The following is a 124,568-nucleotide window of genomic DNA, read 5'->3' on the forward strand; positions in this document are numbered from 1 at the left end:
GAGAAACTTGCCAAGTCGAAGTTTGGAGCAGTGGTGCTGAGACCCAGACGTCTGAAGTGTTTAATGACTCTACAAGCTCACAGAAGGGTATCATTTAAAAAGGATATGAATTCACTGTCTGATGCCGGAGATATTCGTTTATGATGTTTTTTTTTTACATCCATTCATGGCGGAGGGGTGCATGTACAGTGTTTCAAGGCAAAATAGTACTTTTTATTTTTTTTTATTTTCCAGTTTTACCATTAACAACATCACATATAAAACCCAGCAGACACCGGTCATTCTGAAAAGTAAGTACAATGGCTATATCTGCGTCGACCCCTGGTTCCTATCCTGACCACTGTGAAGAAATTCAAGTCGTTAAGTTTCTCTCTAATCCACTGTTTCACATCAGAATGATTTTGTTTACATCTCAATCACTGAATTATGTAAAGGTTTTGAGAAATCTGTGGAAGTCCCTTGTAACTGTATTAACCCAGAATTTAATGAGTGACCTTACCACTTCATGTTAATATGCTAATGAGAAGGAGCAAATGAGCATATTGTGGTAGATATATGTTTTAAATAAGAGACTGTGCCTTATTTTCCTGTTACACAGAACCCCCCACCACTCAGAGAGAGAGAGAGAGAGAGAGAGAGACTGTTAATTCTGAGATTGGTGGTAATAACAGAGCAAGTCAACCACGACTGGAGTTGGCCCACTCTGACTCCGCCAGGCAGAGTGAGGCAGGCTCAGGATGGGGAGGCGATAGGATTTGAAAGGCGTTACACTCCAGCGCCTCGCTGATTTGCATTTAGCGATGGAGACACATAAATGGTGCTCGACTTGCCGCCGAAATTGTTTGTGGTCAAGCCGGCTGCGGTAATTAGGATGCTGTCCAATGCCTCAGGGTCACAGCACACTTGCGGAGGTTCACAAACAAGGTGGTGCTCTCGAATAGACCCTCAGCCTTAAAAACCTTGATAATTACTACAGCGAAGAGAGGAGAGCGTTATAATTTAAATGCATGCTATTGTTCGGTGTTTTATTGCAATGTACAAGGATGGGTAAGGGGCTCGTCAATGAGTAATTTCCACCCCCCAACACACTTACAACAGCATAAATTTGACGGAGGGGAATGTGGAAGGGAAAATGCTTTTAGTGTGTGATTTATAAGAGCGTGATGGGGGAATCATAGATCACAGCAGCCAGCCGACAGCCGCTGATGGGTCCTATGAGGAGCGCTAATGCCGTCAGAACAAAATGTAACCAATCTTTGGACGCCCTCAACCATGCAATATGCCTAATAGAAACTCCAAAACTATCAGGCTGTCAGAAGCTCACTGCTGGGGAGGGCGCCGCTACGGGGACGGTGGGCGAGAGATGGGGGAAATAAATTTATCCACTGTGGCGTTCCCCCTGCACACACGCGCTACCGCACCTCCGTACTAGGGCCAACCAGGACGAAAATCGCTACAAATACAGATTCTGATAACCAATATTATCAGCCAAAGTAATTTAATGAGGTCATAAATTGAACAGACTCCAATAGTTTCAGTTAAACAGTGTGGTCTGATATAATTGCCAGTTCTCGACTGTGCATTTTTAAATATGATTCTGTTCCCAAATACCACATATCAAACTCGAAGAGCAGAAAAGTTCTAAATAACTAATACTGTAGCGCAGGGACGCAGAGCTTCTAGGAAGATTATTACAGTTAATTAGCTCTTATTCTTCATCATTTCTTTTCACAGATTTTGTGTATTGCAACTAGACCAGGTAAATATTCATCTTTTTTGCTCTAATTTAATCCTAACCTTTTGTAGCTTATTTTGTTGAGGCTATATTTGTGAACAAAATAAGGTTAAATCAGAATATATTTTATTACTTTCATTTTTTCAATAACACTATTTTCATCATGTGGATGTAGCATTCACAGGAACCCCTACATGAAAATCACACCATTTCCACAGGAGATAGTTTCCAATTTTTACCATGTTAGCCTAAATATAAACAAAATCGTAATTCCCTTAAATTTTAACTTGTGAAAATAATACTTCATTTTTTTATTTTACTTTTGTTGCTTTAAAAAGATTTTTTTATTTCTTTTAAGTAAAGCTGAAAGATTTAGATCATGAGTTTCTTTTTAAATGAAAAAACTTTATTTAAAAATGCTGTCCCACATTTGTCACTACTGAAACACAGAGTTTCAGTCCATTGGCGGAGCCTTATTTTAGACACACCCCTGCATTTTAGAGCAGGAAGTGAGCCTGCATCCCTGTCCCTCAGGGCCACAGAGTGAGGCCATTGTTTCACTGTTTTGAAGTAAATGTGTCTTGAAGTCTAAAAATCAGTCTGCAGTCTTAAAATCTGTCACTACCAAAACACAAATTAAGCAAACTTTGTGTTTTAATAAAACTGTTTTGATTTTATGTGTGTACAACTGTTCAAAGCTGTTTGCTGGTCACGTACTGGTTAGTGTTTTTATGTTATGCTCAAAATAAGTAAATGGCCTGTTCACGTTTGACCTCACATCATGTCACTGCGTTACTGTGGTTCAAATTGCAGATGGAGGGCAGGAAGTGATTTTCTGCACTGTGAAAAGCTCTCAAAATGCCTGTTTGTGTCGTTTACAGTTGCTCAAATTGATCTAACTGAGAAACAATGAGGAGCTTTTATCGAGTACCAAAAGTTCTTCACACCACTAACACTGAAATCAGCGTTAACAGTTACACAGAACACAGGCACATGGGAATAACTTACCCTGCCATGACAGCTTCTTATTCGAATTTTCCCACTCCATCTTAAATGGTGCAGCAGTGACAGTCTGGAGTCAGGTGTTATAATAATAACTACTGCACCATTTAAGGTGGAACAGGAAAATTCGAAAAGGATGCTGACGAATAGGAAGCCAACTGCAGCCTCGTAAAGTTGCACGCCTCCATACTTTTGTCTGCTTTCATTTGTTTTCTTGAGTAGAAGGATGTCTGGAGGACAAGGTAGTTGTTAATATCTACTGCCTCGTCAGCAGTTCAGCTCAAAATTCACTTCCAACGTCCAACATATGCTGTGATTTTCTGTTTAGATGATATTATGCGAGAAAGGTATGAACAGAAAATCATGTCTAACAAATGTCTCACTTCATGCCCTCCGTCTGGATTTCACGTTTCATCTGAATCACATGACTGCAAGCAAACTTTTGTAACTACTGAAGCTTTTTGTAACATTTCAAAGGCATTTTTATTGTATTAACAGTGACAAAACAGAATGTTCAATCAGTTTTCAACTCTGACTTTGAACCAATTCAGCAGAACGACCTGTAACTCATATATACAGCCCTCTTTCACGATAGTAGCTTCTTGCTCTTGTTCATTCAGTCTGTGGGCTCTTATTACACTGAAGGGTCTCGAGGGGAGCCGCAGTTTTCCACTCTGCTATTGCTTTTATTAATTTGCTGCTCATTATTTTATCTATTGGTCTACAGCAGGTACTGTCCAGCACTTACACTCTCGTAGCCATAACGTTTGGTGAAAACTTCACATCATGAATTCACAAAAAAGACTTTCATCGTAAAAGCTTGTAAACACAAACAACGTATAAACATGCGTGCATGTCGCTGTCCGAACTTAAATCAACCCACACTCAGCCACAAGAGTGGTGCGCTATAAAGCCACCAATCTTATTTATATCAAAACATAATTATGCCGGTTGACACACGCTCAGAGCTCAAGCCCTGACATCGTAAATTGTTACCTCAACGAATAACATAAAAGGAACACACTCAATTCAAAATTCCAGCAATGCTTCCAGTGTCATAAAAACCAAAAGGGTCCTGTTTTGTCTGACACAGGAAAGGGAGAAGATTTATTATGAGCGAGGAGCAGGTAAACGAAACACCAACAGGAGAAGTGATGTCTTCAGTACAGGACTGCACCACCACAGTGATGCACATATGAACAAAAACACAACAAAATTCATGACTAACTCAGACAGCTGGACATTCAGGAATACAAGTTTGTTTTAAACAAAACAAAATAATTTTAACCCATATAAGTGTAATGGCCTGTATGTGGACCACACTTAAATTCTTCACTCTCATCGCTGTCCAAATAAAAAACATCTACATCTCTTTTTTTTAATCAGTTGAGAACATGGTGGATATCAGCAGTACTTAAAGAACTTTTATCAACCACATGGTTCATTACAAAGCATGAGGCTGAGCATTATTAGTTCTTTTAAAATGAATTCAGTGCAGTGAAATGTTAAATAAATATCATTGTATTCAGTTTTGATAGCAGTTTTAAAATGTGAACTTTATTTTCTGTTCTAACCTCAGAAAAACTATATACTATTAATATTCACTATACTGCCCAGTACTGTGCAAAACTATTTAGAAATGTACTTTGGATATAATGACTGAAGATGAGAATGAAGGCAATATTTTAAAAATCTGCTCATGATCAATTGAGAAGAATTTACACCTGATCACAGGATCGTTTTTAAAATGATGCATTAAAATTTTTAAATAGTTTTAAGTTGTAACTTTAAATTCAACATTTACATTAATGGGGAACTCCAAAGATTTTTAAAATCTTTGCATATTTCAGTTATTGAAGTACAAAGATATTATGTGAAATGTGAAATGGTTAAATGACAAGAAAGCTTGATTTCTCTACAGTGGTGGTGACAGGAACCACGGATCGCAATGTCTACAGTGGAAATACAGGCACTTTATTCACTACCCAGAAAGACCAGTGAACCAACACATGTCTGAGATTTTATATGAAATGGTGATTATTGAAAAATAGTGGTAAACACAAAATGCATGTCACAGAACGCAAAACTCCTGTAAAACAATGTCTCAGGCATCAGGCAATGTATTCATAACCACCTCAGACGTCTGATTCCCATCATCACCATTGTGAACAATTCAGACTCTTCGCCTTTAACATCAAACCACTCTGAATGACTTTGGTTACATCTTAACCTTTATGCAGAAATTCAGAAAAATCCTGAATTTGTGATAACTGGATAAGGCATCATGTCAGAATCACCTTTGTCTAGGCATGCACATGTACAGACACAGACACACACACACACACACACACACACACACACACACACACACACACGGCGAAGGTTTTAATCACCTCAGTGCGCTCTGACTCTAATGTCCTAATGGAGAGTCACAGAGCACCTCAATGTATTTATCATAAAACAGAGTGCCAGTGTGAAAACCTAAACACGCTGACCCCCCCCACTTCTCTTTCCCCTTCTTTCGTCCCCCTCTTCCTTTCTCGCTCGCTCTCTCCTTTCTTCCCCTCCGCTCCCCTGGCGAAAGCATGTAATTCTGGTTCCATTAAGGGGAATATGCAGCACTTCACATTGGGGAGTGAGAAGGGCACGGGTTCAATTCGTCTGCATTCAGCGTGCGAGAGAGTGGCCGCTGCTGTTCATTTTAAAGCCACGAGTGGAAACTAACCCTGGAGGTAAGGTTAAACACCCCAGCCTATTCCTATTTTATGAGAGGGGAGAAGCCGGCTAAATAAATTCTGTTTAAAATAGCCAGGGCTGGAGAACAATATACATGAGGACACTATGATTAAAGGGAAAGAGAGTGGATGGAGGGGATGGAGGGGGTGATGCCACGGTCCACGTTTTCTGGCCCATGCATGAGGTCATCCAAGCGAATACAGCGATGAAAAGAGCAAGGAGACAAAACAGCTCCAGGATAAGGCAGCATAATTACTTATATTAAAATCGCAATCTTGATTAGTTTCTCAATGCAATCTGAATCAAGGGCATCGATCTGCAGCATTTGCACTCCATTCTCCTTATTTAATACGACCAGCAACCACAGACACGCCATTTGCTGTAAAGAGGAAGAAACAAATTGTAATCGATGTAATTAAAATGTTGTGTTGGCCTTGAAAAGGAATCCTGTTCTACCAGGTGGTCTAAAGATGATGATGATGATGATGGTCCACAACACAACTGTCCAATGTTTTACAGGAGTAGCATCATCACAAGGTGATTTATACAACCACATCAAGCATCATGACAAGGTATACCAGGTATTTATTTTATACAAATTATGTTCTTTGTTTTTGTCCCCCAACGTAATTAGCCAATTACCAACCAATTATGTATCACTGTTGTCAGAAGAAAACCTAACTTTACAGGAGAAGAAAAAAACCTTCTTTACTTTGAATGTCAAGCAGCCTTTTTTTTTAGTCATTTTGTTTTGGTCCATTCTTCATGAAATTTACACACAGTGTAAACGACAACAGGCATTTATAAATGTCAAAAACTGAAAAATGACAAAAATGGAGAAGGTTTCGTTCCGACAGCAGCGATATATATATTTGACTTCAATTTGTTCTTCATGAAAATTTAAGACAATGTAAAAGGATATGAAAATGGTGAAGAATCATGAGTGAAAACTGTGAGAACTGTTATCTTGATTCTAAATAAAAAAAATCAAAAAAATAAATAAATAAAGAATTTGGCTGGTGTTAATTTTTTTCTCTCTACATTTTACCAGTTTGTTATCCTCTTTGTATGAGTGAGAAAAAGAAAAAGTAAAGCAAAGATTATTGATGCTATGGATGGATTAGAATGAAGACACTATTTTTAAACCTCACTCTTTCTTCTGTTACTTTTCTGATGGTGATGAGTTAAAAGTGTAAAAAGTGCAACTTCGGCTTCTTGTCTCAACCAGTGACATTAGTTTTGGTAAACAGCTGCTCAAAGTGGCATTACTCACTATTTCCATCAAACAAACTGGCCCAGCAGAGACGGAGGGGACAAAAAACAACTTCTGGCTCATGTTTGTCTTTTCCCTCTATATTTGTTCCAGTTTGTTAACCTCTCACTACACAAGAGACAAAAACGGAAAGAGTGGGAAGATGTTTCACATGAGATATGTGGTATTCAGGAAGTAGGGGGTGGGGAGATGGTGGGAAAAAAAAAGTGCAGCCAAGACTGGATAGCCTGAGAGGCTGGCGTTTGATGCAGTGTTGACATGTCTAGCTCCAGTGCCTGTCAACAGGGATAAAGAGTGAGAAGGAAACAACAGGTACTCTAGTCAGTCTGTTTGTCTATGTCTCTCTCTCTCACTCCCTCTCTCTCTGTCACTCAGTCAGTGGATCAGAGGCGATGGCTGATGCTTGGCCCCCAGCCGTCGGGGGCCCACCGGCGGCAGGCCGCCACCAGGCCGCCCGAGACGAGCAGATGTGACTATGGTTGCTGGCGTTTGGCAAGAGCGTTCATCGTCAAGGAGACGTGGATTGGGCTGGACAGAGCATCAGCTGCAGCATGAGAGTGGTGGCCATGCCAGTGTTACAATACGGCGGGCAAAGGGGGCTAGCACCCTCTCTCTCTCTCTCTCTCTCTCTCACACACACTCTCTCTCACAACATCTCTCTCTCGGCATGCTGGCTTTGGTGCGACAGTGCTTGGCCCTCACCAACAGCGTTTGCTGTCACAAGCCATCACTGCCCTACGGGGAGAAACTGGAAGTGCACAGCTAACGGAGAGGGGGAGAGAGAGGCCGGTGGAAGCCAGCAACCTAAGCAGCCTCGAAGAAAAGAAAAGAGCCGTCATGCGATATTACATTCATCCTCTCAAGGTATTTTTCCCTGCTGATATGCAGTTGGACACAGTTTAACCAGCCAAGGCTGTGGTTTGGTCTTGCGTGAGGAGATGTAAACAGAGCACTTAAAAAGAAAGAAAGGGAAAAAAAAGAAGGTAAAAGATATCCAGTGGCCAGGTCAGGTCAGCGTAGGGTGGGAAATTGCCGGAGACATCCACAAGATGTGCAGCATGGCCCCCGCTAGGAAGGATCAACATGAGCCCACACTGCTGCCTGGCTCTGACCATGAAAAACTCAGTCCACAGCAAGTTCCTTTATATTCTCCATACATAGCAACAAGGAGAAGAGCAACAAAGAAAAGCGCATGTATGGAAGACTGGAGGACAGGGAGTGATGCAGCGTGTGAAAACGCTGGCGTGCAGCAGTGAGCAATCCGTGTCAGGCTGGTGACATGCAGTGATGTGACACTTGTCTCGTTTCATTGGAGAAGCGAGCGAGTGGGGCGATAGAGGCTGCCCCGAAGACATGTACGAGAGCAAGAGAGCAAAGTTTCTTTCTTGGCTTGTTGACGCAGGCCTGGCGCATTAATCTTCATTAGGTGGAGACTGGCACCACACTGAAAGCCTCTCATTCTCCACAGCGTTACAGCAATAACACTGATCGCTCGCGATAGCTCTCCATGATCCGAGCAGTGATCCTCACTACAGGTGCCAGTCAGCTCACCTCACACAATACCACTAGCTTCAAGATCCACGTGAAGCATTTCTATTTATATAACATATTCTATTTATGTTAATACATACTTACTGATGTATACACTACAGGTTTGGAAGAAGCACTAATACATGTGATTTTTTTTCCGTGAGATATTGGACAGCTATTTATGTTTGTATGTAATTTACATGTAAAGGTAAAAGTCCCCGGCCAAACGACACTTTTTAATTAGCTGATAAAAACATATTTAGGTTTATTCCCTGTAGAGGATGTGTGTATGTGTGTATGTGCAAATATATATATCAAAATTAGCTAAAATTGTCACTACCTAAACATTTGGTGTCAGCAGTGTTATTATTGTTTAGTTAGTTCAATCGCTTGTTTTAATAAAATAAACATAATTAAAGATTTCAGTCTAAAGTCCCTGTCAGTGTTTTCAACTCTGAATCTGATCGGTAGAATGATCCATTTTTATATATTAGGGCTGTCAAATAATGTTAAATAATTACTCTTGGTAAGTTATTTTTTGTCTTATTATACTTAAGTTCTGCCCTAAGGAAAGTCTTTTTACATTTAAAAAGTATGCACTTTGTTATAGCTATATAAGTGGAAACAATAAGCGGATATTTATTACAGAGTATATTTATTATTTCAATGATTTAATAATTATTTTTATCATGTAAATGCAGAGGTCACATGAGCCTAAACATCAAAATCATATGATTTCCATATGATTCATTTTTCCAATTTTCATCACCTCAATCCAGTGAGAGCAAAAAATCACAGCAAATGAACATAATCATCATGATTATATGAATACATAATATTATTGTATGATCATATATATCATAATGATAAACAATGATTACATGATATTATTACACGCTTGTTGATTCAACTATACGTCTCCCAAGAGCACTGATGCTTAAAGTGTTGCTTTAAAAGCCATTTAAGAGCTGTATTTGAATGAAAGGGCTATGATCAAGGATCCTGTCACAGCGCTATAGCGTACGTGAGCAGCTGGGCTTCAGCCTGGACTACTATGTATGGTAGTCAGGGTCAAACTAGGAAAAAGCATTATCAGCATAGAAAACAGTGGCGTTAATAATTTCTCTTTTGTTTACTAAAGACTAAAACATGTATGAAATTAAAACTACTCTGCCAAATTATATGCTATAATGGACACCATGACAAAAAGGATCTAAGCTCAGTGTAGCAAATATAACGTGCTTGGAGTTGAACTGAATTAGCAGTGTGTGTGATACATTAGGAAGACGGCAGTGGGGAAGTGGCTCACCTCAGACTCCCTTGAGCCCCTGAGGCTTGTGTGTCGCCATTTGAAGCCGCTGTCTGTGATTCTATTTCTAAGACGTTTACAGAAAGAGCGTCCATCACAGTAATCCGCACCTCGGCCTGAGACGCTGCACCAGAATGACATAAAAACTGAACAACCAAACACACTAAACAAAAACACTCAGTTATCTACAGCAGCAGGACATAAGAGACGCCTGCAGAGCCACAAGACTAGGAGAAGACATCGTAAATACTGCTATAGATTCTGAAAAACATTCTTGTTCTGTTCCTCAAAAGTTATTGCATGCCAAGCGGTGAGGCCTTTAGTAGAAGAGCAGAACTTAGGCAGGTGCAGAGAATGTCAAGCGACGGCTGAAGATAAATAAGAAAGGGTTAATTTGCTTTGTTGGTGTGCAGAGATAAAAGCTGGCGATTTGTATCTGCTGCCGAACATCAGCAGAGGCGTCCGAGTTGCAAATGAAACGATCCCTCAATGCCTCCCACATGTCTGGCCTTTGTATGATCTAGAGCTGCAGTGCATGTGTTCTTAGTGATGGTCAGGGCTAATGAAATGAGCCTTGGTCAGTGGAAAGCGTCACATGTATCTGTTACAGCAGTTACAGTAACACATGGGTGTCATTACTAGACATATTTGGCCACCTGTGTTTCTATGCAAATGCAATGTTTAATGTTTTCATTTTGATGTAGATATTTTCTTCAACATAGCAAAGGATCAAATACAAACCACTCATGTACCCAGCCCTAAAGATACGTTTGAAAAATTATTCAATATTAATTATGTATTATATTACATATTGTATTCAATCACTGTCACCCTTTTGCCTTTTTTTAACCATTTAAAAACTTGCAGTGAGAACATTATGTGGTGAATGGGCCACCAAAGCTCTTTTTAAAATTTGGTTTTGGAGGTACAAGGTTTTGTTGTGACACTATGCATTTAAATTAGGAATGCATGATGAGAAACGCCAAGATTGGAACCGGCATGTTTTTGCTCCAAACACACAAACAACAATCGGCCAATTTATTATTTTATTTTGGCTGATCTGTGTTTCAGGTAACTGCACTCGCACTGTATTTGAATGCTGTTGTTACACCTGTGCCAACATGCTGTAGCATAATTATGCATGACTAATTGTGCTCAATAGCCTTTTGCCTCTTACTTTCAATGCAGCACTCATATTATTTGAACATGCTGACTGATTTTTCATTTACAAATTTAAACTGCCAGTTCGGCCCACTAAACAGAAAATGTGTTCATTTGTTTATGCTTGATCTTATCGTTTTTATTTGTGTTATTTATGTACATTCTAGTTATTTGTGTATTGCAACTTTTGCTAACTGAAAGTGCTGAAATGTTTGTTTTAGGTGTTAATTTAACCCACACAGTTTTAGCTTTGGGTTAAAAAAAGAAAACAGGCCAAAACCAAAAAAGAAAAATAGGCCAAAAAGTGCACCAATCAATCAATTTGGCCATGAAGAAACTAGAATCAGATTTGGGCATAAAAATGAATAATTAGTGCACCTCTAATTTATACATTATACATTACTTTTTATTAAATGGATAATGTGAAGGTCACACTATAGATAAATGTGAAAAGTAGTAAAGAAGAGAGAGAGAGAGAGAGAGAGAGAGAGAGAGAGACTCTGTTGCCGTGGTCCTCATCAGATAGAAACACAGACACAAACACCTGCACACACACACACACACACACACACACACACACACACCACACGGAGCATTTAATACTCCATTCATACTCTATTCATAGTGATAACGCACTATCAATTAATTTAATGATCAGTGTAAAAGACAAACCACACCAGTGTGTGGCTTAAAACGCAACCCAGCCTGTGTGTGAATTATTACATTCTTTTCCACATTTCAGTTTGATTTTTGTCATTTCCAGTGTTTGCATTCGCACATTTGAGCCATGCCTGAAGGCCTCACACCAGCATCTCCCCAAGACAGAGTGAGAGTCACTCGTGACACATCAGCACACTGACACACGATCAGGAAAAGGGGCAGGAAAGGCACAGAGAAACACACAAGCGAGCACAGACACACATTACGGGTGATCTGCTGAAGTGGATTCATGTTACATTATATTAGAGAGAGAGAGAGAGAGAGAGAGAGAGAGAGAAATTGGGTAATGCAAATGTAAAAATAAATAAAAGAAAGAAAGAAAGAAAGAAAGAAAGAAAAAAGTTATTTTCTGCTGCACCCAGTATGACTAAGATTTCATAATGATTACTAAAAACGTTATATATTATGTTTTTATATATATAAAGAGAGAGAGAGAGAGAGAGATTAGAAAAAAAGAATTAAAAAAGAAACAAATACAAAAAAATTTCATAAATAAAAAGAGAAAAGAAAAAGAAAATTCTTTCCCTCACACAGTATAACTAATGACATGATGCCTCAAAACACATTGCGCAATAAAGAGAGAGAGAAAAAGGAAATAGAAAACAGTCAACACAACAGAATAGTTTCATAAAGAGTGACAGAACAGAAAGACAGAAAGACAGACAGACAGACAGACAGACAGCACTTCTTTCCCGCAGTGTGACCATGATTTTCTGATCCCTCAGACTGAAGATCCTCTCTCATTAACACTCTTCAGAATCTTCCGCTAAGTCTGCAGATTTTCCTCTCCAGCTCTGCTCCGGTCTGACGCTGTTTGCTGTATCTTAGCAGTGTGGGCTGTTTGAGCCAAGCCAACTTAAAAATCATAGGAGATCTTTCTTCATGGAATATAAATCTAATGAACTTTCTCTCAATCTTCACCTTTATCTAATTTCAACCTCATCCTCAAGGGACAAAAAATCAATTCCCACTCATATTAGCTTTTACCAACGCGCCAACCTTAGGCTCGGCGTCTTTCTCTAAAAAGTAGGAATCTATTTTCTAGATTCATTTTTCATTCTCTCTCTCTATTAGCAGTAGTTCCAGTGCATATCAAAGCAGTGTAATGAAGATTCAGAGCGTTTTCTCTCTTGTACTAATACCTTATCAAAGTTGAATCCCTTTCTGGAAAATCAATTTTCTTTCTGATTATTAAGTTCTTCTTCGCCACGCTTGCGTGCCTGCTGCTACTGCTCGGGAACGGCAACAGAAAAAACGAGAGAGTACAGCGTGGTAATCTATGTATTCAATGGGACGCTGCATCAAGAAGCTGGGAAGTATCTGATATCAATATTTTTGCTACTATGATATTGATTGTCTTGATGGTGCAACACATTAAGTTAAAAAAAGCGGGAAAAGCAGGCGGTAAGATGGAAACGGAGACTGATTTGGCCATATAGCTGAATGTTACGTGCAGCATCCATTCGAAGATGAGCTGGTTTATCATCCGAGTTTGTAGAAAGAATCAAGACGGGAGAGGAACCCTAACCCTACACAACAGAGGACGAGAGTAAAGATAAGAGAGGGAGTTTAAAGGGCCGGTATCCTACATTCTTCTGTAATTTCTTATTTTTTCCTCCACTTTTAAATGCACTTATAACATTTGGGCAGTTTTACGTTTCAAAAACAATTAAATTATTTTTAAATGGCCACTTTCCAAACAAATTAAACAGTCTGCTAAGCTGGCCTGTATTATTTGTGGTTCAAATAAGAAGTGGGTTGAAATTTATGGAACAAGCTGTTAAGTTCAAAGTGAAATCCTCAGAGATGCTGGAAAAATAAACTTCAGCCATCTGCAGTAACGACACTCGTTATCACTTCAAACATGAACGGGTAAGCTAAACTGTCAGAGTTCAGGGTTGTGGTATCACGACCACTTTAAATTCAGAACAGGCTGTTTTTGTAGTTTTGTGCAACAGAAATGTACATTCTGAAACTTTAACAATGTTTACATGGGCTTATTTTAAACAAGAACGTTTTAGTTTTACATCATATGATCACTTTAACCCATAGAGGTTGCAGTTAATGCCAGCAAGAACAAAAGCACAGTGTAATTTTTTCTGACTCAGTGCTCAGTTTTGTTGGAAGTGCGTAGAAAAGAAAACGTATGATGTTTGAAGTTGATGACCTTTACATTTTTGCCATGGTTTTGTTTTTAAACGACACGGATACACAAAGAAAAGTTGCAATCGGAGATTTGAACCTGTCCATATGTAGCTGTATGCCAAAGTTTGGGCACCCCTGGTCAAACTTTTGTTTTCTTTTGACTTAAGTGAGAAGAATTCATCTTCTACAGAGAACATACTTCTGCACATTTTAATGCATAATTCCTGTCTATTTGCTAATTTTAACATTTTGGGAGAAAGCAAATCATAAAACATGGCCTGTGCAAATGTTCTTCCACATTTTATACTATGTTTTCTTTTCCGGTTGCAGAAAATGTAATATTTAAGTTTCCTGTTGGTTTCACCTAGAAAATCAACAATTATATCTTTGATCTGGAGCACCCAAACTTCTGCATACGACTGTAGAATGTAAATCGAATATAAAGGTCATTAATTGTGTGACTCACCATTTCATTAAATATGTCATGATACAGCCACACAAAAGTAACTTCACAACTTCTAAGAGTTATCACTTTCAGGTGAAGGCTGCTGGAATAGGGGTCCGGTAGAGGGAGAGGCAGATGGGGGAGTTGTGGGTAGAGGAAGGAGACCCTCAGGTAATGAATAAGGCAGGACACAGGTAATGATGAGGGATCATGGATGTAAATGACGCTCAATGCTGGTGATGGGCGACCAGGGAGAGTCTTGATTCTCCCAAGCCTCTCATTACAGCCCGAAGGAAGACATATATTGAGGGGAAAGCAACAAAAGACAAAAATAGAGGCCGTAAAAGAAAAAAAAGAAGGAGAGCACACGAAAAGAGAAAGGGAGAGAGGAGGAAAGAGACAGAGAGAGCAGAAGGGGAATAAACGGATAATAAAGTGAGGGAGCGGCGAGAGAGAGAGGGGTGCGGCTGACTGGAAGGAGGGTGGTGATGTATGCGGCGGTGTCAGCGGGGGGAAAGATGCAGTAGCGCTCTTCCTCGGGGAGGCTATCTCCCACCCACTGAGCACACGCTTCACACACACCCGTAATGAAGTGGTCCGCCGACAGACGACACAAACACACATGCGCACGCACCCAAACGGTCTTATCATCCTGCCTCGGCCTCCTGCGAACCTCCCGCCGGGCCCAAATTACACAGCGTCCGCGTTCCATCAAACTTTAACCTAATTGCGGTGGCGTGCGACACTACAGTGATTTGTTATTGGGGCTGGTTTGCTGTGCTCCATTCTGCTGGGAGTGATTTAAATAAAGACACTTGGACCAACGAGTTATTGAAATCGCACCGATACAAGGCCACTACACAGGAGAGAGCTCTAGATGTGTGTGGAGGGTGCGAGAGTGCGAGTGTGTGTTAGAGTTTGTAAAGGCAAACGATTCGCAGAATGAGCGTTAAAAAGTGAGAAGAAATGAGGAGAGGAGAAAAATCAATGTAAATTGCTCCCTGAGGACGGTGGGTAATAAGGATTACTTCAGTGAATATAACAATCCATACAGCAATCCGATGAAGAGCTGCGAAGTACAGAGACTGGGCTGGTGAGGTTTTCTCTTAGTGTGTGTGAGCCTTTTACACCGTCCCGGTCTGTATTGTGGGGCAGTATGACTGGACTGTAGGCACAAGTTTTCATTCCAGGATTTCTTTATTCTTTATTACAGTCTTTCATTTTTTATTTCTTCATTATGCTTCCCATCTAAGGTAAAACAGGCACCTGCCTCTGAAAGCATCCTGAAAACATATGCTGAATGTAAGTGTGTGTGTGGAGGCTGAGCATGTGAACTCTTGTATACGTGAACATGCCGGTCCGTGTATGAAATAACTACATGACTGACTGTGTGTTTGTGTGCAGGTGTGCTGGTGTGTGTGCGTGTGCACTGCAGCCTTTAATCTGGCCGCTATCTCAGTGGCAGGTTGAAAATGGCTGTGCGGTGTGCCACTGCGGCTGGGTAATCCATTCTCAACAGTGTGGCGTGGAGGGTGAGCAGCGCAGCGCCCATTGTCATGCTGAGTTACATGGGCTCATGATCACATTATCTGGCCCTGGAACCCACCGCTTCATTCGGTTTACAGTGGTGTCTGTTCACAGCCAACTTATTTCCTTTAGGCCGGGCCCACCGACAACCTTCTCAACACCATATTAATCTTATTTATGGACTTATCGCAGCACAAAATATCACAATACCACTCGGCGGTGGGTTCTCTCCCGCACGCCCCTGGCAGAAAGCAAAGAGGATGGTGATGGAGGCCGAAGCTATTCTCTAGAATAAAAATTGGTTGTTTACTACCCGTGGCCTTAAAAAAAAAAAAAGAAAAAGAAACACACAGGAGCATTGGAGAAGTAGGTGAAATGCAATGGAAATGGAATTTAAGCCACTGATGAAGTGTTACCAAAAATTCAGCATGGACTGTGCCAAAAAAAACATAATAATAATAATAATAATAATCATATGTAAACATAATATACAGTATTTTGCAAAAGTCCCTGCATTTTTTTGATTTACAGTCAAAATGACCATTAGGTGTTTGGAGGAGATTTAATGGTGTTTTTTACATAAAAATGGTATATAAAAAAATGGGACTTTTAACAACCACACAAGACCTGGTGCACCACTAAAACTGTCACTATCTGATAAACATTTTTCAAAGCTTCAATATCAGGAAATTAGGAGAAAACCAAGCTTCACTCTTCAGACAAAAAGAAGATTTGCAAATGAAGCAAAGAATCTGCAGGTGTTTTCAGAGTGACTGACCCAGAGCCAGGACCTCAACATCACTGCATGTGTTTGGAACAGCCTGGATATGAGAAGCACTAAATGCAACCAACTTCTAACACTGAACTTTGGAGGTGAAGAAAAACATCCAGAGTTGAATAGAAGCTGTAATAAAGGCAAAAGGTAGACACACTAAACACTGAGTAGTTAGGTATTACATTAAGGTTCTTGGCTTCCAGGTAACTTTCTGTAACACTTTGACTGGAAATGAAATCAATGAAGGGTATTTGACTATTAAACAATATTCTACCACAGTACATTGTTGCCACTGGGGCAGAATCTTGTATCTCTTGTAAGGTTTAATTTATTTATGATAAAACTACAGCTGCCTTCTACAATGTGTGAAATTTTAATTATGAACGGACCGATAGAAGTGGCTCAAAATGACTGTGAAAGAAATATTATTACATTAACTTCTATTGAAATGTAAGAGCTTTTTTGCCTCTGCTGTAAAGTTTCCATTTTGAATATAGAAAGTTTTGTGCCCACAGTGATATTTTATAGGCACCATCACAACAAAACAGTTCTTTTCCAAAATGGAGCTCTCATTAGAACAAGACAAAAATTGTTCAGAACTTCAACATATGTTAAAGAAAAGATGCAAATGACCCACGACTTAAATATATAATAACTAAACAAAGAAAAAAGTTACTCAATTCTGAAAATTCCAGCAATCCGAAGAAAAACTCATCATCCTGGAAATTAGTTTTAAAAAAAATCATAAAACCAATACAGTACTGAGCTCTTTATGGCCGCGCAGTTCATTATAAAATTACAGATCATCCACATGACTTGGAGCAGCTGATCCTCAGCACTTTCCAAATCGGACCAGCGCGGGTTTATGATGCGTATGACTATCGGAATGTCATTACTGTATTACTGTACACAGAATTATAGCACAGCCTCAGGGACCGATTGCAGGAGGAGGTTAATTCAGGGGGCCAGAGTGTCTCCTGCCCTATTCTGACATGATGATAGGAGAAAAGTAGAGGAAGGGAGAAAGAAAGAGAGGGAGAGAGAGGGAGAGAGGGAGAGAGAGAGGGAGAGAGGGAGAGGGAGTGAGAGAGGGAGCAGGAGAATGTTTATTCCCTTCTCAATTACACCTTCATCAGCATCATATCCTCACTTAGCCACCGACTGCATAAAGCATGCAGAACGAGCAACCAGGAAGAGCGCATAGGTTTAAATACCACAAGAGCCTTATTTCTTCCTCTTTCTTTGTCTCTCCATCTTTCCATCTCTCTGTCTCTAAATTCAAAGCAGTGCGATATATTGATTTGGCTGCTCTTGTCCCTTTTAAAGACGGAATAGTAAATGAATGTGGAGGCAGGAGATTTCATGCTAGCGGTGCTGGCCAAGGGGCGGGGGATTATGATGATTTCATTAGTCCTTCCTTGGTGATTTGGGCTGAAAATCCAGAGCTTTGCTCTGACAGAAATGCATCCCTGCTTTAATTTCTCAGGCGGATCACGGCCGGGCAGGATGAGCTAGAGGGTCGAATAGGGAGACCAGGCAAAAACTCTGCGTCCTCTGACCACAGCAAAAGTGTCTCAACAGGTGAAAGGAGCTGCACTGAAGTCCAGGAGAAATTAACATAAAGCGTGAAGAAAAATCTAACATTAAACAGGAATTGATAAAAAATTATAATTTAGCGGCGGTTCTGTTACTCATTTTCAGGAGATATTTCTGAGGAGATTAGATATAAGATAACGCACCTGCATAAGGAAGAAGAAGACTCAAAGGAAAATAAAGGAAAAAAAAAACGAGAGAGTCTCCGAAACTGGAATTCAAAAAATTAAAACATTACATAGAAAAAGCAGCAGCGTATGAGACCTGGTAGACCACCAAAAAGACCATCAGATAAACAGTACCTAACGCTTTCACCTTTGAGATAAATCAAACTCCACTCTTGCTTTAGCAAAGACTGACAACAGCAAACCTTTATTTATATACTTTTAACAGGTTCTAAAACAAACGAACCACATCCAACAGAACAATTAACCATGTCATGAACAAATGGATGTTTGAGCTGCCATGGTTCTATATAACCATTGCATTTAATGAAGAACCCTTAACGAACCACTTTTTTGCTTTTAACACTAAAAAAATAGAGTTGCACATACAGTTCTAGTCAAAGCCCTAAATCTGTATAGAACCTTTACATTCTGTGGAAGTTTTTCAGACAGCTTTTGCTTCATCTATGGCTTTGCTCCAAATAACACTTTGTGCCAACTTTATTTTTAAGCCTGTAATTCATCAGAAGTCTGAACTGCGGGAGTTTCTGAATAAAAACAGTAAACTGGATTTAAAATACTAATATTATACTACAGAATTCTGTATGAATCTTTTGCTTTTTCAGACAAAAAAAAAAATGCAACATTTTACATTTTGAATTTGACACGACACCTCCTCCGTGCAATGTTTAAAGACTAATCATGATAATCATTATAAGTTACAATATGTTGATAAAAAGCAAAACGTGACCTTGTAACGTACATTAAAATGACGAGGCAGGCATGCTCTCTCTCTCCGTGACAGCTGTGTAATCTGTGTGAGAGTGCTGTTCGCCGGGCTGGACTGACACATGTATTTACAGCTTTTCGCTTCTTTCCTATAATCCACATGCCTTGCATTTATCATCAGCCGATCAATTGTCCACGCTGTAGTTAATATTTTTTCATGGATAAATCATTTATCAGCTTTTACGAGCGAGTGATTGATGCATTTCGCACTGGGATTGTCCCAGAACGCGCCCAGACAGGAGAGGAGGAGAGCGAGGAGAAAATGTGGTGTGTTTATTCAATACATTTATTCATCATATTTAGTGTTTAGTTAACCCTAATGAACAACTGTCTCATCTGCGATCCTTTTCAGAATTTCCAGTTGGCACCTTAGACTCATTTACATCTGCTGCCAGAGGAGTTTTGGGACATGCATGCTGGCCAGAATGAAATGTTTCAGTGTGAAGAATCGGAGCTTCCAGAACACACAAACTCATTCTGAGCTCATTGTTTAGTCAGAAAGACAGTTATGCGTCTTACATGTGTGGCATATTCTCCTATTTATGCGTTTACTGGTTCAAAGAGCTTGTTATAGATCACGTGCTTTACATATCTAAAAGAACAACAGCGCTGACAAATCACCATAAAAAGAGAAAAGCAGACTAAACAGCAGAAATAGATATTTTTCACCTGCCTTAAAGAGACGCACAAAAAAAAAAAAAAATTAACATGCTTTACAATAAATAAAATAATATTTATTAGGCCATGAATATAGTGGTGGATGCTGCAAATGCAGTTGTCAGGATGATGCTGTCAAAGCGAGTGCATAACTGTTTCAAAGGCCGAGGGTGTTTCTGTGTATGTGTGCCAGAGCACAGTCAAAGCGGAGTGTAGCATCTGACTGTCAGCCGTATGACATGCTGTGAGTGGCCTCTGCTGGCTAACTGAGGGCAGCATGAGTCACAGTGCAACACACACACACACACACACACACACACACACACACACACACCCTGTATTATGTATTTGTATTTCCTTCCATGCTACATGTCCCCACTTTTGCCACTGGTCAAATTAAGCTACATTGTGGGGGCATCTTTCTACGCATCACCTCATGCATCTGCAACTCACACGCACACCCATCTACCCCCTCCTGTCCACACCCCCCACCAAAAACTAAGGCAGATCCTCTCCTCTCCTCCATATAAATGATTGCTTTGTGCATGGCGACTGTGACTCTAGAAGGCAGGCCTATTTACCAGCGCGACGGAAAAAGAAGCTGTCGTCACAGCTGGCTTTCACAAGAAGAACCTTGCTTTTGATTGGTGACATAAAAACGGGGAGCGGATATATTGATGCGGATGAATGACAGTAAAGACACAGAGGAGATTCTCGGGGGAGCTTTTGGCCAGAAATAATCAATAGCGCTGCAAAACAGGAAGATTTATCAGAGGCTCGCTTTCCACTCCCTCTGCTTTTGTGACACATAAACAACAATGCACAACTTTTAGTGCTTTAATGGGACGTGTTCGCTGATGATTTGAAAGGACCCGCAGCTCAAAGTCAGGGGAAAGATGTCATTCCACAACAGAAAAAAGGAAACAGAAACGGAAAATGAGAAACATTAAACATGAAGCTGTTATTTAATTATCATTCAAATTTATTTAGTAGTTCCAGAATAAGAACACAACCCTGTGTAATGTTGCCATTATTGTAAACAGCATTCTTATTGTCTTTAACTGCAAAAAGAAATAGTTTGACATATATAAAAAAAATAATAAATAAAAACAATAATAAACATCCATGCATTACTATATATTATATATATATATATATATATATATATATATATATATATATATATATATATATATATACATACATATATATATATATAAAGGATTACCATATCATTATTAACTTATAACTTTATTAATAGAATTAAAAATTCGGTAAATATTTAAAATATTCCTAAAATATTTTAATATAAATAATGACAAAAGGTTACACCTTTATGGGTAATAGTACGTTTATATATATACACATATATATATAAACGTACTATATGCCACAAACATGGACAAAGCACATACTTTTAATTATAAAAATTCCGAACTGCAGCGTCTCTGAAACTGTGCAGACAAAACACGACAAAATCAGTGACTGTGTTTTGACCTTGAACTGGGGGGGGGGGTGTGCAAGTGCCTGTGTGACCTGAAAACTCCTTTTTTTACCACTCATTGAATTTCACATCAGATATCAAAGCCTTACTCGTGCAGCCTCACGCTCTGTTCGAGAGCTCATGCTCATAATGGTGAGGAACATGAGTCAAAGACACACCGTCACGCTGTCTGAGCAGTTCACAGTTTTAGCGTAACAGAGGCAGCAGCACCGGCAACACGTCTCATCCATTCACTATACATAACTTACTGTACTCAGGCTGCATCCCAGCCTTCCAGCTCTATTACTGCGCCTCTTTTAAAGAGAAATAAGTACACTAGTTAGATGCTTTACATATGGAATTATATGGACCATTAGTGTAATATGAAACCTTTGAGGCAGAGGGGGGCTGACCAAGCATGAGGACACTATAAACAACATCAAACTGCATTAATCACATGATGTGCAGCAAGAGCAATTAAAAAAATGAAAATACCCATTTATTTATATGTTAAAATATTAATACTAAAATAAAATAAATAAATAAAAGATTATTTTTCATTTATTACTTTTACATAAAAAAAAATCACATTTAATGTTTTTAATAAATTAGAATGAAAGAAGAAATTGTAGACAAAAAGAAAAACGCAACTGATCTAAAATTATTTGCAATAACCCATCTAATGGTAAGATCATTTTTCTATAATTTCTATTACTAATACAGAGGAAATAAATAGCACATTTTTTATTAATACTTAGCATAAATAATCTGCTAATAACACTTCAAAATACTAGCTGGATATAAAAAGATGACATGCCAAGAAAAATAACATATATATATATATATATTATTACAATCAGTCACTGTTATTAACTCTCCCTCTTAGGTTCAGACTCTACTGCGTGCCAAGCGTGAATCACCTTCTTCTGTGTCAGTGACAGAGCTGTTTCATGCACCGGTCATGTAGGAGCTGGCAGATCACGCGCCAGCGTTTTACTGATGGATCTCATGAGTGCCTGGCGCTGCTTAATTAGCGGGTTGTGTTAACACGGCAGCAGGTGAAGAGCATATTGCACTTGGAGTGTTTCACCGCTAGCTACCACAGAAACTCGGGCCAACAAGGATGTTATAAATGTACTAACGCTAGTAAGATCTTTGATGGGTTGTGATTATTGCAATGATTTATACGTCTAAATCACTGCAGCGCCGCTGGCCCTTAATGTGATTCTACAGTCTCAAAAATCAAGATTTCTGTGGTTTAATGATATTAAATAAACACAAGGGACGTTTCAGTGGTTCTTTAAAGACACATTTTTGTAAATGGGAAGTGTGAGTATGTAGAACCTTTTTGAAGTTCACATAAAGATTCTGTATCAAATACAGGTATTTCCCTGAAGTCAAGAACAAGTTGGAAACCTTTATTTTTAAGAGCTCACGTTAAGAAATATTACGTTCGCTTCTACTGAAAGCAGAGGAATAAAAGTTGTTAAGGAAGTTTGAGCAGAGGCTGAGAGAAGAAATGTGAGATGGAGAGAGAAACGAGAGAGAGAGGAAGTGTGTGTGTTGGTGGGGGGGACAGTGAGCAAGCGCAGAAAACCCAGCGTTCAAGGGGGAGTTCGGGGCTGGACAATGATGAAAAGTCCATATGTTACAGTGCCACCATAAATTATGTGGAAACGTATGGTAAGGCCACCGAAGGGGCTTCCAAAAATAGGCCACGGAACAAGCCTCTGACTGCGCCGAAACAAATTGCCTGCTTTTTCAGCTGGAGAGATCCGCAGCTCCTGACATCCCTGTTTACACGGCCCATCCGAGTCCAGAGAGAGAGCGAGAGCACGCGAGAGAGAGAGAGGGAGAGAGACGGGCCATCGAGCGGTCCTGCTCCAACGCCCTCTCACCCACGCAACCATCTGCATGAGGGAGGCGAAGATTTATTATAGCGCTCCGCACTGTGTGGAGAGGAGGCGCGCCGGGGTCCAAGCACAGGACCAGCAGGTCACTGATGAGACCTCGTGTCAGGAGGTTACAGCAACTGCTACGCTAACTTGGAGAGTCTATTACTCACATTATTGACCACGAAAATCTAAGCACATTCCAGATTAAGGCACATGGGGACTGTATCAGCGATAAGAGAAGCAGGTATTTCTTCTACAGCCGAAAAGACAAGATTATTTAGCTTTGCGTAGATCATTAAGGAGAGATTAACTGTGAACTGCCCAAGGCCTTGTGGAGAGTTTCACCTTTAGAAGTTGTGGTGGAATTTGGTGTAATGCTGTAATTTTATCAAGCAGATGAAACAAACAGAAGGTTAGGATTCTAAAGGATTCTGTCACATCTGTGTTCATAAGAGATGTTTTACATAAAGCCTGCATGTTTTAGGGAAAGACATTCTGGTATTTTTTGTCTTTTCTGTCAGAAGTACAGATTCATAGCTGTCCATGTAGAAGATAAATCTAATGTAATTCATATTAGAACTTACTATATAACTAAATATGCAATTATATAATAACTTACCTCAATATACTTCAATATACAGCAATTTTTGCCCTGATGATTCTTTAAGTTCTTTGTTTCTGCTAGCCCAGCAGATGTCTCACAATGATAATCAGGAAGGTAGAAATGAAAGAAGGAACGTGTGTCAGCAAGAACAAATAAAATGACCCTCTGGTTCTCTAAGGCCTGCATGCCTGTTGCTTATATTAATGGACAAACATTAGTATGACGAAGTACCCGAGTATTTTCATCAGAAAATCAATTCTGTCTGTAATCTCAGACAGAACGTTCAGAATCTTCATCATTAAAGCTAAAGTGAGTGGAGGGCTGAGGAGGAGAATTGCCATGGCATCAGACAAGACCAGTAGCCTAGTGGTGGGAAAAATGAGCCACTTCCAGGATTGACTGGGTATACCTAGATGTGCCCTCTGGCATGACATTTAACCCCAAGACAGCGCTGCTCTGTTAGTGACGCTGTGCTGCTCCTAGACTGGGCATAGTTAGACAGCAAAATGACAAATGATCAATAAAGTACATCACATATGCAGTACTACTAATTACATAGAGACGCCTGGAGACGCTCAAACGGTGTCTCTGCATATGGCAGCATGTTTGAAAAAGGTGATGTAGGCCACGAAATGTAGTGTAATAAAATGGTGGCTCAAGTGTTCGTCTCAGTGCGGTCCTGTGGATTTATCAGAGAAAATGACAACCATAAAGCTTCAATATGACACTGACAGTGACTTCCCACAACAACACAGGTCGAAATGAAAACCATCACGGTTAAGGTAACAAAAGTATGTAAATTGCATCCAAACATGAAAATAATAAAACATACAAACATGAGGTGAACTGATGAAAAATAAGACGAAAAGTTAAGTCAACTGTTAATTTGAGTGTAAGAAAAGTGTCCGTTAAGAACTGACAATCATATCAGTAAATAAAGCCCTTTTTAACTAAGACTAGCAGAGTCTGTATCTGTTTTAGTCACAAACTGTTCAGTTGGGCTCCAGTCTAATACAGTGCCTGTATAAGAATATCTATAGTGCTAGCCAGTGCCTCAAACAGCATTGCATTAGTTCTCTGACTTTAGCAACATAGGCACACTCTACTCCATGTGGCTGGGTGTCCCACTCTGTGGACGATACCATCCTGAAGTATGACAGACAGTTCCAGTCAGAGAACTAGCCATAGGAAGGGGGTGGAGAGGTGGGGAGGGAGAAAAAAAAAATCCCATTTACGGCGTGCCAGATGGGACTGGCTGGACGCTCCAGTGCAAACAACACATCCTTCTTTCAGGCCCGCATGTCCGGCTCACCTTAGTGCGCGGCCTGCCAGGCAATGATGGATCAGGAAAGGCCTGTGTAAGTGGGTGACACCGGCTGCCTTGTTATAGCTGCCAGTCTTCTCCCTGCTTCCTGTCATTATTACATGGCAAGATTTATTTGCGTTTGGAGTGGTGCGCCGGGGCGCCGGCCATTTGCTATTCATCACTAGGGCCTTTCGCCGGAGCGGCCGCACATGGCCGGCAGTGGTGGTCGTAATTGCCGGCGTCACCCGGCTGTGGAAATGATGATGAGGGGGGTCGTCCGCCGGGGTCACGCCTCTGCCCCGTCCGGCCTGCTGGCCAGGGGGACCGTCCACCTCTCCCTCATGGATTCCCCCTTCCCTCCCGCATTCTCACTGCCACACACAATATAAAGGTGGGCATTCAAACCATTTTTGCTGTTCAAATATCCAAATTAGAGAGTTATTAAAGAGTTTATACTATTTAATGCTACTCAAATGTATGTACTTAATTGTAAACAATCAGATTTACTTTAGTATTACATTCTGTATCAGCACTTCTGACTTCTTTCAATGTCAGGAAATGGCAAAAACATGGTGAGCATTTTTATTTTCTGCAAAACAATACTCAATATGCACAATAACAGAGCTGGGCAATATGGCAAAAATGTGATATCACAATACTTTTAGATGTTTTTATGATACGTCGCAATATATATTATATATCCACATTTTAAAAAATCAAAAACTACAAATACAATGATTTGTATTCAACATTTCACATACAGTGCTGCACTAAATCCAACTGAACAGGACTAACTGTGCTCTCTCTGTAGTCAAACGTAGTTGCCCCACTCTACACAATAACTTTTCATCAAAGTCAAACCAAAATATTTCCACTTCTATTTACTTATACTTCTAATATAAAAAACAGAACGTTCAGAATCTGTATTTCCAACAGAAATAAATTCTCTCCACTTGTTTCAATGAGTTACAAGTCAGAAATTATTAATATTTAATTATGCTATGCTTTTGTTGTCACCACCAATAAGTGAGGCTCCTAAGGGTTAAATGAGTACCACTCGACTATGAAAACAACAAAAACAACCTGACAGCTGGGTTAATTGGTGACTTATCTTTGTGTTTTAGGCATATGTGATTTAACACACTACTAAGTGACCTAAAGAATGATTACTACAACAACTTACTCAATATAAATGCATCTTTTATTCTGAAATATATCACTATAAAGCTCCACACCGCTGGATGTGTCTTGATACTCTGTGTCAAAACCCTATTTAAAATGTCCAGATAATAAACTAGAGATGCACAATGCTATAATGGTATATTGTACTTAAGAGGAGCTACTGTGCTAAAATGTCTGCTTTATATTAATTGTACTGACCGACACCCTCTAGAAATAATGTTACATTTCTCGGTAACGCTTGGTAAAACATTCCAGTTTCTCCATTTTATAAATATATAGAAGATTTGTATATTTTGAATATGGCACATCAGCATCAGCTCACAACTGCCATATCGGCGCATCCCTATAATAAACAATATATTCAGTTTTAATACAACCCACATATGCCTTATTTACATACTTAATTGAGTAAACAAAGAGTATAATGATTATATTTGTACATTCGAATAACCACATCCATCCTCAGTAGAGATCAAAAGAATATACACTGCACACAGAAAGCCTCTACACCACTTCACTCAAAACTCCTTCAAAAAGTGCTTCCTTCAACTCTGGATAATACAACACAAAAAGAGTAACAAGGAGGGACTTTTAATTAACCTAGAATTTTGATCAGACGTTATGTAAAAGAACCAGGTGACTTAAGGAGACAGTTGTGGCCTACATAGAAAAAAAGAGCCTTCCATTTAGATTGCAGGCTAGGTAATTAGACCAGCACGGCGTAATAGTAGGACAAGGCCGCTGTGGAAAATTAACTCTGCTCCATTTGCAATTCACGGCACACCGTTCCGCTGAGCTTTGGACGCATTGCTCTCCAGCCGGCAGGACCCCCTTCAATTGTGTTGACTGTTGACAGCCAGCGACGTGGCAGCTCCTCCACCACTAATCTGTGCGGCTTAAAATCATCTGTAACAAAGTTTTCCCCCCTTTCTCTCCCTCAGCCCCACTAAATGAGTGAAAGCTTTTTTTCCTGGAGATATTCTAGGCCTGTGTCTCTCAGAGATAAACAAACAAAACAGAAACAACAAACAACAAGGGGGGGGGCATGCTTTTCATATCAAGCTTCTCACAAACGTGTTTATTTACACTATAAATCATCACAATTAAACATCATAACTAGGCCATCATAATTAATTGGCCTAGAGAGAGTTGGTGTGACAGGCAGGCAGAGTGAATCTACTCCAACCACATGGCTCCATTAATCTAAACCCCACACTGTAGCTACAGGCAGCTGGTATGCAGTACACAGGAAAAAGGTATGCATGTCAGCTGGCACGGTAAGTGGTACTTACTATTTGGCAATTACTGTTCGCCTTTAAAGCTTCCAAAGCATTATTAACGTACTAACATAGTACATTGTGCAGTAGGCCATGATGTAAATACAACATTCAACACACAACATTACTGTTGTGGATGCTTTGAAACATCACTTGCAGTTTCACTAGAGATGTTTTGATGCGCAGAGTAGCTACGCCATACTGTGCTGTTCACTGTGACACCATGCTTTATTTGCTGTCTGTACAGCTGTTTTAGTGCATTATGAGCACCTTCACAGTAAAGGTCACAAAGTCATCCTGTCATACATGATGTGCTGGCTAGAGGCTCTACTACCTTGCCCGAAGGAAAAAAAAAATGGAGAAACCAAAAAAGGATGCCCATTAGCAGCGACTGTGTTGGTGGACAATCTTTAAAAACCAAATTTGCTTTTTTTTCCACCTTTTAAGACCTCAACAAATGAAAAACAATGACACAAACTCAAACAGACTCATTACAAACCAAACACTGGTATATGCTTCGAGTTAGAGTATATACAGTAGATCTCCTCAATTTCCCTATCTAGTGCCATCTTTTCCTTGCCTTTCAGTGTGTTTGGCTTTATGAGCTTTGCAGTCTGCTGTCCCTTCATCATTAGTCAGTCTCTAACTACAGAAGCACTGGTGCCATTTTTATTTGGTAAATTATTCTAAACCTTTTAAACCTGGTCTTTGTGCATTATTTCAGGATTTAATGCTTTTAACAGTAAAAAATGACATTTCCAGACATTTCATTTTTAAGACTTTTTAAGAATCCGCAGGACCCTGTCTAAGACAATCAAAAATAAATTTATAATCAACAGAAATTAATGAAGATTGCTGTGTCTTTATTTAAAGAGCCGTCTGGGATGTTTCCAAATAAAGAAATCCCCAAAATGTGTAACCACCAAGACATTACTGGTATTAAACACACTTAAATCTGACATTTGTTTAATGCACCATTTCTATTTATTTCCTGGGTTTAGCAAAGTGGAAAAACATGTGGTAGAAAATGTTCCACCACTTTTGCATGTTTTTTTATGTTTTTTTTTTTACCTCAAAATATTAAATTCAGCAAATAAACAATAACTGTGCATTAATGTCCATAAGTGTGTTCTCTGCAGAGGATGTGTACTTTAATAAAATCAATAAAACATGTCTAGGGGTATCCACACTTTTGCGTGACTGTTCATCCAGAACACTCTGCACATTATTATTTATATGTTAATATTATAAAACTTGATAAAGAGTTAGGTAATTATCTATGACGATAAAGAATATGGAAAAGCTCTTAGAAGTGCAGAGTTATTATTGTCATTTTTCTAAATGTATATTGTATAAGTTATTACAGTTACATTACAAACTACATTCACACTCAACTGACAGTCTATATTGAACGTACACATCCAGCAATCTCCTGACAAACGACAGATTGTTCGAAAAATGTATTTTTATTTCTTTGAACTAAAAAAGAGCAGTAACTCTTCATCACGATAAAATATCTACTCTACTTTTCACAAATACAAGTGTGGTTCAGAATCAAACGTCTGACAGAATTTCCTGCTTGTTTCGATGAGCTTTGAAGGAGAAGTGTTTAATCTCAAATGACACAATGCTTATCAATGGAAATGCCTGCAGGTTGAGAAAACGCCAGCCTGTAAGGGTTTATACTGACTGCAGGTGTTGCTGAGGAGTTTCCAGTAACATACAGGTGTTAGCCAGCATTAAGTGTTATTCACTTTCCTGAAGTTCATCCCAGCACAGATAGACAGATCATGTCTGTCCTTCAAAGCCCTCACATGTTCTTCTTCCCTCCATGCTAATGAATTCCCTGTGCTCTGTCCCACACACACACACACACACACACACACACACACACACACACACTGAATACTCCACATCACTTTCAATCGCTGCCATCTCATTGTGTCCTTATCCCTTAGATGTCCTCTCCTTCCTTCTGTCCTGGCATTGTGTCTCTGATTAAACTCAACGCGGCGGCCACTGAGCGCTGCTGTGCGCTTCTCCGCTTTTCTCTTTCTCCTAATGACCCCGACGCTGCATTGTTGCGCAGCAGCTGGAGAAAGTTGCATTTAAAGCAATAAATCTCCAGTTCACTTTCCCAGAAGGTCATTAAGCCCTAAATGCAAAGCGTAACCAAAACAAATAAATAAAAAGAGAGAAAACAGAGAAAAAAAGAAAAAAGCACACAAAGCTAAAGTTGTCCTTTGTTCAGCAGGCCAAGGTTTCCATGCGAATGAGCAGGGCGATCATGATACTTCTTACGATGGAAGAAAGAGGTCACCTTTATCTGGAAGAATGGATGACCTGTGATATCCATCTTTTGATTGGAGGGAAACAGGTGTGATTGTGCTGTGAATTATTTAAAAAGGCATTCTCCAAAGTAAAGGCCAGGAGCCGCTCTAGCATAAACATGGTGACAACTGTTACAAGCTCTTCAGAAAATGATTCTTATATCGCTTTTATCGAAAACTGTTTGTTTGGCAAGGGTAAAAGAACACTCAGCTACATAAATATACACTGACTATGCACGAAGGTGATGTCATACAGAAGCACTGGAAAAGCCAAGCAGTAAACGATATTTAAAAAAGCCATATGCAGGAAATTTACTATTATTAGCATAATAAGTAGAACAGAGGAACAGCAAAAATCAGAGACCATCATCATTCACTTAGTTTCCCATCAAAACTTAGTAAAAGTTTTTCAGCAGGAAATATATATTCAAACAGAAAACAGCACCGAAGCCCAACAAGTAAATATAACAATTATTTTCACACTTTGCATTTCATAGTTTCCATTCTTCTCAGGAGACATACTGTCAGATTTCCAAAAAATCTGCAGAGATATTTTCAACACCTGCACAGTTCCTCAGTTCAGTCTGCATTTTCTGCTTCTCACAATTCAAGTAATTCAAAATACATTAAAAGAGTTTTAAGTCTTGACTCGACGAGATGTTTTTTGTTCTTTGAACAAAGTAGTTTTTTTTTTATTTGTAATTTTTCTTCGTTTTTTCTTTTTCTCAGTGAGGTTCTTCTTGATCAGCTACACATCCTTTCAGACCCACAGTGCTGAGTCGTCTTCTCACAGTGGAAGGATGGACAGAAACACCTGTGAATTTTCTCAGATCTGAATCAAGAGTGGAGCTTGATATTCTCCTCTCTCTCAAAGATGAAAGCGTTAAGTACTGTTTATCTGATGTGAGAGTTTTAGTCTACCAGGTACAGTTTTTAGGAGACCCATTTTCTATGCTTTTTAATTTTACGTTTTGGAAAGTTCTGTCTTTTTCACCTATTTTCCTGGGATTTTATACTTCCTGATGTAGGTGGATTATCTTATATCTAATCTCCTTAGAAATATCTCTTGAAAAATGAACATAATGGTTGTTTTGACTGAGAATGAAATACATAAAGGGTCTTCTCTATATAAATAAGGGGACGTCTGCACGGTGCTCACGCACCGACTTTAGTACACCGAATATAGAGAGTACATCAGAATAATTACTGACACACAAACTACTGAAATTAAACAATGAGAATAACATTTTTCTCAGTACTGGCTCAAATTTGCAAACGCCTTGCTTTAATGTAAATGCTGCACAAAGCCATGAAGAGGGTGAAGAGATTTATTGGCTTAATTTGCTGACCTCTAGCTTGTGGATCTTGAGGGGCGGCGCATGAGTAAAGTGGCGGGCACTGGTGCAAGAGGTGTGTCTGTGTGTGTGTGTGTGGAGGGGGGGTCAAGGTCAGCTCGTTTTAGCTAGGTCAAGTTCAGGTTGCCTACGCTGCCTCCCTTATGCATTCAATTACACAGTCACCTGACACTAAATTAGCATGACAACCTAATTTACCTTTTCACCCCATTTAAGTATGATCTTCTCCAAGCTGAGGGAGTGAGGGAGCGTGAGACGGATAGATAGAGAGAAACAAAAGGAGAGAGAGAGAGCATACTGTCAGCAAAAAAAAGAAGGAAAAAAACCCTTTTTGCCCCACTGACTCAAGACCAATAACATTTTCCAAACGTCTGACTACATTAATTATTAAGGAATTGGAAAATGACTTCTATCGGGGCCTTAAGTCTAGGTGCTGTCCCATTAGCCGCCAACAGCTTTGGGGGGAGGCGGTTGTGGTGTGTGCAGTAATGAGTGGACCCTTCACGCCTGCAGGCTGACCTAATGAAGTGATGCTTACTAAGAGCTGCTCTGCACCAACGGAGCAAAGGTAACGAAACGAGGGGGGAGCAGAACGAACTACTGTAAAAAGGGAAATTAAGCTGCCGTATGTGGAGCCTGTTCTCGCGGCTGACCTTGTTACCGGACCTGGTTCAGGCTGCCCTGTGAGCTACGGCATTCGAGGAGTAGATGGATCATAATATGAGCGAAGAGATGACTAGCTCATATCGCAGAGTGGCGAGGTGTGTTAGATCTTCATGACCAGGAACTAAAGGATATTTCAGGCTTGGGGCTAACAGTGTATGAAAGACAGCCAGGTAACATGATCAGCTGTGCATTGTGTTAAATACTAGTTTTCTTTCACTGTTAGCAAGTCTAGCTTTGTTGTGTCCCGAATTTCCTTTAGGAAGGACAAAAGATTGTGTGCCGTTCTACTATAAGAAGGACTTAAATAAGCCCATATACACAATATATAATTAGAAAATAACAACACACAACAATTTGTTCCTTGGAAATTCTACCTGAGCTGAACTGGGTGAAAGAGCTAAAACTGGAGTCCATAAAGAGAAGAAGCCCTACACTTCTTTACATTTTTGATGTTTGTAATCAAATACAAAGGAAAGACTACTGTGCTAAGCTAACAATGCAGTTCAAGAAACATTATTTCGTCATACCAATTCTACGGATACACAGCAAAAAGTAAACGACCTTGCAAACGAAGAGCTGGTGGTTTTAAAGCCACTTTGTTAGCGACGCAGCGTGGCGTTCTGCATGATTCAATGAACTCGACTCCCCAAAGGAGAAGGTTCTATAGGCTACAGTGTGCACGCAAGCCCAAAGAACAACCCTGGACGCCCTTCACTCTCCTCACAAGGTAACTGCTCCCATGCCCAGCTGTGGATCAGCTATTTTTGGACGGCACAGTGTTGGCTTTGTTACGAAACTTAGTCCCCTGCACAAAGATACAATCAATTCTGTCTTCCTCAGGGCGCTCTCTCTCTCTCTGTCTCTCTCTCTCTTTCTCTCTCTCTCTCTCTCTCCTCCCCTTTTCAGTTTGAAACAGAGCGCGCGAGTGCGAGCCGTCCTCCGTCATTGATCAGAAATTCAATTCAAAAGCCTATAAATAAAAACAAATGAGGGGCACTCGCCCAGTCCCCTCCCAGAAGGTGCCAGCTGTATGGAGATCAAATCTATAATCCTTCCGCTGCCGACAGGAACGGCTCCGATAATGGCCCTGGCCAAATAATTCACATGCAAAAAATTGAATGTCGCTGAATTAAATGAATTTGGTAATAATGGAACGAGTGTCTTAGCTTGAGAGGGGAGGCCACTCGCAATTGCTCAAACATGGCTAGCTGAAGAAGAGAAGGATGGGGAGGTGAGGGGGGGGGAAGATAGCTAAGTCTAAATTAAGATGTTAGATGTGAAGTTTCCAATAGGACCTTGACATAACTGTTGACCTACTCATGGCGCGATCACAGCGCACGAGGATTTGGAATTCTATTAGAATTACCAATGGAAAAAAGAAGTCAAGGAGTCATCAGGAAAGCAAATCTATACCTCTACTCTATCAGCCAATTACTGTTGTTAAAGTAGAATTAGATGGGTATTGACAATGAGAAAGGGGGAGAGAAATAGGTTGACAGGGCCACTGCACTGGGGAGAGAGAGAGAGAGAGAGAGAGAGAGAGAGAGAGAGAGAGAGAGAGAGAGAGAGAGAGAGAGAGTTAAACCAGATATGTATTTAATTAAGAGACTGTAATAGAAAGATACCTTAATGTGTTCACATTTTTAGAATAACTAGAACACTTCAACTCAGCACTTCAAACGTTCTACATTTTCTAACTCTCAGGTATTTGATGCTCTGTTATTGAGTGTAATACATGTGCCTGAAAGCCGAAAAGGCTTAATTAAATTAGAACATCATAAAAAACCTGATAAAAACATACTCACCCTAGTTTACTCTACTATGATATCGTTTCCCTTGGGCGGACTACAGCAATGATAAATAAAGCTAAAGCCGCTGTGGTGCTGGCGAGGGACGTGACTGCATCAGCTCTTAAGGATTCAATATTGGCCCATTAGAGGAGCGCCCACAAGGCAACAACTGGGGTGACAGTGACTGTGTCTGCTAGTGTATTGACTGTAATTTTGACGGTACCTATTTATGTTCGTCTGCGTTGGAGGAGAATGTAAGCTTCACATGATCTCTTAAAAAATAAACAAACAAATTGCTCACAAAAAAGAAAACCCTTATTCCTCCAGGTTTATAGAGTGCATGCAGATTTCAGTTTTTCTATTCATCATTTTCATCTTTGACATATCTGTATGATCAAACTTGAGTCTGGTAACATAGTTTGACCTGAAAAAAAGCTTGATTAGTGGTTTACTAAACAAACCTACCGTGAATTATCCACCCATTATAGTTAATTACCATTTATTATACAACTATTATACTACTTTATTATACTATTATTATTATTATTATTATTATTATATTACTTAGTTTTTTACTACTGACACTGGCCAAAATCCAACTCTCACACTGCAGTAACACAGTGCTTACACAATCTTATTCTACTCTATTAAATAACTAAATTGTCATAATTTTAACCCTATAAAGTTTGGTCAGTTGGGGGAGGAGTGAACTCCACCTATGAGCACAGCCATTGACTCGCAAGCCACTGAAACCTGTCGTTTTATTGGCTCTCTACAGAAACATTCTCATGAATTACAGCGTGCTTTGTGTACATGACATGTAAACGAGCCACTGGTAGACTGGAGCTTGATTTCACATACAGAACCGGACTCATTTTCACTCAAACCTGCATGTTTTTGTGTCACACAAAAGTTTCATGAATCAGATGCAGAGTAGTTGGTACATCATTAAAGGCACAACTTTAAACGAAGGCCACTGTCAAAGCGGAGTGTGACTGAATGTATCCTATGAAGGTTTTACTCCATGATTGTCATTCCTATGGCTATATTATGAGGTCTTATAGCACAGCAGTGGATGAGTCTGGAGCACTGAGCGCATGAGAGAGAGAGAGAGAGAGAGAGAGAGAGAGAGAGAGAGAGAGAGAGAGAGAGAGAGTGTGTGTGTGTGTGTGTGTGTGTGTGTGTGTGTGTGTGAGTGAGAGAGTGAGAGAGAGAGAGAGAGAGAGAGAGAGAGAGAGAGAGAGAGACTCCACCATCAGATCTTTACTTCTTATTGGAAAACTAGCTGAAGTTAATATTGACAGAGCGAGGTGTGAATCAATACATTGAGAATGAGCAATACATTTTAATTTCAAACCTGCTCAAACTTCAGCAGCAAATCCATGCAGTTAAGCTACTGAGGGAGCCATGAGGAAGGGGAGGGAGGGGGTCAGATGAGATAGAAATTTGTTCTAGATCAAATTCTGGATCAACCTTCTCCACCATGACATTTCCTGTCAGCTGATAGAGACTGGCTTAGGGGAGCGGCACATCTAGAGGAGTTTAAAGGCTTTAGTTAAATGTTGGAAGCAATACTAACTTTGTAATAAATCAACATAATATTTGTTTTGTTCTGAAGAGATAAAAACAAATAGCTGTGCGTTTATTAGCACAGAACAACCTGAGTAAATATCATATGTCTGAATTCACCATTCCACTGCTCCACAAGGCTTAATTAACTAAACGAGGAGTGCTAAATCAAGAGTTAAGAAGAATTAATTAATTAATTAATTAATTACTATTCAATGTCAGCAAACAGTGTGAAGCCTGGGCCATATAAAAAAAAACAGATGCTAAACGAGATGTCTGTGTTGCAGTGGTAGACATTATCGTAGGAGTGTCTCTATTGTTACATTACTAAATAATTAAATAATAATTATTATTTTTTTCATTAATCAATAATCTGTATTTTTTCAAAAGTTCAGATAATTAAAATCAGCTTAAGTGAAGAATGACTTACTATGCAGATTCAGTCAAAGATTCCAAAATATTCATAGCTCAAAATCACCAGCCAGCACATGACTAGCAAACACAGCTTGGAACAGCTGTACACACATAAACGTTTTCATTAAAAATAAAAATGTTTACTTAATTACAGAAAATGTGTTTTGTGGTAGAGACAAGGTTACACACAGATTTTCAGACTTTGAAACACATTTTCTTCAAAACAATCTAACTGCTCAGGGACAGGGATGCAGTCTTACTTCCTGCCCTAAAATACTTTGTTAGTGACAGAATATGCCACTTTAAATATGTTACGCTTTTACTTCATATACTTACATTCTGTAGCATCAAACATACATGGTATTTGGGATTTCTTGCTGTGCTGAGTTTACTCTCTTTCAGTGATGTACACAAAAGCGCAATAGCTCCCTCTTGTGGATAATTTTTGGCCTACTAAACATGGATTTATAAAGACTTGCAGATACCTTGTTTATAATTGTGATTAAATTATTACTAAGCCTGTTCATCAAAAAGGTAAATTTTATAGATTTTTTTTTAATTGAGTAACTGTAAATGTGCTACTTCACTGCAAATTATTTTTAAAAAATACCAAACAAACACAAAACCCAAAAAGCACTGCTTGCTTCCGCACATTTGGTCTGGACAACATACAGTGTTGAACGAAGGATGAGTTAAGGTGATCTACATTAAATCCTGACGGCTTGTATCTGCACCTTTTCTCTGTAACGGAACACATTAGATGTGTGGGGTTTTGAGTCAACAAACAATACAATAATGAAGGTAACAGTAAAAAAATAGGTCCAGAAGACACTCTTTAAAAGATATGCTTACATTTATAGGATCACTACATGTAAGACGGTTCATATTTTAAAATCACAGGATGGTTAATTTTCATGCAAGTGTGATTAATGAGGAGCATATGATTACACTCCTCATATAAAGATCGGTTTATTTAAAAAACATCCTAAGCTCATGTATATTACTATTTACATGGTGCTCCTTAAAAACAAAATAGGGAGGAAAAGAGTCGTGCAGTCGGGTGCAGTTTGGAACTTCAACTTAATCCCTAAATCTCATTAGCAGGATTACAGCTAAGGAAGTGCTTTCTGAAACACTAACTCACTTTCTGCAAAATAATAAACTGGCTCATTACAAGCGAAGATGCAGGGCTACGGAAGAAAAGTTCCACTTCGGTTTTCATGAACCAGCCACATGTGAGCTGATGAGAGGAGTGTCAGGGCCCTCCAGGCAGTCACGTGGAGGTCAGGGGAGCTGAGTGTGTGGGTTCGTGGGGTTACATGGAGGAGCGGGATGCTTAATCACACCCGGCAGACTGGTCATTATTGCAGCGGGCCAGGGAGAATTACCATATCACAGGCTGACAGACAAGAGGAGCGAATGAGTGGCAGCCTGTGATGACAGACTCTCGCTGAAGAAAAAGGGCTACCCCAACACGTGCAATCGCGCTGGAGGACACCCCGTCATAACGGAACGAAGGAGAACATGAGGTTATGAATGGTCCAATACTGATACTAAACTAACGATTTTTTAAACAATAAAACTGCTGCAATTTTACTAAGCCCTTACGCTTAATTGGGGTAAAGTCACTCATTAGAATCAGGATTGCAAAATACATAGTTTCCTTAATCATACTGCAATCTTAGCCTTTGCAATGCAGACATTCCAAAATTGCACAAACCATAAATGAGCTTCTAACCAGGTTGTACTCCTTTGAGCAGGTAGCACTGGTGCTGGAAAAGTAGCAAGTGTTGTAGCAAAAATTGTTGCAGATAAAAGCTCCATAATAAAACTTCTAAAATATGCTGATCCCAAAATGTGTAATAATTTCTCATTTTCACTGTAAAAAAAACAGAGGCAGCATGTAAAAGGTTTGGATTGTGATGTTCATTTTGTTAAAGGTACAGTTATTTAATTTTCTCCACAATAATTCAGATTTGCTTCTGTGTGGATCACTGTAAGGGAAGAAACCCACTAAAGAACATGACACAATTTTGCTTGCAATCAAAACAGAAATCAAGATATTACAGTTAAGACTCAATGTGCTTTAATGTGATTCTGAACTTAATCAGTTAACTCTTAAAGGGATGCTGTGTGAGCAGAGGTGGAGGCCTGAAAAAGCTCCAAAGAGCTTCTGTGTGCATCACTGAAAGGAACGAATCCATGTGGATGAACACACCAGTTTCTTCACACGGGTTTGTTTGCAGTCAAAACAGGAATTGGGATATTACAGGCCAGACTCAGTGTTATGTTAATGTGATTTCAAATTTAATCTGTTACTTCTAGATTCAGATGTAGGCTAAAGATAGCAAAAGCAAAGGGAGCTGAGGAAGAGGCCTGAACCCAAAAACATCTTTAAGGCTACTTTTTTTCAGCAGGCAAAATTCCAAGTCATTGCTGGCTTTCCTGTGGTATTACAGCCCCCCCCCCAAAAAAAAAGAAATATATATATATACACACACACACACACACACACACATTTTTGAATAGACCAACTGAATTGAATATGCAAGATGCAAACAAACACAGTGCATTAATAATCAATGCACGTTAAGACATACAAAGACATACAAGTGCAAATATAGGTCAGTGTCTATTTAGTGTGGGACAATACAATTGCACACCTAATGGTAGAGTTGCAGCGAGGGGAGTATCTCATCTGAGATCCTGCCAAAATTCAACTGTTATTAAGAACTTAGTGTTGTTTTTAGGGAAACCAAGAGGCAGTAATTAAAGTCTAGTCTTCGAGAGGGGAACATCTGTTTTCATCCCGCATAATTACCATAATTAATTAATGTTAATCAATCCAAAACAAATTATTTTTTAACACCTAGAATAAATCACAAAGCCGTCTGACTCTAGACTGACCCAGTCTGGCTGGGCCGGGTAATTGATCACGAGTAAATAAGACAATGTGCAGCAATGAGGCATATTGTATTCCTGCATTTCAAGCACACCCAAATCATTAGTCCAAATGAGCAGATGGACTAAGGAGTATCTCTTTGCTCTGCGGAATTTGAAGGAAAAGATACCAACAGCGAGTGCCAAAAACAGATTTAGTTATCAAGTGGGTAAACGCTCTCTAAGAGAATCCCGGTTGCACTGCGTTTTAATTGCCTGAGCACCAGTTTTGTTCGTTATGCGACGAGGCTGTGCTCAGTGAGGCTATCAATTCATCGCCTCAGGTAAAGATCTGGTAACACGGTGTAGAATATTTCTAAATGGACTCAGTGCAGTTATTAGGCCTGTAAAATACAGTGCCCTTAAGCCTGTCTCGGTAGGAAAAAATTCAAACGCACACATGCACAGCTACTGCATGTAGCACTCACACCCACCCATAAAATCTCTTTCAAATATATCCAGAAAGGTTTATGAAAAGACAAAAAGAGGGCCTCAGGGAATACCTCCCATACCTGGTAGTGCTATATTGCTGTCAAGTTCACTGTCGGATGGGTTAATCAAAAACTCAAGGGGAAAGGTGCTATCTGGGGCTGCACACTGCCATCTTTATCGATTCCATTTACTCCGCCTCGCCGGGATTCCACTTCTTTAATTATTAAATTGGCCCAAAATAGATTTTTCCATTTTACGCTGCAGTGACAGGGAAAACATTAGACCATAAGAAAGGTGATATAAATGTATCAAAAAACAGATGAACAAACATTGGTGAAGATATATGACCAGGATTTTAATAAATCCGGCCAAGATGAATTGATTTTGGTCAGGGTATTAAGTAACAATTTATTGGGTGCGAAAGATGCATTATTTTCCAATTCTTATCAAGCTACAGTAAAACTGATTTGTGTCTCATTGCATTTTATGGACAAAAGCAAGAGGAACTTTCACTGAATTCGATTAAATGAATTCATCAAAATCACCCTGTGTGAACAATATATCTGCAACTTGAGAAGATTTTTTGACATTTAATTCAGTAGCAGTATTTTGGCTCCCCACCTCTCCATCTAAATGCAATTGCTGCCACAGTCGAGAGAATGCTCCCTTTTAATTTTATGAGGCTTAAAGTAGCTTTTAACCAGCGATGCGGCAAATAACACGGGATTAGAAATATTTAGTGTTTTCCGACTCCTTAACAAGGATAATCCTTTAGGAACACGTGTGACCTTTGCTGCTTAATGACTTGGCAGTGGTTGACTCTTTAAATGATTGCTGGGTAATTCAACGAATGATCTCATAGCAATAACGATTAAGAAAAAGGAGAGGCAGGAGAGAAAGAGACAGACAGTGAGAGACAGAGAGAACGAGAGAGAAGGGGGAAAAGAAGAGTAGAGACAAACAGCGTAAATAGGCATGTTCCAATCTGATCTGGAGGACTGGAATTTTAAAGGGCCCATATCCTACATTGTTCATGCATTTTGCTTTTTCCCCAGGATCCACCTACAACTTTTGTGTGGTTTTGTGCACCAGAAACAGTCAAAGTTCAGTTTTACATCACCATTTTCCCCAACCTCTCTTTTTAAAGAATTAAACAGGCTGTTTTTGTTACTGTGCCTTTAAGACGGCCACATTCAAAAAACACTTAGAGCTAAAATTCTTCTTGTAGCCTCAGTATGAATGGGCAGAGCCAAACTGCTGTTGGATATATGCAAATGACATCTGAAACAATGAATTCTAAACATACTGTTTTAGCAGTTTGAGGAAAATTCAGTATCCACAATATGGGTCCTTTGATGGAACGTGAATTGGCTAAATTATGTTTGATCCAATTCCAATCTGCTTCTTTTCTGCACACTGTTTGTGCCACTGTCATAAAGGTGCCATCATTTTTCAAAAAGTCTTCCTCCATGTATCTGGGCCAAAGTGCCATTACATTTCTCCTACCTTCAAAAGACATCAGAAGGCGAGTTTCCTAGTCTTTGAACCAGAAAATCTATCGCCACTGTAGGACAAGGAATGTATGTTTACAACCTAAAAACATCTGCTTTGATTAGCTTTAATTATATAAATAATTACTACTATTATAATAATAATAATAATAATAATAATAACAACAACAATAATTATTATTATTAGTAGTAGTAGGAAATACTAAATAATGAGGAAAAGGGCTAAAGATCCAGTCATCTCTTATTCTGACAACTATCAAAGACAAACTGACAGTTGACCCAGGCTGTGCATTAACTGCATGAAAAACCTGTCTCTGGCAGCTAAACGCATTAAGTGAAAGTAAAAAGTAATGTTGTAGTGCACATATATTGTCTTCATTACAACTAGGTCAGCTAAATTTTCTATAGGCTTTTAAAATGGACAATGTAGAAAAAGTAGCCAAAAAGAACCACCAAAACCCACCAATCCATCGTCCAAATGATGACAAAATGCTCAGCAGACTCGAGCAGAACAGAAATGCCATTTAGTTCCAAAAGCACCAGCCACTGTGCCTCACTTACTCTGCTGATTTGATAGTTAAACCTGAAAACTTTTCGGTGTCAAACAGTCTTTTAAACCCACAACTTAGCGGAGCTCCACGTCATCACGCTCCATGAAAACGAATCTATCTGTAGTAATAGCTCCTATAAAAGTGGACGGAGCCGCTGCAATAAGGGCAAGTAAATAGGCAACAAATCCTGGGGCAGGCTCAGGCGTGCAATGAAGCAGACCAAGAGGTAGGAATGGGATCGGGCCCTGGATGGAACAGGCTGAACCGTGACTACGAGAAAGGCCACAAAAAAAAACCAAACAAAAAAAAAAAACCTGGAGGTCATAGGTCAAGGTCTTCATGAGACGCACCTTTCCCTCCTCCCTTTCCCTCCCTTGCTCCAATAGAAGATGAATTGCTGGACAGGCTGGGTATTGCCTAGATTAGATTCAATTCACTGCAATTACAGCCACTTTCAGACTAAATAAGCTCCCATCACACAAGCAGCTCTGCAATTCACACATTCAGAAAGCAGACATAAAGCTAAAACAACTCAAATGCAATCACCTGTATAGGTTTTAAAAGCTTTTTGGTTGAGATGGGTAACATTAATATTGCAAGAGCTTTCATTTTAGGATACAATGAATGGATATAATTATAAACCACTTCCCTCTGTACACCAGTATTTCAAAGTTAGGGATCACTTTTCAGTCAAATTAAAAAACGATGCAGATGAATGAACGAAATTACTTTATTGCGATGCTGCTACTCCAAACCTTTACAGATTCAACTAATTAGTAGGAAGCGTTGAAAATGAGAGAACTTTTAAATGCATTCAGAATGATAAACAGAGCCGTATATGAAATCTTAATAACTGAAAAAGCTGCATTGAGAATGAAGTTACTCAAATAAACATCCAGAATATTATCATTGTGGCCAAATCTCAGTCACACAACACGTTATAAATAATTACAGTATATCCTTTAGATTTTAACAAAAAAGATTTGAAATATTGAATAACGTCTTAAAATATCTACCAGTGTCTAGTATGTAATATTTCAATTAATAATGTTTAAGTTATTACTTTATTATCTTTTCAATGCTATTTACTGTATACGGATCATTCTACTGAATCCGTTCAAAGTCAGGGTTGAAAAACACATTATGGACTTTTAACTGACCTGGATATTAAACTAATATCCCTTTGCTTTGAATGACCCAATGCCTTATGTTTTTTTATTCAAATAAGTGCTTGGACATTCCACTGTCACCACCAAAACAATCATAACAATCAATGACAGCAGTGACAATTTCAGCTAATTTTGAATGAAACTGAAAACCACTAGCATCTTTGAACATAAAATCACAAGGTTTTCACTAAAACACAAAAAAGTTTACAGAAGAAACTGTGTTTTTCAGAAGTGACAATTCTCTCAGGTTACACACCGAATTTTAGACTGTTGGACACATTTTTATTTCAATAACAACAGGAATACAATCTCACTTCCTGCTCTAAAACACAGGGATGTGGCTTTAATAAGACTCCACCCATGGACTAAAACTCAGAGCATTTATTTGAAAGGTTTTTTTTTGTTTAATTTAAAAAATAATCTGATAATCTGAAAAGAAAAAAAGGATATAAAAAAATTTAACAAAAAAATTCACAAGTCAAAATTTAGGGGTTAGGGTTTGGGACAGCCACCTCCCAATAGAAAGTACCCTATAAAAGGATGATTTTCTATATATTTAGCTTTTTACTCTCTCAATTAATGCCTTGAGTGAATCTTTATAAATATCTAAGGTCTCAGGGTTTTTTTTTTACTGTGTGACCGCAGTTTGAACTAATCCGGTATAATGGTCCATATAGGTGTGTATATGGGTTTGTAAATAGTGGGTATATAAATGTATCAAAGTTAGAAACATGCCCAGTGTTTACAGTATAAATATACACTCTATTGTGACACAATCCAACACAAATATACATACAGATCAGGAATCTTTCTTACCTCCTAACTCTGTTGTCTTGGTGTGCAAGAGGGTTAAACAGCTCCCTCTCCAGGTCACAGGTCTGCTGTGTGTGGAGACGCTCCTGCATGTCACCAACCAGCCACTCCTCAGCCACAAACAATGAACTGGAACATAAACAATTGCATCAGTTAGTTTAATGTGTTTAATAATGTGTTTAATAAATTATAACAATTCAAAAAACCTGAATGACTTTCAGTTGCTATTTTCAGAATTCTTATTTATTTTCTGAATTCTTCTGCATCAACAACATAAAATTAATGGAACAGTGGTGTGCTGTCCTGCTAAAGGATGCCTAGGCAAATTCTCTCATTGACTTCACAGTAAAGAACCACACATTAAATGATTAATTTTGGGAAGAAGTGCATGTTCAAGTTCTTTTCTAATGCCAAAACAGTTTAAAATGGGCAAAAATCCTCAGTAAAAACTACCACAGTTTTATTTTCAGTGTTTCACCTCCAAAAACCTTAACACTTACCTGCACAGTTTTTCATATTCAAGATCATAAATATTAATATGACTGGCTACCTGTAAAGAAGGTGCAGAAAAAAAATGCAGGTAGCGAGGCTGACTGAAGTACCACAACAAAACACTGCCACTGTGTTTGCTCATTGTTTCTAGGAAATGGCACCAACACAAAAACAACAGCCACTGCAGAGAGACAGATGAAAGGAACGACTGATCTTCGACTGGCACAGTGATAGAGAGTAAGAAAACTTCTTCCTCAGGTGGACAGGCCTACAAAGCGAGGAGTTCTCTTTATTTCATGTTCTGCTTGTTCTTCTTCCTTCTCCAAAATTGAGCCGCAAGGATTCTTGCTTCCATTAACTAAAGAGACTGTGATTTTGGACCCGTAAAACTGTGAGGACCAGGAGAAGCTGTGTGCCTCTTAAAGCTGCAGGAACCGCACAAATGATATGTTTTTATTATTCACCTCCATCAAATGGGCTCGCAGATCAGTTTTCCTTTGCTTTATATGTGATGCAGCGTGGTAGCCACCAAACAGCACGTCTCAATGGAATGGGAAGAGACCTCAATCAAATGCGGGCTAAGCCTTTCTTCAGGACATGAAACGCAGCAGCCCTCCAGCCAGTATTACTGTAGAGGAGAAGAGGGAGAGAGAAAAGAGAGGAAATGCAAAATAGACGGTGGGAAAAAAGGAGAATAGCTCAAGTTAGTTTCTGATGAATAATAAGTGGCAGGAGGACACAAATAACGGTGTGCATTGTGTGATAAGCTACACCGGTATGAGATTATAATGAACATGTATGGCAAAAGTCGGGTCTTAATTGCTTCGCTGCGCGGACAACAGCAACAACGCACTCACGAAAAAGAGCTGCATAATATGATTGACTTTGGTTGGCCTGGTCCGGAAAGTGGAAGACGTGTTGAGAGGAAACTGGAATGATGAAGGGATAAGCCGGAGCCCACCGGTGATGGATCTGGCGCGCTGGCAGTGGGGGCCGGCAGCACTAAATGCCCTTCCGCACGGGGCAGAGGAGCCTCGACTTCATCAAGGCCCCTCGCAGGATCATCCCCCTTCTTAATGGATTACCGCTGTCTCCACGCAACCACGCCACAAATAATGATGAAACACCGGCAGATTAAACCACCTTACACAATCCTCAATTCATTACCTTTTCCCCCCCAGATAAGGGCTAGCTAATAAAAATATGATTTTCGCTTTCGCCAGAACAGTCACGCTTTTTATCCATTAGGGGGAAACAAAGATGGAAAGGGAAGGCGAGGTGGGTAAAAAAGCAAGAGGGAATAATGACCATCATTTCAATTATGCACTCCCATAGTGTTGGGACAAAAAAGGCTCAGAGATTGATGATGCAAAGGTAAACGTGCACAGTATTATATTTCACAAAATTAAACAGCTTCCTCCTGGCACATGTCGCAGATGTTAGAAGCATCTGCTGTAGTTCTGTGGCTCGAGGCCTTCTGAACATGGTTTTGATCAGGATAACACTACTTTTTAGAATTCAACACAATGAAAAATATGGCCTTTTCATTCTATTATGTCCAATTACTGACCTCTGAAAGGCATTTTGCCAGTAAGTGGTCAAATAAAAACAACCGGTCACTGTGAAAGAGACACCACGACCATATTTGGAAGAAGTACAACGTTCTCACTGAAGCTACAAGTGACGTCTTGAACACTGCGACAACAGCACCCTTCAGAATTAATGGTAGAGAAAAGAAAAAAAGTTTGATGTTATGCTGTAAATACGGAAAAAAAAACTATCAAGTGAGATAAATTAGTGAAACAATCTTAACAAAAAATAACAAAAAATTTATTTTAAAAAATCTGTTGTGATTATAGGCATCTCCAAAAATTCATCTGAACAAAATCTAAAGAACTTTAATTTCCATTAATATTTTACCTGATCTTATCAGTAATTCCAGAAAGTGCTGTATTACAGGGACCCAAAACATCTGAATTAATAAAAATGAAAAAACAAGGCGATTTGCATTAGCATATCATCACAAGCAATTTACAATACCATGACCCCACTAACCCAACCCTGCAGTGGCTCCTATAGCGCAGACTGAAACTGGGTCTGCTGGTCATGTGTAAACCTGCAGCCTCTCCAGGTATCACCTCATCTCCATGCTGCTGGACTGATGGCTTGCAGCCGTCCAGCTTGTCAAAACGCAGCTTCGCAGGCCATTACCGCGATGGCAGGCCCAGCGCCCAGTACGGATGGATGGGCCACACGGCCAAAGGGTCACAGCCCAGCTCGTATTTCTAGCACCTCACTCCGGTGCGGCAGGACAGCAAATTGGTGATCTGTCGCCGGATGCCCCACACGCACTCTCCCAATACAGACAGGAGCTCTGAAAGGATGGCTTGAAGGAAAAAATAAAGTGCCACCGACGTGATGAGGAGCTGGAGTATGGAGTATGAATGTGAGGTGGCAGTCTGAATGTGGCCCGTGTTAGTGTGTAATGATTTAAACTGGTTTCAGACCAATAGTCTGTGCACACTGCAGATAATCCCTATTTCTTTTTCAAATCCTGATCTCTAAACTAAACGTTGCAAACTGATAGGATCAGATCTGTGTTCATTTTCAAACATAATAACTACTTCGGTTGCTAAAGGAACAGCTTATGCAGGTGCAAAGTTACATTAAATTAAAATTCAAACTAAGCATTCAGATTCAACCACATCTCAAAAAATTAAATTTCACTTATGGCCATTCTACAGTCAGTTCACTATGTAACAACTGCTATGTAGTGAATAGTGAACCATTCCAAAGGCATTCTAATTGGCTTTTCACACTTTGTGAATGCACCAGTTTTCCACCTTTGCAAGCAGTTTCCTTCTCTCTCTTTGGAAAAGTTTGTTGAAAAGAAGCACAGAAAAACATTCCTGCATGAAAGCTGTTCAAATTTCCAGTTTGCTAAAAGCTCTTCACAGGCTCCTTTTCTCTCCGCTGCTTTTGCTCATTTCTTCTCACATATTGTGTGTTGGACAGTTTTCCAGTTATCCTGTCAAAAGGTTAGATACTTTGGTTACTTATAAGATTCAACGACACATAATAGGTGACCTTGACCAAGAGATGCCAAAACACTAAAACAGTTGTACTGATAGAAAATAAGGTATATGATATTCTAGGGCTGGGCGATTAATCAGGGTTTGGTTTCAATTATGATTTCGGCTTCCAATGATTATGAAAACAAAATAATCAAGATAAATTGCGTTCCGTTTCACAGCGATGCTCTCGCTTTGTCTCGTGTTATAAAAATTTTTATTCATTATTTTTATGTTTAGTAGTTGTTAATAGGTTGTGGAAGTGCACTACAACATAGCTGATCTAATTTAAATGTGTTAAATAATCACTTTTCATTAACTTTATTACACTGAAAGCCAGATAGTCATAGAAACGTTTACGAACACTCTTCGTCATATTCTTCATAACTTTCTTGTTTCATAAGCTACATTCTAAAGGTGGGGGTCGTATGAGGCTGTAACTGTCTTCTTTCCAGTCTAATAGATGGTGATGTAATTTTAAACCCTTATAATAAAAGAAGCTGAACTCACAATTGTTTTTTCTACTGAAAGTCGACCCATTTTTCCACAAATCTGGGCTATAAACTATAAACAGATGGCGTCTCCTCAGTGATCTGCTCTGTAAACATTATGTTTATAAAATAATACAAAGAGCGTCTAAGATTTTTGGCTTTCAGCAGTAAATTATAAGCATATAGCAATATGTGTGATCATAAAACACATGTTCTGTTAATTTGAGGGGAGCTTTTACAAAAAATAAATAAATAAAATAAAGTTACTGAATAATTTGATTTGGTCATGTAATTCAAATATACCCTGTAAATTCCGTGTAATTCGTTATATAAAACAGCCTTTGTTACAGTGACACCACTGCTACAGTAACTGTTAACGCTGTTACCTTGTATGTTGCAGCTGCGCAGCGACTATTTCAGAAAATATTTACCTTATTAGTGTGTGGAGACAGATAACAGCCAGGATTATCTATGACTCACCTCATCTCACACTACTCTGCTTCAAACACACACAAAAGCCCAACGTCACCATCAGATTTCACTGACCTGTGTGTGAATCAGATAGGATATCTGTATATATTTATATATTATTAATATATATTAATATATATTACCATTACTATTATTAGTATTATTATTAGTAGTAGTAGTAGTAGTAGTTGTTGTAGTAGTAGCAGTAGGCTAGAAGCAGTGGTACTGGTATTGTTATTATCATGATCGTTATCATTATTTTTGGGTTATAGTGAAACGTCCACTGACGTTATTAACAGATCACCGATGGACTGACTTTTTGAAACTGATTTTGGACGTCTATTGACGTTCATAACATGTCCCCGACTGACCGACTATTTTTAAACACATTTTGGACGTCCACAGACGTTCTTTGTTTACTGGGATAGCTGTGGCCAAGCTCGCCTGGCTAAATTCACGACTAACGGCGGGTTCTCTGACCAGGTCAAGGCTCCGACTGTAACCGGTCAAATCTACACTGAGACTCATTTTAAGTCTGTAAAGCGCTTCGGGGCGATAACTGACAACAACTAACAGAACTAAACGAGCCTCACTGTCTCTCACCTGTCGGGCTCATCAACCCGCCGGCTGCTTTCATCAGTCTGACCTGCAGGGCTTCCGTTACATTTTGAATTTAGAACTGAGGCGCACGCGCGGCCTGCAGCACTGATGCGCTGGATTACCCGGATCAGTTCCCATTAAACAGAATAGGGATAAAACTGAGACACTACATTTAAACCGCGGCCCAGTAAGATGGGCCAACCGGTTAATCAGACCATCCGCATTAATAACTCCACAGTAAACTGAGGACAGAGGCGCTACTGTCCGCTCAGAGCTACAGCCGGCATTTCAAACAGAGACATGAGGGCCCCGTCACCTCCGGGCTGGAGCACACCTGTGTTTCAGGCTCGAGACTGCCAACGTTTTTAACATCCAACCCTGTGGTTCTGCTGGAGAGGCTGTTTCAGACCGTAACCACATCATTCATGTGTGTCAACGTGGTAGACAAAAACATGAACCGACCTCCGTCTTTTACCCTTTCACCTCTGACTGGAAATACAGTCCAACTCGTTCGTGACCTTCAAACAATTAGTCTTACCCATCGAGTGATCCTACTGAGCATGCGCATATCATCACTATAGTGTAGTAACTTAAAGTTTCAAACGTTTTATTGTGTTTTAATATTAATTCAGTACAGACTCAGCTTAATGTTACTGCTTACTCCCTAATAAAGTGATTGGTGATCAAAACATCCTAATTATTCTTTTAATGCTGGTAGAGTTTCTGATAAGGAGATTTAGGCTGTCAAACTGATCTCATCTATACGTTTCAGTGCTGGCAGCATTTTCTGAAAGGGTAATTTAAGCCTTCGGAATATCCCACCTATAGTTTTATGTAGCGCGCTAAATAAAAATGTGCGGCGTGGTAGGACATTTAGACTGACAGCCTAAATCTCTTATCAGAAAAACATTACCAGCATTAAAACTAGGATGTTTTGATCGCCTGAATCACCGTATTAGGGAGTAAGCAGTAACATTAAGCGGAGTCTGTACTGAATTAACATTTAAAACACAATAAAAACTTTGAAAATATAAGTTACTACGCTGTAGTAATGATATGCGCATGCTCAGTAGGACCATAGATATACATATCTAGATGCCGCGTTGGGTCCAGTCAGGCACGTCAACGGCGCCGCCATTTTAGCGCGGTCAACCTCGCCGCTGGACTGCATTCAGTACCGCAGCGATCCACGCTCATGATGGTTAAAGCTTTGTAGCGGTAAATTACAGTATTCATTAATCTGTGTAGATATTAATAACAGATTAACGTTAGCACCTTCTTACACAAAGCTGAAGTCAGCTTCTTATTTTCCAGCTTCTTGTTCAAATTTTCCTGTTCCACCTTAAATTGTGCAGCTTCAGGCACCAGAAAGTGGCTGCTGCACCATTTAAGGTGGAATGGGAAAAGTCGAAGAAGCTGGCGAATAGGAAGCCGACTTCAGCTCCGTCCTTCTTACTGTGTTTTGGGGGTTTGTTTTATTTTTTATGTGTATTAAGATTAGAAGTGATTCACACACTGATGATTTGCTGATGTGTCTGATTGTGTTTCTCGTGTTAAACTTGGTTTTTATCGTCAGGTGCAGACTGAATACTCTCCTGCTGGTCTGGACGGCTAATTATCACGATCAGTTATTAAAGTAATAAAAGCTACCGAGAGCAGATCTGTGCAGCCTGGATTAATCTGTGTCTGAGGATTATAACTACACAGATTTGGTGAAAATCGGTTGAGTAATAAGGAAGTTGTGGCTCATTTAATCCTGAGACTCCTCATCTCTCAATACAAGCGAATCTGTTCACAAGCGGATCTTGACCTCTCCAACATGGCGGACGCGCAGACGTCCCGCCTCAGATAGAGAACAACAGACAGCGCGGCGTCTCGGAGCGTCTATGTGTGGGTAGGACAAATTGTTAGAATAGCCCGGCAGTGCTTTTCGTGCTGATAGGCTGACTAAAGGCAGCTGTTTGGGAAAACCTTTGTCTTTGTCTTAAAAACCGATAATCATGTATGTGTAAGTAAACAAAAGTAACCCTATCCAGCCTCTTCTGACAAACACAGCCGGACACCGCCCCCCCCGCCGCCCCCGATTGGACTCTTCCTGTTGTCATGGACGCATGTAAACTAACACGAGCATGGCGCGGCTGGTGAAGTTGTTTATGCAGATTGACAACATAAAAGAGGCTCATTTCGTCAGAAACAGGTAACTGAATGATCCAAAAGCTTTAAAAGAGTAAAGTTATGTGGTTTTAGTTACGATGAGCCGCAGAGCGGTTTAGTACAGAGCGGCTCAGCGTCTCATCCCCCAGCGTGCTGTTCGTATTTCCCGTTCCACCTTAAACAGTGCAGCAGTAATTAACGAGCTGCCGGTTCTGTGGGGAGAGAGAGTGGAGACGGGAGAGGAGCTCAGATGTGTTTGATAACTAATGAAAGGTTTTGCGTTCATAGGATTGCGGAGGAAAACAGACAGCGGGAGAATTCTGCGGCGGTCAGAATCCAAAGCTGGTTCAGAGGCTGCCGAGTGCGAGCTTACCTGAGGTGAGAGTCTAACATGGACACAGTTAAGTTATAATTCGAGAAATTAATGGTAACATTTTTAAAGGGCTATTGTCCAAGTACACAGTATGGCCAAAAGTATGTGGACACCCAAATGATTGAGTTTCGACGACACTCAGTGCTAACAGGTGTATAAAATCAAGCACATAGCCGTGCAGCCCCCATAGACAAACAGGGCCAATAGAATGAGTCGTACTGAGGAGCTTGGTGACTTTAAACGAGGCACTGTGTAGGACTGTAGAACTTACAGCGAGGAGAATTTCCACTCTGTAATGTCTTCCGGGTTCCTCAAACGCTAGAGGGCGCTCCCGAGCAAGTCCAAAATGAATCTTAACCGAGCGTCAAGCATTTGAGCAAAATCGTAGTTTATAAATGCTTCAACATTTTTAATATAAAAGAATACATTCATTTCTTGAACACAGAACATCATAAAACATTTTAACACTTCTGTCATATTTATAAAATGTATCTGTCTGTCTGTCTGCCCTGCGATGGACTGGTGACCTGTCCAGGGTGTGTCCTGCCTTCCACCCAATGACTGCTGGGATAGGCTCCAGCTCCCCCCTGCGACCCAGAAGGATAAGCGGCTTAGAAGATGTGTGTGTGTGTGTGTGTGTGTGTAATATTTATAAGAGCTTTCAAACTCAAGTTATAAGAGTTTAAAATGACGCCTCATGTACGTCCATGACAGTGAGCACAAACAGCCAATGAGCTGCTCCAGCCAATCAGCACTAAGTATTAGTAATGTTAGTGTCTTGCTGCCCAAAATCTGTTTGCTGTAAAAAAGGAGACACACAGGTGAGTTTTCTTTGCTTTTTTAGTGAAATACGTCAAAACTAAAGGAAAGTTCTGTGTGATTACAAACTATTTTAACTTTTCGTTTTTAGCCATTGAGCTCCATTCACTCCCATTCATTGAGGACTCGCTTGCAGGCGCCCTCTGCTGTTTTGCAGTCCTATTTTTATATAACGGGGGAAATAAAAAGTGGCCAGGCTCGTCCTAAACCGGCTCGGATGCCACCTTTGCCAAAAGTCTTTTTGTGAAAGTTCCGTCCTGCTGGACCCAGTCAGCTCTAAGTGCTGTAATTGTGAAATAGAAGTGTGTAGGAGCAACAACAGCTCAGCCACGAAGCGGTAGATCACGCAAATGCAATGCAGGACCACCGACTGTCCATGGATATGGAATGGAATGTCTAACAAGCATGTAGGGGTGCAATGTGTAGGTGTCTGCATACTTTTGGCTTGTGTAACTGATCAAGCGCTGAGGATTCATCGTTGTCTTTTCATGAGCTTAAAGTGCTGTGGGGCAATTCCAGCCTTGAGCTCCATTTTACGCGGCCTTTGTGCACTAAATCACGACTATTTTAGTCTTTAGACATAGAAATTAGCAGGAACACTTGGTGCTCCAGCAACGTAACCTCAATATATTTCTGTGCGTTCAGCAGACAAACTTCCAGACAGTAGGTTAATTTAGATTACTTTAGTTAATTGATCAGTATGTTAAGTGGTTAATTAGGCACAATCTGAGCTCCTTAAGTGCAGCTCCTGGGTTACCACCCTCCCCATCTACGCATTGATTTTCTGGGGTTATAAATGGTCTTTTTGAAACTGATGGCCTTCTTGAGTTCAAAATCGCCATAGACATGCATTTAGAGGGGAGCTTTTCATGATGAATGCAAATGTAGAGTTGTCTAAGAAGTGCTGGCCATTTGGGGGCTCTCAGGAGAAAGGTTTCTAAATGTTCCCTAAAATGGTCTCATCTCAGGTTGGACTGTGGAGTTGTTAATCTCTTGCACAGTGCTCTTAATATTATAATGGAATGTGATTAACTGGGAAACACTGTTGCAGCCGTATCCACAGGAAGGCGACGATGATACAGAAAACATGGCGGGGTTTCAAAGCACGGGAGCACTTCAGGCAAAGGGTAAAGGTAAGCTGGAGAGTCGTGTAATATTGATTATGTTATGATTACGCTCATTAACATTCAGCAGTTACAGGCATGCCACGACTTACATCTGAAGTAGCTTTGTAATTTGACAATCCGTATTGATTTGCTATGGAATGCCTTTATCTCACCTATCTGTTAAAGGAGCACCGTTTTCATGCTCCTATTCCTTTTCTGTCTGTCATCACTGTTTCGAGATGATCTCCATGTTGCTGCTCTTAGTTGTCAATGGTAAAGTTTTTTGCTCATGCAAATCGGTAACTCATAAATGTTTAACTTTTTCCCTGAGGATACATTTGTCAGAGCAGCTGAATATTGTTTTGCATCCTCAGAAAGGAAAAATGGATTATGTAGGGATCATACATTAGCATATGAAACAAATAGCTACCACTTTCGGAACACCTGGTTTCAGAAGTGTATTTAGGGGACATTCTTGAAGAAGACAGCAGAGACTGTTCTGAGAGAACTCTTATTTGCTATGCGTGACAAAAAACTAGGGAGGCATGATGAATCATTGGACAATTAAATTTGACAGTAATGTAGATATTTAGCAATATTTGATGAAGCATTTATTCTTCAAGAGCGGAACATTTGGGTGATGATGGACTACTATGCCGTGTCTGTATTATGGGAATTTCTAAAGTGAAAGATTTTTAAATCATTTAGATGTGAAGCCGTTCAGAGTGGTTTAATGTAGAGAAATGTCCACAGTCAGAGCTGTTCACAGTGGTGGTGATAGGAACCAGACATCTGAAGCATTTAACACCTTTAAAAGCTTCGTCACAGAAAGCTATGACAAGACATGGTTACCGGTACATTCCCTCATGCCCGAGACATTGTTTTACGATAGTTTTAAGAGAAGTTTTTGGTCAATACAGTCATGTGGAAAAGTTTGGGCGCCCTGGTCAAATTAAATGTCTTGTTGACTTCGTAAGTGTAAATAAGTGAACACATCCTCTACAGAGAAATCACTCCTGCATACTTAATTCACAGTTACTGTTTATTTGCTGAATTTAGCATATTGGAAAAAATAAAACTTAAAATAAGGCCTGTGCAAAAGTTATGGCACCTTTTTTATATGTTTAATTTTTTCTATGTTAAATGCAAATAAACATAGTGTGCTAAAATTTTATTTGTTCCATGTACAGCATGTTAGCATTTTGTGTTTTTTTTTTTTTTGCCCATATGTTAAATTTAGCAAATAAACAGTCATTGTGCATTAAAATGTGCAGAACCGTGTCTCTGTAGAGGATTATTTTCACTTAAAAAATCAGCAAAACATGCAATTTGACCGGGGGTGTTCAAACCTTTGCAAATGACTGTACATTCTCCCCAGAGTAGTAAATGCAGGGTGTTATAATAATGCTAAATAGTACCCCCTGGATTTACCACTATTTTACTCTTTTCCATACAGTACAAAAACTAACGTAGGTTGACTGGACAATTATATAGGAAATGAAATTGGCTATATTTGTGGACCTCTCGACCCCTGGTTCCACCATTTCTCTTCAAACGACTAAATGATTAAATAGACATCTAAACGTTAGAATTATGCTGACATTTTCATAATTGGTGGACTTCCCCTTTATCCAAGCCATACGTAGTTCACTGGGCACCCTTTAATATCAGTGATTTAACACAATCTTTTAACACATGAAAAATATCAGATGTTGCTCACAGCTCAACATTTCCTTATCTGTGCATCCCTAATAAAAACAACGCCCACTGCACAAGTTAATGGACTGCGGTCTGAGTCTCTTATTTGGTTAATACTTATTTCATTTACCTAATGTCACAATGGGAATCTTAAAATTGTGAGGCAGTTTTGGATCATATTAAAAGTTCTCTCAAGTGCTTCCTGACCAGTCCACAGTAGATAAATCACAGCGTTGCATGTTGTGAATATTCTCTTTGGGTAGTCAGTTTATTCCTGGTGGGGCGCCATTGATTATCAAACTCTGCGTGGAGCATTTTGTCATATATCTCCATTAGCTCCCAGCTTGACTACCATAGATTTTCCCCTGCCACGTCTGCATTATGTATTAAGAACAGCCATGTCCCTTCAATACAGAGTCTGATACCCCTCTCTGTCCTGCCTCACTCAGCCAGGGCTCCATGACTCATTATGTATTATGTATAAAGTAGGTTTTCGCTCTTGCATGTTGAGAATGGATCAGAAAGCTTTGGCTCAGTGACTCTACTGTAATACTATTTCTCTCTCTCTCCCCACAGACAGCATATTTTCTCATGAAGATGAATTTCTACAATAAGATGGCTGTCAAGGTAAATATTTCTCCCACAGTTTAGCCAATGAAAAGTCACTTGGTCTCAAGTTTGTGCTGAAACATCTGATGAAATCTTCAAACAGATCGTCTTGCCTTTGATAAGCAAAAGTCAAGGTGCAGCTGATACGCATGATGTAGCCCTAATTGTATTACAGTTTAGTGGTAACAGAGTTCTTGAGTATTCAGGAAACTCTGCACTTGCTATTGTCATGACTGGATCAACATCATGACCAATAAAAGAGAAGCACACAGTGAATAAATGAAAAAATGATTTTAATAAGAAATAAACTTAAGGATCTGGTGCAAAAATCTCAAGGACAAAAACTGTTGGCCAAAATAACTCCAAAATAAACAAATGAACTGAAGCATAATGAACAAAAGAAAACTGGCCCAAAAAAACAAACTGCCCGGGACACAAACAACAAAACAGTAGAGGAGCTCCCGCCACAAGCACACCGCACAGGTGTAAGTAGTGTTCTTGATGAGGCCTTCAGCCCCACCCACTACAACTCCACCTGTAATGGCACAGGCCCGTCACACTGTGTTCACTAATACAGTCATATGCAAAAGTTTGGGCGCCCTGGTCACATTACATGTTTTGTTGAGTTTATTTGCTGAATTTTGCATGTTGGGAAAAATAAAACACAATATTTGGCCTGTGCAAAAATTATGGTACATTTTGTATTTTATGTTTTAATTTTTTTCCATATATTAAACGCAAATATAAATTGTGCACTAAAATGAGCAGGAAATGTGCATATTTACGTGTGTCCTCTGTAGAGAATGTGTTAATTTCATTTAGAAAATCAACAAAACAAAACAGGATTGACCAGGCGTGTTCAATCCTTACAGGTACATGCAGGGTATAGTAATGCAAAATAGCCCTCTGAGAAAAATCGTTTTCTTTTTGGATTTACAACTCTTTCATTTTTTTACATACAGTATAAGAACTAATGTAGGTTTACATTTGCTAAATTTAACATACTGCGGAAAAAAATAAACAGAAAATGTAGCCTGTGCAAACGTTATGGCACGTTTTATATTTTCTGTTTTTATTTTTTTCCATTACATGGTAACACTTTACAATAAGTGCTGACTAACTAACATTAAGCTCTGCATTTGTTTAGATGAACAGCACATGAGGAACTTCATTAGTGTTGATTAGCTAATATTAAGTGAACAAGTAACAACGGCTCTAGTTAATGTTATTAATTAACATTAAAAAGACACGAGATACTCTATTAATATGGTTAACTAATATGAAGAAAACAAGTGACGTCACTGTATACTGTGTACTGCATACTGCATCAATGTATACTGTATACTGCATAATGCATCAGTGTATACTGTATACTGCATAATGCATCAGTGTATACTGTGTACTGCATACTGCGTCACTGTATACTGTGTTCTGCATACTGCACCACTGTATACTGTGTACTGCATACTGCACCACTGTATACTGTGTACTGCATACTGCGTCAGTGTATACTGTGTTCTGCATACTGCACCACTGTATACTGTGTACTGCATACTGCGTCAGTGTATACTGTGTTCTGCATACTGCATCAGTGTATACTGTGTACTGCATACTGCGTCAGTGTATACTGTATACTGCATAATGCATCAGTGTATACTGTGTACTGCATACTGCGTCACTGTATACTGTGTACTGCATACTGCACCACTGTATACTGTGTACTGCATACTGCACCACTGTATACTGTGTACTGCATACTGCGTCAGTGTATACTGTGTTCTGCATACTGCACCACTGTATACTGTGTACTGCATAATGCATCAGTGTATACTGTGTTCTGCATACTGCGTCAGTGTATACTGTGTACTGCATACTGCACCAGTGTATACTGTGTACTGCATACTGCACCAGTGTATAGTGTACTGCATCAGTATATACTGTGTAATGCATACTGCGTCAGTGTATACTGTGTAATGCATACTGCGTCAGTGTATACTGTGTACTGCATACTGCGTCAGTGTATACTGTGTACTGCATACTGCACCACTGTATACTGTGTACTGCATACTGCGTCAGTGTATACTGTGTACTGCATACTGCACCACTGTATACTGCGTCAGTGTATACTGTGTGCTGCATACTGCACCACTGTATACTGTGTACTGCATACTGCGTCAGTGTATACTGTGTACTGCATACTGCACCAGTGTATACTGTGTACTGCATACTGCACCAGTTTATAGTGTACTGCATCAGTATATACTGTGTACTGCATACTGCATCAGTGTATACTGTGTTCTGCATACTGCACCACTGTATACTGTGTACTGCATACTGCGTCACTGTATACTGTGTTCTGCATACTGCATCAGTGTATACTGTGTACTGCATACTGCGTCACTGTATACTGTGTTCTGCATACTGCATCAGTGTATACTGTGTACTGCATACTGCACCACTGTATACTGTGTACTGCATACTGCATCAGTGTATACTGTGTTCTGCATACTGCGTCAGTGTATACTGTGTACTGCATACTGCGTCAGTGTATACTGTGTACTGCATACTGCACCACTGTATACTGTGTACTGCATACTGCGTCAGTGTATACTGTGTACTGCATACTGCACCACTGTATACTGTGTTCTGCATACTGCACCAGTGTATACTGTGTACTGCATACTGCGTCACTGTATACTGTGTTCTGCATACTGCATCAGTGTATACTGTGTACTGCATACTGCGTCACTGTATACTGTGTTCTGCATACTGCATCAGTGTATACTGTGTACTGCATACTGCACCACTGTATACTGTGTTCTGCATACTGCGTCAGTGTATACTGTGTTCTGCATACTGCACCAGTGTATACTGTGTACTGCATACTGCGTCACTGTATACTGTGTTCTGCATACTGCACCAGTGTATACTGTGTACTGCATACTGCGTCACTGTATACTGTGTTCTGCATACTGCATCAGTGTATACTGTGTACTGCATACTGCACCACTGTATACTGTGTTCTGCATACTGCGTCAGTGTATACTGTGTACTGCATACTGCGTCAGTGTATACTGTGTTCTGCATACTGCACCACTGTATACTGTGTACTGCATACTGCGTCAGTGTATACTGTGTACTGCATACTGCGTCAGTGTATACTGTGTTCTGCATACTGCACCACTGTATACTGTGTACTGCATACTGCACCACTGTATACTGTGTACTGCATACTGCGTCAGTGTATACTGTGTACTGCATACTGCGTCAGTGTATACTGTGTTCTGCATACTGCACCAGTGTATACTGTGTACTGCATACTGCACCACTGTATACTGTGTACTGCATACTGCACCACTGTATACTGTGTACTGCATACTGCGTCAGTGTATACTGTGTACTGCATACTGCATCAGTGTATACTGTGTACTGCATACTGCGTCAGTGTATACTGTGTTCTGCATACTGCATCACTGTATACTGGGTACTGCATACTGCGTCAGTGTATACTGTGTACTGCATACTGCACCAGTGTATACTGTGTACTGCATACTGCACCAGTGTATAGTGTACTGCATCAGTATATACTGCGTACTGCATACTGCATCAGTCTATACTGCGTACTGCATCAGTGTATACTGTGTACTGTGTACTGCACCAGTGTATAGTGTACTGCATCAGTCTATACTGCGTACTGCATCAGGATATACTGTGTACTGCTCTTTACCAGTAGTATACTGTACAGTGTCCAGTATACGACACAAGCTGTGTGCCATGCTACAGGGACAGGGGCGCGACTGGCCTGCCAACATCCAGGACTGAGCCAACTGGACCGTCTAGACTCAAGACTCGCCCTTTTTTCCTTAGCCCTCCAATCACTGCTTAGCAACTGTTGCTAGCCACCTTTCAGTGAGTATTTTGATATTTTGGTAGAGAGAGTGTAAAATACACCAGCAGACAAAGTAAACAAACCCACCTCAAGACCTGCAGAGAAAGCTGGTGTGGCTTCAGCACTGCGCTGAATGCAGCAGCATTCGGTCAAAGCCGCTGTTAACGTATAGAAGAAAGGCCGAATCCAGAGCTATTAAAAATATCCAGGTGGTTACGTCAGTGGTTACGTCCTCTCGGAATGGCCGCGTTGCATTATGGGATGCAGTGTATCACGGAGTTAGCTCTGGCAGCCTACTGGAAAAATTTGCCAGAGCAGTAAATCATCCGGGTATCTTTGGCATACTGGAGGAATTCATGTTGGTCACATACTGCATAGTACTCACTACTTCTGGGCAGACTCAGTACGTGAGCAGTGTGTTGTGGACTGTTTCGAACACAGACTCTGTGCTGAGCTGTTAGCGAGCAGTGAAAGGGCCGAGGTGAGAACCACCTGCTGTGACGAACAAGTCACACCTCCCCACAAAGACAGCCGCACTGAGATAGAACTCAGAGTGCAATTACAATTTTCTTGATGTCAAAAAATGAATACAGATGCTACAGTAAAAATAGCATTTACACACAATAAAATACTGACATAAAGGTTGACTTGATTGCCCATCTATGGAAATGAAATACAATATGCTTTCTATCAAACTAATTGATTGACATTATTGGAGAAAATACGGAAGTTCAGCTCCAAAATATGTGGAAAATATGACTACAGTGAAAAAGGGTTGAACAGATTACAAACTCTAACGTAAACTGGTGAACGTAAACTGGTGAACGTAAACTGGTGAATGCTTTTGGCAGTCTGAGCTGGGAAAATGCCGCTTTCTGTTCTTTACCATATGGTTAGCCATGCTGCCTGCAACAAACTGCAAAAATCACAGATTCTATTACCTGCATTCAAACTAGATGGAGAATTTGTCAGCGAAGTCTTTGCAGCTCACAACTAAAATGTGTTTTTCCCCTTTTAATTGTCAGTCCTACAGTTTTATCAGTCCAGCATGTTGTATTTCAATACCTATAAATCAAGAAGGTTCTGTTTGAGTGATGCTTTGGCACTTTTATAGGTGGACAGATATGCACTGAAACTGTAGCTTTACAATCCCGTGTAGTGTTTTTCCCTGAAGAGAAACTTTTTACAAGTCTTACAAAATTTCAGAGTTTATTGAAGAACAGCATGTTAGCATTGAGGAATGCCATTATAGCAGTGTTTGGACTTCACTGGGAATCAGGACTTATATGAGCATTTCAGGGTGGAACCCAGCTCTCTGTCTGCTGCTGTTACATGAGTCTAATTGGAGTGATGGTGCTTGACCTCTTCCCAGAGGCCATAGTCCTGGAGAGCGAAGGTCTCGTCACCACTTAGACACCAACAGAAGCAGCTCAACAGGCCAGACGTGTTTTACAGCTCTTGTAAAAGATAGAGTGTTATGTCCGGGAAGAAGCGGGAATGTAAAAATTTATAAGGGAGAAAATAAGGGGCAATTGTGAAAATGGACGGATGAATTTCAGGCCCAGACTGGATATACAGAATATATCACATCCAGGCTTCTTTAAAACCTGGCTGACTTTTCAATGTGTTTACTGCTTAATGCCTCATGTGTGAGGATTAAATGCCACAATCCCTACTGGCTCAATGTTAGTCACCAAACTATTATAGTATATTATATTATATCATATACAGTCATATGCAATAGTTTAGCCGCTCCTGATCAAATGATGTTTTGTTTTGATATTTTCTTGAGATATTTCTTCTTAAAAATAACAAATAAGAACAAGCAGGCATGTTAATCAGTTGCACATGGAATAAAATTAAATGTAGAAATAAATAAATAGAAGCAGATAGAGTTTTCCAATATTTTAAAGTAAATCAATTTTAATCTTAGTCTCCAGTTTCTGATAAAGAAGTCCCGTTGTCTTCATGGACCTTTTCCTTCTAAAGATTTAGGGCTCGTTCCGTTTGCTGAACTTTCTCAACAATATCCAGCCACTGAGTTTTTGCTGGTGAAACTTTGTAAAGCCATTACTTTGTGGCAGCTATTTTACTGGTGGCAACAGAATTCTCAATAAACATCAGTTGCTCTCTCTGAACTTCTCTGGAATGAATCCTAAATTTAATAAAACTCTAAGGTATCTCTTAAATCTTAAAATCATAGTGATGGAATTTCTTTCTTTCCAGTATGAGTCGAGTTTAGGGCACAGAAGAGTCTGTATGATCAGCCATGCTTTCACCGCACTTTCTCCAACAAGAACAACTAACATCGGGTTGCCTCAGTGCCTGTTTAGGTTATGAACTGAACTGAATAATGTTCTGCCAGCAAAATGTCCTCAACTGTCTATCAGATAAAATAGACCCGTATGGAGATTTCTAAACTAATCTTTACAGATTTTTAATAAACATCAACAAAAATAGCACATGATTTTATGTTTTTCCAATATGTCAATCTCAGCACATAAATATAATCTGTGCACTGAAATTTGGAGGAAAATTCAGAATTTAAGGTTGTTCGATGTAGAGGATGTGTAAATGTGTCATTTGACCAGGGGTGACTATTATAGATAATATGGATATTAATCATTTAGTTAATCAGTCGGTTTAACTGACTGAATACATAATAAAATACTTCACTATTTAAAAGGTTAAAATCATTTGTTATATTTACAAATGCTGTTATTTTACATACAATAATCTGTTATACAACTTGGGTTTGAAAATTACAGGCTATCATCCAAAAGGTATTTTTAGAAGGTGTACTTGATATTTCGAGAACAGGTTAATAAATGATAATGACATTAAATGATGAATTCTGGACATTATTTTGTTATAACGATTTTAACGTGTAAAATAAAATAAATGTAATTATATCATATGTATAACATTTATCTCAATGTTATAAAACTGGCAGATCATATTTCAAAATGGTGTATGAAGAACAATAATTGAATTATGCCGTATTGGTCAAACAATAATGCCATACTGAGTCTAATAACATATTTCTGATGGTATGTGTTATATATCATACGTGTCCTGTATATCCACAATATGACGCCTGCTCATTCAACATTTCTCCTGAAGTCCTGAAATTAACGGTATTAATAGTGAGTTTGTCCAAGTCTGAGCATTGCTGTGAGAATTTGATTATATTCAGCCACAACAGCATTACAGAAGTCAGGTACTGATATTGGATAATTAGTTCTGGAATCTCCAACTCCATCCCTCCAGAGAACACAGTTCCATTGCTCCACAGGCCAATGCTGGGCTTTATACTCCTCCAGCCAATGCTTGGCGTTGTGCATGGTGACCTGAGGCTCATGTGCAGCTGCTCCAGTGTGTGACTGAACACCTGTATCAGCGATGGGTTCACCTTAAAGTAGCTGAATTAAGTACCTGGAATGAGTATCTGGATACTTTTGGATGCACTAAATGTTTGTATACTTGCTTGTAATGTAAGATCAACATTTAGTAATTAAGTAGTTATCTGGCCTTAATTAATGCTAAGGACCAGAAACAGTTCATCAGTTATGCATTTGAATAAACGTGTTTCCAGCACATGTGAAGCTCTTTGTGCGTATTTTGGATGTGAGCTACAACGAGCTGCACCTTTTTGCGCCGCCGTCTTTTTTCTATCAGTCGTTATCGTGCTCTTTACCGCAGGCCTGTTAATAGAACCAGTGTTTACAAGGGGGCACAGATTTGTATTAGATCTAATTGAGCAATATGCATCATTGATTTTACCTGTCTGAAAGGTCACCGAGAACTTGGAATCTGAGCCGGCAATTACTTTATTTAGAATTATCTATTGACTGCTGATCAATGGCAATTCTCGTTTTGTTTTGTTTTTGCCTTATTATTTTTCTCCTGCTATTGTTTTAAGCTTCTAATTAGCCTGAAGGACATCTGTCCACTTCAGTGCAGGACTGCAGAGCCTGAGTTATCGCTGCCCAACATGCTCAATTCGTTTCTGTGACAGCAACTGCAAGCAAACAAGTATTTATGATGGAAAGTCAAAGGCTTCCTTAGTTACGTGGCTGTGTGGTTGCATTCAGTCACCTAGTGTGGAATCAGTGATACTAAAGCGACTAATGACCACATGCTTCTGACCAAGAAGTAAACCGAACAGACAATTACATGTGACTTTTTGTGCCATAGCATAAAAATTCCAGTAATATTAATAATTTCTGTATTTTGGACAGATTCAGCAGAGATGGAGAGGCTACTACGTGAGGAAGTACGTTCACAATTACTATGCACGGAAAAGGTACCTGGAAGCCCTGACCCAGAAGAATGAGCAAATCAGGTAGGAGCACAATGCTAAACCAATCAGAATTATTACTATATTATAATGTGTGATACTGCTTAAAGTGAAACATGTGGTGGAACGTTGAAAAGCTGGATCACTGTGGGAAATAAAGTAACCATTACAAAGTTATAGATGAGCTGAGGCCTGAGGCTTTGGCATGTTTGAGCCCAGGCATGTGTAATGCACCACGCGTGAAGTACAATTGTTAGGAAACACTGTGAGCCTTGATGTTGAGGAGGTGGGGGGTGGGGGGGCGGTAGCTAATGTGATACTAAGCTAACATATGATTTCTTTCCTACAGTTAAAGTGGGCCGCTAGCTATCATAGTAAATGGAGTTTTCTTAAAGTTCTCTTAAAGTAGGATCCTGAAACAGGGATTAAGCTACACCACAAACAGCTGTGTAATAAACCTTCATAACCAGCACTGTTGGCAGAGTTACTGTGGCCCCCCACAAGCCCCCCAGAGTGACAGTGAAGGCCACCCACTATTTTGTTGTTCAAAACAGCAGTCCTGGTGCTACTGGTTGAGGCCTGCACTGTAAAAGATTTGTCAGTTCAACCTAAAATATATATATTTCATGTGGTAACAAGCAATTAAACCAGTTTTATTCAACTTAAAATATATATATATATATATATATATATATATATATATATATATATATATATATATATATATATTGATTGAAAGAATCGTTCATTCAAAGTGTTTATTTAGGTTGAATAAAACTGGTTCAGTTACTTGTTACCAAATAATACCAATATTTTTTAGGTTGATCTTACAAACCATCCTTACAGCGTTTCTTTTTTTTATAAAAATTAATTTATGATCTATTCAGTATATGTTTACTCTGAGATTTTATAGTTAATCCCTGCTCCTATTTTAGCAAACAGACACAAGCTAATATTATATAGGTTTGCACTCATGTTTGAACTTTTGGAATCATTGGTTAAAAGTCTAGAATCAATATAAAATATAAATTACGATATAAAAACAAATGTAGCTGTAGATAAGAAAGCTGTATAGCGTTAAAATGACATTATAATAAAATTAATATCCTTTAAAAAGTGGTGATCAAATCTTCGATCTAAAAACGTCTTTAAATGCATTTTGGTGTCTATTTCATAAGATATGAATCTGCATTGTATAAGTTATTACTGCATATAAAATAAAAATGAAGAAAGTGAATATAAAAATTTGGAACAAGGTTCAGTGCACTGTGTACATTATAGTGGTGCTGGTATACAGGAGGTTTACGAACGTTCAGTTCCGAGATTTTCCTCAAAGAGAAATGAATCTTCTAAAAGGAATATCACGTGTAAAATACGCACATTAGCAGCGCGCCGTGTATAATCTGCTCTGCCTCAGGTTATTCACAAGCGAATAATGTTATGAAATTAAAAAATTAGCCCCTGTGTTCAGCGAGCTCCTGCATTAATAAAACACACATGCTTTAGGGGCAAAAAAGATACCATCTTTTACCTTTGATAAAAACTTGAAGTCACATTTTAATGTGGCCAATATATTTTGTGGGAAAATATCTTAAGGGTTCGCCTAAAATTAAATGTAAATTTGTTAAGTGCTCTTTGGATCAGTAACTCCAGAACCCACCTACACCCCCCACAACACCCACCCCACTGATGCTGCTTGCTTTTAATGGGGTTTCTCACCTATGAGTCACTTCTCTAATGTAGAAAGCGGTGAGGTTTATAAAAAGGCCTTTTACCGTAACGCACTGTATCTGAAACAAATTCAGAACAAGTCAACACACGCTGTGAGCTCAATACCACAGTACTGCTAAAGCAGGAACACATGAGTGAGTGAAATCAGTAACAGCAGAGGCTGGAAATAAACAGGAAAAATCAGTTTTGTTTGTTTAAGAGAATTATTGAGAAATTAAAGAATTTACATTTCTAACAGCACAAATATAAACATAGGTACTGACCTACCGGCACTTTGTAATGAAGAGGTCAACGTATGGTGTAACTAAGGGTGGGACTTGTTGGAATTGATCAACAAAATAAATAGTAAGAATACAGTAGAATAATAATTCCTCCGAATTAGTTCAAACAGTGGCCCCCAGTAAAAAGCTAATTAAATTTAAATATTTACGAGGATTATGTTATGATCTATTTAAACTCAAGGCATCAATTGAGATCATTTAAATATATACAAATTCTTCTTTTATAAGGTATTTTCTTCTGAGAAGCGACTGTCCTGTTCTAAATTTCAACTTGTGAAAATAATACTTACATTTTTTCCAATGTCATTATTATTATTATTATTATTATTATTGTTAATTTATTTTTGTATTTCTTTTAAAGAGAAGTTGAAAGACTTTTTTTAAATAAAAAACTGTTCAAAGCTCTGTTTGCTAGTAATGTACTGGTTGCTTTTTTTGAGCTGCTCAGAATAATCTAAAATCATCATTATTGAAACAGTCACTACCGAAACATTTGCAAAGAAGTAAAAATCAATAAAATGGAGATACCAGGGTTTTACAGCGATGATAAACCAAACAGAAGTGACACGTTTAAGAATACACTGTAAAAAATCTAAATGTATTAAACAATTACAGAAGTATATTTTTATATTTCTAAATACAGCTGGTTAATGTTTTTACTGCTGACTATGATGATGTTTACACATACAAATCATCATAGTTAGCATAACAAAGCATAAATACAGTCTAACATATTTTGTGGTAGCAATAATACCAATATGCACACCAACAGGCTTCTACTCAGTGTAGACAAAGCATAACTTTGAGACAATCTCTCTCTCTCTGTGTCTCTCTGTCTCTCTCTCTCCCTCTCTTTCTCTCTCTCTCTCTGTCTCTCTGTCTCATCTCAGTTCTGTCTGTCAGTCAGTTAATCACTTGTTTATGTAGTGCTTCTGTGGTCTTGATCAGTCAGTGAACGATTGCAGTGACTCTGAGAATCTGCTCTGCTTTGGTCCTGGAATCACCGACTGGCTGATCAGTCACCCCTCAAAGGTCTCCATGCCAGGATTTTAATCCACGCAGACTAAATAAATTATTCAGAATTTTACTAATGGTTCCCATTTAGCATGAGCCGACTGGCTTGACATGCCAATGATATTAGGCCAGCATATGCCCACGTCAGGGCAGCCCCCTCTCTTTCCTTCCCCCTCCCCCCCGCCAGCAGTGAAGGATCTCAACCCACTGAGGAAAAAAGGAAAACACCGGCGTCGTTTCATTAGCTCAAGCCTGGCGACAGGAGCCGCCACGTTCCCGTGTCCATCTTCACTCTCCTGCATATCTTAATGAAGTCAGGACCCAAGTTCACCGCGGTAATTCCGCAGCAAGAGTTTGTGCAATATAACAATTTATCATTTGTCAAAAAGACACTTAAGGTTCCGCCGCTTAATAAGGGCTTCCTCTGGGCTTGAGTAATTAGAAGTGAGCGGCTTGCATATTTACTAAATGCGGAGTGTCATTGCCACCGTGGCCTGTTTCCTGCATGAATTATTCCTCTATCTGTAATAAACAGCTGGGTAATTATTACTGCCATAATCAGATAAATGTCTCTCTGTAATGTTCTAGCAAGGCAAATCTTTAACTCTTCGGAAGTGCAGGGAGGGGAATTTATGGACTCCTAGTGGTTAGGCTACTTTTTCCACCCTCACATCCCTTTTCAAGGACATCTGGCTTCATAACTGTAGGCTTTCCTTACTTCATGTATTGTAAACATTTCAGAGTATTTGGGGCAAGTGCTTTATCACAGTAACTAAGTGATTCATACGGCTGTGGCACGCACATACTTAACTGCTCATTAAGGCAATAATTGTGGCAAAATATTAAAAATATAATTAATGCTGGTGAACAATCAGTTTTTTAATGAACTCTGAGATTTTCAGGTCTAACATTTGAAGACACTGTTTCAGTGTTTTAAAGCTGAGCATGATATACATCATAGTGTAGATATTTACCAGAAAGCTCAAAATGAGCAAACGTACTTATATGATTGCAGTCAAATTACATGTTTTGTTGATTTTCATAGTAAAAATAACAACAGAACTAACATACATATGACATTTTTCTGCAAGTTTTAGTGCACATTTTTTATTTATTTATTGAGTTTAAAACACTGGACAAAATAAAACGTTATAAAATGTTTTTTCCCTGTATGTTAAATTAAGCAAATTAACAGTTATTGTGCATTAAAACGTGCAGAAGTTTGCTCTCTGTTGAGGGTGCGTTAACTTATTTTCCAAATCAACAAAACATGTAAAGTGACCAGGGGTGCCTAAACCTTTGCACACGACTGTACACACTTCATTATAGAGTGTGTTCTTTATTGACGGGTCTGAGTCTGCACTTCTGACTTTTTCTGTTTTCTTTGACAAAATTATGAAATATTTTTTTCAGATTTTTCAAAATGTATGAATTATTTCCATTGTTAGTCATTCAGGGTGAATTGTTCGCAGTGATGGTGATAGGAACCAGATGTCTGAAGCATTTGATGCCTCTAAAAGCTCCTTCACAGAAAGTTATTATGTGATATGGTTATGAATTCACTGAATGTCTAAGACATTGTTTTACCATAGTTTTGAGATTAGGTTTTGGCCTAGAATGTATTTTCTGTGGTGTATTTGCAGAATAACATTACATGAACACAAGGAGGTATGTAATCCTCAGGGAATGGACATAATCATAATACACAAAGGCTAATAGATTTAAACAATCCCTCATAGACACATGGATAAAAAATGATCTGTTATTAAAACAGAACACGGGGCACATCTTTCACAAAGGCAATAACATTAGACCAGTGTTTCACGGTGCTCTTGCTAACAGAACTTGCAGTGGCCCTCTAAAGTGAGAACACTTAAGAAGAAATGTAAAAACATGCTGAAATGTTTCTAAAACAATTCAAGGAAAGCTTGTTCTGTATCTAACTCTATTTTACCATCATCAACATTAGAAATAAACCTCAGAAGACTCGTGTAGGTTCACTGGTTGTTTTGGACAGTAAGTAAAATGGCTATATTTGTGTTGTAGTCATGGTAATAACTGGTTCCTATCACCACCACTGTAAAGAATTTGGGCTGTAAAGAAAGTTTCTCTACAATGAGCCATTTCACCTCAAACCACTCTGAACTACTTAGAATAATAATTTCCTCCATAAAGCAAAAGTTCAGATCATGATAAGTTGAAATGGAATGTATTCACTGCTCAGTCCAAACAGTCCATTTATGAAAACCAGCTGCAAAAACAGCCCGTTTTGCTTCTGTGATGTCACGAGCCCCACCCATTCATACTGAAGTTATAAGGAGCATTTCAGCTCTGAGTCAGCCAATCAGAGCAGAGCTCATTTATCTTATATACCTGGCACAGTAACAAAATCAGCCTGTTTAGTTCTAAGGCATAAGGAGAGGCTGGACAGTGGTCATGTAAAAATTAATTATGACCTATTTTGGTACATAAAACCACACAAATGATTTAAGTGCATATCAGGGAGAAAATGAATCAAATCCAATATGTTTTTTGTAGGAACAGGCCCTTAAATATCACATTTACCATGCTAATGTTATCAGCTTCTAGGGGTCAGCAAGAGGCAAACCCCTATGTTACCTGACTCCACCCCTCTGTTCACCTGCATCTAAACGTACACCTCTCTGGTGTTGTCTGCATTCTGTGGAGATTTACAGATTCACAGTATTCAAGCTTGTGGACAAACTGCAGTAGAAACAGTTTGTTATTGTATGTGTCTTTAAAGTTATTAAAGCTTATTCTTTTATATGTCTCAACATTACCGCTTCAAAGTTTGGAACACCATAAGTGACCTATCAAACACAGCCATTAGCTACGGAAAGCTGCAGAGTACCTGTCCGTCAGTGGAGTTAGTGCAGCGAGTGTGTGTGTGTGTGTGTGTGTGTGTGTGTGTGTGTGTGTGTGTGTTTGTGGTGTTAAGGACACACAAAGGTCATCTGTGTTAGCTGCTCCCATGTCTCCCCGCTGGTCCATCAGCACTAATGAGGTTTATATGTTCCCCATCCTCTCTCTCAGACACAGATCGAGATCCCCTTCCACGGTTACAAATCTGTTTGGCTTTTGTCCACTACAGTGCAATTAATAATAAGTGTGAGATATAGGTCAGCAAAGGTCATAGAGAGTGTAGCACCAAGCACAAAAAATGAAACTGCAACTGGACCGAGACCATACAGCTTCAGACCACCACAGCAAAAAGACCACAACTTTATTATTAACTCTTATAGGTCTCAGTTATCAGCAGGGACAGCAAACGCACGGTGTAATTCAGTATTGATTCATTTATTCTTAAATCATTGTTTATTGAACTTTATAAGCTTATTGGGCTTCTGAACGTTTAATAAATGTCAAGCTTGTGTTTGTAAGTAGTGCAGATGTATGATTATTAAATTTGTTGCAGTTATTGTTATGCGTACAATCTTGTTTTGATTAAAATGTCACAAATAAAATACATATAACACACATTAAAACCACAGAGAAGTAGCACACAGTAAAGCCCCAACGCTTATGTCCACTGTGGTCCTCGTATTCCCATTGTGGTCCCCATAATTCCATAGTGGTCCTCAGATTTCCTTTGTGGTCCTCATAATTCTGTTGTAGTCTTAATTTCTACCTATGGTCCTCATTCTCATAATGTGGTCCTCATTCGGATCCTCATAATTCCATAGTGATCCGATATTTTTGTCATTGATATCAAAACAAAGTGCAGAGCTGAAGCTTTCGATACAGAATGTTAATTGAATGTGAGTGTAGAGAACTGTTCAAAAGTTTGGAATCAATTGTTGTGCTAATATTTGCGACCTTCTGTATACAATAATAATTTGTACAATGTAGATTTAAATATTATAAGCTTTTGAAATTAGCATTTTAAATTGGTCTCAATCGATATTTAAAATATTGCAGTTACAACTTATTAAATGAATAATAAAATATTGTAGATATCTATTTACAGGTTTTTTACAGCTGGATTTTTAATAAATCCTCTTTCCCAGTGCTCTACGATTGCTGACATGATTGATTCAAACTTTTAAATGGCAATTCAAACTTTTTAGATAAGTAATTAGATAAGATAAAGTAATTAGTTACATAACTCACTATATAATTAAATATGTAATTAAGTCATTAATTAGTATTTCCAAAGGGTAACATTATATTGCTAATAGAATGACATGATTTTGACATATAATCATGACATTATTATAATTAATTATTGTGAAGAATGTCATTATTAGAGAAACACTTCATCCAAAATGGCTAATTTTGCCAGTAAAGCTGTCTGTTAGACGAAGCCTCCTTTACGCTGTTTCCCGCAGGCCGGTGGCAGACCCCAGGCCATGCTCGTCTACATATTTCATTTCCTAATTTAATCTTGTGCTGAGGAAGGGGGTGGTTGGGTGCACCTCTGCAAAAGTGGTGATTTTTAAATGTCAATATAGCCAGTTCTGTAACCGCACGTAAAAGGGAACATTAATACAGTCTTTTGTGCTGTTGTAATTGAAAAGTGTGAGCTTGGGGAGGAGGCTGATGAGGGAGCGCTCCCTCTTTCATTGAACTCGCTTGTGGACAAACTGCAGAAACAGCTCGACTGCATGTGTTATTGTATGTATCGAATGAGTTCCTCTTCTGCGTTTGTGCAGAACAGGTGAGATTTCCTTAACATTCCCTAAATTAAACATTAATATCAATATATTTCTCCTTGTTTTGTTTGGAAATTGTATTGAAGTGAAAACGTCCTGTGTAAAATAATGGAATTATGTAAATAAAGCAGTGTTGTAGATAAAGAAGAGTAGCTGATTTTAAAAAAAGCTCTTTTATTATATGTGAGTGAACAGTCATTTGCCGAGGTCTAGATACGTCTTGAATCACATTCATTTGATATTAAACACATTTTGGGGCTTTTGTTCTTGTTCAGTAAAGCCAAATTACACACTTCTAAATGAGTTATTAATTATTCACTAAGCTTAATTACAACACAGTTTGAGATCTGTGATATGAAAATCAGTAACATTGCATTATAAAGTGTAATAATGCACAATAACCACTTTGTTACGATCTTTTTCTGCACATTACTGAGCATGAATTATCATCTAATTCATTGTATTTATTTTCTTATGGGTTGTCAGTAGTGTTTAAGTAACATCTGGAGTTTAAGGTATTGCAGCTAATAAGACTTTAATAAGTCACTAATACTCCCACATTCTGAAGTGGAGTTTAATCGTCACAAATGAGAGGCTAGGAAAGTTTTCAGTAAGTCAGTTTGCATCACATATTCAATATCTATGCAGGGTATTTTGGTTGCCTAAACAGATTAAATAATAAAGATTTACTGTAATTTCATACTGAATTTTGAGCTGCTACTGAGCGGTGAGGAGTGAAAGGCAAGTAGACAATAGCATTTAAACACAGTAAAGACTCTTTAGTAAATGTTTCATAACCTTTTAGAATTTTAAATCATTTCCACCAAAATGTTATTGAAGAAAAAAAGTTCAGCTGAGGGACATCCAAACAGGCGGACATTTATGGCTACTGTGAAAAAAGGTTAACAAACACCTAATAAATGTTCATTCAAACAAGGTGTCACTATTTTATATCACCACAGAACACAAATACACAAAATACACCAAGTTACATGGGACAAAACCTTGTATTAACACGTTTGTCATAGATGTGTGTGTGTGTGTGTGTATATATATATATATATATATATATATATATATGTGTGTGTGTGTGTGTGTGTGTGTGTGTGTGTGTGTGAATGTACGAGTTGCTCTTTACAGTGTGCTAAAATATGATGATGAATGGGCCAATAGAAATTGTGTATATATATATATATATATATATATATATATATATATATATATATATATATATATATATATATATATATAGATCAGCCTGAACTGTTGTATTTGCCACATCACCATTTTGAGGAGAGGCTTTTTGGAGGTGTGTGAGGAACAGAGTGTGTGTTTGTGTTTTCTCAGGAGAGAGTTAGAGGAGCTGGCTGAGCACCAGAGAAAGGAGAGAGAGCGTGTCGCGATGGAGAGAGAAGAACAGGAGAAATACGTCCGAGCTCAACGACTCCACTTCCTCCTCAGCACCAAACAGGTCAGCACCCCTCATACACACACACACACACACACACACTCTCACACACACACACACACACACACACACACACACACACACACACACACACAGGAAGTTGTCAATTCACTACAAAGGAATGAAGCTCTGAGAGCTTTGAGTAAGGAATAAAGTGTTTGCTGTGCTGGGGATGATGAGTTATACTGTAATGAGGAATAAGCATTTGTACATTCATGATTGATGGTTGTAATCAGCCAGAAGCTGATTTAATTCTTGTGTTCAAACAACAAAAAAGCCTAAAAATGGGCAACAATATTTTCATCTATCTTTATAATAACAATATGACATATCAAAGTTTATTGCAATCATTATTAATTAACAGAGTTGGAGGTAACATGGTACAAAGTTATGAGTAACAATATTAACAATAATATCGTTATTGTCTGTCGTGGAATAAAAGCTATTTGACTCCTCTTTTTGGAGAATGTGGAGCCTGTGAAACGTGAGTGGGTTCCATGAGGTGCTTCAGTCCAAAAACAGGCTGGATTCCCTGATTCTTTTCTGTTTGTGTTTGCAATCAGGATACAAACACTAATAAATATATTTACAATTAATTATACATATATAATTTCTTAGAAATCTCTTTATGATGATGCAGGTTTGTTGTAACAGTAGGTGGTTGTGCATATATTAAGGACAGTAGACTCTCTGTAAACCCCTACACTAGAGACAAAGCTCTCCTGTCAGTTAGACATCTGTTAGCCATGTAATCGGTTGTTGGTTCACTCTGCACTTTAAAGAAAATCAGAAAGAAAATAACAAAATAAAAACAGAACACATAAACAACACCAAACAGTCATTGAGAGAGAGAACAGGCTCCATGTTTTAAGGAGTATGAGTAGTTTCTTGCAGAGTAGCTATGCACGTTTGTTTTACTCGCTGTTTAGCCTAAAGTTATTTGCTCCCCCTGTGGAAAAGCAGAGTTCAAGCCCACTGAGAAGGGAAGCACTTGTTTGGCTTCTAATGCCACCTTCCCACCAATCCGACTAGGTGCCAGGTAATTTGATACATTCTGTCATTGCAGCCTTTAGTGATGCATTTATTGTGGAAACTCATTTATTCAATAATAATAAAATACGGTTTATCGTGCAGCCAACACATGCTGGGTTTTATGGTTTCCAGCTAAAAGTGTGATGACATAACAGTAACAAAGATACTAAATACGTATCATAACAGTTATATCGCTGTTGTCGGAAGAAAACCTTGTATCTCCAAAACGGTAACTTTACAGGAGAAGGAAAAAACCTACATTACTTTTAATGTAAGTCAATGGAACCAGACTTTTTTCTAAGTAATTTTGGGCCGTTTCTTTTGGTCTATTCATCATGAAATTTGCACACAATATAAAGGGTAACAGGCATTTTCAAATTATGACATAAATTGAAAAGCGACAAAAATGGAGATATGAGGTTTTCTTCCGACAGCAGCGATATATTGATCGTTCTATAGAATACTATACTATTTATCAGTAAGTTAACCTAATTGGAGAAAATATGTGTTTGCAGAAAAAAAATGTCGGTATGGACAGTTTTGGACCCTTTAAAATTCGAGGCTTATTACTTACTAAAAATCATTATTCAGTAACTACAGGGACTTTAATGCAAACTGGCTGAGCTATTCTTAGGTTACAGTGTGTGTAATAAACTGTGGGCCTGTCACTGAGCCCTGGCCATGTAAGGGGTTTATGTTCCACACTGATTTTCAGATTTTGGGACACATTTACTTTGAAACAATGAGATCTGACTGCTCACCATGTGGACATGAGAGATAGGGATGCCGTCTCACTTCCTGCTCTGAAATGCAGGGATGTAGCAAAAAAAACAAAAAAAAAACCCAAAAAATAAATAAATAAATAAAAAAGAACAAAGAAAAACGTGAAAAACCAAACTCAAAATAATTTTGTGTTATTTTAAGTTGAAAGTACCCAATAAATGATGACTTTGTATGTATTTATCTTATTACTATTTAGTAATTTAAATAGATCATAACATAATCTTTTTAAATATCTACCATGTTTTTTAAATGTGTTTTTCTTTTTTACTGACCACAGTTTGAACTGATCCAGTGAAATGGTCCATACCTACCCCACTCAGCAAAGCACTGCAGCAGTAAGGAGACAGGCGGTGTTAACAGGCACACATATATATAATTTTTCCTCAGAAGTCCCTCTGGCAATGACGTGTCTTGATAATTATGATGGAGTGCATTGGTCGCTGTTGATTCAGCAGCAGTTGTGGGCAGGCAGATATTTCATTTTGCAGGGGTCTCCTTCATGCCTTTCTGGTCATTACGCCTTTCCGGGCCCTCACCCGGTTTCTGTTGCCGCCGCCGCTGCCCATGGCCGCGCTATTGCCTGGGTCGCAGCGCGTTGTGTGCCAGCCGTGCCACAGTGGCCAGGGCAAGAGGACACCGTTGCCAGCTGTCTGCAGTCGGTGGGCGGAAATCAAGAAATAATACGTAGCGGCTAATGGCTAATGGAGAACAGATGTGTGGGAGCAGCATGATAGTGGATCAGAATGTGTGGAGGGTGGGGAGTGGGGGGCACTTAGGATGGCTGGTATGACATCAATGGTTATAGCGTTTATACGGCCACTGAATGCTTTAACCCATATCGAGAGATGCTGTCGTGGTGTGATACTATTTAAGGAGCAATTTCAGAAATAATTACATTGTCAATAACTACAGCTATGTAATAATTACCATTAACACCCAATTTATATTCTCTACAGGTATGAGCGTGCACCAACTGTTTCTTATTGCATCTGCAAAACAAGACATAAATTCATATTATAATAAAATATCTCACCTTATACTTACAGACACAGCTGCAGAATCCATTAACATTTAAAATCCACACATATGACAAAATTTGGTAACACTGTATTTAATGCCCTTGTAATGCCCTTCTGAATCCTTAACAAGCCAGTAGCTGCTAATTAATTAGCTGCTCATTGCTACTTTATCAAGAATTCTCTAGACTGAATTAAGCATTTTTCCAAGCACTTTTATTTATTATATATCATAATCTTGTACACATCATTTATTGATATAAAGTCATCCAGCTGGTGCATCACAATATCTGATGAGACATAATCTAACTTGTTAGGTATTGACTAAAAGCTACAGTTTCATAATTAGTACAGTTTAATTCATGCTGAAGTGAATGTCTTAGATGTAATAAACAATTGATATCTGTTGATATAGATAAAAATAAAAACAGCTTCATGTGGTATTAAAGGGCGTCGAGTTAATCTGCACCATATTGGTTTGATAAGTTAGTTACCAGCTTTTGAATTTAAGGGCATAATAATGGACTCTTCAAATGGTTTTATAAGGGCATTATAATCTTTAATGAAGTGTAACTTGTATCAGTGAAATATGAGTGAGAAACAATCAATATTGTTTTGTTGGTTTTCTCAGTGGACATCAGTGCACGTCCTTTACAGAGAACACATTTAATACCTAACCGGTGCTTATTTGCTGAACTTGATATTTGAAAAAAAATAAAACATAAAATGTGATCAGTGCAAAAGTTTTGGCACATTTTAGACTTTGTTTTATTTTATTTCCAATATGCAAAACTCAGCAAAAAATAGAAATTGTGCAGTAAAATATGTAAAAAATGCCATACTTAAGTGGGCTCCCTGTGGAGGATGTGTTCACTTATTTTCACTTAGAAAATCAACAAAACATGTTATTTCCAAACAACAGACTGTTCACTGTATATAGAATACAACACATAACTGCTTACTCTAACGGTACGTAACATACCTTAGGTACAAAAAATATATTTATAGTATTATGTGTGTATATATACATGTATATATCATTTATAGATATTTATAATTGTGCTAATATTGTTCATATAGTTATGTATTTCGTAGATACGTCATATTTATGCCTGTTATTGCACCTTTTTGTCTGTTTTCCACTGTTGCTACTTTTTGCACTTCTGGTAGGTGATATTTACATTTCGTTGCCTTGTACTTATACTGAGCAATGATAATGAAGTTCTATCTTTCTACCTTTCTATCTATCTATCTATCTATCTATCTATCTATCTATTTGACCATGGATGTTCAAACGTTTGTGTGCAACTGTAGCTGTGTATGTTTGTGCTGTAAAAGGATGAAGTGATGACGGTAAGTGCTCGTCCTGAAAAAGGCCTTCGTAAACAAATGTGCGCAAAGCTCACATATGGACCTGCGCATTATTCAGCACAGATAACGGCTCCGCAAAAGGTCAAGGGTTTAAACTGCGCACCCTCAAATCCAGGCATCAGACCCACTGCTCAGAGCGGGAGAGGCAAAACTGTCTTCAGTAGATGCGCTCTCTCTCTCTCTCTCTCTCCCTCTCTCTCTCCCTCTCTCTCTCTCTCTCTCTCTCTCTCTCTCTCTCCCTCTCTCTCTCTCTCTCTCTCTCTCTCTCTTTTGCTCGCTCGTTCTTTTCCACTGTGTGTGTGCTAGGGAACTTCTGTTCCCATAGTCTGACCTTGTCTCAAGGAAATGGATGGGTCTCCCACGGTTCATCGTTAACCAGAGAAAATTCTGCCGGACAAAAGTGGCTGTGCTGACATAGATGTAGCTCCTCGGTACGAGGGTCAACATCATTGCTCTTTTCCTGTAAGTCTGAGGCAAGTTGGGAGTTTGCAGTCTACCCCCCATCACGCTGCACCTCAAGCCACAGCGGCATGAAGAAAAAAGCCTCAATGAAGCCTCATTAGCAGTTTAACATATTAGCATGATTAGCGGCAGCGCTCCAACAATTCTTTCTCCCGTTAAACATCAGGAGAGTCCGGACGTCTGTGATTACAACTGCTCATTCCTGCCGGTCCGATTCGAACAAGGCCGAACTTTCCAGCAGTTCACTTGCTCCAGGAAGGAGTAGCACGCTAGAAAGCGTTCATGCTAACTTCAAGACTTGACAGGTGCTGAAGTGATAGATATCTGTCCGCTCACGGGAGGTGACAGGTGTAATTGTTTCGCCGAGGTTGAGTGATTAAAAGCAGGTTCATTTTTCGGCAAGACCGCGTGTGTTTTTAGAGCAGGTTCTGCTCGAGTACCTGCAACAAGGGGCGCGACGGGAGGTGGTCCGATAGCAAGATGAGAAAGGCAAGATGGAGAGGGTGCTGTTGAGGAAGAGCCTGGAGAGAACAGGAAAGATGTGAGTTGATGATCTCCGGTTTCGATGGCCGTGTAGTGAGGATGTCATGGAGTGTTCTCTTAGTGTTTGTCTTCATATTTACTTTATATTCCCTAATTTACACAAGGTTTCCTGTAAAAAGTCTATTCAGAATACATAAAAACAAATAACATTCAAATACACAGTACTGTCACAGACCACTTATCTGTTCAGTCTGTTTAATTTCATTTTTAGATATGAGATAATCCACTTATAAGGAAAAGGAAAATAAGTAAAAAAAAAAAACAAGGAATTCCCAAAACTGGAGTTCAAAAAATCATTAAAAGATACAAAAACGGGACTCCTAACAACCGTGCAATACCTGGTACACCACTAAAACTCCCACCATCAGATTAACAGCACTTAAAGCTTTCATCTTTGAGAAACATCAAGCTACAGTTTGCTTCAGATCTGAAGAAAAAACACTGGTATTTCTGTCCGTCCTTCCACTGTGAGAAAGCAGGTCAACACTGTGGGTCTGAAAGGATGTGTAGCTGTCAAGAAGCTGTTATTGAGAAAAAGAATGGACAAAAAAATAAGAAAAACTGCAAATCCCAGAAGGTGATCCCAGAACAATGGACTGGCCACCCCAGAGTCCAGACCTCAACATCACTGAATGTGTTTGGGATGACTTGGATCACAAGTCTCTCAGAAAGAGTGGAAGCTGTAATAAAGGCTAAGGCTTCTGTAACGTTCTGTTAAATATGTTTTCTGCTTACAGATCTAAGAGGACTAAGTGAAAGTATTAGTCTACGTCTCTCAGCTGTTTAGCATCATGCGTGAAGTGTGGATCAGAGACAGTGAGTATGTTTTCTCATTTTGCGATACTGTGTGTTCTTTCCAGTGCCCAGGTGTGTTCAACTCGCCGTTCCGCCCAGAGCCCGATGAGATGGAGCTGAGGTTAAGAAGAGTTAAACCAGTTCGGACCATGTCTGCTCCCAAAGAATCCTGGCCTATGAACCAACAGCCCTCTAGCTACCAGCACAACAAAGAGCGACTACCACCCATACACAACACCCCGCAGGTAGAGTGGCTCAGTTTACTACAAAAGGCCTGTAGAAAGATCTTATGTTGATGATAAATTATCAGCCAAAGAAATAAGCAAATTTGTGTAGCTTTGCAGCTTAACAGAAGAAAGCTAAGCTCATGACATATTTGTGATGTAATTATTGAACTTGTGCCAAATAGGCACTTCAGCTGAATTTAATATTTGAATTTGTAGGACTTTTTTTAAAAAAATATTTGAACCCCCATCCTTAGTACTACTGATGAAGTTTCAGTGTTTAAACCCCTTTTCTCATGGCTTGTTTGCAATGAGATGCTGATTTCATCTGTGTGTTGTCAGTTGCTCTATAAACCTCTCTTATTTACATTTGCTGCATTTCCTCATCCAATTCAAAAGACAAGTAAGTTTAAAAGGGAGCCTCGTCCAAAAATACCCATGTGCAATAAATGCCCTGTCCGAAATGGCCCCTAATCACTGTACCCTACATTCAAAAAGCTGGATCACCATGTAAAACACTATGACAGGAAGCAGAATTCGCGATGTTAGTAAACGATAATGGACATTATACAACAGTGAGTTCCGTCCACGCGAGCTGATTGGTTGAGAGTTGTTCTAACTGTGCTGTTGTTTCACCATAACATCACAGGTTTTTCACAAACACTGTATCACTCCGCTGAGACGCTGTTGCTAAGCAACGACTTTGACCGCTGTAGGAGACGCTCAAGACATTTGAACGTTTTTACTTCTTACTTTGCCACAAACAGAAAACGGACACTTTAAAGATCACATTTGACCGACAGCCGATTTGGTCAGACTCTGAAGATCAGACTGCACGTTTGGCGAATGGTGTTGGGTTCATTTCTGGCTGATTCCAGGTTGTTTAGCTGTTCTTCTGTCACAGCTGCCGACTGAAAAGCTGCTCAGTGGTGACGACAGTTTGGGAATTTAGTGTAAGGAGCTGGAGAACGAACTGCCGGCTGTGCAGCGAGTGGGCGGAGCTCGTTACTCTGACGTAGCAACAAGCTGCTCGTTAAGGAACTATAATTTGGCGAAGGAACTGCGAACATTAAAACATATTAAACGCCGCGTTCACGGCCCAGTTTATTAATTTATTACTTTATTTATTTAACTGTTGTATTAAAGCAATAGAACACTCGAGGAGTGTGTTATCGACAATAACATCACGGCTGTGATGATCTACGGCGACCAAATCACAGCCGTGATGTTATTTCGTGATAACACACTCCCTCTGTGTTCTACTGCTTAACTACGTTATACAGGTTTGCTCAGTACTGTACGACAACAGATTCCATCACATTAACACTGTAAGGCCGACAGGCCACCAGTCCAGTATAACCACCAGTTTGGCTGCACAGTAGAAGAGCATAACTACATCTGTAACAGGGCTGTGGAGACGCTGCCATTGTAGCTAATCCTACTCAGAGAAGTTGTGTGTGAATCTCCAAAACAAACACTGCAGTGCATTATGGGTAACCCCTATCCCCTAAGGTACGTTGGTTGTACACTGCTTACTGCAGTGCATTCTGGGATTGTTTGAGTGTACTGAACCTTATGTACTATGTTTTCCACTGTGACAACACTACAAAATGGCAGAACCCCATAATAGTGCACTATTTAATGTAGGGCAGTTTCAGACTGAGCTAAAGACTGAAAGCTAGTGGGTCCGGTTAGCATGACGTCTTTTGCCCAATGCTAACTAGCCCTTTTTAGCATTTTAGGCATATTTCTTTAAACACTACGTAAGATTTGGGGATTTGGAGACCTCTCTGGTGGAAATGTGTAATTGCACTCAATGTGTGGAAGAACGTTTGTAACATCGGTTGTGCTTCAGACTCTTTCCTGAGTGGTTGAATCTGATGATTGCGAGTTGAAAGAGTGACAAAGAGAACTCAAAGTGAAATCTTGGTGAAGGACGTGTTTTTGGAGGATGTGAGTGAATTATCTACTACTGTTATCTTCATCAGTATAATGTTGATTTTGCGTTTGAGATGTAAACATCGAGCTGGATCTTCTTTATGAACCTGTGTTCATGATGTTAATAGGTAAAGACTGATGCGGTCTGACACCATTGACTTAAATGACTGTTTCAGGCTTTACAGGGTGACTCACAGCAGTGCACACACACCATATATTAGCTGGGTTTTTTTATTTCTTTTAATTTTAATGAAAAGTTCAAAAGCCCCACACTAGTTGAGTTATTGTTCTTTGTAAAACTCGTCCGCTCTTGCGTCAGCTTCCAACACTTTGTATTCAAATGTGTGCGAGTAAGCACTCTGTTTGCCAAGTCCCTCCCGCAACTCCGCTAATAAAACAAATGCAGATAGATGGCAGAGTTTAATGACAATTATCAAAGGAGATTCTGAGATAACGACAATTAAAGCTGAGATTTACAGCTCGTATGAAATTGTTTTTGAAAACTCGCCGTAAAGAAGAATAACGTCATTAAGCACGCCTCCCCTCTCCCCTGGATAGCACCAAAGCATTTAGACAGACAGATAACCGGTGATAAGCACGCCTGTCAACCGGGCGCTTTTTATTCAGTGAATCCCATCAAGGGGCTCTCGGCAAGGGAATACAGACGCATTTAAAGGGCTCCCGATAAAGAATTTCTTTAAGTACTTCCAAATCTGGCATGTCATCTTGTCCAGCTGCAAGAGAGAATTTGATGATACGTATTTGCCATTTGTGTTATTTACGGTCCATGACTTTTATGGTAACTGGTTCCTATTATTGGTTTCTATTAATGTAAAACATAAGTGAGCAGAAATGAGGCGTGAGTCATTTCTTTTTATTAGAGCCTGAGTTCTTCACCCTGGGCAGGCTCTGGCTCCAGCTGGGCCCGTTTAGTGGGAAGTCATTATTAAAAGAAAAAAAAGCCACCCCTTCCAGACAATGTGCAATAGATGAAGATGCATTATTTATCTACATTTTACCCTTACAAAGACCCTGGAACAAACCCCTCTCTCTCTCTTTGCACCCCCCCAGTGATAAGCATCGGGGAGTGATAGATTGATTATGTGTGCCATTTGGGGAAGCGAGGGGATTGGTCAGCGCCGGGTGCTGATCTGGGCTCGATAGTATCAAGGGCAGGGAGCGTTTGGTCCAGCATGAATTAAAAACAACAATGTCTGAAGGTCACATTAAGAAACAAAGAGCAACATTTCTTCTACATGCATAGAGCTGCACTACAAGGTGCTGTTGGCCAGCAGGGATCTGGACTCTAGAGCAGCTTTCTATCTCTGAGCAAAGCAAGATTGCTGACCATCTGCTATTGAGTCCTTCATGTCATTTCATAGCACACCTGTGCACTCAGCTACCTGCCTATGTATATGATACAACATATAATGGGCCCAGAATGATGAGGTTCTATTAGCCAAAATTGAGTCACGTGCTTGTAGTTCATCACTTAGTGCCGATTATTTATTTGTTTATTTTTTAAATATAAGGTACTTCTTGAAAGTTGCCATTATAAGGTGTTATAGCCCAATCAGTGCAGTTGATGAATATGGGATAACTAATCAGGCTCAGCAGTGAGCTTAGCTATGAAGCCCAGTTAACTGGGACTTTAGTATTTTTAAACAGTTTAGTAAGAAATCATTAGGCATGTGTTGATACCGATACTGGTATCGCATATCAGCTTGATACCGTGCTCATTTACTCGTACTTGACCTCATAAAATGCGCTGATATCAACATCCAATACCAGCTGATACCATGCAGTGCAACCCAAGTATACACTGCGCTAATGAACAAATGACTCAAGCTGGCAGTGAACGAGGGTCTGCTCACACAGAGAAGTGTTACTGACCTTGCGGTGGTTAAACACAAAGTCACTGGTCACTTTAAACATTTAGCCCTGGCAAGTTCCCGACAGGAGTGGACTGTGCCATTTTAGGCTGTTTTTAAACACACAAGTGCAGTTAAAACCGCTTCCCCAAAACAACTGGAGACTCGTAGGCTAACAAAACAGAGGTGAAAAAGTCGACATTTGCTACCAAAGTCCACATACGCTGAATATACTCTGTTTGACTGAATAGAATTGTGAGATACAAACATTAAAACATTGATTTTTTAAAACTGTCTTTGTAAAACAGGCTATAGAGAGACTGTACTGTACAACACTGCCTGGTTTTAGGAGTTAGCAGCACTGCTGTAGCTCAGTAACAGCTATATTTGAAATTGTCTGTAGTCAGAGCCGTCTGTAGACGCTGTGTTTCATGTAGCATGGACCAAGCGTTTTCGTACAGAGTGCAAGTCTGGCTTGAGAAGACATTTAACTAAATTTAACAGCCAAAATACTTCAACAACACAAAACGTGAGCTCCTCGGATTAGCCTCGAATGTGTTTCCTGCTGTCACTGTGCTGCTCTCTTAAAAGAGAGATATGAAGAGAACAAAACCATGAAACATACTTTACTTACAGCGGTACAGAAGTGCTTTTCTGAGGTCGAACAAAACCCGCTCTTCTCTACTGCAGCGCTACTCAGTCCAAGGTAACTGATTTAGGTTAGCATAGCTAGCTAAGGCACATCGTTTAGATCAGCTAGATTTTAATGATTTAACCATTAAGGTTCATTGCACAGTTTACTCTAACAACTACTTCATTCTAAGTAGGTAATTCATTACGGTGTCGTATCGGGGAGAACTGAGAATCGTACTCATACTTGATCTGCAAAAAAAGGTATCAGTGCATGACTAGAAGTCATAGTAGCGAAATGTAAGATGAAAGGGTAGCAAAACTGATCAACTACTGCAAAAAACATTATTTATCCAATGTAGTAGCAAGTATTCAGCTAGCGGTTATTAATGTTTGCTAGTCAAATTGGTAGCCAGCTAGTGAAATTATCATCTCTACAAAACAGAGAACTATATAACCAAAGGCTGAATGCAAGGATCAGTCATTGATCAGCTAATATGGAAGTCTTTGGAAGTTCTTAGTTGCTTAAAAATTAAATGTTAAAAGTAGCTAAACTTTCCTTCCAGCTAGCGAACTAATATCCAGCTTAATTAGCAAAACTACTCTGAAAAGCTATCAAGCTAAAATATGTGGCAGAAGTTCATTATAAACATTTAATTTCAGAAACACCACCGCAGTGAGACAGTGGCAGTGAGACAGTGGCAGTGAGACAGTGGCAGTGAAACAGCCAAGAGAAAGATAAACAACAACAACAACAGTGCACACAAATAGGACAGAGAGAGTGAGACAGCAGCGAGATAAAACCTTATAATTCTAGAGTTAAAGGGAACTTTTAAAAGGTTCAACCTTTGGTTCTTTTGAGAAAAGACTATCGTATGATTTTAATATGTTCAGTGGTCAAAACCATCTCAAGGCAGTTACTTTGTTTTAGGGTATAAAGGTGATTGTACCACATACGAGTTTTACTATTTTGAAATCTTTGACCCTCAACATCTCGAAACTGCACTGAACCTCAAATTCTAAACTGATGCAATGTGTTCACTGAAATAAGACGAGATGAAGCTTTGGATCAGACTTTACTTTTTTAACCTTTAGCAGTCCTGTTTTTGCACCACTTTTCAACTGTATTTTCATATCTACATCATGAATTTCATAGTGATTTACTCAGTTAATTACATTCACATTTGATTTGCATCGTATCCACAGGTTCAAGTCTGCACTTTTAACTTGTTTGTTTCAATGTCAGTAAATGAGAAAGTGGCAGTAAATGTTTCTCTTTCCACAAAGAAAACTGTATTCACAATGTTAAGAAGCACCCGGCCAAAATAACATCGATTACCACTGTTACACATTGTAAACGTGCCTATTCACCTCCTACAGTGGTGCCACTGTCGAGATTTTTCGATTCAAAGACTAGAAAAAACCCTCAGATGATGTATTTTGAAGATGGGAGGAATTTCTGAAAGTTTTGGGGTGGAGACATGAGGCCTGGCTGTTTGAAATGGTTTTTAACCCCCTGATCTCCCCCCAGAGTGGTGAAACCAAATATTTATCTCTGTTCTTATTAGCCTCTAGATCAGTGCATTTCTTTGTCACCTTGGGAGGATTGCTAATAGTTGTTTGATGTATTTGTGCAGTGCATGCTGTCAAACTGATATTGCACTATAGAATATAATGAAATCTTGCGCTACAGAGTACGATATGACATGAAGTCAAATGTGGTCCATGTAAAGAATCTAAGTGCAGCATCAGATTATGAATATCAAACCACACCATGTTTTTATGATTACTAACTAACTAAAGGTCAAAATTCAGTCAGTGCTGTGGTGGATTTGCAGCTTTGTTTTTTCCATTAGACACCAAGACATGTCCTAAAAGTCTCCACCGTAGCCTTTCAGCACCCTGCCTCATATCAGGCTGCCGTCACGCTTATCGCCGTCGTGCCATCAGCGTTGTTGCCGCTGAGCTTTAGCATCCGAGCCAAAACAGCAGTGGAGTTTGCGGGAGCCGGGGGGCCAGTTGGCTGCCCGAGGGCCTCATCAATAACGAGGCGGGCGGGCGTGGGCAATAAAACATTTACCTTATCCCTCCCCGTACCTGTCAGGGGCCCTTCCGGCCAGCTGTGGAGGTGCAGCAGCAGCGCTACCGGCCCCTGGAGCCCAGCCTGCGCGTGGCCACATCCATCACAGCCCTGGAGGAGGCCAGAGAGGAGCTCCGGCGGCAGGAGTGGAGGACTCGCCTCATCGACCACCCGTAAGTCACACACACGCAGGGAAACATGCACACATACATGCGTCTGTGCAGCGTTAAGACAAAGCTTTTTTAAACTGAGGGAAAGATACCGACATTTGACAAAGCAAGTGATGTAACTGTGCCATAGACTGCTTGCTTTTAAGTTGGAGCACATGTTGATGTGCAGATACAGTCCAGCATTTAAATCACAGTTGATGGTCCTTTGCATTGGCTCATGCACTGACATGTATAATCACTAGTGTTTGATGTTTAAGTTCTTTTTAAACTCATTCAATTAAATAACATCTCTAACACCACAGCACCACGTACAGAACACTGGAGGTTCAGGTTAGGTAAGCATAAATGTGTATGCAAAACAAACCATGACCCATAAATCCAGACAGTGATGATAAAATTCAGTATCACAATCTTATCTATATATATATCACAGTATCAGGGAATCAGATGATATTTAAATTTGCCTCCGTAAGGTTAATCAACCCTTTCCTCCTCTGTACTGTTACTCAAATAGAATGTCTGATTTATTCTCTTAATTATAGCACCAAAGGGAAGCCACAGTATTGTGAGTGGTAACCACACAAATCGCATTTACAGAAAGGAAATAGTTTTCATGTGCAGTAAGTTTGAACTTAAATGTTTTGTTGTTTTCTGATTTTTTGGCAATAGCAATATTGTGGTATAGATCACCAGCACTTATGATTCATCTTCAGAGTTTTTATCTGTCTATAAATTGAAGTATGAGCTTCTTTTAATGATGAAAACATTTTTGGTATTCATAGTGGACACAACAAGGCACAGGATGGAAATCAGCTCCGATATTTTAATTCATTTAATCAAACTGTATCTTTGTTATCAGATTAATTAGGACACTGTTGGTCCTCTGTGTGTGAATCTATGTCGAGCTGCTAGTGAGCAATGAGGGGTGAAAGGGGGGGTGAGAGCCCCCTGCTGTGAAAACAGTTCACACCTCTCCACAAAGACGGCCGAGATAAAACAGACTCCTGCAGCTTTCTTCATATCAAACAGTTATGCACAGCTGCCAGAATAGAAACGGTGCCATTTAAACACTTATTAATGTTGACTTGCTTGTTCACCCAGTTAATTATTACTATATAACACTATTTTTTCATTTTACTGTGAAATCAAGAATCTTAAGGTTTTGTAATCACACAAAAAATTACTGTAAGGTTGACACTGAGTTGTACCGCACAGTGTTCTGGGATATGACAGCAACTGGGAGTTAAAAAGGTGCAAACATTTTAGCTAAAAAATGTATTTTGGTCTTTTAAAAACTTTAAAATTTTATACTGGATTTCAGTTTTTTATTTGATTGTGTAAATACTGGGCCACTGAGGTTTGTTATAAATAAACATGTAAATAAACACATACATGTACATAGTTGCTGTCAGAATAAAACCTTGTTACATTAACTTACACTGAAACTTAATGTTTTTTACTTCTCTTGCAAAGTAACTTTTTTGTTCCGACAGAGTTTTACACAGTTGTTATGTAAAAATACAGACAATTGCAATATTTAATTTTAATTACAGCTTGTTACTGTAAGTGTACAGCTGAATGCAGCTACATCACAGTATAAAGTCACTCTACATGTTTTTTTTTTTTTCAGTGCACCTACGGTGACAAAAATCCAGTACACTTCGTTTTGTAAATCATACTTTCTTTTGAAATGCTTTCCATCAATAATATTGATATCCATATCCGTATATTCCTACTCTTTATACACAGAATGCCACAGTGCTCCAAGAAAACACAAGATCCAGCACTCCTGTTATAAAGTGTTCAGTGTTTGCTCAGATAGTGTGAATTACTCTACATTTGATATTCACATTTCATAAATCAGGACTCCAAGTACAGTTTTCAGTGGCTCAGTCTTTGTTGTCTTTGAAGCTAAAAGATTTCACACTCTGAGTTAATGTCTCCAGCAATATCCTCTCAAGCCTCAGAGCAGATGGTCGGCACTCAGAAGGGGTCACATCTAAACAAGTTAGCGAGAAAACATCCGCACTTTTGGATAAAACACGGCCTCAATGGCTATTAATATCCCCCCACACTCAGATCCTCCACCGCATTTCATCCTCACCCAAACATTATTAGCACTTCTCTCCAGAATATAATTATTACAGCGGATTATCATAATAACATATTTTAAACAATATTACTTTAACAGTAGCATCTTGGTTTGAAAGCCCTTCCATTTATTTCAATTACAAGCGTAGTGTGCAGCGTTTATTATTAAGGACGGCCCCCTTTTTTGCGCCAACTTTAAACAGTAAATTAGCTAACCCCATTAACACGGAGCGCTCCAAACAGGCTGTAATAGGAGAGGTAGTTACTGTGCAAATCGTATTATACATGTGGCGTCTCCGGGGCATGGCGAAGCGCGATTAGACCGCGTTTGATCTGGCATCCGGCTCGCTCTTTTCTCACTAATTTACGCTGAAATGTTTCAAAGAGCCACCTAAAAGTTGCTGCTCCTTTTTTCTCTGCCACCAGCTTAATTTCCCCTCTAAATGAAGTCCACTCTGCCTCTCATGTAGATAATATTGGGTGGATTACGATGAATTAAGCGCACTGGAAGATTTCGATGTGGGTTCGACATTTAAAAGCTGCCTGATGACTCAACAGCGCTTGTAAGTGTTTGGATTCTGAAGTTTTTACTTTGATACTTAAGCAGTTTTAAATGGGTTAAATGAGTCTAGAAGACTTCTAGCCTAGCTCTTCTGAGTTAAATGGGATGTATTTGATTGTCATTATGGAGTCATTATGTTTTGTGTATCTTGCCAAACTAAGCATATCCATATTTTTTTTTTTTTAATTGCATACCTATTGGTTTTCCGGAAATACGCTGTATAGCCATACGTATGTGGACACCTGACCATTACGCCTATATGAGCTTGTTGGACATCCCATTCCAAAACCATGGGCATTAATATGGAGCCCTCATCCCTCATTTGCATATGTAACAGCCTCCACTCTACTGCTCTTCTGGGAAGGCTTTCCACAAGACTGGACGAGACGGCCTGGCTTGCAATTGAGATTCTAGTTTATCCCAAAGGTGTTCAGTGGGGCTGAAGTCTGGGCTCTGTGCAGGCCACTGGAGTTCCTCCACACCAGACTCATCAAATCATATCTTTATGGACTCTGCTGCACTGGGGCTCAGTCATGCTGGAGCAGGAAACCACAAAGTTGGAAGCATATAATTGTCTGAAATGTCTTTGTGTGCTGTAGCGTTAACATCACGCTTCACTGGAGTCCATTGGAACTAAGGGCTGTAGCCCAAACCCTAACAAACAGCCACAGACCGTTATTCCTCCTCCACCAAACTCTGCTGTTGGCTTTGTGCTTTGTAGTGGTTTGCGTTCTCCTGGCATCCACCGAACCCTGACTCATCCATCAGACTGCCAGATAGTGAAGCTGATTCATCACTCCAGAGAACACGTTTCCACTGAGTCCAGTGGCGGCTGATTTACACCACTCCAGCTGACGGTTGGTGCTCATAGTGATCTTAGGCTTGTGCAACTGCTCAGCTACACAAACCCATTTCCTGAAGCTCCTGATGCTCAGTTCTGCTGGTGTTTCTTCCAGAAGCGGTTTGGAACTCTGTAGTGACTGATGCAACAGAGGACTGGTGAATTTTACATGCTACGCGCTTCAGCACACGCCGGGCCGTCTGCCGCTACCACTCCTGTTTTGGAATCATAGCTCTTACTGTTGACCAGGACAGATGTAGCATGGCAAGAGTTTGGCGTCCTATGACAGTGCCAGATTTAAAGTCACTGAGCTCTTCATTACAGCCCATTATATTGCCAGTGTCTGTATAATTATAGGTATATAAGTAGGACAGGTGTTTACATATTTTTGGCCATATAGTGTATAATATATTGTTCATTAAGGGTTATGTTTTATCACCTGTCTGTAAAGCACTTTGAGCTGCCACCAGCATGAAAAGTGCTATATAAATAAAATTATTATTATTATTATTGTTATTATTATTTAAATTTGTTTGAAATTGAAATGTTTTAATTAACTCAATATATGGGTAAAAAACGCTCAAAAGACTACCTGGTTACTTTCTTTCTCAAACACTTTATTTCTTACAGTGATATGAAACTATGATTATTTTAATATTTAAGGAAAGTAACTTTAATAAATGAATGGAATGGAAGGCAAAATAAAACCACTACTAAAATAAATTAATAAAATAAGAAAATGAGTAGAGGTGTAATGTTCACCTTTCACGGTTCAGTTTCTGGGCTACAGTTGCAAAACAAAGTGCAAAAGTCAGCAAACAGAACAAAAATCAACTGGAATCAAACACGTAAATATCAAGAGATTATAATTGCAGTTGTACCAGTCAGCGAGTATAAAAAGAAAGCAAGCAAATTAAATGTAAATATATTAAATAAATCTAACCATCACCAGGCTTTCAAGTTTCTGGGAGTCGCTGGGAGAGTCCAGCTATCTTCACAAAGTTCTACCTATATTCTTTGTGCATGTTCAGCGTGACATCACTTATGATGTTCCACTAGGCCAATATTTTTTCCACTGTTGATCTTCTGCTGCTCAAAATGTTTGAGCTGTTCTACGCTGACTGTCGCAGGAGCATGAAGAAAAAACTAGCATCTTTAATTATTGTTTCCCATTTTCATCATTCAAATAATTTGTTTATTAATTTATTAATGTATTTTTTTGTTAAACTTCTTTTTTCTCTTTCAAGAAATTTGAGTGCATCTCTAATACTCTGGCCATCATTTACAAGCTGTTTGCAATTGGTAGTTCAGTGTTGTAGAAGTACTGACGATGCCCGTGATATACTAAGGGAAGCATATTGTTATGTAATTTATCACAACAACATACTGTCATATTGCCCAACCCTGCTGTGTTTGAGAATCCCTTCTGCTCTCAATGCACAGTCATAAATGAGAAGGAGAGAATAAAACTCCACTCATACACACTCACACTCATCTGGCAGTTCTTTCCTCTCCACCTCCCCCCCCCCGTTCGCCGACTGCCCGGTGTGTTGTCACTGGGCACTGGTCCGCACTGCCAAAAGATCCCCTGCGAGAAGTCAAACTTGCCTTAATGGCTTTGAATGAATAAAAACTAGCCTATTAAAATGCAATTCGGAGGCAATGAAAGCAGTAAGTGAAACAGCCGGCTAGCAGCAGAAGCATTGTGTATTCGGGGACATTGGGGCCACATTAATTTTTGCTTCGCGATGTCCGTCCCATGTGCACATTAGCATGGCTTGCACTGTAATCTGTCTTGCCGGAGAGCCCGGTGTCTCTAGTGGGGAAGGATGTGCGTGTGCGAGACCGGCCCATTATTTAAAGGGCCAGCGCTGTGTTTGATGCTAACTTTTTTTGTTCCCCATCCCGTCAACAATTTATCAGTTATTTCTGCTAGTTTATTAGTCTATTGTTATTATACACCATCTCTCTAGTAAATAATGGCCTCATTTTTCTGTTTGTTTTCTTTAGGCGTGCAGGGAGGAGAGTAAGAAAAGAATGACGATTCTTCTGCAGTTTGTTTATTTGCTAAATTAATTGTCAAGTGAAGTATTTCTCTCTCTCTCCCCCTTGTGCGATTAACTGCAGCAGAAAAAGGCAACCGTGAGGTATTCATATGCCAGGGATGATTTATAGAAAGCTTAACTTTTACAAGGTGTTTCCAGAAAAAGGTTTGCTCTTTTTATTTATTTTTTTCCCCGCTGCTCAAAGACAATGCCGTGTTGGCACATTCAGTGTTTGTACGGCTCGGTTTGCCAGATGGAACTATTATTAGTACACTTTCCATATCTCTCTGCTTTGATTGCATTAAAATGTACACGTTCCCACCTGCGCTCGTGGTCATATCATCATAAAAAAGCGATGAATATGACAAGCGGCAGGAATAAAAAGGCCTTTTATTGCAGATTGGGCTCCCAGGAAGTGGCAGGATTGTTGGTTGTTTGTTTGTTTTGTGATGAGCCAAGCCAATGCCCAGAGGACGTTTAGCCAGGCTCGTGCAGACACCTCTTGTACTGCGCCGGATAAATCTTCCTCCAGGCAACGTGTCTTGGGTGCAATTTACAAAATCAACCTCGCTGTAATTAACATCTGGCATTTTTCCTAAGTAACAGCCATTTGCATTGAACAAGTGCCCAACAAACACACAGACGACTCTGAAACCCACAAGAAATCAAGCGATTAAGAAGCCGTTCCGTTTTGGACCAGAATGAGTTGCGCTTTCAAGGGAGGGATGAACAGACGTGGTGGTGTGTAAGTGTTATATCCACTGTCTGTTGGAGAACTAGAGACATTAGCAGTGAGTGGACGCACTAGCAAGGACCAGAGGGCATCACAAACTCAGATTAAATTCTTACTGGGATGGTTAATGGAGTGTGCTGACAGCTGGAATTCTGAGCCCTAGCAATGCGGAATTTTCATCTGCACTCTTAACAATTAATGGTTCTTTCATTTTTAATTTTTTGGTTATAATAACTTTTCAGTGGAGTGGCTTTAACTGAGTTTAGGAAACCAAAAGTGGCTCTATGGTATTAGTGTTCTGTGGTGTTGCTCCAAAGAACCTTTTTGGGCACCTTTATTTTGAAGAGTGTGATGATATTTTATATCCCACACACAGTTCAATCAGGAACTGTTACTTAGTCAAACAGGTTTTTTTCTGTTTTTGTTTGTTTTTTTTTTACATGTTTTGAAAACATTACAATATTGCTCAAAAGACAGAGACCACCCTTTAATTTAATTAATTTACATTTGTTTAACATGTTTAACAGAAAATTACATGGAAGCAGAGAAGCCAGAACAACTAGGTATAATGTCAAATATCAATACAATAATCAATTTTACATATACATATATACACACACACACACACACATACATATATATATATATATATATATATATATATATATATATATATATATATAAAAAACACTCAAATAATATAATCCCAATTAGAAACTTAGACTCATCAGTCCATGAAGCCTTTCTCCAGTTTCAGTGGTCCAGATTGTCTATTTACTGTTAACTGCACATCCTTTCACATCCTTTCAGACCCACAGTGTTGAGTTTTCCTCTCACAGTGTTGAGTCCCATTTTCTCTGCGTCTGTTCATAATTTTTTGAACTCCAGTTTAAAAACTCCTTTTTTCCTCTTATTTTCCTTTGACTCTTTCTTCCTAATACAAGTGGATTATCTTATATCTTATCTGTCAGAAGTATCTCCTTTAGCCATTTTAACCATGTATTAATCAGCGAGGCTGTTAAGGCGTGTTTGGGTAGCTGCTCGTGTAAATGATAGTGTCTCTTTGAAGGGGGTCATACTGTCAGTGATGCCTTTGAAAACAGCTTTTGTTGGGAGGACACAGCTTCTTGGTTTTAAGATTAGAAGGATGGAAGAGTGAAAGTGGCACAAATGAAACCCTGGTAGATTTGATTGGAGGCATTTGTTTCATTTCCTGTACAAAACAGCCATTTTGACTGTGAAAGGTCAATATGTGATTTTAACACTATAGAAAACAAAACTGTTATCATTATTTAGGCAAGACCCACTCTTCATACTAAGAAAGGCGCTTTACTGAACATGAGGCATGAAGCTGAGCATTGCCAGATAAACTTAAAGGATTAGGAAACGGCGCTTTTGTTGACAAAACCTTTTTTTCTTATTTCATTGAAAATAAACTCTGAAAACCAAACATTTTTGGAAAATTTGCTTGTGTCAATAACCAACAGTTTAGCTTCTACGGCATTTTTCTGCCTTTGTTTCTGAAAAGTCAGAGACCTTTCATTTAATTTATTTCCAGACAAATTGATTTTCAACAGAAAATGACAAAGAAGCCATAAAACTTCTGTAACTGTAACTTCTATAACACTAACTGTATCATGTTTTAAGCAGTCAATGCATCCTTTAATGAATATGAAGCTGAATTTTGCTAAATGTACCTAATGTACCTTTGAAAACGTTTTCATTTTTCCGTATTTCATTGAAACGAGACTTTGAAAATCAAACATTACTTAGAAGGTTTCAAAAGAAGTCGGCAAGAGGTGATTTTTGTAAAGGACTGACTTCTATTTATTGGTTTTTCTTCTCTTGGCCATATAGATTTCTGCCTTTCTCGAAGGCCCCAAACAAAAAGTATGAACCTCTGCTCCACGCTGCCTCTCCATATCAGCAGACGGAGTACGGGACAAAGCACTTCCGAGAGGAGAACAGGAGCCAGCTTGAGACGAAAAAGGTACAATACCAGCAGCACACAGACAGAATGCGCTCTGTACTTGCACAAGCATGTGCTCCATATGTGCCCAACATGGCATGACTCAGCAGGGAAAAAGACACCCCACTCCAGACCCCTGTCACAAATTTGTCAAATCTGACAGCAATTTAATAAAAACCCACAAGGAAATGAGGGGAAGAAGCCCCCCACCTTAACCAACCACCCTGAAGTCCTCGCATTAGGTAATTGACTGTGTCTTTGCTGAAGGCCGTTCATGGATGAGAGTTCTTTATTGGCTCTTACCAGCAGGCACTGCCCTCTGCATCCAGTGCAATTGCCCGGAAATGCCTCCTCCTGGAATGAAATAAATATAAGAGCCTCTACAGCTGACACTGTACAGAAAGTACATCTTATGTCAAATTCTTTCACAGCTCTAGATGTTACATACTGTAATCCACACAACAGATGCCAGTTTATTAGGTACTTGTAGCTACACTCATTGGCCATTTTGGCAGTTAAGCCAAGGGCATAGCTACAAACTGGGGGCATAGGCCTCTCAGTTGGAAGCCAGCCTGCCAGATTTGTGACTGCTCAAAAAGAACTTCTCTGACGCCAATGAAAATATCACAAAATTAAATCTGTAAGAAACTGCGTTCTTATAACATAAGATGGATCCAAAGGTGCTGAGTTTGGGCTCGTGCCTTTTTCCACGCTAAACAAATAAAAGTGACCAAAGCTTTCCTTTGATTATCAGTTTTCAGTGTTCAGTTCTGTCCTTCAGACGGACGCTTTTCTATGAAAGGCTCGTTATTTGAAGCCGTGTCAGTCCTGATAGGTTTTAGCAGGGTTTACTTTTATACAATGCAGTTCCTGCAGTTAATAATGAGACAAATCTAACATTCTCTACTAAAGACGTGAGACTCTGTTACACCTCAAAACTCAAAACTTGACTCCACCTCAAACCCCAGAGACTCAAGACTCGACTTGGACTGAAGCGACTTCTGAACATCTCTGGTAACTGGAAACCTAGAAAGTGGACCTGTATGGTAGATGTACCGGATGGTCAAGGAGTGTAGGTTCATGAGAAATCCTGGACACTTGGTGTGTGTGCAGCATTTTCCAGTACTCGTTACTTAATGACCATTTACTGAATCTGTCCAGAGATCTGCTGATCTAGAATGAAGCTTCCCTCTGTCTAGACTGATCGTATCACAACATGAGCTAAAAAAGCACAGCTCATCCTTTTTGAGCCAGGTTCATATTGCAGGGGTGTGAAACCCGTCCTGCTGGCGTTTGACAGTAATGAAGGCTCAGCGTAACGAGCTTGTGCGTGATTAGCATAATTGACGCAGCTGAGGATGTCACATTGAGGATTATCACTGATCCATACATAGAGGGAAGACCCCCCACCCTCAGGGGTTATGCCCGACCCAGAGAGGTCTCTCGTCCCACTGACAGGCACACACACACACGGCCTCTTAAGAGATCTCTTAGTGACGAATTAATCACAGAACTTCATCCACAGAACTGTTTCAGTCTGAAAATCATAGCAGCAGGTCAGATTTTCCCCGAGTGGATATAAAAACACTGAAGTAAACCATCTGAACACTTACCACACTTTTACATGAGGCTGCATAATTATTTAAATGCAATTACATCATTACGCCCCAGTCTGATGACATGTTTTGTTCATTGTCTAAGTGAAAATAAGCTTACAGACACTTTAGTACATTTAAATGCATCATTAGTGTTTATTTGCTGAATTTAACATATTGGTGGAAAAAATAAAACAAAAGTGGCCTGTGCAAAAGTTATGGCCTATTTTTGTATTTTATTGCTTTTTTCCTAATGTGAATCTCGGCAAAAAAAGCAACGGTGCACAAAAACGTGCAGAAAAATGCTTATTATTTAATTTTGTTTCCTGTAGTGGATGCATTAACTTATTTCCATTTGACCGAGGGTGTTCAAACTTTTGCATATAACTGTAGTTAGTTATGTAATGAATTGAACTTACATTGTATTTTGAATTCAATTTAAATATAGATTGGTTCACGTCTTTGTTTTCGAGTTTTTCATTTGTATATGAAAAATGTGGCAAAACTCTAAAAGACGTTTTGGTAACACTTCCTGCACTGTTAGTAATAAAGGTTCTGTTCAGGTACATTTCTCATTCATCAAGGTACAAACAGTGTAAATGTTCCCTCAAAGCTCCAACCGTGGTTTTAAGGTCTGTTTGTGACGCTTAAATAAGTTTTTCCAGGTGAAAAGTTCGTATTTGTACCTTTTCATAACCGAATGTTTTAAACAAAACAGTAAAATACAAGCCTGGAGACGAGACGGGGTGTGTGGAGAACATATCATTTCAGTGGATTATGGTTCAGTTATGTTCCCTGACTAAAGAGGGGAACTGACCCAGTGACAGTTTAGTACCTTTATTTCTGAGAGTGTATGAAGCCTGTGTTCATCATGCATTTATAAGGTGTTTATATGGCATATATAACCAAAAGCTTGTACAATTGCTTTTAAATAGTTATTATTACACACATAACACTTTATAAAGCAAGCGTATATGACTGTATTAAGTCAGGTTCCATAATGCATTATAATATCTGTTCATAAGAACATTGTATGCACTTACGTTGTAGTGCACTATAACACTTTATACCAAGCCATTACAGGATTTAAGTGAAATGAGTTTTTTCAAATATCTTTTAAATATTAAAGAATTTTCACTACAGTACATAATGCCTTATGAAGCATTATAAGTGCTCTTTACAGGCTTCAAGTGAAGTTAGATAATTAATAATAAATGTAACTGGTAATAGAGGACATACTTGCAGTTTATCTTTGCTTGCTACTGCTAACAGTCTGGCACTTGTAGCCAGCTAGCCTAGCAGGCCACAGTTTCCAGTAAGCTAGCAAAACAAACTCTATCAAATATATATATATATAAAAGCATATATAAACATACATATACATTTTTTATCTTTATTTTAAAAGAATTTGATGCAAGTCCACTGAAAATCAGCCATTTGTTTACCTGTATGTACACCTGGGTCTGCAGAACTTATACCAAACCTTTTCACTTAGAAAGTCAACAGAACGTTTGACCAGCATTGTTGAATATAAGTGTAACATACCTGTGGCTTTAGATAATGAAAATATTGCTATCAATAACTTTTCAATATTGTTTATCATACTTACTCGATCCTGTCTGGTGGTAATGAACATTTAATGAACTATTAAGGACTGGAATTTGCTAATGAAATACTAAAACTTTGGTTATTATTGAATTATTGAATATTTTAAAATGATACTTTGAGGAGTCAGAGAAGGTCAAACAGTGTTTGTCCGTGTTTAAATTGATTTTATTATGGCTCCATGAAGCCATATTATTATGGCATATCATGTATATGTTGCTTAAAGTCAACCTGAAATCAAAATAGACTTTTTTCACTTTGTTAATTCGTGATCATACTAAGCATGATTTATTATATCATGTACACCAGCGAGCAGGGAAAATAATCCTGACCAATAATATCATGTTTTACCTTTCACTGCCTCCGCCACCTATCATTGGGTGAAAAATAGATCAGAGATGCTCTGATAACACGTTTCACTCGGAAATACGTCATGATGCAGATGGAAATTGCATTATGATTTCTGATTCACGTTGACATTAAAATGTCCTCACATTCCTGTTGGCAGGCTTCATATCACTGCTGTTGGAAAAAAACCTTGTATCTACGTTTCTGTCTTTTCTCAGTTTTTGACATAATTTGAAAAAGCCTGTTGTTCTTTACATTGTGTGTAAATTTAATGATGAATGGGCCAAAAGAAACGACCCAAAGTCACTTGGAAAAACATCTGGTTCCACTGACTTACATTAAAGGTAAAGAAGGTTTTTTCCTTCTTCTGTAAAGTTACCATTTTGGAGATACGAGGTTTTGTTCCGACAACAGCGACATGCTATAAATGACACATTCACTCAGACATGGACAGAAAAAGGGGGAACTGATAAACCAAGAAACCAAGATATCATAATTAAACAAGCAAACTAGAATGTCTAAATACTAACATCAAATTACGTTACATTACAATTCAAAAAGGACTTCCGTTGCGTAACTAAAGGCTCCTCACTGGCTGTAATTAAGACAGCCAGCTCACGCAGCATGTAGAGCGAAGCGTTCTCTTTGAGTGGCTTACCCTCCACCCCTCAACAAGGCTGTGCCTGATAAAATGTCTGAGGAAACTCTCTCTCTGTCTCCACCACTCACTCTTTATCATAGTGTGTGAGAGCGAGGGAACACGGGTGAGGATCTAAACAGTAATGTGGTCACAGAGGTGCCCTCCGTTTAACTCAGGTCACACAGAGAGCCAGACACCGAAACAGGAGGTCCCGTGAGTATAAGAGTATCGTTAAGATTATAGAACTTTCTCTGGGCTTCTTTCTGCTGTTATATACAAACAGCACGGGTGGTTGTTAGATCTGTCTCTCTCTTCCTGTGTGTCGTGACCTTGAAGTTCAAAGACTGATAAAGAAAAAGACAGTCGACAGTTGTTATACTCTGTGGCCTGAGGAGCTTGAGGATGCAGTAGGCTGCATTGTGAGGTCACTAAGGATCCAGACACACCAAGACAACGATGAAGAAATGGTGCCAAAGAAGGCCAACTGATGATCGCATTCTGTCAGATCAGCATCGCCTCACATCTGTTAAAATTTGGACCTGAAAACACTGGATAGTGGCCAACATGCACTTACTTAATAGGGCTGCATGAAAGGAAACAAGAACCTAGTTTTACTGACCACCACCAGCTGCATGGCTGTGGTCACACAGGTGATCATGATATAGGATACAAGACAGAATACAGGATATTATTATTTTATTATTATTACTTTGTAAAGTTAGTTATTCGTCAATGTGATGTTAGCTAACTTGACTTCAGCATCACATCACTGTATGTACTGCTACTACCACTACTACTAATAATAATATTTTACATTCAATAATAACTTAAAATATCAACCAAAAGGTATTGATGCATGTTTTACTCAATAGTTCAAGTTATTTTAGAGAACAAGGAGAAACTCTGAAATGATGAACAATAAAGTGTAATTATCTACTTAAAATGACAACAATTTGCTCTTTGACACACAAGGCATTCTGGATATTAAGGGACTATATTAGTGCAGACGTTAGCTGACGTTTACTTGGCAAACCCGTTACAAAGTGATAATGCACACAAATGTCTACAGTTACTCAGAATCGTGTAGAGTAAAATGTACATTTTCAGATTGTAATGTTAACCCTTTAAATGGCCCGACGGCAAAGATTTATTACACACTTCTATAACACTTCTATTCAAGAACAGCTCATCCAGTTTACACTGAGGTCCCTGTAGTTTCTGAATAATACGCCTTAGTGTGTAATACAAATATGAGCAGAACAACTTCTGAGCTAAAGTTACATTGGCCAATAGATGGAAAAAAATGCAATAATTATATTATTTAATAAACATGTCATATCATTCCAGTGTACGTGCTGGTGCACTTATCGGTCATGTACTAGTGCCGGGTGACTGTATCCTCACCTTGAACAGTTTAACCCCTTAAATGGCCGGCGTTCACCAGCAGGCCTAAAGTTTTATTACACTCTTCTATAACCTAAGAATAGCTCAGCCGGTCTGCACTGAAGTCCTTGTAGATGCTGAATAATAAGACTTAGTGAAGCTAAATAAGGGAAGATGAAGGAAAAATTCCCCCGGAGGTCAGACGTAAATATTCACTACTGCGTTATTTCACCCATTAATAGGTTTTCATCAGACCTACGATGTGTTTCTCCCGTTACTTCCTATAGTGGTTGCGTTGAGAGGGTATAAGGGCAGTTTTTAATGGTGTAGCGCCACCTACTACTTGTCTCGTGCGACACTTGTGCATGCAGCTTTCAACAATGATCTTTAGACAGTCAGTCAGTCAGTCAGTGACTCAGTAAAAGACATTGGCTATAGTAGTTCTTAGTGGATAACCTGCTAGGTTAGCCACCCTCACTAGCACAAAGTGTTGGTAAACTGACAGTAATGAGCTCCTCTTTTAGTAAATCTGCCCCTTTGGCCCACAACCGCTAGAGTTTTTCTGAAAGTGTAGATGCTGGTCTCCACACCACTAGAAGAGACTGGTCATGATTGGCTGTGATGATGTAGGTAACACTTTACTGTAGGGTGCTGTTCATAAGGCTACGTGACACCTACATAAGGTTGTCATTACAACTGACATAACCCTACATAACTGTTTATAAATGCTTGTTCCAATAAGCGTCATTCGCTATAAAGGTTACATTTGCCAATTTTGATCAAAGCCAGCTAAAGTAGCCTTTATGACAGATGATGCCTGTTCTAAAAAGCATTTATAAACAGTTATGTAGTGTTATGTCAGTTGTAATGACAACCTTATGTAGGTGTCATGTAGCCTTATTAACAGCACCCTACAGTAAAGTGTTACCATGATGTATGCATCAGAGATTACATATGATGTGCTAGACTTCCTAGACTGGTGTTCTTCACTACTGCGATTAATGTCTCATGGCAAAAAAGGAACAAACCTGAAAAGTTTGCGTTCCAGACCTTAGAAAGCCTTGACATCCTTAGAAATCTATCGTGCTTAGGTTCATTGACTATGTTAATGCTCTTATCTTTATCAGACACCACTAAGCTATTTGATCTGCAAAGTAAAAAACATCCAGCTCCCTAATTCTCACAAGAAAAGCTTTGTCCCTTGATGGCAATCCCAAGCTTTGAAACGTAAATTGATTCTAAAGAGGAAATTAAATGGCGCTTATTACACTGTCTAACTAGTAACCCAATGTCATTTGTCTGTGGCTTGATAAATGTGCTGTGTTTGCCCACCTTTGGCGGTTAGCGGTGAGAAATGCGCTGCACACAAACCTGGCTTTCTAATGAATCTCCACATCCCCTCATTCTTTTTCCCTGCATTGACTCACAAGAAGATAATGATGGATATGGTGATTTTCAGGTGCATTTGTGATTAAATTATACTCGTTCTCTTTTTTGCTTCCCCTACATTTCTTCCTCTCAGTTCCTCCTCCACTCCTCCTTGGAACGGCACCTTGAGATCTGTTATTTCCTAGGATTAACATGTCTTAACCCGAAAGCAGCGCACGGTGATTTATCTCAATTGTAAAGATAAAAGGAAGCGATGTGGGGAGGATCGCGGAGGCCGCGGACGCGCTCAGATACATAGCTAACGAACTTTACTTCTGATATTTATATCTGCCTCCTCTTTTTCTGGGAGGTCACATTTATATATGGTTGTCTTGTCAAAACTTTCACTGATTCCTGTCACTTTTGATGTGTTGTTTTAGTGTTTATCTACATTTATACAATAAAAATACACTTAAATGAATGCTTTTTTTTAAAGACTTTAAAAAGACTTCATTCCACCAATTTTTTCAACATTTCTGTGCAGTTCAATGGTGAAGATGTTAACAAAATCATTCAGAGTGGTTTGATTTGAAATGTTAATTGTATTGAAACTTAGAGTCAGAATGGTTCACAATTGTGATAGGAGCCGGATGTCTGAAGAGTTTAATGCCTCTAAAAGCTGCGTTACAGAACACTGTTACACGAAGAGGCTTAAGACGTTGTTTTACAGTAGTTTTGAGATTAGGTTTTGGCCCAAAATGTATTTTTAACCCTTTTTGTAAGAAAAAAAACATGCAATTGAATTTCCGTCTGTTGTTGAGGAGGTCCTTCAGTTTTCTTCAGTAACAGTGGAGTTTATTTTAATGAAAATGTGTGTCATTTACACAAATACAAGCAACATTTATGAAAGTGTTTTTATTGTGTTGAAATGCTGTTTTAATTGGGCAGTTGTAGAGGATATGAAATGAACAAAGCTGCGGCCGTGCTGTCTGTTTTATCTCGGCACGGCGGTCTTTTTGGAGAGGTGTGAATTTTCACCCTCATTGCTCGCTGGCAGCTCAACACAGTCACCATTTCACATCAAACCACTCTGAATAACTGTTTACATCTCAACAATTGAATTATGCAGAAAATTTGGAGAAATATCATCATGCAAACCACCAACTAATCATTGCTGATTCGCAAAAAGGTACATTTTGATTCATTTATTTTTTTAATGGGGTGACCGTGACGGCCCTAGTCCAGGCTAGAGCTGGAGTGAGTGCGCTAAGCCGGACATCACCTCCTGCGATGATGGCAGTTACTGCTGATGCATAGTGAAAGTCCAGCTGGTGAAGATGACGGCTGACGCGCACCCGGTAATTAGCGCATTAGTTAACATCCGCTGGACGAGGATGGCCCTTCATCGGGCCTCACGCTTGCCCTTTGCGTGGCCGGAGCCTGTGTTTTGATGTTTGCATTATCACCACCATTGCTAACAAATTGAAGCACCAGGGCTAATTACAGCGTCTAATGAAGTGCAGGCAGTGGCCATGCCTCGCCGCAAAAAGCCTCGCCATCGCCTTGCATTAGACTTTCATCAATCACGCTTTTAAACTGATATATCTCGGTGGTGAAAGCCCTGCGCTCTGCCTAGTCCTACACCCCCCTCCTCTTTCTCTCTCTCTGCTTTTTTAATGTTGCTTCAGTAATTGCTTTTTCAACCCCCCCATTCCATCTCCACCCCCCCCCACTTTCCACCTCTAAGCAGGACTCAAGCAATGTCTTTTTTTAAATTATTGTGCTAGGAGGCCTGGTGGCCACAGGAATATTTAGCCTAAAATGATGCTTTGTTACTGCCTGCTCTTGTTAATCATCAGAGGGATAATGCATCAAAATGATACGCATGATGTACGAGCCATGTTCAAATGTGAATGATATTCATTATGAGCAATAAATAAGTAAAATAAAAAGTAGGACAGCCTGTTCTGACTCCAAGAGAGCAGACGTCCAGGTTTCAAGCCTACACGCACGCAGGCGCACATCAGACCGGACTACATTAGTGACCAGGAGGCTCTGGGTGATTCACTATAACCGTTTTATAGGGTGATAAAATTTGCCGGCCCCTTCATTTGCCACGTTATAAACAATTCTCCTGACGTGCCTCTTACTTTTTATGTTATATATGTATCAATTAACTCCACACTTTCTTCCATTATGATAGCATTTTCTTTTTTATCATTCTGCATTCAAATAATGTCAAATAAACAGGCCGTGAAATATGATTTAAAAGGTCTATATTAATACAAGTTTTAAAATGCAGTCAAAAACAATGGCATTTTGCAGGTCCTTCCTTAAAATGTTATTCTGTAAGAAAGTGACAGAATTGTTTTGAATGTTGCTTGTCATCACATATCAAAGCCTACTTTTTCATTTTTCAAAACTTTTCATTTTCATTTCATTTCTCAAAGTGAAATTTTCAGTTTTTATTTTTTAAACAATGCCAGCTGCGCTTCACATTTTCTAAATGTGTCTTAATGAACAAACCAATGTCAGTGGTCCAAAATGACTTGCAGTAAAATCTTACTACATTAAGGTAGGACTCTTTTTTTTCTTTCTCTTACAATGTTAAGTTTTGTAAATACCAGGTTTTCTTATGAAAATGATCTATATTAGGCTGCAGTTACACTGAACAGTCGCCTCGCTATATTCGTCATGAGGGTAGAGCAAAAATCAGGTGAGACTGTGCAGTTCTGATGTGATGTGGTTTTGGATGGAATGTCTAGTTCAGTGAATGGTTAAAGCCTTATTTGAGCTGGGTTGGTTTTACCTGGGGAGGTCGTGTAATTTGCTCACAAGATCCATCATTTTAATCCGGTATGAATCTGCAAAGTCCATAGAAGTAAGTAATATTACTGCTAAGTAATAATTCAGTAATAGTAAATCTGTCTGTATTAACGTCACAGTAGTGTAATAACAAATCCCGGTAATAAACCATGGCGCTCAACTTGGCACAGTTCATTTATCTTCAAATTTAAAACAGGCGTACTGTAACCTAAAACATCTTTGGTAATGAAGGAACATGAAAATGAAGTATCTGAATGTATTTCCTTCTATTAGGTGTTATTGTTAAGTAATCAGCCCACTTTACTAGCCTGATGCTGTCCTCTTGAACTTCATCTTTGCTGTTTGTGTATTTGGGTCCATTTAATCTTAATCTTAGCACTGAAGAGAGTCAAGTCAAGTCAAGTCAAAGTTTATTTATGTAGCGCTTTTTACAACAGGTGTTGTCACAAAGCAGCATTACAGATTAATCCGGGTCTGAGCCCCCATGAGCGTCACCAACGGCGAAAGTGGCAAAGAAAAACTCCCTAAGAGCAAAAGGAGGAAACCTTGAGAGGAACCAAGACTCAGAAGGGGAACCCATCCTCCTCTGGACCACACCGGATAGCAAACAGCGCTAGTGTAAAATATTAGAATACAAAATGGGGAAAAACAGGCGGAGCGATGATTAATTAGACAGTTTGAGTCTGGGCAGGCTATGATGTTTTTATCCAGGCTATCTGTGGTCACTGAGGGAGATACTTTATCCCGGAACGTTAAGTGACACACAGCGTTGTGTTGACTGAAAAGCCTTCTTCCTCATCACAGCTCACCTCCTCATTTTCTATTTTTATTCACAAATCCGCAGGTTAAAGTTCACCTAGATAAACTTGCTGTGAAGCAAAATGAAATGCTTCTGGATACTCATTCTTTTTAAGTGAATTCACTTTTTGCCAGGCAAATTTTAAACACTGCATTACAAACTGTCATGCTTCTGTGATGGATTTCACCACATGGACTTCTCTGGGCTCCAGCTCATCTGAACTGGACTGATACACAGTGGATTGTGTGTGTTGTGGTTTAATGAGCCAGTTATTTAGTTTCATGTGCTCTGCAGGTCAAAGAAAATAAGGACCTTCTGGATTGTTACCAGCATAAAGTGCAAAAGTCATGGTTTTTAGTTGTGTTTGATGTGGCTGCTGCTTTAAAGTTAAGAGTTGGTGATTTAGGTTATGGGCCAGTTTTCTAGAAAGGTTAAGTGTGGTCCTTGGCTAAAAAGAAAGACAGTTTGTTCCAAGGTGGCGTCATTTGGGAATAGAAAACCAGCCCGAGTGGCCTGTCTTAACACAAATTATATCTGCTCTTGGACTGAGACACACTATCACTGAGGATTATCTTCTGGATATTCCTTCTAGTCAAGTGCTATATATGTTTAGAAAGCCTAAAAACAAAGGGAAATCACAGTATATGACCAGCTCGTCCACCGTAAGTATGGAAATCAAAGATAACCCCCTTCAAAAGCATCTTTGCATTAAGTGTGTGTCAGAAACTCACCCTCACAGCCAGGGCTCTCTTTAATAGTTACGCTCCACTGAACCAATATACTCCCGTCTCTCAGCTTTGCTTTGCCTTACATTCTCCACACCGGCACCAAATCTCAGCCTTCAAACGTCCAGACATGACAGCCTTCATATTCCATTGTGTGGACTAGAAGTCAGCAAAGAGCAAAATGCAAATGAACATTCTATTACTTGGGAAGAAAACACATGGAAAAGATGCAGATGCAATCTGAAGGCTCCATTGAGAATGGTAAAAAAAAGCGTGGATGGTTAACAACACACAACACTTCTTTTCTATACCTCCTAACACACACCACAAACACACACACCTCTGTTCATCTCCATTCACTGTCCTTGCATTGTACAAACCTCAGTTTTAAAAAATAAGACAGTATGTGAAACGCAAATAAAAAAAGGACAGCAGTGATTGGTAAATCCACCTTAATCTGTACTGAAACAAAAACAGTACAGTGACAAGATATTTATTTTATATTGATTCCAGAAACACATTCCAAAAAAGTTGCATGATTTAAGACTAGGAACATGTGAAACGTGCTTAAACAGCTGATGCAATTATCATTGGGTATAAAAGGAGCATCCAAGAAAGGCCAAGTCCTTTATGACCAAAGAATGGGCCGAGGCTCACAACTCTGACATAAAAAAGTCAATGTAAGGATTTTAGAGAGTATTTTAGCCTCTGTGGTGCATAAAATAATCAAACGATTCAGGGAATCTGTAGAAATCTCTGTGCATGAAGATCAAGACTGAAAATTATGACCTCTGCTCCCTCAAACAGCACTGCATTAAAAACAGGCATGTGATAGATATCACCACAAGGGCTTGTCAATAAACATCATTCATTGCTACATACACAAAAACAAGGTAAGACTGTACTACACACAGTGGAAGCCATATGTCAACAACATCCAGAAATGTCCAGAAACCTTTCTGGGCTCAAGCTCATCTGAAATACACTGATGCACAATGGAAATATGTATTGTGGTCTGACAACGTTTCCAATTATTTATGGAAATAATGACGAAAGAAGAAAAGGAGCATCCAGATTGTTACCAGCATAAAGTCCAAAAGCCAGAATCCATCAGACGTCTTTTTTAGAGACGGTTCAAACACATTCTGCATGGCGGCATAATCAGAGAGTGCGGATGCTTCACTGGCCAGACCTGATTTAGTAAATCCATGGCTCTTGGCAAAAGACATAGATGTACTTTTTAAAATGAGTTGCCTCCCGAGTGGCACAACCATCTACACTGAAAAAGTTTTCTCACTATATTGGCAGATAATTTTGCTTGTTTTAACCACTTAAAATCCCAGACTTATTACATACTAAGGGTCATCACTCAGTAACTACAAGGGCCTGTACAGCTGACTGAGTCAAACCAGTTAGCTTTGGTAGTGTAGTAAGAAACGATTTGCTTTCTTCCCCTTTTTGCATTTTTCCGCTGCACTCGGATGACTTTTATTTGATTTTCCACCCAAACAAAACAGTTGTGTCATCACATGATAACATGGAATGTTCCATTATTATCACGACCGGGGGAGGGGCTGCATTGAAATGACTAAAAATAGTTGCTACAATTACAAATCACAGCTTTTTTATATATCAGAATAGATCATTTAACACGTACAGTATATCGTCACTGTCCAAAGAAAAACATCTCCATTTTTGATGATTTTTACTTTTCTACATCATTTGAGCTCAGGAGCCCTTTACATTATGTAAAAGTTTCATGATGAATGGACCAATAGAAATGCTCCAAAATTGCATTGAATAAAATCTAGTAAGTAAAGAAGGTTTTTGCCCTTTCCTGTAAAGTTACCTTTTTGGAGATGCTTGTTTTTCGGTGGACAGTGACGATATCTAATTTGTATTTTTGTGGGGCCCTTGGCTGATCGGGGCCCCAGATTGATGCGGGCCCCTGGCTGATGGGGGCCCTTGGCTGATGGGGGCCCTTGGCGGCTTTGCTTAGTACAAAGGCCACGCCTACAGACCCGTCTCCCATTAAAACGTGCTGTGCATTATGAAGCATTGAAGACGACAGCGAAGGCCCTGTACAGCTGGCCAGCTGAGGATTTGTATAATAGAATAATGGCAATAAAATTTCGCTTTTAAAACTGGATGAACTGGTGACTTCAGTCCCACAATGAGGTGATGTGAAAAGAAAGTAGATGTAACACAGTGGTAAACATGCTGATGTCTCAGTGTTTCGTAATGTGTACAGTTGAAATGAGCATATATCTCCAAAAAGTTCATAAGGTAAAATATTGTGTTTATTTGCTATTTTGAATTTAATACAGGTTGAACAGTATTTACTAATCACTGCTTTTTGTTTTAGCATGTCAGATACTGTCCTTTACCTTTTTCAGAACTGTAAAAAGCTTGTGAGGTTTGTAAAAACTCTTCTGAAATGCGTCGCTGCTGCAGTAATGCAGGCTGGTAATGCAAGCTTGTGCAAAAGAGTAGTTCTTTGCATAGTATTCACAGACGCTCTCTGTTACTCCGGGGTTTGATTAAATTAATTAAGGCACAATAACAGGGCTTCCAAGGACAGCGGCGTGTGTTGCAATGCCAGCAGCTCACGCAGCCCAGCAGACACCTCATTTAGATGACATGCAGTAGGGCCTCTTCAGTCGAGGCAGAGGGATTACTCTTCCTGCACAACAGCGAGAGCACATGATTACAAAGAAAACCTGCGTCACTTCGGCATTTGTCGGTTAATCTTGCAGGAATGATTGGATTTGTGTATGTGTGCCTTTCTTTAAGCTAATTGAGGAATAGGCTGGGTTATCTGACTTTGTCTTAGCAACAGTCATTGTACAGTAATTAATATTGCACAAGAGTTTCTGTGCATGTCTACATTAATTGCACTGTAGACCTAGAAAGTGTGTCCCTAATTTTACAGTTTTTATGATCCTTAAAATAAAGTTCATTTCAACACAAAATACAACTCATAGTCCAACTCAGTTGACTCTGTGTAATATCCTGCCCTGATTGGCCCTTGTCTTTGTCTGTTTCCCCTTTTTGTTTATCTTCCCTCGTGTCTCTAGCCATGTGCTTTTGTTTCGCCTTGGTTATCTCACTCCACCCTTAGTCACGCCCCTCACCTGCGTCTGATCAGTAGCCTCATCCTGTATTTGTTCCGAGGTGTTCTTTGTTTATTTTCACAAGTATGTATTCCTTTTGTGTTTGTTCTGCACCTTGCTGGGCATAGTTCGTTCTTTGTTCTCATGTTCTGGTTTTATGTATTTGATTCCCAGTACAGAGGAATCAGCTGCACATGAGCCATGCCCAGAGAGTTGGTTAGAGACGGATAAAGCCCCCCAGCTTTAGGCTGTGGACCTGTGGAACTGGGTTCTCTGGTGTGATGGAGCTCCATCTAGTATATTTGGAATGATCCAAAACTGATCATCCAACATCAGTACCTGATCTCACTAATGCTCTTGTGGCTGAATGCAGTCAAATCCTCACAGCAGTGTTCCAACATCTAGTGTAAAGCCTTCCAGAAGAGTTACTGTTACTGCAGCAAGGAGGGACAAACTCCCTATTAAAAACTGTAATTTCTGAAGAAAGCCTGGATGAGCAGGTGTCTCCAAACATTTGGACATATATTTCATATTCATATATACTTCATTCACTTTTTATTGTTAGTTTCATTTAAACGATCGATAAAAAGTGTTTACAGATGAAAACTGTGCTTTGATTTATCTTGGAATATTGCGCTGCAACAGAAAACACACTAGAGAGAAAAAAGCTAAAATTCCACATGGCAATCCATTTTACAATGGCCAGAGTGGACATGCATGCATTGTGACCACTCTGGGGGCAGATTTAAACGGGGATAAAGACCAATAATATGAGTGTATTGCCAGCGAGACACGAGGGTTTGATAGGGTTAAAGCAATTCTTTAATTAGAGACACTAATACATCGTCATACTGTTCATACACTGTCCTAACGTGCAGTATCTTACTACATGGCCTTACTGTCGCACTGTTTATCACAGATAGATTCAAAGAAGACATTACCAACAGTTTCCTATGCTTTCAGTATCTCCATATAATCCTGTTAAGTCTTGGCTGAATATGACAATGAAAAACGAGCTAGATTAAGGAGGAGCACCTGCAGGGAGGAACGCGGGCCCGTTAAATTCCAAACTGCAGTTACAGGGGAACGCGAGGAGGCTCGCATTGACAAATGAAAGCACTAAACCCTGTTGAAAGAGCAGGATTAGAGGAATAGCTTTGACACCCAGAGCGCGGGGAAGTCTTTGCATATCCGCTATGCATAGTTAATCTGGGCGGAGTAATAGGGGGCATAACTAAGAGTTTGCCACCATCTCCTATTAGATAACCATTAGAGAAGTTTGGGGGTGCTGTAAACAGGAACTGGCGCCTGTTTGATGGATTTAGTAAAGTAACCAGGAAAACTCAGTTAATGAGTTAATTTGTGCCGTGTTCATGTTCTGGTTAAATCCTTAGGCGTGTTGTTTTGTAACTATATGGAAATCGATGCAAGCTGAGTTATTTTTAAGTTGTAGGAGTGATGAACGGAAGCCTGGACCCACCAGTGCAGACATGAATATAGATTTAAGTTCATTCATTCAGACAGCAGACAGTCTGGAGTGATGAAGATAGTGTGAAAAAGGTGAAAGCTAATCTGATACAAAGTAGCTTTAGCGTTCTTTGAGCGATGATTCTTTGAGCGATGATTCTTTGAGCGATGATTCTTTGAGTGATGCCATTAAAGAACCATGTTGATATGTCGCTTGTTGTGGCTACAAATTCATTCCCTAGAAAATGACTGGTCAGCTCTCGCCTGGTAATGTAAACGTACCGTGCCAGATGTGATCTCATAACTGGGGACAACCGTGTGAAATTTGGGGCTGAATGTGAGTAACGTAGCCTTATTATGGTGAGTACAAATTCTTAAATAACGAATGCCTCCTGAAGGCGGAGCTTAAAGTAGAGGGTGATGTGTTCATCAACATTGCCCGATGGACACCGAGCCTGTCGTTAGCCCATGGCTGAAAAGCCCCCCAAAAAACTCCAGTTAAGCATGTATACATGTGTACTGCGTGTGCAGAGAACACATTTTATGCGGTAAAATATTAAGTTTAGCAAAGGGAAAACCAGTTAAACCAGATTATACTTAAACTGTAGAAGATCACTGGACTGGTGATGAACGTTGATGTTGGGTTACCAGCAGCTGTTTATGGCCTCTGCTGGAGTAAATGTGATGTGGAAAGAACTGACAGCTATGTTCAGGTTTACATTTGCGCTAAATGAGTTAGAGGAGTTTGGGGGGGTGTTGGAGGGGAGTACCCCTGTTCACAGCGAATGCAGCTCCAAAACTTTAACAGATTGTTCCCAGACATGTGTTCACGTTAGAAGATCCCATCTGACCCCACGAGACTAGCAGTGACTGGGCTAATGTAAATGTAATGTAATGTAATCTAATGTAAAAACCAACTTATGGCGTCATTTTTTTTATCAGTTGAAGATCATTTTCATGCGGGGTTTTTCGGCACGAGGGCTCACTGGGGCTGTACTTTGTTGCAAATCCTTTGCATGCAATGATGGCTTAAAGTCTGCAACTCAAAGGCATCACCAGGTGTTGGGTATCTTCTCTGGTCATGCTCTGCCAGGCTTGTCCTGCAGCCATCCTCAGCTCCTGCTTGTTTTGAGGGCTCGGTCCCTTAAGCTGTTTCTTCAGTCTATGAAAGGCATGCTCAGTGGGATTTTGGATCAGGTGGTTCGTGTCTTGGTCAGTCAGATGTGCACCAAACCTTCTTCCGGAACTTAGTGGGCTCTTAGCAAACTGAGCTGGCTGTCCCGTTTTTTGTGGATCACTTGTCGTTTGCATCCTGCAGTACTCACTGATATCGTCACAGTCGTCAGAGTGTTTCTGATCTGTCAGAGAGGCATGTGGGGATTTTGTTTCATTATGGACAGAATTCCTGTTATTAACTGTGGGGGTCTTCTTTGGCCTATCAGTGCCTTTATGGTTACTAAGCCTAGCAGTTCTCTCCTTCTTCTCAGGAATGTTCCAGACAGTTCATTTTGTTAAGCATCTCTCACTGTTTGATTCTTGTTTCTCAGCCTTATAATGACTTTCTTGACTTTCGTAGATACAAATCTGCTCCTCATGTTGACAAATAGCAAAAGCAAACTCTAAAGCCCAGAAATCAAGACTAGATACTGAAAGCTCTCTTTAACCTGTAGTAACAAAGCAGTGAAACACTAACATATAGATAGATAGATAGAGAGAGAGAGAGAGAGAGAGATAGATAGATAGATAGATAGATAGATAGGTACTGTATTGATCTTGAAGGTAAGCAAATGAAATTTAGTCACAAATGCTTCTGAAGCCAAAAGTTGTGGTGCCTTGAAAAGCAGGGCTAAAAAGTGCACAGAAGTCTGATCAGTCAAAGCACACACATCAGCGAGTGCTCAAACTGAGAGGACCTCTCTCTCTGTGTCTGTAACAGGACGATCCAGTACACACGTCTCTTCTCTCTTCTGATCTTGTATCATTGACTATAAGGCTTTGAAGCCATCAGGCATATCAATCTCTCTAATGATACTTTAATATTCCACTAACATACAAATCATAATACAATTAAAGCTCTTTCGTCGCTTGTTTTGTTTTTTGCGACGCGCATCCAGTGGAAGCGGCGTGCTTCGGTGGACCCCTCGCTGAGAGCGTTATTATGTTTGTTTTGTCTCCAGCGCTCTTTGCCCACCTCAGACTAAAGTCACTTCCTCACATGGGAGAAATAAATAAATAAATAAATGTGATGATAAAATAGGACTTTGGTATGTGGAATGCATATTTCATCAAGCGTCTGAATAAAGCTGAATTATTATGCATTGCCATCTTGGGCTTGGTCTGATTACCATATACCATAAAGGGTTTCTTTTTTATCAATCTAGCCCTGATTGTTTTTTTGCCTGTAGATAGCCTTTAGCATGCAACCACCTCCCAACTCCTGCTTCAGGAATACTGAGTTTTCAGCAAATATTTTCCTTTTTCTTTGGAGACTGAGATGTTTCACGTTTTCAGATTGCACTCTTCTAAACATATACAGCACGTACATCAAAAGAGGGAAGTTGCCCTGTGCAAAAGTCAGAGACTACCCTTTATTTATTTAATTGCCAGTCAAAACAGCTATTAGTTTTTATTTTTTAGGAGATATTTCTGAGATTAGATGTAAGATAATCCACTTGCATAATGAAGGGGAAAGGAAAATAAGAGTTACTAAAACTGGAATTCAAAAAATAATCAAAAGCACTGGAGATAATGGGACTCCGAACAAGCATGTAAGACCTGGTCGACACCAAAGCTGCCCCCATCAAATAAACAGCACTCAAAGCTTTCATCTTTGAGAGAGAGGAGAAAATGAAGCTGTCCGTCCTTCCAGTCCTCGCTGGGGGTCTGAAAGGAGGTATAGCTGTCAAGATGCTGTTACTGAGAAAAGGAAATAGAAAACATTTGCACTGGAACTCAAAACTGGACATTGTGATGTGCAGTAACGTTTTATGGACTGATGAGTCTACATTTGTATTTGGGATAATTTGAATTGTGAGAAGCAGAAAATGCAACCAACTTCTAAGACTGAACTTTGGAGGTGTGGAAAAACATCCCTGCAGAAAAAACTGAAAGCAAGAAACTCTTTCTTGATTTAATCATCAAAATAATCAGTAGATCAGGGGTTCTCAGCCTTTTCCACTCCAAGGCCCACATGTTCATAACTACAAAGCACATCGGCCCGAAAACCAAAATCAACTTTTTAAATACAACTTTATTTTCCTTTTCTTAAATGCTGACACTGAAAACCTGAAAATGAGGGCCTGAAAAAGATCAGATTGGCCTTTCTGGTTTTCAGTAGGTTTGGAAAAATGTTAAAAATCATGAAACATGTTAAAAACCACATGGTTGTAGTGATGTCAAAAAGGGGAAAAAGAAATAATAGAAATGTAGGAGGTAGATGTGATTTGGAGCTGCAGCCCATCGCGTTTCACTGAAAATCCTCCACTGGCTTTTCAAAAGAGTGATTGTTGGTCTCAAGATGTTTTGAGGGTTTTTGTGATTCATTTGAAATAAACCTCACTCCTCTCACTGGGAGTGAAGGAGAAACAAAGCAGCTCTGTTGATGAAATCCCTGGTTTGGTTTCCATCAGCAGTGAACTGAACAGGGGTCGGTTTGAAGTGGACCGAGACCCGCAGGTTTCTATCTGCTGCAGACCCGAATACGGGTGGAGTGTTCACACATGTGAAAACAGAGCAAAATAAAGAAAAAGGTGTGATAAGTTCAAACCAAACAAAGCGCCCTGAGAAACTTCTCCATCTCTGGCTAGCCGTCCGCATCGCGATCCCACAGCTGCGCCATCTCAGACTGAAGACGTTTAATTAGCCACTAATGTGAGGTTTTATTTGTACGTCTCTATTAATATTTCTTTTGGTTATACTGTGAAGATGTTTAATCTTAGATTTTTAATTATTAAGTTAATCATTTTCCCACTTATGTTTTTATAACTTACAGTGACGTTACCGGCCCAAATTACTGCCTTCCTCTGAGTACAGGCTCACGGTCCACTAGAGGGAGCTTCACGGCCCACAGGTTGAGAAACCCTGCAGTAGATGACTTGACTGTTATACACTGTTAGAAAAAGAAGATAACTGTAAATTCATTGAACTTCAAATAATAAGCTAAGAACTCTACAGCTGCACAGTGCGGTCAGGCAGGTAACGTTCTCTGGCATTCGCCAAACCCAGACTCGTCCATCAGACTGACAGATAGAGAAGCTGATTCGTCACTCCACAGAACACGTCTCCACTGCTTCAGAGTCCAGCGGCGGCGCTTTACTCCACTCCATCCGACGCTTGGCATTGCACATAGTGATCTTAGGCTTGTGTGCAGCTGCTCAGCCATGGAGCTCCCGGCACAGTTTCTGTGCTGATGTTGATGCCAGAGGAGGTTTGAACTCTGCAGTTATTGATCAGCAGAGCGTTGGTGTCTTTTATGCTCTGTGCTCCTCAAAGCTCGGAGACCCGCTCTGTAACTTTACGTGGTCTGACACTTCGTGGCTGAGTTGCTGTGGTTCATAAATGCTTCCATTTTTCAATAATACACTCACAGCTGATCGTGGAAAATCTAGTAGGGAAGAAATTTCAGTTCTATTACAGAACCATATTGAATTCAATCAGCTGTTTAGAGTGGCCCATTCTTTCACTAATGTTTGTAAGACTGCATGGCTCAGTGCTGGACTTTATACACCTGTGTCAGTGAGACTGAATGAAACACCTGAGTTCAGTGATTAAGAGAAGTGTCCCAATACTTTTGTCCATATAGTGTACTTGTATTATTTGCTTTAATTCTGTTCCCAGTCCACAGAAATCAACAGATACAGTATCCAGAAATTTGGCCTTTGCTTTTTGTGGAACTTCACAATGCAAATGGTGGCAGCAGCTTCAGAAGGGAACACGAAGCAGCCGTGTATGAAAGAGCCCTCTGCCATTGCTGCTGGGAATTACGCCGTCAACTTCTCACTAGCTAACATAATGTAAACTCGTTTCGGCTGGGGCCTGGCGAGATGTCAGAGTGTCGGACTGAGAAAAGTGCATTGGACGCATTAGGACTTGACAGGGTCCTTCTTGAAATAAGTGAAATTAATGGAGCTCTTTTCATGTACGACAAGGCCGCGGCACCCCTTTCACACTGCTTACAGTCAGAGAAAAGTCAATACTTTTTTATTACTCGATGCTGACCTACATTCTGCACTACAAGTGCTAGCCTGCTAATTGGTTTCAGGAAAAAAAGAGCACCTTCATCCCAAAGAACGCTGAAGCAAATAAATCAATCTCTGTTTCTTTACTCCTGTTTTATTGAGTGGGGGTGAGGAGAGAAGAAACAAATTCTAGCTTAAATTATGGTTCCACTAAGGTGAAAAGTGTCCTGGTTAAAGCTGCTGTTAAGTAGGTGGTAAATACGCACTAATGCAGAGCTGTGAAAGTCCAACACCGGAGGGCCGCTGCCACGCACAGTGCACTGTTAAATAAACTGACAATACCTGCACATGTGGGTTTTAAAGACCAGAAACTGTGAATTATGCAGAGATTAGGACTATAGATCACTTTTTAACCCCTTAAACTACAGCTTATTATTCAGTTATTAAACATCAGACTTATTATTCAGTAACTGTGATAAATTATTCACTAACGACTAAGTTATGTAGTTATGAGAGGGAAATTAGTGTGTTCCCACATACAGACCCTTGCGGTTTAGATACTATTTTTATATAATGATGTAATTACCTTTTACATTTACACAGTAACGTATATACCTATATAATTAGGTAACACTTTATATAACTATAGTTTATAAGAGTTTTATTTACCATTCATTAATATATTCATATTACTCCATAAACATCCTTAATAAACACCCCTATCCAATCTGCACTGATGCCTCCATTTGTGACAGAACACCAGATCACCGTTAAGGATGCAGGCGTCAAATCATCAGTGTTATTAAACTTAAGGCAAATAAATAAACAATACAAACAAAACATGAAGCAAATGGCACCAGACAAAGACACACAAACATGAGAGCTACGTCTACCAAAGACAATAATAGCAACCACCTGGAAAAAGAGGGACAACAAACTGCACACAGGTGGAAACACTAATGATAAGAGGAGAGACGTGGGGGGTGGAGCCAGACACGGGACACTGTGACAAAATAAAAGAACTTACAAGTCATTGGTAAACAAGCAAGTAGTGTCTTACAAACTAATATTAATATATTAATTACTGATGAATTAGCTCATTATAAGTCAGTTAAGAAGTGACAGCTTATAGATGTCTTATAAACTATCATTGATATTCTAAAGTGTTGTCTATTTAAGTAATTAATGTGTAATTAATTATGGTTGTGTACATCAGTTTTATTGTTCACCAGTGTCATCTTTGCTGTATTTGTACGATCAAACTCACGTCTGGTAGAAGTGTGTAAATTTGAGAGTTCAACAGCCTAAAAATGGTTGATTTGTGATTAATTAACCAAAACTACTATTATCTGTAATAATTATAATAAGAAAGATACTATAATATAATAATTCTAATAATTTGTGCATATGGCAATCCAGTACTAAAGTCCCTGTTCTACATGCACATTAGTATAAATGCTGCACCTATTCCATGTAAACTCATATTACACTGTGCTTCTGTTTCATAATACTAAACAATGTAAAACGCAGCTCATACTTCAATAATACAGCATTTAAATATGTTATTTTAGAAGTATAATCACAATACACAATTACATCATTCTACTGTCTTCAAAAACTGAGACATTTGGTTTATCTCACATTTTATTCTCTCCAGTCGTTGTAATTTTTACACAATAAATTTTGGTCTCTAGGGGGAGCTCAAACTGCCTTCGAGCACAGCCATTGGCTCAGGAGTTGCTGGAACTTGTTTTATTGGCTTCCTGACAAACCCTGCATGAATTAGAACATGCTTCATGTAAATGATATGTAAATAAAGTACTGGTAGGATGCCGCTTGATTTCACGCACTGAAGCTGAGTCATCATTTGCGCTCAAATCTGCGCTTGTTTCTGTGTTGTAAGAACAGTCGTTCTAATTAATAAAGGCTTTTATGTTTTTTCCAACTATTATATCTCAACTACATTTACATCAGCTATAGATCAGAATGCAGTCAAGTGTTGAATCTCAGTATTTATCTTGACTTTGTAACAGTTCGTCAATCATCAGATTGGTCACTGTGCAGCTCATTTGCATAAAGTTAGGAGGGAGAGCAGAGTGAGGAGGGTGTGCAGTGGCTTGAGGTGTCATTTTTTGCCTCATTATAGTTATTAGAGGTTCTGTTTGATGTATGTTATCCAAAAATTGAAATAAAAAGTCATTTTGCATGATATCACTGTACTTATCATGTCTGCTGCTTTAAATAGAAGCTTTTTCAAAGCACCTTCACGCGTTCCCTGAACAAATATCACCAAGTCACATGTTTTATGTCTTTGACTGACTCTAATACAGTTGTGTGCAAAAGCTTTGGCACCCCAGTGAAGTGACATTTAGCTGATTTTCTAGGTGAAAGTAAGTGAACACATCCTCTACAGAGAACGCACTCCTGCACATTTTAATGCACAGCTACTCTGTTCTACATATTGGGATAAAAATATATAGCATAGAATGTGGGCTTGTGCAAAGGTTATGGCACGATTCACACTGTTGTTGTTTTTGTGTGAGTGTTTTTTGTGTTTTTTAATATGTTAATACATTGCTAATAACAGAAACTGTGCACTAAAATTTGCAGAACTGTTCTATATGCCAAGTTTGTAGTGGATGTGTTCACTTATTTTTATTTCAACAAACATGTAATTTGACGGAGGGGGATGCAGACTTTTGCATACGACTGTATATGTTTGTACACTGGTTCACTTTTTTATCTTTGCCAGAAAGTGCTGTCAGTCTCAGCAGGGGCTCCAACTCCTCCTCAAGCCAGGTGGTGGGATGCTCCCTCTGGCTCCACCTATGTCCCATAAATCAGCCTCGTCTCTACAGCTTTAAAGCTGTACCTCAACTAAAGCTGCTAACACTGATAATAATGACTGGAAGCTGGTAGCCACCAGTTAGCATGATGCCGTTTTCATCATGTTGAGCGGTGGCTATTCACTTCTATTCACTGTTAGCAACATTAACATTTCTGACCAGACTATTCCTTTAATGCGTAGCTAATTCTTCACCTAGCTATTGCACGCCTTCACCAGCGGAGCCATCCAGCCGCGATTTACACCTCGATGTGACACAGAAACGTCTAGATTTTCACCGTTTCTCTCGGCGAGAATTTAACGGAGCGTATTTTCCTGAGACAGTGTCCACTTGCGTTTGCTCCGCAGTCGTTAGTGTCAGCGCTGAGTGCTGTTTACAAGGGCAGCTGGCTGCAGCCTGTCCCGAGGCCCTGGCAGACAGATGATTGTCATGGCGGCGGACGCTGACTGACAGAGGATCACATGCATGCCTGCGAGAAGGGAAATCGTCAATGCCCCAGTCTATGACATTAGTTTGTCCTTGCTCAACTTCGTCTTTTTTTAGTCTTAAAAAAAGAGAGAGAGAAACAAAATATATAATTAAACCGCCTCTCTCTCCCCTCCCTCCCTCCTTTTTCCAGCCTGACTTCACTCCTCACTCGTTCTCTTTGTTATCCTGCCGCCACGCTCAGCTCGGCTTCTCTGAATAGTAAGCAGCGCTGGAGAAAAGGTGGCCTGTGTTAGAGCAGGTCTGCCTCTAGGGGGGGTCGGCGAGCATTAGCTCACACCTAGAGAGACTCTGGTCTGCTAGAACTGCAGCAACTAGGCCACTCGCAAAAGGCTGAATCCAGTCCAGCTAAAAATACCTGACGCTGATTTTGCAGAGCTGCAAAAAAAGAGGTCAGGATTTGTGTTCTGGCTCTGGCATCCATCATTAACAGGCTGACTGAGCTTGGGAAAAACTATTAGCGCTATGATGAAGAGGGCACTACCAGCATCACATTAGGTGTAGTGAGCCACACAGTGGAGAAGAGTGCATATAAAGTGACCTCACTGCTTCTAATTATCAGGCACTTAGAAGTACTTTACTCAATACTTAGAAGTATTTATCATTAGTATTTAATCTCATAAGCACACCATGTAATTTAACATGTATATTTGGAAGCAAAAGTTTGAATACCCTAGTCAAATGTCATGCTTTGTTTACTTTTCTACACAATTATCATATATCATGTGAGAACGGTCTGTGTAGGTATTAAACTCTTCAGTCGTCTGGTTCCTATCACCACCACTGTGAGCAGTTCTGACTCTGTAAGTTTATCTAGAACAGAGCGTTTCACACCAAACATCCAGAATGACTTTGTTTATATTTCAACTGTTTAATTACCCATACATTTTCAAAAACCAGTGGAATTCCACTGTAAGGATTATTTAAAGGATTTGTGCTTTTTGAAAGTCTTACTGAAATTGAAAACATTTCAAAGAGAGAAAACATACTTTTTACTCCTTTTTAGACCTTCAAAGTCTTTACCAGTCTTAATGAGCAGGAGAGTTTTCTCCCTTTCTATTAGTTGAGTCCTCATACATTTCATTTTTTTATTTATTAAAATTTTTATTAAAACATGACATATTATTGTGCAGTGAAACAGCCCACAACAATGCTAATTTGTCTATGTGAGGACCAGCACCACAGATTAATCAGCCCACCAGAGAGAATCTTTCATTTTTATCAGTTATATTTATTTTTTACTTTTATAAAATCGAGTGTGTTTAACTATTCAGACTTTTTTTAAGTATATTGTTCCACTTCAGACAATAAATTGAGTAATATTTTGACACAGTGCTTATAATTTTACTTACATTCCTCTGTAAATACTTTATCGATTATTATTTTTGATAATGCTCAACATGTTGTCTGAAACTGTTACTAATTGCTAAATATTTTCACTTTTCCAGCTGTTCAGGAGGGTCTTCACAACCTGCCATGTGTTTGACAAGTTCGGGCGCCTGTACTCCAACACTGGGAAAACTGTGTAACAGAATTCTGCATATGAATCTTATTAAAGGTATCAAAACTTTTGTGTCTGGCATTTGTTTTAAATGTTACTACATTACATTTACATTAATTACATTTGACAGAAGTAATTCCAAACAAATTCAGTGATGCTGAGGTCTGGACTCTGGGGTGGTCAGTCCGTTGTTCTGAGATCAAGAGCAGCTTTGTTTTTTTTCTTAACAGTTTCTTGTCAGCTTCACATCCTTTCAGACCCAGAGTCCTCAGATCTAAACTAGAGTGGAGATTATTTTAAGCTAATTCAAAGCTCATTTTTTTAACTCCAGTTTTGGAAACTCCTGTTTTTTCCACTTGTTTTCCTTTGATGTTCCGAGTGGATTATCTTACAGCTGATCTCCTCAGAAACACCTCCTTAATGGCTGTTTTGGCTGGAAATGTAAAAACTGAAGTGATGTAGTGTGATCAGTCAAATTCATTCCCTATGCAATTTATCTGTTAATTTATGCAAAAGAAAATTATATCTAAGGATTTCCATGATCAATGAAGTAATTTCAGTATTTGATCTGTGAGATTTGAATCTCTGAACGCTGTAGGATCTGAACCTCGCGCCGCTCCACATCAGTGGAGGAAGTGCTGCGGGTCTGCGCTGCGCTCGGTGCCGCGAGCTGCGAGTTCAGACTTGACAGCCATCCATCAGTGGAGACGCGCCAGGTAGGCCGCTCCCTCATTGCCTGCGTCCAATTTCTCCTCCTCCCAGAACCAAAGGCTCGTTTCAGACGTTTCCACGCGGCATTTCCGCCGAAAATAAATGTCCTTTAATTCCACTGAGTGGGAGGAGGCGACGCGGCTCCTCCTGCAGAGATTTAATTTCCACAAATAATTCTGAGTGCTTTGTTCTGTTTTGTCAGTGTGTGGCGAGCGAGCGAGCGCGAGCGCGAGCGCGTGCGCGTATCTAAGCGAAGCCTGCTGGCCGTCACCGCCGCCCTGCTGATGAATCAGAGGCAGAAGCGGCGGTAATTTGGAGATGCACGAGCTATCTCTTTGATTGCTCCCAGTCCGAGGCAGTCCATCACTTCACAATAACTCAGCCCGCTGTGACTCCGGCCTCCAAAAGGGACAGAGAGAAGCTGCTCCTCCATCAGGCCGATTAGACAGCCCGATCTGACCGCTCCCTCTCTGCACTCTGAGTCGGCCAAGTTTGGAAACGGCTCCCAGGCCAAACCCTGACCGGTGGCACCACAGCTTCATCCATACTGTGGCTGAGGAGAGGAGGAGACAGGCTTTGTGCGGGTTTTTATGAACGCGCTCCGGGAGAAAATGCTCTCTGTTTTTGTGTCGACGAGCAAAATGCAGCTTTTTGAAAACGCTGACGTCATGACCTTAACATTTAACATTAACATTGCTCATAAACATTTTCATTTATTTAATATGCAGAACTCTCTGAAATTCATGGAAGCCCATTTCTGAGACTAAAGAATGTGTAGCCACTCAGTGAGTTTCCAATAATTAGGACTTAATATATCATGATAATGACATAACATCTCAGAGAGATGACTTTGAGTCTCATAATAATGAGATATCTCATAATTATGACTTAATATCTCGATCTCATAATGAGATACCGTCATAATGATGTCTTATAATCTCATAATTATGACTTGCTCTCTCTAAATAATGAGAATATCTATAACAATGACAATATCTCACAATAATGACTTAAGATCTCATATCAAAGATTTTCTCATATTATGAGACAGTAAGTCATTATGAGGTCATGAGATCTAAAGTCAATATTATGAGAAGCTATCTCATTATTATAAGATACTAAGTCATGAGATACTGAATCATACTTGGCATATATATATATATATATATATATATATATATATATATTTTCAAACATCCTAGTATGGATGAGGCCATAGTGCACATGTTCTAATTATTTATTAATAAAAATAAATAAAAAAGTGTGCCTGCGTCTGCCACATTTTCAATATTTTTAATAAATAAATTAAATTAAGCATATAAACAGTAATTGTGCTTTACAGTGTGCAGAAGTGTGTTCTTCCTAGACAAAGTGTCTTTTTCACTGTGTTTCAAAAGCAAAACACAGAAAGAAACTTTTACATACGATTGTTTAAAAGATTTTTAAGAAGTAACTTAAAGAGGGTAAAAATTTGGATCAATATAATTTTGCATGGCCAAAAAAATCCAGTTATAGACTCCAGCAGCTTTAGTTTAACAGTGCTTTACTGACTGATATGATTGAGTTATTAACAATGAATTGTCAAATTTAATGATTGTCAAACTCAAATAAACAGCAGACGGTCCTAAAGTCTCAGACAACAAAGAGCTGTGGGCGGAGCTTCCCAGGATTCATGGTGGAACACATTACTCAGGGAACAGAAACGACTCCTCAGGTGAGGAGCGCAGCTTTGGCTTCATTTCATGCTGAATAAAGAAAGATTTGCTGTTTCCTTTATGGTTTTGTTTAAATGGCCGAGGTGAGAGTTACACTAATGCTAATGTGGTTGTATTTATTAGCCAATGTATCACTGGCTAGCCGTCACACTTGGCTGACTCTACAGGAATCTCCACTGCTTGTGTGATAAATTTGATGAGAATACTAAAGAACAAAAACGTGAACCTTATATAAACTTGTGAATTCTGTCAAAGATGAGAAAATTACATAACAAGACAAGTAACACGTTAAATGTGAGTTTTAGGCTAGAATCAGAGGCCTAGCCTGGGGGCGGCCTGGGGTGGCCAGTGTTACCCTGGAATAAAGCATGGCCACCTTCTGGCCGCCCTAGTAATGGAAAGCGAGACATTCGGCCAACATCAGTCAGCCATCATTAGTAAAGCACAATCAGTCATGAGAGTCTGATGACACTGCATTTAATAGCATATCTAGCTATGATGGGCTAATTTACTCAGCAAACAGGCGAGTGAACGTGACTCAGTGCTGCTCTGTGATGCTGAGATGAGTTAAGTATTAAAAATCAGTCAGTGATAATTATTTATCATGCTAACAAATTTCTTTCTACAGTTTCTACAGCTTTCTAATCATTAGACTGTATGACCTGTAAGGAATGCAGTCTAAATGAATACCTTATTTGTTTGTATGAAATGTTTTAAAAAAGTTAACACTGCACTGAAAAAAGTCCTTAGGAATGACTAAAATATGTAACAACAGTTTTATCTCTGTTTACTTTCGACAGCAGTTGTATTGATGTAATATTTATTCATGAGAAATCTAAGCAAGAATGTATATATCATTTTAAATAGCAATGCTGTTTTATATATTTATGTTTTTCTTATGAGTGTGCCTCTCTGGGTCTCACCTGGCTGTTTATTACTATATAAAACAAGCAACAGTGCTTTATTAGCAGGATTTCCACCATATTGATCATTTCGTTAGACCCTATATTTGTCCTGCTCTAATTTCTAGCTGTAGGTTCTACAGTAATCAGTGGTGTTTTGCCATAGTAACTGATCCTGGTCTGCCATGCGTCTCATATCACTCTCATTTATCAACGCTGTGCCACACTGGCTCCTTTATTACGTCTTGAAAATATCAAAAGACTAAACTCTTACCGGTTCTGCATCAGCATCTGTGCTAAGCAAGAACCGACATGAACAAGCCTCTCACACATCCAGCCTGGCCTCGCAGTGAGCTCTTCAGAGAGCTTGGCTGCAGTTCGAGCGTGGAGCTCGGCCAAAGCGTGGGGGGAATAGGTGCTGCAGTGGCAGCGGGATGTCCTCTCACCGTCTGAAGGCCATATGCAGGAGAGAGGCTCTGCGCGGTGGAGGGGAGAGGATAAGTGTTAAAATGCTATAATGAGTGGAGGCAGGTACAGCAAATATGGAAGATTAGCTTAGCCTGGGAATTAGCTCCTCTTCTTCACATTAGTCTTTAGAGTAGTGGTCTTTAAAAGTTACGAAACAAGGTGTCTGATTTGTTTGACAGTATGGATCAAAACTGGCATTTGTACAAATGGTCTTATACAGTATTTCTCATGTTTTAAACAGTAAACCTTCTAGCACAGAGGTGTCAAACACATTTTAGGTCATCATCAGATTCTTAGATTGAACATTACACATCATTAGCCTGTAAGCTAGCCCTGACTTTATTGGTTTATTTTGCCCATTACTGGCACATTTTTTTCAGCATGTTTCCCAATTTAGTCATGTTCAGTTCTCCCCAGTCACACAATACTAGGAGGTAAACAGCAACACATGCTGCTTCCAAGTCATGTAAAACCGGCTGCTGCATCTTTTTGAACTGTTGCTAACACAACGTCATTGGTCAACTCGACACGCTTGGACAAGAACACTAACTGCCATTGCCATTACGTCAGCTAACAGGCGCCTGTGCTGGCTAGCATTACGCTGAGTGATGGGGAGAGGGAGGGTCGCCCTACCTTTCTAGAGAAAGCAGGGCCAGTTGTGTTCTCTTAGACTCCCGGCCACAGATGATTGTAGCATTAGCAGGGATCAGACTCGCGATCTGATGAAAGGGCCAACGCTTAGATGATTGCGCCACACAGGAGCCCCAGCTCTTTGATTTATCTACAGTCCACAGGATGATTTTAATTTAGAATATGTATCATGACTTCATTTGCAAGGTGAGATTTAAGCTTTTATGGGGCCAGTCCCAGCCCGCGGGTCATATGTGTGACATCTTAACCCTAGCGCATGTCATTCTGACTTTTTTGTCAGAATTATTCAAAAATTGAATAATTTTTATTCTTACGATTACAAAATCAGCATGAAACATAACACCACAGCCAAACTCAGAGAAACTCAGAGCTAGGAAAAACTCTCAGCAATGTGAGTTACACACATAGACACTGATTCACAATATACTGAGGTCTTCACATCTTCATACTACATATCATCATGAAAGGCTTCTAACAGCAGTCGCTGATGTTCATGGATTTAACTCTCAGTTTTACTGTGATGCCTCTAACAGAACTCACTGGTTTTCACTGATCTATTTCTCCATTGTTTCTAGTTACAGCCTCTAACAGCTGGTTAATCTAAATACTGATTTCCTGTCTTTATTCTTTACTCATTATTGTATATTCATTGTCAATCATATTCCTTATTCCTTGTTTTGCTATCTGGTGTCGACCAGAGGGGCCTGGACCCAGCTTTTCTGTAGAGCTTCTTTAGGGCAATGCCTGTTGTGAAGAGCGCTGTATAAATGAATCTTGACTTGACTACGGATACCAGAGAACAGCCACTCGACTCTGCGCTTTAGATATCCTCTAAACGGGTTTTATTTTAGCATCAGTTAGCCGGCGCCAACACTGCGCTGTGGTATGTAGCATGTTTGTTAACTTAGAGCCAAAATGCTAGAATCCCAAACACCACAGAGCATGATTTGATTTAGGCGTTCTGGGGCTCCAACACCTCGGGGCACCTTATTATTATT

At 39.4% G+C, this 124,568-nt stretch overlaps 1 protein-coding gene across 1 annotated transcript; it reads left to right on the plus strand.

Moving 5' to 3' along the window:
• The first annotated feature begins 50,075 nt into the window (after positions 1–50,075).
• Positions 50,076–119,176, plus strand: spata17 (spermatogenesis associated 17). Its single transcript, XM_036593531.1, has 10 exons — positions 50,076–50,170; positions 50,416–50,505; positions 52,371–52,452; positions 54,700–54,750; positions 62,863–62,966; positions 71,968–72,091; positions 78,156–78,335; positions 84,858–85,006; positions 93,133–93,265; positions 119,071–119,176. Exons 1-10 carry the CDS (start codon positions 50,103–50,105, stop codon positions 119,149–119,151), a joined length of 1,062 nt encoding a protein of 353 aa, XP_036449424.1. The 5' UTR covers positions 50,076–50,102; the 3' UTR covers positions 119,152–119,176.
• The last annotated feature ends 5,392 nt before the right edge of the window (positions 119,177–124,568 follow it).

The sequence above is a fragment of the Colossoma macropomum genome, unplaced genomic scaffold, assembly GCF_904425465.1.
Source record: "Colossoma macropomum unplaced genomic scaffold, Colossoma_macropomum, whole genome shotgun sequence".
NCBI classification, from domain to species: domain Eukaryota; kingdom Metazoa; phylum Chordata; class Actinopteri; order Characiformes; family Serrasalmidae; genus Colossoma; species Colossoma macropomum.

Coding starts and splice junctions, on each gene's coding strand:
- spata17 (XM_036593531.1), top strand. CDS start 50,103: ATGGCGCGGCTGGTGAAGTTGTTTATGCAGATTGACAACATAAAAGAG. Junction 54,751..62,862: donor ACAATAAGATGGCTGTCAAG/GTAAATATTTCT, acceptor TATTTTGGACAG/ATTCAGCAGAGATGGAGAGG. Junction 85,007..93,132: donor ACTCGCCTCATCGACCACCC/GTAAGTCACACA, acceptor TTGGCCATATAG/ATTTCTGCCTTTCTCGAAGG.